Raw genomic sequence first — 142,176 nt, 5'->3', positions numbered from 1 at the left:
CCCCCAACTCTCTGCCTGCCTCTCTACCTACTTGTGATCTCTCTCTCTGTCAAATAAATAAATAAAATCTTAAAAATAATAAAATGTGGATCAGATCCTATTGTGTCCCTATTCCTAATTCTTCACTGGCTTCCTGTTTTACACTTACAATAAAATGCACACTCCCTACCGCAGCTTATATGTCTGGCCTTTGCTCCGCTTTCCAGCCCCTTTACATACCTCTTTCCCTTTGCTTAGTACTTTCCACCCTCTCTGATAGTTTTCTGTTCTTTGGACTCACCAGGGTGTGTTTTCAGTTTGAGCCCTTTGTGCACACTGTCCCTTCTTGCACAGCTCTTTCCTTCCTCTTCACAGGGCCCATTCCGTCTCATCCTCCTTTCCTTGGCGCAGATGCCACCGTGTCAGAGAGATTTTCTCCCGATTGCCATATAATTAGCCCCTCCCGTGACTATCCCATATCCTCCCCCTATTTACTTTCTTCATTGCACTTACGGAATTGGAAAGTGTATCGCTTATTTGCTTATTGTCCATTTTCTGATTTTTCACTATTAGAATGGGCAGGGACGTTGTCTGTCTTGTATCCTTCATGCTCAGAACAGTACCCGGCTTATAAGAAATACTCAGTAGGTGTGTCTGGTGGCTCACTCAGAAGAGCACATGACTCTTAATTTCGGGGTTGTGAGTTCAAGCCCCAGGTCGGGTGTAGAGATTACTCAAGAAAATAAATTAACTTTCAAAAAATTTTTAAAAAGTACTTAGTAAATATTTGTTGAACATGAACATGCTATCTAGGGGACTGGAACTGACTACAGTAGCAGGTTCATATTGGGGGATTAAGTGAAGTTAATTAGAATGGTTATTATACACTTTAAAATAGATATTTTAGGTCTTCTGCTTTCCTTATTATTGCAATATATCCTGCTTTTTCAGGCTGCCTTTGATACTGGTTGGGAACAAATCTGATCTGGTAGAATACAGTAGTATGGAGACCATCCTTCCCATTATGAACCAGTACACAGAAATCGAAACCTGTGTGGAGGTATGCCTTACCATTCGATTTAGAAATGTACTGCTGGTGAATTCTCACTAAACTGTGGTTTAAAATAGGATGTGAGAAGGTGTGGGATGGAATACATTTCCTGCTGTTTGTGAAGTCATGTAAACCAAATACAAAAGAGAATGCAGAATTGGCTTCTGAGTCGTTTGTAGACATTAATATTGTGATTTCAACAAAGAAAATTTTTCTCTTTCTTCGAGCAATCTTGTTATTACCTTATATCGATAGTTTAAAAATTGTTTTTAGCTCCTGTCATTGCTTTCAGAATATAACATTTTAAACTTTTTTTTTCAGTGTTCAGCAAAAAACCTGAAGAACATATCAGAGCTCTTTTATTATGCGCAGAAAGCTGTTCTTCATCCTACAGGGCCCCTGTACTGCCCAGAGGAGAAAGAGGTAAACCCCTGCCCCCCAAGCTGTGATAGTAGGGGCTGGAATATGTAGGTAGTAACTCTAGTAGTGATTTTTAGTAACTCTTGAGTATTCTTCTAAACTGATGAAATTTAAATGTATTGTCTGCTAAACAATTAGGGGACTCCTGGGGGGCTCAGTTGGTTGAGCATCTGCCTTCGGCTTTGGTCATGATCATGGGGTCCTGGGATTGAGCCCTATATCGGGTTCCTTGCTTGGCGAGAAACCTTCCTTTTCCCTCTGCCTGCTCTGCATACTGTTCGCCCTGCGTGTGCTCTCTCTATTTCTGACAAATGAATGAATACAATCTTTAAAAAAAAAGTCCTTATCTTTAAAAAAAAAAAATCCAAAAACAATTTTTCTAGGTATTTCAAAGACATTCATGTTAAATACCGTGAATAGTATTCCAGGTCAAACAGTATTTCAGAAAATGCAATTAAAACAAACAGCAGCAGGGGTGCAGCTGGGTGGCTCAGTGGGTTAAGCCTCTGCCTTCAGCTCAGGTCATGATCTCAGGGGATCAAGCCCTGAATCAGGCTCTCTGCTCAGCGGGGAGCCTGCTCCCCCCGCTCCCCCGCCTGCCTCTCTGCCTACTTGTATCTCTCTCTCTCTCTCTGTCAAATAAATAAATAAATAGATAAATCTTTAAAAACAAATAGCAAAGTCTGAAGATTTACCTAATAGCCTACTTATTTTGCTAGTGTAAAGTTCACAGACTTAAAAACACACAAATGAAAACCTTGTGTAGGGGCGCCTGGGTGACACAGTGGGTTAAAGCCTCTGCCTTCGGCTCAGATCATGATCCCAGGGTCCTGGGATTGAGCCCTGCGTCAGGCTCTCTGCTCAGCAGGGAGCCTGCCTCCCTTTCTCTCTTTCTGCCTGCCTATCTGCCTACTTGAATAAAATCTTTAAAAAAAAAGAGAGAGAGAGAGAAAACCTTGTGTAATCAATTTACACGGGTACAGCATGTAACACAATTTGAATAATATCTAAAATTTAGCAATATTTGCTATAGACTTTTGTCTTTTTTTTTTTAAATATTTATTTATTTATTTGACAGACAGAGATCACAAGCAGGCAGAGAGGCAGGCAGAGAGAGAGGAAGGGAAACAGGCTCCCGGCTGAGCGGAGGACCCTGGGATCATGACCTGAGCAGAAGGCAGAGGCTTCAACCCACTGAGCCACCCAGGCACCCCATAGACTTTTGTCTTTTTAAAAGAACTTATGTATTTGTTTTTTAATTCCAGTATAATTCATGTACAGTGATGTATTAGTTTCAAGTATACAATACAGTGATTCAGAAGTTCTTTATGTTACTCCGTGCTCATCATAGTAAATGTACACTTGGGGTGCCTGGGTGGCTCAGTCAGTTAAGTGTCTGCCTTTGGCTTGGGTGATGATCCCTGGGTCCTGGGATTGAGCCCTGCATCTGGCTCCCTGCTCAACGGGGATTCTGCATCTCCCTGCCCCTCTGCCACTCCCCCTGCTTGTGTTCTCACATGCTCTCTCTATCTCTGTCATATAAATAAATAAAGTATTTTAAAATGAATGGTTAGGGCGCCTGGGTGGCTCAGTGGGTTGAGCCGCTGCCTTCGGCTCAGATCATGATCTCAGGGTCCTGGGATCGAGTCCCACATCGGGCTCTCTGCTCAGCGGGAAGCCTGCTTCCTCCTCTCTCTCTCTGCCTGCCTCTCTGCCTACTTGTGATCTCTCTCTGTCAAATAAATAAACAAAAATCTTTAAAAACTTTTAAAAAATAAATAAATAAAATAAAATGAGTGGTTGAATGAATGAACCCTTAATCTCCTTCACCTATTTGCCATAGACTTTTTTTTAAGATTTATTTATTGATTTGTGAGAGAGAGAGAGAGAGAGACCGTGCATGGGTGTGCACGCACTCCTGAGCTGGGGAGAGGGGTAGAGGGAGAGGAGAGAGAGAGAATCCTCAAGCGGACTCCACACTAAGCAGAGAGCCTGATGGGGGGCTCCATTCCAGGACCCTGACATCATGACCTAAGCTGAAACTAAGAGTTGGCCACTCAACTGACTGAACCACCCAGGTGCCCCTGCAATAGACTTGTATAGATATACCACATTTTGTTTATCTGTTCATCTGTTGATTGACATGTGGGTTGCTTCCATTTTTTGATTATTGTGAATAGAGTTGCTATTAACATTCATACAGAAGTTAGAATACCTCTTTTGATTTCTTTTAGATGTATATTGAGGAGTGAATTGCTAGGTCACATGCTAGTTCTCTTTAACTTATTTGGATTCACCAAACTGAATGGCAGGTTCCAATTTCTCCATGTCTTTGCCATGTCAGTACCTGTTATTTTCCTGTGTGTGTGTGTGTGTGTGTGTGTGTGTGTGTCTGTTTGTCTGTCTGTGTGTCTGTGTACACACTTTATAACAGCCATCCTAGTGATGGTTGTTTTGATTTGCATTTTTCTGATAACTTAATGATGTTGAACATCATGTGCTTATTGACTATTGTATATAGAGAAATGTTTATTTCAGTTTCTGCCCATGTCTTAATTGAATTAACCTTAAAAAAAAAAAAGATTTATTTATTTATTTATTTGACAGAGAGAGAGAGAGAGAGATAGATCACAAGTAGGCAGAGAGGCAGGTGGGGGTGGGGGGAAGCAGGCTCCCTGCTGAGCAGAGAGCCCAATGTGGGACTTGATCCCAGGACCCTGAGATCATGACCTGAGCTGAAGGCAGAGGCTTAACCCACTGAGCCACGCAGGCACCCCTGAATTACCTTCTTATTGTTGAGTTTTTAAAAAATAAAAGTTGCACATTTTTTCCGGGGAAAGTTTATAGTATCGGTGAGTGGCTGCCAGGCTTTGGCTTATGGACCGAATTGGCCTGCCACCTGTTTTTGTACAGCCTGTGAGCTAAGAATTTATTTACTACACATTTTTCACTGTTTGGGAAAAAAAATCTGAAGAAATAATATTTTGTTATATGGGAAAATTCGATGACTTTCCAATTTCATCGTTTGTGAATAACATTTTCTTGTAACACGGCCATACTTGTCCTTTTCTGTTTGTCTGTGACTGCTTTCCTGCTGGAGAGGCACGAGTTGCTGCTGCAGAGCCCTCGTGTGGTGTGCTCCCTCCCCCTGCTGTGTGTGCACCACTGAGCATGCTGACACCATTATTGACTTGACGGCATGAATACCCTGGGCACCGGCACCTGAGCATCTTAGTGTTTTATCATCTGTGCATTACCTACATGCCAGAACAAAAGAAATGGATGGCAAAGCAGACAGATTTTCTGAGCCCAAACTTTAGTTCTCGCATCGTTTTTTGTTGTTGTTTTTTAAAGATTTTATTTATTGGACAGAGAGAGAGATCACAAGTAGGCCGAGAGGCAGACAGAGAGAGGGGGAAGCAGGCTTCCTGCAGAGCAGAGATCCCAATGCGGGGCTCGATCCCAGGACTCTGAGATCATGACCTGAGCCGAAGGCAGAGGCTTTAACCCACTGAGCCACCCAGGCGCCCCTCGAATTGTTGTTTTTGGGGAACCTTGATGCAAATGCAAAGGAGATTTCCATGTTTGTAACCCATTTGACTGTGCACTTGAGCTTCCACCCAACCTTCAATCGGAACTGATTAGTCTGTAGTGTAGTGACAGGAAAATATCAAGAAAAGAATCTAATTTTATAAGTGCCTTCAAAGCAGTTAATGTGCTCCATTAAAATGCTCTATAGTGTCAGTATTGGACATACGGATCTACAAAATGATTTTCAAAGGTGAAATATGTGAAATCTGATTGCAGGTCAGCATTAACAGATGAACATCTTCAGTCTTCATGATGGAGAACACTAACTGAACCTTAATTAAACAAAATGTTATTCCTCCAAAAAGAATTCTGTTTTTCTTAGTAGTAGACCTGTATAACAAATATAAACACCATTATTGTTACGTCTTTAATTCTGTCAATAAAAACTTGATGGAAATTTGATTCTCTTTTGCTATATAATATATAAATACCTACATGAGGGGCGCCTGGGTGGCTCAGTGGGTTGAGGCCTCTGCCTTTGGCTTGGGTCATGGTCCCAGGGTCCTGGGATCGAGCCCCATGTCCAGCTCTCTGCTCAGCAGGGAGCCGGCTTCCCTTCCTCTCTCTCTGCCTGCCTCTCTGCCTACTTGTGATCTCTGTCAAATAAATAAATAAAATCTTTAAAAAAAATAATAAATAAATACCTACATGATATTCTTGATTTTACCTATTGGCCCCCAAAGCCTAAAGTACTTGCTGTGCAGCTCTTCACAGAAAAAGTGCTGACCCGGTATAAGTAATTAATCTGAGTTATCCTTTAATCTGACCCTGATTTACTTTTCCTTAATCCTGGTTTACTGTTCCATAATTGGAGTGCTTCCTAGTTTACTCTTAGTCCAGTATTTCCCTAATTTGCCTCATAATACTTACTAGGCACACTTGTTAAAAACACCAATTCCATTCTGATTCAGCCAGGTACATTATCTTATGCTCAAGGTAATTTGGGAAAGTCTCATACTATGCAGATTTACCTGAGGCCTTGGCCTAGGTAAATTAAATCCCCTCTATTGGTTTGTTCTCAGTGCTTTATTTGCTACTTTTCTCCTAGGCCTATTATTAGTTCTCCTAATCTGCTTATCGTCCCTGCTCCTTCCCTAGACCCCAAGACTAAAACTTTTGCCACCATCTGTTACTGGTTTATTAGGGGGACCTGCCTGAGGTAAAACGTGTAACTTTTAGAGACTAAACCTTGTCTTAGACAAGTATAAACTTTGTGTCTAAGCTTACACCAGAACCATTTTTGTAGACAACACTAATGAACTCTTTTTTTTTTTTTTTTTTTTTGTCCTAAGTGAACTCTATACCCAGCATGGGGCTGGAAGTCATGACCCTGAGATCAAGAGCTGCACTCTGCTCCAGCTGAGCCAGCCAGGTGTCCCAGCAATAAACTTTCAGCACAGGGGCAGGTGGGTGGCTCAGCAGGGTGAGCTTCCTTCTCTTGATTTCAGCTCTGGGTTGTGAGATCTAGTCCTGGCCCAGCTCTGAGCTCAGCACAGAGCCTCCTTAAGATTCTCTCTCTCCCTCTGTCCCTCAACCCCAGGTCGTGGGCTCACACATGTGTACATGCTCTCTCTCTCTCAAAAATAAATAAATGTAAACAGAAAAACCTTTTAACACAGATTTGAGGTGGAATCATTAAAAAAATATTTAAGATTAAAGCCTGATGATTAATTAAAAATTAATTCCAGTGATGACGGACTCTATATGGACCGTGGAGTCCTCTGCTTACCTAATAATGAAAAAGATGTGACTTGTATGATAATGTTTATTGTGTGAGGGTCTCAGCTACTCATATGCAAAATGAATTTTTTATTACTGTTAAATTTTTTACAGCCTTGTTGAGATATAATTCTTTTTTTTTTTTTGAAGATTTTATTTATTTATTTGTCAGAGAGAGAGCACGCGCACAAGCAGGCAGAGTGACAGGAAGAGGCAGAGAGAGAAGCAGGCTTCCTGCTGAGCAAGGAGCCCGATGTGGGACTTGATCCTAGGATATTAGGATCATGATCCAAGCCAAAGGCAGCGGCTTAACCCACTGAGCCACCCAGGCACCCTGAGATAGAATTTTTAATACATTTTAAACATAGTCAGATTTTGGTGTTATATTTTAAAGTAGTTACTATTTAAATACCTTATTGAGCCAATAGCTTAGACCAGTTTAGCTTCTTTTTTTTTTTTTTTTTGTATTTTTTTTTTTTTTTTTTTAAGATTTTTATTTATTTGTTAGAGAGAGAGAGAGAGATACAGAGCGCAAGCACAGGCAGACAGAGTGGCAGGCTGGAGGCAGAGGGAGAAACAGGCTCCCTGCTGAGCAAGGAGCCCGATGTGGGACTCGATCCCAGGACGCTGGGATCATGACCTGAGCCGAAGGCAGCTGCTTAACCAACTGAGCCACCCAGGCATCCCTTTTTGTAAGATTTTATTTACTTGTCAGAGAAAGAGCACAAGCAGGGGGAGCAGCAGGCAGAAGGAGGAGCAGGCTCCCTGCTCAGCAAGGAGTGTAGTGAAGGACGGGATTCCAGGATGCTGGGATCATGACCTGAGCTGAAGGCAGGCACTTAATCGACTGAGCCACCCAGGCCTCCTAGACCACTTTAGCTTCTGATGCATTTCAAACTTTAATGAAAATTGCATCTTTTCATTTTTCTTCAAATTACCTTTTTTTTTTTTTAAAGATTTTATTTATTTATTTGACAGAGAGAGAGAGGTCACAAGTAGGCAGAGAGGCAGGCAGAGAGAGTGGGGGAAGCAGGCTCCCTGCTGAGCAGAGAGCCTGATGCAGGGCTTGATCCCAGGACCCTGAGATCATGACCTGAACTAAAGGCAGAGACCTAACCCTCTGAGCCACCCAGGTGCCCCAGGATGTCATTTTTATTAATTGTGAATATCTAATATTAGGATCACATTTATAGAAGTCATATCTTACCATTCTTTAAGTAAAAACTCACCCTTAATTGTAGACTTTCTAGCTTATGGCTCATTTAATACTCTTTTTTCTTTTTTTAAGGAAAAAAAAAAAGAGATTTTATTTATTTATTTGACAGAGAAAGAGACCAAGCAGGGGGACCGGGAGAGGGAGAAGCAGGCTCCCCATTGAGCAGAGAGCCCTCTTCGGGGCTCAATCCCAGGACCCTGGGATCATGACCTGAGCCCAAAGCAGATGCTTAACGACTGAGCCACCAGGCGCCCTTCAGAATTCTTCTTCTTCTTCTTTTTTTTAATATTTTATTTATTTGACAGAGAGAGAGAGATCACAAGTAGGCAGAGAGGCAGGCGGGGGGGGGGGGGGAAGCAGGCTCTCCGCTGAGCAGAGAGCCCGACATGGGGCTCAATCCCAGGACCCTGAGATCATGACCTGAGCCGAAGGCAGAGTCTTAACCCACTGAGCCACCCAGGTGCCCCTCAGAATTATTCTTAACATTACTTACGAAAGTCATATTTTGAATTCCCAACTACCTTGATTAACATAATTGTTTCTTTTCTCAATGATGTATAGATGAAACCAGCCTGTATAAAAGCCCTCACCCGCATATTTAAAATATCTGATCAAGATAATGATGGCACTCTCAATGATGCTGAACTCAACTTCTTCCAGGTAGCCCTCCCTCTTCTTCAGGCATTTCTATATCTTGGGGGGTTTCTTGTTGAGAAAAGCTCTAACAATATTATTAGCGTAAACAAAATTCTGTTGATAAGCATGTCTCTTTCATGTAAACTGTCTTTCCCATCAAGCTAGTTAAGTCTTCACCTGGGGTATAAAACTCTCTTACGCACAGGAATTGAGGAGACTCTTTTGACTGTGTGTCATTTCATGGGATACAGTGGATGCGTTAAAGATGACTTGAAGTTTGAACTCTGATTTATCTTTTCTTTCTTGGTTTTGTATAACATGGGTACACAAAGAACTCTGTGTTTTAGAAATGCTATGGAGACAGTAGGGAAAGTTTCTTTCCTTCTGCATATGACATGTTTTAAATAAATAATGCAAAGCAGAGATGATCCTATTCTAATTTAGAATTTGGTTTGTTGTTGTTATTACAACGGATTTAATGTTGGTTTGTAGAATAATGTTTTATATTATGTGTGGTTTTAATGCTGTTTTGTTTTTAAATTTATTTTTACGTTTTTTACTAGAGAATTTGTTTCAATACTCCATTAGCACCCCAAGCTCTGGAAGATGTCAAGAATGTAGTCCGAAAACATATAAGTGATGGTGTGGCTGACAGTGGATTGACATTGAAAGGTGAGTGGATGGTGTTTTCCCGCCTTTTAAACTTGATATTTTCAAACTTTGGCATAAGGTAAAGGTCTTAGCATTATGTATACTTTAAGAGGAAATATTAGTATTTACGGATAGGCTTAAGATCTAACTTCGTTATTAAGAGTTAGAAGAGATAAGCCATTGATGGAGATAATTATCCTTACTGTCAGCATAAATTAGAGGTGGGGAAATTGCTCAGATCTTAGGGAATGCAGAGGTCCATCTGAGGGGCTGAGATTTCTGGGACACATTTATCTTAAAATTCTTACTATGTAAAAGCATCCTTTAAGTATAAATTATTTTTAAGGCAGACATTTTGTCTACCAGTCACATTTACCAAGTACAGATGTTCCTTGTAGAACATACTGTAGAGCCATAGTGAAATAAAAGATGAAATTGAAAACCACTGTTTTCCATTATAGAAACGAGTTAAAAAATCTTTAAAACAACTTCATTTATTTTTACCATGTAACTTTGGGAATGTCAGTGTATTCCTTGGGATGCATTTTTGGCCCTTTTATCCATTGCTCTCTCTTGCTGACTTGGGTGTATATGGGAAAGGATTCTGAAGTCAGCTCTGTTTCATTGACAGATTTATGAACTCTGCTTTGATTTGACCTTTTGGTATGCAAAGCTGTATGCCTATGTTCATGATTCTAGCTCTTGCCATTACATGTTACACGCTTTTCTCCCTTGTGACTTTGTACCCTTATTCACATCTCCTGTACTTACTGATTTATTTTATTTCAGGTTTTCTTTTTTTACATACACTTTTTATCCAGAGAGGGAGACACGAAACTACTTGGACTGTGCTTCGACGATTTGGTTATGACGATGATCTGGATTTGACACCCGAGTATTTATTCCCCTTGTATGTACCTTTGGCTTTCTAATTGAGTTTGCCTGCCAAGTATTTTTAAATTTTATTTAGCGCACAGTTTAGGTAGGCTTGAGCTACTCAGAACTAATTTAGACTTATAGAGAGGTTTATAGCAGGATTTGTCAACCTTGGCACTATTGACGTTTTGGACCAGACAGTTCTTTGATGTAGAGTCTGCCCTGTGTCTTATAGGATGCTTAGCACGTCCTTAGTTGCCAGTAACACCTCCTCCCCCAGCTCTGACAACTGAACATGTCCAATGTCTCTAGAAATTGCCAAATGTTCCTTCAGGAATGAAATCATCCCCAGTTGAGAGCCCTTGATTTATAGCATGGCATAAATTTTTCCTCCTCTTCTCATGGGGAATAAGAGTATCTTTTTTTACTCATCTTACTGAGGAAGGAGATGACAGATGCTGGACAGACTTGCATTTGGAGTCAAGACGTCAAGAGTATATTGGTTCACTTCTTTCCCTTAGTCCTTTTCCTCTTTAATTCTTACAGCCTTTTCTTAGCTCTGGATGAAAGAAGTTAATATTTCCTAAATAGCCTGTTAAGGAGTTTTGTGGTTCTGTTTGTGGTTATTTTCCTCTGAGAATGCTGTGTGTCAGTTGTGTTTGTTTAAAACGGACCCGGTGTCATCTGAAACAGGAGACTGCTTTGTCGTGTATTGCTTGTCCCGTACCCTCGGGAGGGAGGCTTTTCAGGAAAGTGACATCCCCATATCTGGCCTTTTGGGTCTTCAGTCCTTCTTCTCTACTTTCCCTTGGCACATTGTCTTCATATTGTCCCTTTTTCTTTTAGCATAGCACCCCTAGCTGTCTATGTAAGGGTTCAGAAAGACTCTTGTTTTTTCATTTATCATCATCGTGGAGAAAGCAGAGTTCTTTCTGGTCCATGAATCAGGTCTAAGTTGAAACTTCTCTTGCTGGTTACTAAATCTTGGCTCAAGGAATTTCCCAAAGTTTGGAGTAAAAAATGTATTGAATGAATGAATTTGTCCCAGGACCTTTGTCAGGTTTTCTTTTCTGTGCCATTAATATGGATATGTAAATTCTACAGGAAGTTGCTTATTACTTTCTTAAGTAAGACAGTAAGAATACTCCAGTAAGAAAACTTGCTTAGGGTTTTGTGGCTCACACTAACAATTCTCGGTTTCTTCATCCTGTCTGCCTTTCGTTTTCTATAGAATAGCCTTGTAGAGCTACCACTTGAATCTCTCTAGCCTTCTTATTAAACTGTCTCCTTCTGTCCTTCATACTGCTACTAGATTAGTAGCTATGTAAATACAGATTTGCCCATGTCACTTCCCATAGAGCCAGGATAAAGCTCAGGCTTCTTAACATGTTACACAAGGTCATTCATGATCTGCTCTGCTCATGCTTCACTTCCTGCCTTCATTCTAGAAGTAAATACTACTACTAAACTGCTTACAGTCTACCAATCATCTGTTGTTTTGGACTCCAGGCCTTTGCCCAGGGATTCTCACTTTTCCCCTCTCTCTCTCCCAACCTAATTATTGGCTTTTATCCTTCAAGTCTGCAAGTCAGGTGATAGTGTCTCTGACACCTTCTCACCCACATGCCAGAGATGGCCCTTTCCGTGTGGGCCCCCGTAGCATCCTGTTACCCATATCCACCACTTGCCTCATTCTCTTGCAGTAGTAAGATTGTCTGTGGTCCGTCTCCTACTTAAATGTGGTTCCCTAGAAGTAGGGAGCCTGTCTTATTTTTGTGTACTAGGGACACTAGCTTTGTGCACTAGCTCAGTGCCTTTGATTGAACTGAACTTAGGATGGGTCAAAGGACAAATCAGGCAGAAATAACCTCTTTCCATCATTTTCAGCTCATTATCATGTTGACATAAGCCATAGTTATGACTTACAGTTTATTTACAAGAAGAGCAAACCCATTACAGGGTAATCGGTATTACTTGTAAAATTTTTATTTCAACCTGCCCTTCAGAAATTTAAGAAAACTTCATATGTCAGGTCAGAATGAGTGTTACTGCCACTCTTGTGAGGATGGTCATTCTGCCCCATTGACTTCCCCTGGGAAGGTCTAAATGGCTTCAGCAAAGGTCTTTTACAGATGCTATCATCCCACCAAAAAAGACTTGTTGCAGTTTTATATTTGTCTCTTAAATTAAATTTTAATACTTGGTTAATGATTTATTTTACTCTTAAACTTTCTTTTGTTAATAGGCTAAAAATACCTCCTGATTGCACTACTGAATTAAATCATCATGCATATTTGTTTCTGCAGAGCACCTTTGACAAGCACGATTTGGTAAGCTTTTAGCTACAGTTTGCCATGATTGTAATAATACTTTTTTGGTAAATGATTTAACTCTGTTCCCTTAGCTAGGGGATGCTCATGTCACATAGACAAAAATTGATCAAACTCTTAAGCTAGACTAGCAAAAGTTCTATTTATTTTATTATTTTCTCAAGATGAAAAAATCTAGTTTCTGATGGATTCTTATATAGGTTTTCTTAATATGTGAGAGGAATTTTCTTCAGAAAATGTAAAATTTCATTTGTTTTTAGAAGCGTAGCTTTACTAGGCTGGGGGCTCTGTGTGTGGGAATTATTCTCTTAGATATCTAAACATTTTGTATACTTCTTTGTGTATTCTCAGGATAGAGACTGTGCTTTGTCACCTGATGAGCTTAAAGATTTGTTTAAAGTTTTCCCTTACATACCGTGGGGGCCAGATGTGAATAACACAGTTTGTACAAATGAAAGAGGCTGGATAACTTACCAGGGATTTCTTTCCCAGTGGACGTGAGTACAGAGCTCACCTGTTTTCCTTTAGTTACAACCAGTTTAAAATTACGATGTGTCACATTCATCATTCTGTAAGTTGGTCAGGTCTTACCGAATGCTTCAGTCATAACTGCCTGTGGGCAGGATTTATAGTGCTGCTGCTGCTGTGTCTACGATGAACTTTAGATGTTCTGTCAATGTATCAGGAAGCTTGTGTTTGCTTTTGGATGATGTACAGGAAAACAGTAATAAGTCTCTCATCAAAACTGAACTAGATTTTAATGCTTTTTTGATTGAAGGAGTTGGGAACCTCATTGCTATTACACAGTTCTTACACTTCCTGAATATGGGGAGAGCATGTTTTACTTGATGCTGAACACTTGAGGGTTTTTTTTGGTTGTTGTTTGTTTTTACTGCACTTCTTAATGGAGGTTCCTCTACAGTCTACTCACATCGTAGTTGGCATTGTATCCAGGGCATGAAGGACATCCTCTGATCGCCCATGATGATATCACTACTTAAGCCTTGGTGAGACTAGCTTTCCCAACACCAGGGACTGTTCCTTTTTCACGTCACAAGAAGGCTTAACTAATTTCAGGTGCCTTTCAGTTATTTTTGCGCCTTTTGCAAACCTTTTCAGATTTAATTATCAGGCCTGCAACCCGCCAGTATTTGTGGTACGCTGTGTCTCATGGGAAGTGGCCAGTATAAAATATCCTTACTGTAGATTTTACCAGCATCTCACTGCTCATCTCTGCGTAGGTATAGGAATCCCACTCTACCCCTGCTGGTATTGTATCCCCGCCCTCTCTTCTCTTCCTGAAAAATGGCGGTGTAGGGAAACCCATGGTTGGGCACATGGGAAGTTAAAAGAAGTCTGACAGAAATTATCTGGGTCTGGTGGTAAGATTATTTGAGCTGTTGGGATTTTTTTTTTTTTTTCCTATAAATGGTCTTTAGGAACTTTACACATGTCCACCTCCTCCCTTTCTTAGGCTCACGACCTACTTAGACGTCCAGCGATGCCTGGAGTATTTGGGCTATCTAGGCTATTCTATATTGACGGAGCAAGAGTCTCAGGCTTCTGCCATTACAGGTAAGTATCGGGATAGTACGCAGTTCATGCTAAGAAACATTTTTAAAATATTCTGGGTTTCGTGTGTGAAAAGGGTGAAAATAAACTCCTCTTCATTAGTCTTCCATGATTGTCCTCTGTTCTCTCAGTCATTTGGTCATTTCTTTTGAGTTCAGAGGCTTGATTTTACTCTTAATCAAGAAAGAAAGAGTATGGGCACCTGGGTGGCTCAGTTGGTTAAGTGTCTGTCTTCAGCTCAGGATCGAACCCCAGGTCAGGCTCCCTGCTCAGCAGTGGTTCTGCTTCCTCTTCTGTCCCTCACCCATCTCTTACTCTTTCTCTCTCATATAAATAAATAAAATATTAAAAAAAAAAAACTTTTAAAAAAGAAAAGAAAGAGAAGAGATTTTACTTCTAGCTTACCCCTGAGGACACTCCACTGATGAACATCAGGGAGGGCTATGGGCATTAAATGTATTTTAATGTGCCAGTTTATCTTGTCTTTTCATTTTCTTTAGACATTAAAAACAATACCTATTAACACATAATCCCAATACTGAACTAATTGTGTATCTCTTGGTTTTGTAACCATTTTCTACATTAGGAAATCTTTCCCAGACTTTATAATTCTTGCTAGGCAGTGTGCTCCACTTAAAGAATATACATAGGTATGGAAATAACAAATTAGGGGATGGATTGTTTCAAGATTTTCTTATATCCCAGTTGGTGGGGTAAATGCCATAACTTACAGGAGGTCCTAGCATAAGAAGACAATCATTTTTTTTTTTTTTTTTAAGATTTTATTTATTTAAGAGAGAGCAAGAGAGCATGAGCAGGGTGGCAGGCAGAGAGAGAGGGAGAAGCAGACTCCCCACTGAGCAGGGAGCCCGATGCAGGGGTCGATCCCAGGACCCTGGGACCATGACCTAAGCTGAAGGCAGATGCTTAACCCACTGAGTCACCCAGGCACCCCAAAGACATTCACCAACAGAGCAAGTATCCTTTAAAGTAGTTAACCCATTAGATAGTATTTAATTCAGCACCAAAGAGCAAGAAATGAATTCCTAGCTAGCATGAGGTTCTTTCACTCTCCACAATATCGTGGCCATCTTGCTCTGTCAGTAAGTATAGTTTTATGTATCTTTAATGTTCAGTAGTGTGTCATCATAAGGATGTTATGTAACTTATTTAACTGTCCCATGATTGTTGTATGTTTTTTATCATTTTCAGTTTTTGGCTACTGTAAATAGTGCCTCTGGTGAGTTTTGTTATAGTTGAATTTTGGGGTACAGCTTAAGGAGGTCTCTTTACCTCTGGAAGAGAGGTGCCCTTGCTCTGCTATTGGAGCATTGTTTTCTGTTCTGCCTCTTTTACAGATTTACATTTGAAAGCCAGTGAACCCCAGAGTGCATATCCCTTATCCATTTATAAATTCAAGAGTGTGCAGATTAGAGATAGCATCTTTTAATTTATAATTTATTGTGACAGTTATTTATTACAGAAGAAAGTAGATGGGACATAACATTGGCTATGTTCACTGTAATTTTCATTAATTTTTAGGATATAATTTTCCTTATGAAAGTGTGCTACTTATTTCATGACGAATAAATGTCGTTTGGTTACCATAAGTTGTCTTTACAGCCAGCTTTCCGAAATACATCTTTTCTACCAAGTGAAGCCCTCCCATGTATATAGTGCTTGGTTTCACATACAGCATGGCTCTTGCACAGTGTGTCTGTTTATTCATCATACACTTCATAAAAATGAGAATTCCCGTATACTATTTCACAGAAAGTGAAATGGAGGTGCAGTGAGTCTCAATGGTACATGATTGTTTTTTCTTTCTTCTTAGTAACAAGAGATAAAAAGATAGACCTTCAGAAAAAACAGACTCAAAGAAATGTGTTCAGATGTAATGTAATTGGGATGAAAAACTGTGGGAAGAGTGGCGTTCTTCAGGCTCTTCTTGGAAGAAACTTAATGGTGAGAATTCTCAGATAATAGAGCTTTATCCAACAGATTTGTATTGTCGCAAGTTTACATGAGTTTTTCATAGCCACTAAGTCTTGTAGATGATGGCTAGAGCTCAGCGGCCTGCGTATATTAGTGAAGGGCAGTCTGAGGGTAACAACGATCCTGTTGAACTGCCTTTATCTTTGTTTCGTTGGCGTTAGCTGTCATTTGCCTTTTTTTCCTCGGCAGTATTTAGGCGGGGGTTGAATGAATACATATGTGGAAGCACCTGCCGTGGTGCTTGGCATGGAGCAGAGTACAGTAAATATTTCCGATTGAGTCCTGTATCTATTTCTGGATGTGTTTCCAGATGGGTTCTCATGTCAGACCAAATCATAGTGTAAGGAGAATTGCTAGCAGGTAGCTCTATACTACACATTAAGTAATGTAATATCCTTCCTTTTCAGCTGCTCCTTTACTTTATGCAGAACAAATGCATCTTTTGTCTTAGACCTCAAGAACTAAGAAACAAAATCAATGTCCCCTTTGTACTGACAAATAATACATAGTGTAGGGAAGAATGCCCTTTTCTTTATAACATACCCATACATACATGCAGAGTGGGTTTTGATGAAGACTCAGTACTGTAATTACTTACTGTAAATATTGAGACTTTTGGTTGTTTTCAGAGGCAGAAGAAGATTCGCGATGATCATAAATCCTACTATGCGATCAACACTGTTTATGTATATGGACAAGAGAAATATTTGTTGGTAAGAAATTCTCTGGCATATAAAGATTACTAATTGTTAGGTATATTTTTATATGACTCTTTGAAAACATAATTGCATTTAAGATAATGGCTGTTTGTAGAACTTGTGTGATTTTTTTTCTTTCACCTGGTTTATTCATTGGAGTTAATTTTAATTCCCCTGATGGGTGTGATGATCACATGGGTGTAGATAAAAGTGAAAGTTAATCTATTTGTTTGCTTAATTGTGTATTATACACAATAGAAAGTAAAAACAAACAAAAAAACCTTCTCTTTCCTTTTCTTCCACTTTAAAAAAAATTTTTTTTTTTCCCTCTACTGTTGACTGGAAATTAATATGAAAACCTCACTGCAGGTGCTTGGTAGTTTATCTATACTCTGAATCGAGTTTCATCTATTTAGCAGAGAGGAGTATAGTTACCATATGTGTTAGTCTAAAAAAATGGATAAAAGAAGTGTATGACTGAAAAGTCACTCTGAAATACAGTAGAAAGAGATTATGTGTTCTTCTTGGATGCAGTCACAGTTTGATTCGAACCCTGATCCATCACTGATTAGCTGTGTGACCTCAGGCAAGTGGCTTTGTCTCTCTGAGCCTGACTTTCTTATCAAGCTAGCTAAACTGAGGAGCTCCTAACAAATAATAGCTACCAGAAAAAGCTCATTTCCTTCCTTTTTCTTTTTGGAAATAGTTTGTTCTGCCAGACAGATGATCACATTGAATTTCATACAATTTTCCTTCTTTATGATAAACGTTTTTTTGTCAGTTTCTAATTTAACCTTGTTTATTTCCCATTCTTCCCCTGTTAAGTATAGTTCTACTTAACTGCGTACTCAGTAGATATACCTGACTGTGAATATTCCTGTTCTTATTCTTATACTGTCTCTGTAAATTGGTATCTGTCGTGCCTCTGACTATTCATTTTATTTGGAAAATACCAAGTCACTTCTGACCTTGTACTTCCTTCTTCTCGACATAGGTGCACTGCCTTAAATAACTCAGTAGTACTGAATTTTACTCTCGCTGGATCATTGTCATAGGGGTGACATATCTATAGACGTTTTATAATAAACATTAAAAAAGAGTAGGCAGGAAAAAAAAAAGAGTAGGCACTGGAGTGGAACAAAATGACCTTAGTGTAAAGAGTCTTTTTCTTTGTTGTTGTTTTTTTTAATTGGTGAGGAGAAAAGGTGGTCTGGTAGAAAGAAAATAGACTTGAAATCATATTTGAGTTCAAATTTTGGTCTGATGACTTGCTAGATGTGTTATCTTAGGCAGTTGACTTAATCTGTTTAGCCTATTATCTTACCTATGTAGAGAATGTGCGTAAATAGCCTGCCTAGAGCAGGTCGGTCACTAAAATGTTTGCTCCTGGAAAACCTTGATCACCGTCAGTCCACAAAATCAGAAGCTACTTGTTGATCTACACTTCCCATTTCTAAAAATAGCCTGAAAAGTTATGCTTAACATCTTTTAGAAGTACTTTATTTGGAAGTCAAGCAATAATAACACATCGTGACTTTAATGAAACATCATTACAATATTAATGTTTCTTATTATCTTTTTCTTTTTACAAGTTACATGATATCTCCGAATCAGAATTCCTAACTGAGGCTGAGATCATTTGTGATGTTGTGTGCCTGGTATATGACGTCAGTAACCCCAAATCCTTTGAATACTGTGCTAGGATTTTTAAGGTTTGTTGTTCTTTTGGTCTATAACTGTTGGTTTGGGCTATAACTTTATATGGAGTTAATGGAATTATATAATGTTATGTTTTCTAACTAGGGAGATGTAAGAAAATCACTTGCAGAGCTTTTGAAAAATACATTTGTCTCCCATCTTTAAAGGTTTTGATTTCATTCTGAGGTGGTAAAGTCTAAGACATCTGTATTTTAAAAACATTTTTTTCCAAAAATAAATAGATACATGCATACATACATACAAATAACAATTTTTTTCCACATGTGATTCTGATGTGCATCCATAGTTAAGAACCTCTGTATTACTGGAAAGTCTTCTTGGCCATTAGGAATCCACATGGAGAGGTGCCACACTGGCTCAGTCAGTGGAGCACATGACTTTTCATCTTGGGGTTGTGAGTTTGAGCCCCACGCTGGGTATAGAAATTACTTAAAAATAATATCTTTTTTAAAAAAAGTAGTGTACATGGATTATATGTTGCCAGTTAAACCAACAATAATAATAATAATAATAGAGCAAGGGGAAAAGCCAGAGGCTTGAAAAGTCCTCAGATTGAGATTTTCACCAAGATGCTATAGGGTTAAAAACCAAGATGTTATAGGAGTATGTACCAAGGAATTTATTCTAGCATTTTTTTTTCTAGCATTGTTTTTAATTAAAAGAAAAAACTAGAAATAATCCAGATGCCTAACAATAGGAGGATGCTTTACTAAATTAAGAGAGAATGATACAGTGGAATGTTAAGTGGCTATTAAAAATAATGATTTTTGAATTCTGAAAGCATGGAAGATTCAGTGTTATATTTTTATTTTATTTATTTATTTATTTGTAAGATTTTATTTATTTATTTGACAGAGAGAGAGACAAAGCAAGAGAAGCAACACAAATGGGGAGTGAGAGAGGGAGAAGCAGGCTACCCACTGAGCAGGGAGCCTGATGTGGGGCTCAATCCCGGGACCCTAGGTTCATGACCTGAGCTGAAGACAGACTCTTAATGACTGAGCCACCCAGGCGCCCCTCAGTATTATATTTTTAACGACTATGTCTATCATGACTGCAGCTGTAGAAATGTTTATAGAGGGACGCCTGGGTGACTCAGTGTGTTAAGCCTCTGCCTTCAGCTCAGGTCGTGATCTCAGGGTCCTGGGATCGAGCTCCACATTAAGGCTGTCTGCTCAGCAGGGAGCCTGCTTCCCCCTCTCTCTCTGCCTGCCTCTCTGCCTACTTGTGATCTCTGTCTGTCAAATAAATAAATAAAATCTTAAAAAAAAAAAGATGTATGTGCTTAAGGACTAATGATGTGAAAAATGAAGGTAGTGAAAAATAATAAAATCGTGAAGCAGAAATTTTTAAAATGAAAATAATGTGCTCTAGGATAGAGGAATTTAGTTGGATTTCTGTTTCAAAATATGGTATCTTTTTAATAAAAAAATATAATTTTTTTTCAGATTGTACTGAATCTGAAGAGTCGTTACAGATTTGTACAGTTACCAGCATTAGAAAATTGGCCCTGGTCTTATCAGACTGCCTGGTCCACTGCCAGTCGCTGCCTTTTAGTTTACTTTCTCCCTGAAGCTATGCTTTGCCTAGCCAGAGATAATTTTTAGTACACATTTAATTAAATGTAGTAATTTTTTAACTTGTCATCAGATTGTGATTTTAGTTTTTATCCCATAGCAACACTTCATGGACAGCAGAATACCTTGCTTAATCATAGCTGCAAAGTCGGACCTGCATGAAGTTAAACAAGACTATAGTATTTCACCTGCTGATTTCTGCAGGAAACATAAAATGCCTCCACCACAAGCCTTCACTTGCAATACTGCTGATGCACCCAGTAAAGATATCTTTGTTAAACTGACAACGATGGCCATGTACCCGTAAGTACTTGCTCTGCCATCATTTTCATGCTGCATGGTTCATAATAACATCGCATGCCATGATTAGTCATGAGGGCGGGACCTTTGTCACACAGAAGTTGTTCAGCAACAGAAAGAGACTTTGTAATGAGAAGGAACAAATTTTGGGTAGACGTGAGTCTGGTTTGGGTGCCATACTAAAATCACACAAACAGTGCTCCTGACAGGATTTGTATATTTTTAAGCAGTAATTATTTAAACAGTAACTATTTTAATAGGATAGTACAATGAAACACAACCCGCGACCCAGCATTTAAAAAATAGTCTTACTGCAGTCAAAGGCGGTTGACATCATGTTGCTTTATGTTTTTAAGACATTTCCCGTATGAACAGAAAGTTCATTTTAATATTTTTCTGTTGATTCATTGACCTTGAGTATGTGGAGGATTCTAAAATATTTTAGGAAATTATGTTTAAATTATAGTTATGTTTGAGAATATAGTGTCTTTTTTTAAGTGCTGTAAAAAGCAGTTGTAATTGGAATTCCTGCTATATAAATGTCTCACATTAAGTGTTATGAACCATGAATTTTATGTACATTTATTGTATATCTATACATATGCATAAGCACATAACTGTGGACATTTTCATAGCTTACTAACTGCCTTAGAATTGCATGGTTCTTAATGGCATTCTCCTCAAGTACTGTGTGTGTATAATTCTGTTTTGTAACAAGATAGTTTTTCAGGCAGTGCGTTTCTCAAGACTTTAGCTTAATCTATTTGTTATTAATTTAGTCTCTAAATTATTTTTCCTCATATGAAAATTGTGGTATAAAATAGAGTAATGATCAAACGTGGCTACGAACTGAAGTCTTTCAGAAAGGTGTTAATTTGTGAAGATTCTTCAAATCAGAGTTAACTTCACTGCTATTCTGTTAACTAATACTTTTTGAAAAAAAAAAGGCAGCAAGCCCTTGAAATTCTATTTGTATTGGAAGACAAGTCATTCCTGTTAATATAGATAAACAGAAGTTAATTTATGTTTTACCTTTGCTTTAAAACTCTCGTGTATGTTATCTACAGAGAGGATCATTACAGAAACAGACTCTCCCGAGACATGGGCAACACTGATAGAATAGAGAATTTGAGAAAAATCTGGGTCTTTCTAAAAACTGCTTTGTAAGTTACTTTTTCTTTATGGCTTCTATGGGATTTTTGTTGACATTTCTTGTAGATGACCAGATCCCCTTTCCTGCCGTAATTAACATTTAGTAATTATCCAGAAACGCACTGCTTGGTCAGGCTTACTGCCTAACTGTATATGACAGTAGTGTTTTTTTCTTTTTCTTTTTTTTTTTTTTTGTTTACTATGTAAATGCACTATTTTAATCTTGTAGATAACTGTAACTGTGTTTTCAGATCTGCATCTTTAAAACGTTTTGCTGCGATTCGTGTGTGTTTGTATGTATGTGTGTGTATATATGATAAATGTACATACAGGGACACTTGCTTATATGGTTAATCCCAAACTACTTCTCATGAAGCATCTCCCTGTTGCTAAGCATACTTTGCATCTCCTTTTTGGTGGGTGGAGCCTGTGTATGTTTAAGAGTCAGACCGAATTGATAAAATAACAGATGGATTCCAGTATGACAGCTGGCAGCAACTTAGTAGCGTTGATACGTTCCTCATCACAAGTCAGGTTTTAAAAAAGGAATGTCTTGAGTCTATGAGAGCTTAAAAATTAATTCTCGTTTTTCTTCATGTTGGGAATTAGGCATTATTGGGATGCTGCTAATCTCCACCACCATGCCACCATGCGATGTGGTCTCATCAGATCTCACAAGCTAAGCCAAGTCAGAGTGGGCCAGTCCTTTGACTGAGAAGCCTTTTAAAAAAAAAAATGGGCAGGTGTTACAGGAAGTGCTGGCATTGATTCATCAGGCGGCGCTCTTCTGAGTGGGTTCGGCGCCAGTGCCTCTTCAGGGTGCCGTGACGGCTTTGTATGTCTGAGTGGCTTTGACCACTGGGCAGTCCCTGGGGACCCCCTACTCTTGGTTGTTAGGATGGAGGTGAAATAAAGTGCCCCATGTGCCTGTACCGACTAGTACAACTCCACTCAACCAGAAAGGAGTCAGAAAGCCTCCCGAAATTTCATAACTGATGCCAATTGGACCCATTGTTGATTTTTACATCCTCACCTAAGAGTTTCACACTGTCATACTTAGCTGCTGTGTTTTCGTAGCAGATGAAATCAACCCTCTATTTTGTCCATGTGGAAATTTATGAAGCACTTTGATTTCCTTTGGGAGCCAGGGTGCTTGATGAATTGAAGACCATCTCCTCAGGGTTGAATATACTCGTCTTTTGACCCTTTTGTGTATTTGTCACTCTTCTCCTTCCTGGTTTTTCAGGCATGTGTGTATGCTGAGGGAGGAGGAGGGAATGGTTCCTTAAATGCTAGCACACTTTGTCCTTTTGGTGGGTGCTATGGCTTACTCAGTTTTTCTTATTTATTTACACGAGGGTGCCATCTATCGCTGTGCATACTATTCCACTAAAACTCTTGTGATGATAATTCCATCCCCCCTCCAAAAAACCAAGAGTATTAGCTAATTTTCCTTAGGTTTTCTCTAGGAGGAAGGAGGGAGCTATTGCTATGTACTGTATTTTTGGTAAATGTGGAATTCTGCACAACTTTAGCATGCCCCACACTGTCTTTTTCCTTAGTGTTGCTTATGCCTAAATCTTTTTTTTTTTTTTTTAAGTTGGCACACCCTAACTTGTGCCGTATTTGTAAGTAAGAACTCAACTCCTGTCCTTCTGTGTGTTTTCGCAGCCATGCCCGGTTACGCTGTATGTGCACCTGCAACAGGTGTACATTTTGCATCTGTCAGAACTTCCTCAACTCAGACTTGCTGCAATCTGTAAAGAACAAAATCTTCACTGCAGTTCTTAACAGGTTCTTAACTTTATTTACTGGGTACCAGGCATTCTGTTAAAATACAAAAGAAAAAAAAAAGTGGATAACTCTTCATTATACAGATACTCATACAAAGACCACAAGCCAACCGATGCCCAACTAACTTCCACTAAAATTCTCACCATGGTGATGATGTTTTCAGGGGACTATAAAATAAGATTTTGGATTTCTTTTTTCATGAAGTTTAAAGTATCGTTCATGTGACAGGATAATATGTATAGGGAGATTAAAATCTTTTAGCTGAGAGTTGTAGAAATAGGTGAGGACTTTCATAGTAACAAAAAGACACATTGATCCCAAATGTGAAACTGTACTCGCTTACGTTCAACTAATATAACTTCATTAAAACCACACTAATGCGAACGGTATCTTGGGTTTGAAAAATTTCTGTATTATAAGTACCTGGAATGTTTATGTGAAAGAGCATGGCTTCTGGAAATGAGGATAATAGCTAACTTTGAGGATTCAAAGGATTATGAGAAAGAACAAAAGATCTATAGTACTCGTTTTTGAGGTCTTTATAATTGAGCCTAGAAAGTGATACCCTTTTTAGAAAGGGAAGGGAAACAAACAAGATATTTACATTCCCTCAAAGCAAAGAACTTGGAAGGTTATATTCTTATTCTGGTCATGCTTCCATTGTTCACATTTACCTTTTGTGAGCAATTAAGAGACTATGAACTATAAATTTGGATCTGCTGTAAATTTTTGTGTCTAAAGATGAGTGTTTTGAAATCGACATTCAGCTGTCATTGGGAGCTGGACTTGATTAAGACAGATGATCAAGCTAAATAGACTTTGGTTAGAAATGGGTCCATTCTTGGTCTTACTGTTGGGCTCTCACTTAAGGCTAGTGGGCTCTGACTGTAGGATAGTTTGTGTCCACCAGCAAAAATAGTAGATATGGCTATGAAACAGTGAGACTATATTTAATGTGGGTCAGAAACTGATCTTGAAGGCATTCTAAAAAGAGTTCCAGTGACGTTTTGAGCACTAGTAGCTCTGGAATAAGAATGCAGCCATCACAGGTGACTGCTTTGAAGGGACTGCCACGCTAATTTGGTGGTAACGTTCTGCCTCTGTCCTTTGAATGGCATCTTACAATGTAGTAACACAGATTCTCTCATAAGGACTATCTGAGAAAATGCAAGGCTAGTTCAAACCAAACAACATTCAGAAGCTCCGGTGTTGGAAATGCTACTTAGAGTCAGAAGAGATTCCAGAACTCTCTGGCCTAACCTCCCATTAGAATGCCTTCCTGAAAGCCTTCCTGTGGAGAGTACTGTTTATCTGCTGATGGCTTTCCTCACTGGAGAGGGGTTTTGCTTTTGCCTTTGCTCATTATTTTTATTTTTTAACTAAAATGATTTCCCTGTAACTTTCTCTCCTTTAGTTTTAGTTCTGCCCTTTAGAACAACATACGACTATTCTACTCCCTCTTCAACCTAGCAATCCTTCAGACATTTGAAGACGGCCATCATGTCTCCCCTAATTTTCTCTTCTCCAGGTAGAACATCCCCATTTCTTTCAGCCTTTTCTTAAATTAGATGGTTTAGTGACCTCATCAGTCCTGGTTGTCCTCGTCTGAAAGCCCTTTAGGTTTTCAGAGTTCCTATTAAAAGAGGTGCTGCTGAGAATGGGGAGCAGTGCTCCAGGTGTGATGGGACCAGTCTCGAACAGTGGGGTCATGTCCCACAGTCAGGACAGCACCTATCTGCTGCATGAAGTGACATTGTTAGCAGCCCCATCCCACTGTGGATGCATATGAATCTCGGGGTTCACTGAAATCAGATATTTTTTTCATACGAGGTACTATTAAGGCAGCATCCCCTCCTCTCTAATTGTGTACTTGACATTTTTAGTTGAGTCTTTGAATCTAAACACAGATACATATGTATCTCTATTAAGTGTCATATTCTTTTTGATCCATTTGTTCTAGCTCAGTCATTTCAAACATTATTTCTGTCATTTGTCCCATTATCTATCTCTCTTGGCATTGTGTTATTTGCAAACTTGGTAGATATGTCTTCTTTATCGTTCAAGTTATTGATAAAAAATAATGTTGAATACCAAGAGATTGGAGAGAGAGAGGGAGCCAAAGCTAGCAAGCCCTGAAGTATTCCCTCAGAGAGCTCTTTTCCCAGTGACACAGGTTTAAAATACTTGGGAAAAGATTATTCTGTAAATTAAAAATATTTTATTATCCAGTCCATATTTTATCTTAGTATCTTATAAGAATTTCATGGAGGGCTTTTTTGAAATCAAGATGCAATTTCCTTTTTTTTTTTTCCCAGTATGTAATTTCTAACACATTCTTCTGATCTATCAATCTATCAATGTAATAATTTTACCTAAATAGGAACATCTATTTGGTGTCTTATTCTCAGTGAACCCACCTTGGCTCCTAATAATTGCTAATCAAAACCATCTGTTTCACTTATTCTGTGAGATCTTGAGTGTCCGTAACTTGCAGATTGATTGATTGTCTGCATCTTTAGTGACAATTTTATTCTTAGGTCGGTTTAGTCAGCTTCCAAATGGAAAAGGTTGGGTGTGTATTAATTGATGAGCTTGCTCATGGTAAAGTACTCTGTACAAAGATCTTTGAAGGGAAATCAGTACATCTTATCATATCTATTTATAAACTAGAACTAATTTAATGGTAGTGTCGGCATATCCCCGACATCTAGTAATCAAGAATGGAATGAATGAAAAAGATAAGGAGGGAAACCAATGTACCTTTCGAAGCAGTCCTTCCTGATTCCTTGCAGTGTTTCAGAATTTTGTAGAAGTACAGTGGGAATTTAAGACTTCTGTACTGAAGTTTCCCCAGTTTACAGAAGGATGTAGATAAGGTAGATGGGTTGGAACCCCAGAACTTGAGTACCTACAGGATCGGGATCGGCATTGTCAGTGCACAAACACAAAGGTGGTCAGGTATGAGAAGTAAGAGACGTAGGGACTGTGGCAGGCCCTGTCTAAAAGAGGCAGCCACAACTCAGCTCTGGCCTTTTGTTGTCCAGGCTGGCTGGTGCCAGGTCTTCTGATTCTGTGAGACACGAGACATCAGGATTTTTATGTGAAATTTCCTGCTATTCAAATAATGGCAAGTAAATTTAAGTCTTTAAAAGTACCGATCAGAACAAGACATGTTTACAGGCCAGAGCTTGCAACCTCAATCTTAAGATATGGCCTAGAGTTGTGCAATTGCAGGCCCCCCCCCCAAAAAAAAGTAAAACATACACCTAAGGAATGAAAGTATCTCCTTCCCCTTCCCACCAACCAAGTTCTACTCCCTTTCTCATGAAAGAATCTGAAAAAATTGTGGAGTGCTGGGTTTGCCTCCTTTCTTTCCTCTCTCTCTTGGGTTGTGGCAGCCTTTGGGTGTTGGTCACTATTGGTTCACCATGCTAGATGTATCTTAATGTTATAAAGCAGAAAAAGAATTGATTAATTTGCTGAAAGTCATTTTAGGAATTTTTCACTGTAATTCAGTAGGGAGGAGTCTCACTCAACAATAAGTCTTAGGTCTCCGCTTTTAGAAAGCTGCCACGTCTTGTGTTTGAGTTAGATGTGTAAAAGAGTAGTTTCAAAATTTTTATGGAAGCAAAGAGTTTCAGTAAATGTCTGCAAAGAAATTGACAGGTATTGGTGCATACATGCTGGTCTCAAACTTAGTACCTTGTTTCAGTATGCTGGTAAACATGTTGGTTGAAATAAATCACTTGCAGAGATAGTACATGTTTGAGACCACATTATCCCTTTATCCCCTTCTGCCCCTGTGATTTATTCACTCAGACTTAAGTACCTGCTTTAGATAGGACCCTGCTGTGAGCTGGGGCAGAATATGAAGATGAAGAAGATAGGGACCTGCCTTTAAGTGCCTCTCTGAATACTATGTTATTAAAATTTTTTTCCTTGAACTTTGGTTGTATTTTCAGGAACCTTAGTCCCTCGGGCTACAGAAGTAAGGCTATCACCTGATCATGACAGAATTTAAGCTAATAATTTACATTTAGGCAGTTCCCACAGATTCATTTCTGAAATTATCCATTTTTTCCCCTAGCTATCTATTTTTGACCAGTAAACATTGTCCCCCTTTTTTTGAGCTTATTTACTGACGCTACATATTTTAAGTAGAGTAGTAATAAAATTTGTTTTCTTTTTAATGTAATAGAATATATATTTATTTCAAGATGTCAAAAGTGTTAAACTATGTATCTGACATGTAACTTTGTTCTTTAATAATTATGATCTCACCCTAGTGATCTGGACAGGTTTATGTTTTTCTTTAGAACAGTTGATGAATAATGGGACTTATTTGAATTTAAATACATTTGGAAGATGATTAACGGGGTCAGATGATTTTAATCTTTGGCATTGCTTTCATTTCAAATAGTGTAAATCATGGCACTGGGAAAATACACCTTCTGGTTATATTTTTATTTTAATTACCTTTTTAATCTGAAAGTGTTATAATCCTACATGATTATGTAGGAGTGAGCTGGATTGTTGGTTTGAACTACCCAGGATTCTGGTTACCAAGTACTTATTATTCTGACTTCAGAGACTCCTACTTTGCATGACTTTGTTACTCTTCTGCAGTGTGCTGTTGATGTGAACTTGTCCTTTCCTTTAGGTGTTCATTTTAATTTGTATGTCTGTGTCACTTAGTCACTTTTTTAACTTCTCTCAGCCCCTATCCCAGCTAATTTCTGTGTATAACCCTCCCACTTCTCCTAACCTATAATTTAATCAAAATGTTTATTTTATAATTTATTTTGGTGTGATTTTCTTTGATATGTATTTTGGTTTTAGGATTTCTTTCATCCCATTTTATTATTTGCATCAGCCATATAAATTATTTGTTCATGTTACTTCTTAAGTTTAGTAGCAGCATTTTACTTTAGCAACCAAGTGCATAGATCACAGTGAGTGCTTACAGCAACCCAAAGGTAGGATGGACGGTCATTGTGGCCATTGAATTCTTTGCCTTATTTTTTTAATGCATTTTTAAAATCAGGTGTATGTGGTATTTATTTTAAGCCATTTATTAATGATATTTGCCCATATTGCTTTAATAATCACCTAAGTTGCTCCTTCATGTACTTTAAAACCATTTTACTTAATAGGAGCCTCTTTTTGGAAGAAAGGATTTTATTATTGTCACACTGAAAGGAACTGCCTTTTCATAGGATTGCATTATGAAGATGATAGATACCTAGAAATCTTAACGTCCTGGAGAGTCTTCTGGGAATGTAAGAATTCTTAGGATCTTATGTAATAGTGAACTATTATATCCAACAAAGTCTGTCCTGTGTTTTGGTTTCATATGAAACTTCTATGTTCCCTTGTATCAAGGTCCTTACAAGACATTTCTTTTAATTAGGATACAGAGTGTTATGTTTAAAATTATACAAGAGCTTATGTTACAGATTCTCATTAAGTAAGCTGCTGCTTGCTTATGCATTTTAAAATTTTTTGCCATTTGGTTAGAATATTAAAGGATGCCACAAGGTAGAGTTTGTTCTGATCTTTCAGTATCAGTAGATAACATAGAGGTATTATGTGTTTCCCATGTATCTATGGTCATCTGTAAATTTTGGTTCTTCTAATGCTTGTGAAGCATTTCTTGACATTGATGCACATTTACGTCCTTTTCCAAAGTATGTTGCTATTTAGGCATGCTCAGTTAACAGCTTCCTTATGATTTGTGTTGCAGTTCATCTGCTAGTTCCAGAACTAGCTCTAGTTCACTAAAAGAATTGTCGTTAAAATTATTATTAAGAGTACTGGCATTCTTATCAGAAACAAAGGTAAAAGACACTTCACGAGGCAAAAACAAAACACCAAGAAAACACTGAGAGGAATAAAAGCAGGGAGGCCCAGAAGACTTTAAAAAACAAGCGAAATATTCAAAAACAGAACATTGGTGACCTCGGTACCGTTTTTAACTTGAGCTACGGAAGTGCAACTAGGAAAAAGCTGTATGTGCTATCTGTGAGCCCTAGTGACTAGGTTCTGTGCATTACAGATACAGAGGTGGTTGCAAAGGATTAACTTAAAAATTCCTACTTGAAATCCATATGTGGGTAGAATTAGGAAATTAGAAGAACATTCATATTAGAATTAGGAAATTAGAAGAGCATTCATATTTCTGCATCAGTACATCTCTGCTTTGGGTTTGGAAAGGATCGGGTGGTGAAATGAGAAGAATGCAATCTAGGAAATTCGCATTTATTTCTGCAAAGTTGCACAGACGGCTAGTAAAAGCGCCTGGGTGGGACTGCTCTTCGCTGCCTTGAGTTCGCGCCGCTGAACTTTTCTTTCCTTCAACTGACATCTGGACCTTTCTGGATGTCCCCCCCCCTTAAATTCTAATCTTTGCAGACTTTTAGGTCTCTGCAATATAGTGCTTATACTCCAGATATATAAAGACATGGGACATGTTATAAAAAACAGTATTAAAAATACCCTATTTGGGAATAGCTAAAATGGGTTAATTCCATTGAGCCCTTTAGAATTTGATTATCTTGTTTCTAAATAGCGCAACTGATAACCATTCCTTTTATTATTGGTCAAATACACTGAACCAATAAAAATTTTAACTTACGTTCTTATATATGTCGTAAATTGCAGAGTGAATCAAAAGTATCTTGTCTGCCTGTTTTATGGCATTCTGTGCAGAGGTCCGTAGGCATTGTGATCACTCTCAATATGCCTTGTGTGACTGTTCACACAGACACTTCTTAACTTAAGCCTTTATTGCCTGAAGTTTGAAACCTTTCCTTCTCTCCGCCTTATTAAAAGTAGCAGTGTAGAGGTGCATGCCTGGCTTAGTCAGTAGAGCATGCAACTTCTGATCACCAGGTTGTGAGTTCAAGCCCTACATTTGGCCTACTTTAAAGAAAAAAAAAAGCGCTTGGCATCTGATTGGCTTATGGGCCCTCAGGACTTCTAAGCAGAAAGCCAGCATCCAATATGAAGAATTTGCCACCTAAGAATTTAGAGGCTCTGACAAGCTTCAGATGATTAAGGATTTTATTCCAGCATTTTGTCATTATTTCTTATGTTCTAATAAGAGATACCACTGAACTAGGGCGCCTGGGTGGCTCAGGTCATGATCCCAGAGTCCTGGGATCGAGCCCCGAATTGGGCTCTCTGCTCAGCAGGGAGCCTGCTTCCCTTCCTCTCTCTCTGCCTGCCTCTCTGCCTACTTGTGATCTCTCTCTGTCAAATAAATAAATAAAATCTTAAAAAAAAAAAAGAGATACCACTGAGCTAAATTATTGTTCATAGAGAAGGAAGATGTGATTCTAGTATATCAATAGGTTTTTTATGTTTTATTTTATTTTTATTTTTTTAAGGTTTTATTTATTTGTCAGAGAGAGAGAGAGAGAGAGAGAGAGAGGGCAAGGGCACAAGCAGGGGAGGAGGCCCGCAGAGGGAGAAGCAGTTTCCCTGCTCAGCAGGAGCCTGATTCAGGACTTGATCCCAAGACCCTTGGGTCATGATCTGTGCAAAAGGCGGTTGCTTAACCAACTGAGCCACCCAGGAGTCCGTCAGTAAGATTTTTTAAAAGAGAATCTTTATATATACACATGCACACACATTTTTGACCTTGTAATACCTATTTTTGGGAAGTCTCTTAAGGAAACTCTACTAAATACAGAGAAAAATCTTAGTAGAAGTATAGTCATCCTTTAGTTATAGTCACCAGTAAATAGAGACCGCCACCCATTGGGGAATCAGATACAGTAAAGCTGTTAAAATGAGGTTTCTGTAATTTATGATAAAGTCCTTACATCATAGTAAATTTTTAAAAAGATATAAAATTTTATAATTTATACACATTGTGTTTGCAGCTGTGTAAGAAACACATAGAAAAAGTAAAAGGAAATGCCCTACATTTTAATTAGTTGCCTTAGGTGATGGGACTCTAGGTGATTTTTTTTTTCTTCCTACTTTTATTTTCCTCGTATCTTATAATGAGCATCTATTACCTTTTTGACAATAAAAAAATAATAATAACTAAAAAGAAAAAAAGCATGCCATAAGATAATTTATTCTAAAATGGTATTTTATGTGAGTCATTTTGAAAGAATTATACTTTTGAATTGTGAAAGAATTACTTTTGCTTGTTTAGAAATGAACTAGGAGGCAGCTTCATGAAACTATTGCTCTGCTTTCAGCTTGAGACCTGAAGTGGCAAACATGGCTCAGGTCTCATACTTAGGGAGTACAGTTAAGATCGTCTCATGTTCTCTCTCCAGGTGCTGTCAGTCAACTAGGCAGTGACAAGTGTGCCATCCATTATCAATGCTTTGTCATATATAGAGAGCCTGGTTAGTGCACCTCTTAAATGCACATGCTAACTGCATAAAATAGGTCTCTAAGTAGCTTTCCAGTCTATAGGTATCTTAAGTAACCAGTATAAGGTTGATGGAGTCATTGAAATATATCTTAGGAGTTAACAGTTGCCTTAAGTTTTAAACTGGGTACATCTTGACCATGTATCTTTATTGTTTCTTATATATAAACAGGAACTGCTATTCTGCCTATCTGCCTATAGAAGGCTATACTATAGCTTGGGGAAAACAGTAATTATCTTGAAATGCAAAAATAAACGAAACAATAAAGTCAGAATATATTAGTTCACGAATGGTAATACTTGCTTAAAGTACAACAAAGGGAGTTATATGAAACCAATTCCATACTTGAAAACTATGAGAAATCATTTTGACTGATTTTACCATGATGACAGCTATCTCTAATCCTAGCCCTTTTCTTTCCCAAATTTAAAAAAAAAAAAAAAGTGTAAAAGAAATCTCAAAAATCCTTCATCAGTGAAGATGCATCAAAATCAGAGACAGACCAAAGCTGAAGCAAAAGCTCTCCTGCCCTTTTAGCATGTTTCTCACTTTAAATTCTACACGTCTCTGTTGATTGGGAGTTACAGACTTTGAAACTCTCATCATTGGTCTCCGGTAGTCCCTGAGTTTGGACTCCATTTTTTGCAGACTCATGTGTGCAGTTGTTGGTAGTCTGCAGTTAGAAGCATCGGTCAGTTTCCTGACTCACAGTTGTTAACCTCATTTTGATGAATACTTACGGTCACCACCTCCCATCAGGCCCTGCTGAGGAACTGGTTTCCAGGGCTTCTCTTGGTGTTTCAGATCTAGCAGAATGAGCCTCGAAGGGATATAGAGAATGTACAGAACAGCCTTAGGTTTTCTTTCCTGATATGTGAGTGTTTCTGAAAGTACCCATAGATACTTTTTTTTTGAAGTTTGGCAATTTGTTACAGAATACATTTATTTTAAATATAGAAAGCATGAGATGCATCATATTAGGGTGGCAACTCAATTTCTGTGTGGGATGTTTAATTGAGAGATGTTATTTTCAGTCCCCTTCTCTTGTGAGCTCTGCTGTGAACTGCAAACTGTGTGCATGTGTATAAAAGGTTAAGAGCCCGGGTAGCTGAGTGGGGTGCCATGCTGTTAGCAGACGACGAAGGCAGTATTACTCACCAGGTGCACGCCGTCAGCTCTGTAGAAGATTCCATCTTCATGGCATCATCTCATGATCCACTTTTTCTTGAAGCCAGGTAACATTTCCCACAACCAGTGGGTTGGCCTTGTTGGAGTTTTTCCAGCTGGAAAACTGAAACCTATGAATTTTCATCCCTAACTGGAAATAAATAAATAAATAAAACATTGCCTGTTGGAGGAACTAACTCACAAGGTGGAATGAACCCGTGTTATCACTTTGCTTTGTAAAATAATATGTCAGGAGTGATTTTTTTCTTTCTTTCCTTTTTTCTTTCTCCTTCTTCTTCTTCTTCTTCTTTTTTTTTTTTTAGGGAGCTGGGGAGAATAAGAAATTGGAGTGCTGTGTGTTGTTTTGCCATGGTGATAAGCATGGAGCACTCTGGCTTGTATTGTAGACTTGTTTCTAGAATGGGCAGATTGCATTTTGTGATAACTGATGCGATCGGCACTCTGACGATTACTGAGGCAAAGTCGTTTTGTACAATTGATATTCTTGGCTCTTAACTCTTTTGCATATGTCGATGTCCTGGTCTTCTAATGATGTCTGACTTTTGCTTCAAAGCTATTTGTTTCCTACTTGTGAAATAACCTGAATTAGATAGTCTCTCTAAGCTCTTAATTCTATAAGTTTTCTACATCTCCTCAGTTGTGCTCATTTAACTAAAACTCCAGTGACCCTTGAATAAAATATGCCACCTTTTGCTTTCAAGCGTTATCCTCTTTATGGTAAGCTGTCATACTTGAGAACCTTGAAGGTGCTTAGCAGTGTCATTAACTGAGCATGCTCACAAACCCAGTTTGTGGTACAGGCTGTCCCTGTTCTTGTCATGCATAATACGGCTTCTTTTATGTCATTTACCTTTCAGTCCATCACGTTACATGATGTCCTTTAGTTGGTACCATTGTCACTGCCTGTCTGACTAATATCAGGGTTGGTTTTTTTATTTTTTTTTTGTTGTTTTATTTTATTCTGAATTTTCTTTCTTTAACCAGCAGTAACCCAATTAATGCAAACTGGTAAATCTTCCCTATCCCCTTTGGGATTTTTTTGGATAAATTTTTTCTGGGGCTCAGTGTTTTTAAAGTTGACTTTAAGCATTGCTCTTAGAAAAGTATGGTCACTTGTCGCTTAACTGCTTACATGATAGCTTTTGATTCCTGGGCAGGAGATTGCATACTAAGTTCCATGAAATGGACTCTCCAAATTGTGAGATCTCGGCTTTACCTCTCATTTTGAAGGACCGTGGTGGGATTAAAAAGTAGTAGGTTGATTTGTCTACGTTCTCCATTTCCCATGTGAAGAAAATGTCTAAAATTTTGTTATGTTGATTACTCCCACGTAGTAGCTAATTGTAAAGACATTCGTCTTTATTAATGTCTACGTTATGTCTAAAGATAATGATTAAGCAATGTACGTGTGGCTCTATTGATAAATGTTTTTGATAAGCATTACTGTATGCAATTAGCCTGACAAGTGTGCTAATACTTCCCTAAAAGTAGACTGTTAATGTAATTGGTATTTTCATACTAATCATGTTTTGAACATTAATTATATTTTCTGACTACAGGCACGTGACACAAGCTGACCTCAAGAGCTCCACGTTTTGGCTTCGAGCAAGTTTTGGTGCTACTGTTTTTGCAGTTTTGGGTTTTGCTATGTACAAAGCATTGTTGAAACAGCGATGATTAAAAAAAAAATGCCCTACCAAAAACAAATACTTTTATGTATTTATGTATGCTTTAAATTCTGCTAGAAATATTGAGATATTTATACATGCAGAGTTACTTTATTAATATTTGTAATTCATGCATAAGAGTATTTTAATGATAGCTATAACTGCAGTATTGGCTAGCATATGAAAAGAAAGAGCTTAACAGCCAAACTCAAATGGCTAAATTTCAGAGGCCAAAAGGGAATATTTTGTAAATAATGTATATATTCAGGCAAGATATGGTCTCCCAACCTGAATTCTAGAAATGATGTTTCTAGATGTTTCTACGTGGTATTGTTAGTGTTCGGTTGGCTCACTCTCCTAGGTCTAAGTCAGCTCTGAGATTGTATTTACTCATGGATCAATTATTTATTTCACATTTTACTCAGAATGATCCTTTGGGTTCTTTAAAGAACACGAGGCACAATTTGCCATTTTCTCTCCATTTTTAAGAACGGAGGAGTTCTGATCAGCTCACACCTCTCTTTCAGTCACTTGTGGTAGGCCAGCCTCGAAGCCATTGTGCAGTCTAGAAAGTTGCCTAGCTGAGTGAAGTGCTTCTTGAAGGAAGGAGTAAGTTAAAGGCAGTTAGCGGGGGCGTGACCCATATGATTATGTTGCTTCCTTTGTCTGTATGTAGAATTTTATAGCCCTTTCAATCAAATGAGAAAAAATATTTGTATATTATCAATGTTTTTAGTTTAAATAAACAGTCGCCATTACTACTACTGAATTTCCTCCCCCAGTGTATGTCATTCTCTAACGGCCGTGTCTATGATAGTGTCCTACAGTGGCTGCATGTGTCGTAAAGTGTTCTCCAGCTGGCTAGGATAACCCGGAGGCAGCACTTTTTTAAATGATAAAATAAATCCAACGAACGTAAACTCTCATGATAAACCTATTTTTTTCCATCTTCAATCTTTTCGAGTATTTAAATAAATAACTGCTGTGTACCGTGACCTTGAGTTTTCTTGTCTTACGAAGTCAAAATTCCTGTACAGGTGTGAATGAAATCCTCTGGTTTCTGTCTTTCTTACCTTGAAAATTATTTTTTGTTCAAGCAGATAATACTCATTAGGTAAGAAGACCAGTATGATTTGTATGTAGAAGAGGAAGTCTCTTTGAAAGCTGTGGCAGATCTATTCTCCCGCATACACCTAGCTCACGTGGTTTTGGCTGTGACGTATGTGTTTATCCGTGCCTCTAACATGGATTTTTTTCTTCCTTTTTGCTGTTCTAATGGACATCCAAAGATCACACTCTCTGAGCAGCTGAAAACAGCGTAACTTATGAGCTCTACACTTGTAAAATGACCTGTGCCGTATTTAGCTGCGTACTTCCCTGTCCCCCCACTTCCCATTTCTATTCTAAAGTTGAGGAAAGGGAAAGTTAAGCAGAATCTGATGACTCCTCGTTTTTCGTCTTCTCGAAGCCTCCTGTTTACATGCGTCAGTTGCACAGCCTCCAATGAGTCAGTTCTTTTCTTCCAAGTTCTTCCCTGTTCAGACTCAGATGGATACACTTTATAGATTGATATGTTTGTGAGAAACTGAGGAAGGTAGTTTGCCAAGATGTGAAAAGTGATGTTTATATATGTAGACTTTTCTCTCATTCTTTTCATTCGAAGCTCAAGTGTCCAACTGCAAGAAGACCAGCAGCGCCCCTCCCCCGCCCCCGTCTCACCTGCTCTTGACCCGTCCCCCCTACTAAGCCCAGCAACCGTCTAGTCCCATCAGTGAGTGCAGGGGGCGGGCTTGCAGGGGGAATGCTCCCTGGTTTCTCCTCTATAACCTACAGGGTCATGCACATATTTTCTTCATTTCACATTCATTTTAGAGACCAGTTAATATGAGGAAATACGTGAGTAAATAAAGCGATAGGCTTCTTCTGGCTTTTATGGTTTACTCGCAGAAGATGCAAGCTGTAAGAGCACCAAGGGAAAATGAGAAAAAGTAGGAACTTGAGAATTGGAAAGAAAATTTTGCACTTTGCACCAATGGCATCCTGTCTTTAATGGATGGTTCTGAGGCTGCTTGCTACAATATTTGTTTTTCCCCAAGATTGATTGATTGATTGATTGATTGATTTACTGGGGGGTGGGTGGGAGCAGACTCCCTGCTGAGCACGGAGCCCAGTGCAAGGCTCAAACTCTCTCGGCCTGAGCCGAAGGCAGGAGTCAGATGCTTAACCAACTGAGCCACCCAGGCATCCCTGCTTGCTGCAGTATTTTCTTTTTTTAAAGATTTTATTTATTTATTTGACAGAGAGAGATCACAAGTAGACAGAGAGGCAGGCAGAGTGAGAAGGGGAAGCAGGCTTCCTCCTGAGCAGAGAGCCTGATGTGGGGCTTCATCCCAGGACCCTGAGATCATGACCTGAGCCGAAGGCAGAGGCTTAACCCACTGGGCCAGGGGCCCTTGAGCTGCCCAGGGGCCCTTGCTGCAGTATTTTACTGAATAGTGAGGCAGTCATGTGAAGAAACATCACTTCAAATGTTTGTGGTTCTATGGCATAATGTAGTAACTTAGCCTTACTTAGCACATCAGGGGGCTCTTGCTTCTTGCCATTCATATGTCTTTTTTACATTTGACCCCAAAATGAGTAATGTCCCACATTGCCGGAGCTTATAAACTACAGTAGAGAGGACAGTGGGTGTCAGGAGCTGAGGGGCACATAATCCTCCTGAAATGGCCTGTGAAAGAAGAGGCAGGAGGGCTGTGGGTATCTGTGCATACCTGTACATTACCCATCAGGGGTTAAGCGCCAAGGAGGGGACATACTGATGAGCCGGTCCTGAATGAAATGAGAATTTTTCTGACCGGAGGGAAGGCAACAGAATGACTAGGGAGAACAGAGGTAAGTGCTCAAACTGCATAGAGTATAAATCTTTCCTGAGTAGGCCCTGAGAATTCAACTGCTGTTAGCTTTGGTGCCCCTCTTGTCTGAGTTGTACTAGTAAAAAAATCAACATAAAAGTGTCTTTAAAATATATGTGTACAAATCTTAAAAATGAGTATGTGACCGAGTTGTCATGAACACATTTATTTGGCATCATCCTTTCAATTTTAATAGTCTTTATGCTTTTAGGAAGCTGATTTGAGACTAGGTCCTTTCTGGGAAGTAGGACGTCAAGATGCTAAATTTATTTAATGTTTAAGGGTTGACGGTGCTCCACTCAGGTAACCTGACTGTTCCAAAAACCTCAGTCTCCAGATTTCACAGCCCTACTTGTTAAAACCTCGAAACTTGTAATTCTTGTCTTTTTAACTCTTGTTTATCAAAAGTCCATCTGTGAGAATGAATGTCTGTTAACCCATTTGGGCCTCAGCTTTGTTTCCACTTCCATCTCTGACCTGTGAGGATCACAGTTACGAATCCGACATTTCTTTAGTGCATCCCAAATTTTAAAACTCCAGTGGCACACACAAACTATTCAGAACCTTTTTCCCTGTTATTTTTGGCTCAGAAAGTTTGGACAGTTTTACCAGAAAGCAAGATTTTGACATCATTAGGAAGCACTTCCTAACTTCCTAACGTCTTTCCAGTTTCTGGATGTATTTTCCAGTGACAGTGTTTTGCTCTGTAGATTTTATCTTCTCCTTCAGCGTAGACCATTGCAGAAGTCAGACAGGGAAATTGAGAGCTTGCCATTCGTTCTGGGTTTAAAAGCTGTGTATGTCGGGTGTATACTCACCAGGAGGCATTGCCAGTCTTATCTTCATACATACACACTGGAAAAATCAAATTCCACATGACCACTTTTTCCTCTTTCGGGATTTTCCTATTTGTGGTCTATATTTTAAGTCTTTTTTAATCAGATAACCCTTGAAAGTTTTTATTAGAATGATGTGGGTATGTGTGGGGTAGAATAACTTATGGATCACAAACTTTTTCTGTAAAGGGCCAGATAGTAAATGTTTGAAATTTTTGCTGCTCCTCCACTCTGTCATAACAGGAAAGCAACCACAGACAAAAAAATGGGCATGACTGATATTATTTATAATATGAATATAAATAATATTCATTTTATATTTATATATTTACTTTATATTTTATATTTCTATATTTCTGTAATAAATAATAAATATAAGTATTTGTTATTTATTTTCAAAGATTTTATTTATTTATTTTAGAGAGCATGAGCAGGGGTAGGGGCAGAGAGAAATGGAGCGGCAGACTACCCGCTGAGCAGGGAGCCCGATATGGGGCTCAGTCCCAGGACCCTGGGATCATGACCTGAGCCGAAGGCAGGCACCTGATCAATAGCCACTGAGGTGCCCTGCATGGCTGCATCCTTTAAAAAAAAAAAAAAAATTATTGTAGAGAGTAAGCGCACCTGTGAGCAGGGCAGGCGGGGGTGGGTGGTGCAGAGAGAGAGGGGAGAATCTCAAGCAGACTCCCCGACGAGCAAGGAGCCAGATGCAGGGCTTGATCTCATGACCCTGAGATCGTGACCTGAGTTGAAACCAAGAGTCAGATACTTAAGGGACTAGGCCACCCAGGCGCCCCACCGTGACTGCATTCTAATAAAACTTTGTTTATAGGCATGGAAATTTGAATTTCATGTATTTTCATTTGTCACAAAAAAAATTTTTTTATATTTTTACCACCTAAAAACAGAGAACCTACCTTAGTCCAAGGGCTGTATAAGAACAGGCCGTGGGCACGATCTGACCGATGCCTGGTGTAACTGATGAAAATATAGTAATAAATGCATAGCAGGTTTTACTAGTAATTAAAAAACAATTTACCTGATTGTTTTGGAATTTGAAAAGGTACAATACTTTATTGTATTCATGTTTTATTTGTAGGGAAACTAAGATTGGATCTGTAGGAGGTGTTTCCTTTGTTTCACTTTTGCCCATGGTGGTGTTCACCAGAACATAGTGCTGAGGCAGGGCCAGGGCTCATCTTGGAGGGCAGCGTGGCCTAACCAGGTAAAGAGGACATCAGTTTCACTTCCTCTGAGGACATCAGTTTCACTTCCTCTGAGCACTCACCCTGGAGCTGTTCTTTTGGTACTTAATCCGTGTTTGTTTTCCATTTGTGAAATTGTGTAATTAATTGCACACCTGGAAGGTAAAAGAATCCTACAAGAGGGGCGCCTGGGTGGCTCAGTGGCTTCAGTGTCTGCCTTCAGCTCCAGATGTGATCTCAGGGTCCTGGGATCACCTGTGTCAGGCTTACTGCTCAGCGGGGAGTTTGCTTCTCCCTCTCCCTCTGTCCCCCGACCCTGTTTGTTCACACCCTCTCTCTCTTTCTCTCAATAAATAAAATCTTTAGGAGGAAAAAAACAAGAATTCTGCAAGAGTGGTGAGTTTGACCTCTAGTTAGCGAGGCAGTCAGCCCCCTGTGTGCATGACAGTGTGATAATGCTTCTGATTTCTTTGGATATTAAAGTCAAAATATCAGAACTAAAATGGACCTAGGTATCACCTAACACCATGCTTTTATAGAATAAACAGCATGAAGAGTAGGAGTGACTTATCCAGAGCCACACCGTTAGTCTGTGCCTGAGCTAGGTTTGGAACCCAGGTCCTGACTCCCAGTTCGGTGTCCTCCCGCTGCAGGAGCCAGCCCTTGACAACTTGACTTGGTTTTTTTCCCTTTGGGAAGTTTGCAGTATGTTCAGTTTTTAAAGCCAGGCCTAAGAAGAAAAAATCAACAGCGTTTTGACATTTCCATTGCCAAGAAGGGTTAAAGTGGTCAAAGCAAATTTTCTGGAAGACTTCCAGCTCCTCTGAGGCATACTGCTTTCACTTCTGGGAGCTGTCACCAGGTGTCTCTTTAGAGCAGTGCAGGTTTGGCCATGAGCTTTCTTTCAGGAGTAGACAACTGAGGGAAGTAAGGCCATAACCACTCTTTTAAAGACACCGTTTATGGTTTTTGCTTACTTGTCCTTAACTTGTTAATTTTGAAAAAAAAAAAAAAATGCTTTCTCTTTTTATTTATAAGTAGCAAAGTACTTTGGAAACGAGGCTTTACCAGAGGAGAAAACTCCTAGAATAACATTTTATCACTGACTTAACTCTTTTGACCTCTGCTTCTCTCCTTGGCCCGTGGGATTTCTGAGTCCAGCCTCCTGCACCCCAGCCAGTTCGTGGTACCATCTAGACTAGAAGCGGCTGAGCGTAACACATCCAGTTACTCTTTTTACTGATTTCCCTCTTAACTTGTCTCCCAGATTCTGGAAGCATGGTCACCGTGCTGGGGAACTCGTAAGGGATGGTTTTCAGGCCCCACCTCCTACCGAATGACTCAGAAACTTGGAAATTGGGGTCCAGCAAAATGGGTGTTCACAAACACCAAGGCCCCCCCACCGGATCCTGACGCCTGCTGAAGTCAGGACTGCCCACTGGACATGGGGGCAGTCAGAGTCGTTCAACACATGCTCTTTGCCTTCAAAGAGGTTATGGTGTGCTGGGATAGCTAAGTAAACAGGAGTTAAAATTGTTTTCCAACAGAGTGATTATGCCTCTGTTAAATAGGTTAGCAAACTTAGGTCTTTCTTTTCTATTCATGATACCTTCGAATCGTAAGTGGTTGACACAACCCTGCAGACCCCAGCTAGACCTTGTTTGCCTCCCAAATCCGCACCCTCCCACCCGACTACGCCCCAGAGAGATCTTTCTGTTCTACTAATGCACCTCGCTCACACTTGTGGCTGCTTTGCAGATGCTCCTTCTAAAATCCTGCCCTCGAAGCTCCTTATCCTTTAGGTCTCGGGAGGGTTGAGGCCTGGCTGCTGGTGCCCAGGAGCTAAGTCTTGGTGTTTAGGATCCATCTGTCCACTTTACTCCCCTCTTCACAGCGTGGCTTCCTAGCCCTGACCTGTGTTTCGTTCAGAGACCATCTGGTCTACCCTCTCTAGAGGCTCCATTAAAGGCCTTAAGCAGGGAAGGGATGTGTTAGGCAGGTGTCTGCACATTGGCCTTTCCTCTGCCACCGAAGAACCGAGCCTGGAGTAGCTCACCGACTCTGTCCTGCCAGACTCTGCCTTGTTGGCTGTGCACTGAGTCGCAGACCTTTGCCTCACTTAATCGTGCACCTGCCTACTCTTAGAATACCACAGGGAATACGTGTCCATCTCCTGTGTCTGACTTAATTTTCTTGATTTATGCAACCCTTTCTATTTATTTATTTTATTTTTTAACATATACTGTATTATTTATCTCAGGGTACAGGCCTGTGAATCTTCAGTCTTACACAATTCACAGCACTCACCACAGCACATACCCTCCCCAAAGTCCATCCCCCAGCCACCCCATCCCTCCCACCACCTCCCCTCCAGCAACCCTCAGTTTGTTTCCTGAGATTAAGAGTCTCTTATGGCTTGTCTCCCTCTCTGGTTTTGTCTTGTTTCCCTCTCTGGTTTTGTCTTGTTTCATTCTTCCCTCCCTTCCCCTATGATCCTCTGCCTTGTTTCTCAATTCCACATATGCGTGAGATCATATGATAATTGTCTTTCTCTGATTGACTTATTTCACTTAGCATGATACCCTCTAGTTCCATCCACATCGTTGTAAGTGGCAAGATTTCATTTTTTATGGCTGCCTAATATTCATATATATATACATATGTATATGTGCATATATATACATATATATATATGTATATATATATATATACAGAGCAGAGATGTCCACAATAGCCAAAGTATGGAAAGAGCCTAGATGTCCACTGATAGATGAATGGATTAAGAAGATGCAGTATATATATATATATACATGTATATATACATGTATATATACATATGTATATATGTATATGTATATATATATACACACATATATATACATGTATATATACACGTATATATACATATATATATATTTTTTAAGATTTTATTTATTTATTTGACAGAGAGAGATCACAAGTAGGCAGAGAGGCAGGCAGAGAGAGAGAGGAGGAAGCAAACTCCCTGCTGAGCAGAGAGCCCGATGTGGGACTCGATCCCAGGACTCTGGGATCATGACCTGAGCCGAAGGCAGCGGCTGTCCTCAGTTTTCTTACCCTACCTATACTCTGTCTCTAGATGATCTCATCGAGCTCCTTGGCTATTTTTATTTAACTTTTTATTTCAAAATAGTTTGAATCATTTTAAAGTTACAAAAATAATAATAAGATTTGCCTCTTCTGGGCGTTTCAAATAAGCGGAATCCTACAACAAGTGGTCTTTTGTGACTGGCTCTTTCACATACCGTAATGTTTTCAAGGTCCGTCTATACTGCGACACATATCAGTATTTCATTCCCCTTTTTTGGCTGAATAATATTCCACTCTATGGACATACCACATTTTTATGTTATCAGTTGAAACTTTTTGTTTTTACTTTTTTCATAACAATTTTTATTTTTTTTATTTTTTTAAGTAAACTCTGCATCCAACTTGGGGCTTGAACTCGACCCGGAAATCAAGAGTTGCATGCTCTAAGCCAGGCACCCTTTATTTCTTGGCTACTGTGAGTAATGTTCCCTTGAACATTTGTGTACAGATATGTTTTCACATATCCTTGGGTATATACCTGGGCGTAGAATTGCTTGGCCATCTGTAATTCTGTGCTAATATTTTGAGGAACTGCCAAGTGGTCTTCCAAAGTGGCTTCGCCACTTTATTTCCTTAGCAGCAATTTATGAGGATTTGAGTTTCAACGCATCCTTGCCAATGCTCGTTATCTGTTTTTTATTGTAAACATTCTAGTGAGTGTGAAGTGATATCTCACTGTGATAGTGACTAATATTGATCTTGCCCAGAATAGTTCTTAACTGTGATACTTGCCACATTTTCTACTTCTATCATTTCTTCTTTTATTAATTTAGATTGTACTGTCATAATTTTTTAAATTTGTATTTATTTATGGAGCCCAAATTGTATTTATCATGGAGCCCAGAATGGGGCTTGAACTCACAACCTGAGGTGAGATCAAGAGATGAAGACTGAGCCATCCAGGGGCCCCAATTTCATTCTTTTTTTGGATGAATAGTATTCTGGTGTGTTTGTGTGTGTACATCTTCATCAGTTCATCCATTGGACACTTAGGTTATCTCTATATCTTGGCTGTTACAAATAATACCACAGTGAACATGGGCTGAGTGTATCTTTTTGAGTTAGTGTTTTCATTTGCTTTGGATAAATACCCAGAAGTAGAATCGCTAGATCATACAGTAGTTCCATTTTTAATTCTTTGAGGAAACTCCATACTGTTTTCCACAGTGGCTACACAAATTTTTTTTAAGATTTCATTTTATTTTTAAGTGGTCTCTACACCCAGGGTGGGGCTTGAGCTTGAAACCCTGAGATGAAGAGTCACACACTCTATGGGCTGAACCAGCCAGGAGCCCCTGTGGCTGCACCAATTTAAATTCCCACCAACAATGCTTCAGGATTCCCTTTTTCCCTCCTCCTCACCAGTTCTCGTTACTTCTTGGCTTGTTGATAATAGCAATTCTAAGGGGTATGAGGTGATACCTCATTGTGGTTTTGATGTGCATTTCTCTGATGATGAGTGATGTTGAACATCTTTTCATGTGCCTCTTGGCCAACTGGGTATCTTTGTTGGAAAATTGTCTATTCAGATCTTCTGCCTATTTTTTAACTGGATGGTTTGTGTTTTTGCCATTGAGTTATAGGAGTTCTTTATGTGTTTTGGATATTAACCCCTTATCCGATGTATAATTTGCAAATATTTTCTCCCATCCTGTAGGCTGCCGTTTCATTTCCCATTGATGGCTTCTTTTGCATTGCAGAAGCATTTTCGTTTGATGTAGTCCCATTTGATAATTTTTGCTTTTGTTGCCTTTGCTTTTGGAGTCAGACTCTAAAAATCATTGCCAAGACCAGTGTAAGGGTGTCTTAAATCATCACTGTGTACTCAGGACCTAGAACAAGTGTTGGCACATAGTCAGTGCTCAATGAATATGTTTTGCATGAACAAATGACCAGGCAATAAACAAGGCTATTCGCCTTAAAACTCAGTGGAAGTCAGTGCAACATACTGGACTGAACGAGGAAATAAAAACTAAAGGAAATCTAAATATTTTCTGCTGAGATGGGCTCTGCCAGCAGCTGTGGGGTGGGGCCCCAGCAAAATCAGCTGCAGAATGACAGGGACTCAGATGCAAGGATCCAGTGGCCACAAGCCTCAGAACTGGGGTTTGGGCTTTTCTTCAAGTTGTCTGATCAACAAGGCTCCTTAGCCTTAGCTCAGCACTTTCTCGCCTACTGCAGGAGACAAGAGATGTTGGTGATGATGGGGAGAAAGGGGAACCCTCTTGTACTGTTGATGGGAATGCAAACTGGTGCAGCCACTCTAGCAAAGAGTGTGGAGAGTCCTTGAGAAGTTAAAAATAGAGCTACCCTATGACCCAGCAATTACAGTACTAGGTATTCACCCAAAGGATACAAAAATGGTGATTCGAAGGGGTACATGCACCCTGATGTTTATAGCAGCATTATCAACAATAGCCAAATTATGGAAAGAACTCAAATGTCCATTGACCGATGAATGGATAGAGATGTGGGGGCACCTGGCTGGGCAGTCAGAACGTAGGACTCCTGATCTCTGGGTTCTAAGTTTGAGCCCCACGTTGGTATAGAGATTACTTAAAAATAAAATCTTTAAATGAAAAGAAATTAAGATGTGGTGTATATATGAAATAGTGAAATCTTGCCATTGCAATCCTACGGATGGAGCTAGAGTGTTTCATGCTAAGCAAAATGCATCAGAAAGACAAATACTATATGATTTCGCTCATGAAATTTAAGAAACAAAACAGATAAACATGGAGGGGGATAAAAGGGAGGCAAATCATAAGAAACTCTTTTTTTTTTTTTAGAGATTTTATTTATTTTTTGACAGGAAGAGACACAGTGAGAGAGGGAACACAAGCAGGGAGAATGGGAGAAGGAGAAGCAGGCTCGCCGCTGAGTGGGGAGACTGATGCAGGGCTCGATCCCAGGTTCCTGGGAATCATGACCTGACCCAAAGTCTTCCCGAGCATAAGAGACTTTTTGTTTTTTTAAGATTTTTTTATTTTTTTGACAGAGAGAGAGTGAGATCACAAGTAGGCCAAGAGGCAGGCAGAGAGAGAGAGAGAAGCAGGCTCCCTGCTGAGCAGATGTGGGGCTCAATCCCAGAACCCTGAGACCATGACCCGAGCTGAAAGCAGAGGCTTAAACCCCTGAGCCACCCAGGCACCCCAAGAGACTCTTAACTATACAGAACAAACAGGGATGATGGTGGGAGGTGGGCGGGGGATGGGCTAGCTGGGTGATGGGGATTAAGGAGGGCACTTGTGAGCACAGCTGTTAATATGTAAGTGATGAATCACTAAATTCTACTCCTGAAAATGATGTTACGCTATATGTCAGGTAACTGGAATTTAAATACAAACTTGAAACAAAAATAAATAAATAAAAATAGGACCTCCTGGGTAGCTCAGTTGGTTAAGCCTCTGCCTTCGGCTCAGGTCATGTTCCCAGGGTCCTGGGATTGAACCCTGCATCAGGCTCCTTGCTCAGCAGAGAGCCCACTTCTCCTTCTGCCTTCAGCTCCCTCTGCTCGTGCTCAAATAAATAAATAAATAAATGAAATCTTTACATAAATAAATAAAAATAAAGAGTGGGCTGATTGTGTGAGAAATAAAGCTGAAAGAGTTACGGCGGAGAGAGGTGCTGTACTGGAAGATTTTTGTCTTTAAGGAGATAATGTGTAAATAAGTGTCTATTGCAGGTAGAAAAATAATAACTATAGGATGTAAAATCAAGTGCAATGGGAATTGAAACAAAGGGGGAGTTTTCTCAAGTTGAGGAGCCCCCCTAAAGTTTTGTGGGTGAAATTGTGTTCAACTTGAACTTGAATAACTTATACATAAAAAGTGTAAGTGTGTATACATTATTTTTTTCGTAAGGAGTACTTAATTTCACGTGGGCTGAAGGAATTCAAGTGTTTGTGTATCTCATATTCCCAGGGCTAGAGAGCAGCAATCACTTTTTTTGAAGGGATTTTCTCTAGCATGTTATGTAAAAATGTAGACACACACTTCTATAAAAAAATGTCAAAAGTAGCAGCTGAATTTGAAAAATATGCTCTGTAATAACGTACTTGGAACAGAATATATGTTTATCTCAAGCAGCATGAAAGCTGTGTTAATCTGTTAGGAATAAGTGGCATCTGAGACTTGTACCAGATTATAAACCAGGTGCATCTTACATTGCAATCAGGATTCTGCCACCTTTTAGGAGTCACACTTTGGGAGTGAGTTACTACTTGCCAGAAATGTCCTTCAAAGCCTAGTGATGAAGCTCTGCCTGCCCAGTAGTCAGTAAGAAAGAATTAAGGGGGTTCCTGGCTGGCTCAGTTGGTAGAGCATGTGACTCTTGATGGTGACTCGTGACTCTTGGTCTCAGGGTGGTGGATTCAAGCCCCCCATTGGGTATAGAGCTTATTTTAAAAATAAATATATATTTTTGTGCTTTTTTTTTTTTTTTTTTTTTAAAGAATGAATTAAGAAAGGCATGTCATCTGCCAGTGAGAGCCTTACTCTTATGTAGCCAGGTCTGTGGAGATCTCAAAACCAGGCGACCAGGGAAGTTGGCCAAGTTGGGTGTCTGCTGGCGGGTTTCTCTGTGTCCATGGAGCCATGCATCTTTAGAGCTCCCTGCTGTACTCCGCTGAGTGTGTGTTTATGCCAGATCAAATTTTTAAACTGATTTTCTCTTTGTGAATCATGAATTTTTGAAATGAAAATATATGGTTCTGGAAGTTGTGAGAGACAGGGACAGCTGTGCGTTCCTTTACTGGGTGCTTGCTTGAAGAAGGAAAACTCTGTTCTCTGTTGTTCACCCCATGCAATATGGTTCTGGTCTTTAAGTTGCATTCCTATAAGGATTAGCCTCTACCTGCTACATCCAAGGAACAGTTCAAGTGCTGCTTACTTTGCTTTTTTAACTGAAGATCTCAAAAAAAAGGAAATCCTTAGCTTCTGACAGTCCAAGCAAACTGAGGTCTGGGAGAATTGGCAGACAAGGATGTAGGTGAAGAGGCAGTCCACCGTCATCCTGTCCCTCCTTAGGGACAGCTCACATGAGCAGGGCTGCTTGTTATGGTGATACCAACTTATTTCCTCTTTGGTTGATACTTTAAGAGGCATTTGTAATTAAGGGAGTTACCCATTCTGCGTATCTTTACCCACTAATTTGAAATGACTGCTTAAATCCCCAGCTAGCAGGTTGGATCCCCATATATTCTGTTGGCACGATGGCTCTATTTAGGGATGCCCCTTCCCAAAAAGTAGAAACAAAAAAGGCAACAAACCTTTCTGAGAGTATGTATGGGGTTATGGCAGACCAGGGTAAGATGCCTATCACAAAAGATAACCTATTTTGCTCATCAGTGAGCCATTTGTCCTTTGACTTCCCAAAGTCCTGCAGCAACAGGAGTCCAGCTGGCGCCAAGCTGGGGGGACTCCTAGTGCTCCAAGCAGTAGGTAATTTAGGGTGAGTGACGAGGTAGCATCCTGTCCCTTCTTGGTTAGGAAATGATTTCTGAACCTACTTGTAGGGAGCCATACAGGGTAGGAAATTCTGGGCTGCAAGATGAAAATGCCTGTGCCAGCATGCTTCTGGCTTCCCGAGGATGGAGGGATCCCTGAGCACATTGATCTCCTGCCAGGACAGAAATGGAGAAATATTAAGAAGCATTAGAATTTGCTAGGTCTCTAGTTTTTCTACCTTGCCCCTCACCCCCACCCCATGCACAGAAGGAAAGAGCAACTTAGCTCCCTTACCAGCGGTCCTCAAGGATTGTCCCCACCACCCTCATCTCACAATCACCTACCTCCAGCCTATATGGGAACTCTGAACCTTTGAGAAAAACTGCTCACCTAGGGACTCAGCCCAGCCGATCCTGTCCGGCTTTTCTAGGATGAAGCCAGGACAGAGCTTTGGCAGAACTAATGGATCCTTTCTTTGGGACATGTTCTCCCAGCTTCATTTTCCTTCCCTTGTTGCCTTTATTTCTAGAATTCTGGGAGCTGTTCTGATCATTGTTTCTACCCATCATTATTAAGGGAAAGATAGGGAAATATTCCCATGGTAACAGTTTCATCTCAAAATATCTGAATGCTATTAGCTGCTTTCCCCTCCAGGGAAAAGACTAGATTTTTTGTTGCTGTTGTTCATCTTCATCATCAGAGTACAGTTGACAGGTCCTGTCTACGCTGCTGGGAGGCCAGTCTAGGTCAGGAGCAGAGAGAGAAAAGTCCACAGAGCCAGATTTGTTTCCTAGCTGACCTCACGTTCTGAATAAAGTGAAAATATTCAGAAGAAACTTAAAATTTAGTGGCACCTGGGTGGCTCTGTCGGTTAAGGGTCTGCCTTTGGCTCAGGTCATGATCCCAGAGTCCTGGGATGGTGCCCCATGTCAGGCTCCCTGCTCAGTGGGGATCGGGCTTCTCCCTCTGCCTCTGTTACTCCCTCTGCTTGTGCTCACTCTCTCTGTCAAATAAATAAAATCTTAAAAAAAAAAAAAACAACAACTTAAAATATATATGGCTTTCACATTAACCCAGGAAATTGCTGATGGGAACACAGATGAAAATATCAGCTTCTCCCAGGGAAATCATCACCTGAGAACACACGAGATGCACCCTCACAAAGGCCTACATGCCATGCTTTCTGCAGAGCAATGTGGTTTGAGCAAATTCAGAAGTATGTGCTGATCATCATTGGAAAGGCAGGGAGATGATGGGACAAGAAAGCACTATCCTTTATACTCATGACATACTTTATGGGTGGCAAGGCCTTTTCATAGGACATTTCTCATTTATATATATATATATATATATATATATATATATATATGTTGTTCTTGTTGTTGGGGGGCGGGTAGAGACAGAGAACTCCCAGCAAACTCCACACCCAGTGTGTTGCCTGATATGAGCTCCATCCCACAACCCTGAGATCATGACCTGGGCTGAAATCAAGAGTCAGATGCTCAACCAACTGAGCCACCCAGACGCCCCACAATTATACACACTTAAAACAAATGTGTGCTATCTCCTTTATCATCCCATTTCAATGGGATGGCTCATTCGGTTAGTCTAACTCTAGATTTCAGCTCAGGTCATGATCTCAGGGTCACAGGATTGGGTCCTGTGTCAGGCTCTGCGCTCAGCACGGACTTGGCTCGACATTCCTTCTCCCTCTGCCTCTCCCCCAGCTCTCTCTCTCCAATAAATAAATAAAATTCTTTAAAAAATATGTTTCATTTTTAGCTCACAGTTTGGGTGGCTCAGACTTTGGGAGCAGCTTACTTAGGTGGTTCTGGTTCTGGGTCTCTGATTAGGTTACAAACTGCCGGGTGCAGTCATCTGAAGGCTTGAGTGAGACCTCAGGATCCCTTTCCCAAAGGGCTCACTTCCCTGGCTGTGGGCAGGAAGCCTTTGTGCCACACGACACGGTCCTCTCTCCAGGTGGCTGCTTGAACGTCATGGCAGCTCCCTTTACCCAGAGCAGGTGATCCAAAAGTTAGAAAAAGGGGGGAAGGAGGGAGGAAGCTGCATTGTCTTTTATGACCTAGTCTCAGAGGACACACATTGGTTCTGCCATATTTAGTTCATTAGATGTGAGTCACAAAGTCCAGCCCACACTTAGGAATCGAGCTCCACCTCTTGAAGGAAGGAATATCAAAGACTTCGCAAAAATATTTTAAAATTGTCATATCATAGTAGTTATGAAAAAGAATGAGTCAGTGCTATATGTACTGATATGAAACAATCTCCAAGATACATATTCAGTGAAAACAGCAAGATACGGAACAGTAAGTTTGGATACCATTTGCGGTTTTTAAAAGCAATGAGGGATATATATGCAAATATACATACATATGCTTTCATATACATAGATTATCTCTTGGAGGATGTACAGTAAACTGGCCTCGAGGAGGAGGACTGGGGACAGAGGTAGGAGAGTGATTTGCTTTCTGAACCTTGTAAATTTTATTTGTGCAAGAATTACTCTTTAATAATAATAAAGTAAAATTTAAAATGGATTAAAATAACAGAAATAAATAACATTGTGGAAAGGACTCAGAGCAAGAGAATGACCAGCTTGGGGTAGAATTAATTTTTTTTTAAGATTTTATTTATTTATTTGACAGAGATCACAAGTAGGCAGAGAGGCAGGCAGAGAGAGAGGAGGAAGCAGACTCCCTGCTGAACTCGATCCCCCAGACCCTGAGATCATGACCTGAGCTGAAGGCAGAGGCCTCAACCCACTGAGCCACCCAGGCGCCCCGGGGTAGAATTAATCTTTATTTTTATTTATTTATTTATTTTTAAATATTTTATTTATTTATTTGACAGACAGAGATCACAAGTAGGCAGAGAGGCAGGCAGAGAGAGAGGAGGAAGCAGGCTCCCCGCTGAGCAGAGAGCCCGATATGGAGCTCGATCCCAGGACCCTGGGATCACGACCCGAGCCGAAAGCAGAGGCCTCAACCCACTGAGCCACCCAGGCGCCCCTAGAATTAATTTTTAAAAGCTACTAGGTTTGGGGCGTCTGGGTGGCTCGGATGGTTAAGCACCCGCCTTCGGCTCTGGTCGTGATCCCAGGGTCCTGAAATCAAGTCCATGTCGGTCTCTCTGCTGGGTAGGGAGCCTGCTTCTCCCTCTCCCTCTGCTTCTGCCCCCTGCTTGTGCTCTCTCCATCTCTCTGTCTGTGTCAAATGAATGAATAAAATCTTTAAAAAAATAAAAATAAATAAAAGCTACTAGGGTAGATGATCTGGAGGCGATTAATGTGCTTGCTTGCTTGTTTATTTTCTTTGAAGCCAGCTTGCTTTCTTTGAAAGCACGTGTTGAGACAGGAGGCTCTAAGCAAGAGGTTCAAGGAAAACAGACTGAGCTCTCTGAAAGAGGGCACTTCCTCAAGCTCCCACACCATTGATACCCACCTACTTGCCTTTGTGTGTGTGTGTTGTGCTTTCTCTCTTCTTACTGCAGATAAACTATCTACAAGCAGCCCTTAACTTCAGTGCTGGACTCCAGCCCCTCTCACCTACTCCAGCAACTCTCTCTCCCTCTTCCTCTCTCTCCTCTCCCACCGCCTTCTTCACTACCAACCTTTTTTCCTCCTGGATCTCTCTATGCAAATATAGTGTTATTTCTGCCATCTGAAAACATTGCTGTCTTGTCCCCATCCCTCTGTTTCCCTTTATTGCTTGACAGTTTCTCCCATGTTGGCGATTCTCTTTTTTAACATTTTATTTATTTATTTGACAGAGATCACAAGTAGGCAGAGAGGCAGGCAGAGAGAGAGAGGGGGAAGCAGGCTCCCTACCGAGCAGAGAGCCTGATGTGGGGCTCGATCCCAGGACCCCCGGACCACAACCCAAGCCAAAGACAGAGGCTCTAACCCACTGAGCCACCCAGGTGCCCCTGCGATTCTCTTTTTAAAACTGGGGATGGGGCGCTTGGTTGTCTCAGTCGGTTGAGCATCCAACTCTTGATTTCAGCTTAGGTCAGGGTCTCAGGGCAGCGAGATCAAACCCTGTGATGGGCTCTGCACAGAGTGTAGAGTCTGCTTGTCCCTCTTCCTCTGCTCCTACCCCTGCTTGTGTTCTCCCTCTCTCTCAAAAAAAAAAAAAAAAATACAATTTTTAAAAAAACAACCTTGCAATAAAATTCACACACCATAAAATTCACCTGTTTAAAGTGTACAATTCTAATATATATCAGTGGTGTCTAAAGTATTCACAAAGGTGTAAAATTCATCATCCCAAAAAGAAACCCCATACACATTAGCAGTCACTGCCCACCCCCCCAGTCCCTGACAAATGCTAATCTACTTTCTGTCTCCACGAATTTGCCTATTCTGGATCTTTCATATAGATGGAATCATATAATATGTGACCTTTTGTGTCTAGCTTCTCTTCATTTAGCATGTTTTCTTTTTTTAAAGATCTTTTATTTATTTAACAGAGAGAGAGAGATCACAAGCAGGCAGAGAGGCAGGCAGAGAGAGAGAGGAGGAAGCAGGCTCCCTGCTGAGCAGAGAGCCCGATGCAGGGCTGGATCCCAGGACCCTGAGATCATGACCTGAGCCGAAGGCAGAGGCTTTAACCCACTGAGCCACCCAGGCACCCCTCATTTAGCATGTTTTCAAAGTATATCCGTGTATCAGTATTTCACTGCTTTTTGTGGTCAAATAATATTCTGTTGCATGGATATACCACACACATTGTGTTTATCCAATCATCAATTGATGGATTTGGGGGTTGTTTCCACCTTTTGGTTATTATAGGTAATACTACTGTGAACATTTGTATACAAGTGTTTGGGTAGACCTATGTTTTCAAAGTTCTTGAGTATACATCTAAGATTGGAATTGCTGGGTCATGCTTTAACTCATGTTTACCATTCTGAGTAACTGCGGGACTGTTTTCCTAAGTGACTGCAACATTTTACATCCTTACCGTTCTTTCCTGCTGTTAACATTTGTGATTGTCCATCTTTTTTTTTTTTTTTAATCTAGACATTTTTTAAATCTAGTCAGTATGAAGTGGTATATCATTGTGGTTTTGGTTTCTGTTTCCTTATTAACTAGGGACTTTAAGCATCTTTTTTTCCCTTAAGATTTTATTTATTTATTTATTTATAAGATTTATTTATTTTTTTGACAGAGAGATCACAAGTAGGCAGAGGCAGGCGGGGAGGGGGGGAGCAGGCTCCCCACTGAGCAGAGAGCCCAATGTGGGGCTCAATCCCAAGACCCTGAGATCATGACTTGAGCTGAAGACAGAGGCTTAACCCACTGAGCCACCCAGGCAGCCCTAAGCATCTTTTCTGGTGCTTATTGGTTATTTGTATATCCACTTTAGAGACTTGTCTATTTGAATACTTTGCCTATTTTTTTTTTTTAAGCAGGCTCCCCGCTGAGCAGAGAGCCCAACTTGGGGCTCAATCCCAGGACCCTGGGATCATGACCTGAGCTGAAGGCAGAGGCTTTAACCCACTGAGTCACCCAGGAGCCCCATCCTTTGCCTATTTAAAAATTATCTTTTTAGGGGCATCTGTGTGGCTCAGTCAGTTAAGGATTGGGGAACCAAGACAGTGCAGGAGAAGGAAAACTAGGGTTGAGGGGCTCAATAAAGTCTGTCCTTCTGCCACTAAAAAAAAAAAAAGAAAAAAAAAAAGCCTTTGGCTCAGGTCATGATCCCAGGGTCCTGGGATCGAGCCCCACCCTGGGCTCCCTCCTCAGCAGGCTAAGTCTGCTTCTACCCCTCCTTCCTGCATGTGTGCTCACTCTACCTCTGTCTCTTTCAAATAAATAAAGATTTTTAAAATTATCTTTTTATTAAGTTATATGTGTTTGTTTCATATTATGAATACTATTTCTTTATCACATATATGATTTTCAAGTGTTCTCTTCTATTCTATGAATTGTCTTTTCATTTTCTTGATAGTAACCTTCGAAGCATATGTTTTGTTTTGTTTTGTTTTAAGTAATCACTACATTCAATGTGGGGCTCAAACTCAAGACCTGGAGATCAAGAATCACATGCTCTACTGACTGAGCCAGTCAGGTGCCCCAGCATATAAGTTTCTAATTTTTTTTTCTGTTGTTGCTTGTGCTTTTGGTATCATATTCTAGCAAAATAACCATTGCCTAACTCAAAATCACCAAGATTTACATCTGTGTTTTTTTTTCCTATGAGTTTTAGCTCTTACATTTAGGTCTTTGATCAATTTTGAGTTAATTTTGTAAGTTATGTGAGCCAGGGGGCCAACTATATTCTTTTACAAGTGGATATTCAGTTGTCCCAGCACCATTTGTTGAAAGGACTATCCTTTCCCTACTGAATAGTCTTGGTACCCTTGTCAAAAATCAGTTAGCCATAAATGTAAAGGTTTCTTTTTCAATTCTATTTTATTGATCTATATGTTTATCCTCATATCAGTACTCCACAGTCTTCATTACTGTAGCACTACAGTAAGTTTGTGAGTCCTCCAACTTTGTTCTTTCTTTCTTTCTTTTTTTTTTTTCTTCCAAGATTGTTTTGGGTATTCTGGATCCTTTGCTTTTCCATATGAATTTTAGGATCAGCTTCTCAGATTCTGGCAGGGAAAGGCCAGCTAGGATTTTGGTATGGGTTGCATTGAATATGTTTATTAACCTGGGAGTATTGCCATCTCAATAATGCTAAGCCTTGCAATCAATGAACATGGGGTGCCTTTCCATTTATTTAGGTCCTCTTTAGTTTCTTTAAAATGCTTTGTACTGGGGCACCTGGGTAGCTCAAACAGTTAGGTGTCTGCCTTCAGCTCAGGTCATGATTTCAGGGTCCTGGGATCGAGCTCCAGTCAGGCTCTCTGCTTTGTGGGGAGTCTACTTCTCCCTCTCTCTCTGTGCTATCCCCCCCCCTCTTTCAAATAAATAAATAAAATCTTAAAAAACAAAACAGTGTTTTGTACTTTTTAGTGTATAGGCCTTTACCTCCTTGGTTAAATTTATTCCTAAGTATTTACTTCTTCTGATGCTATTGTAAATGGAATTGTTTTCTTTTTTATTTTACTTTATTTTCAAGTAAAGTCTACATTCAATCTGGGGCTTGAGCTCACAACCCTGAGATCAAGAGTTTCATGCTCCACCTACTGAGCCGGCCAGGTGCCCCAGGAATTGTTTTCTTAATTTCATTTTCAGACCATTCACTATTAATGTATAGACATGCAATTGATTTTTGTATATTAATCTTATATCCTGCAACTATTAGCTCTAATAGTGTTTGTGTGTGTGTGTGTGTGTGTGTGTTCCTTAAGATCTATATATAAAAGCATGGCATCTGTATATAGAGATAGTTTTACTTCTTCCTTTTCAACCTAGATTCCTTCCATTAATTTTTTTTTTTCTTAATTGCCCTGGCTAGAACCCCAGTACAATATTAAATAGAAGTGATGAGAACGGACATCTTTGCTGTATTCCTGGCCTTAGGGGGAAAATATCCCATCCTTTCAGCATTAACTTAGCTGTTAGCTGTGGGTTCTTTATGGATGTCCTTTATCAGATTAAGTAAATATCCTTCTATTCTTAGTTTGTTGAGTGTTTTCATTATGAAAAGGTGTTGAGTTTTGTCAAGTGCTTTTTTCCTTATCTATTAAATGACCTCTTTATCCTAAAAAGGGTTTTATCCTTTATTCTATTAATATGATGTATTACATTGTTTTTGTAGGTTGAACCAATCTTGCATTTCTGGGATAAATCCCACTTGCTTCTTGTGAGATTTGTATATAAAAAGGACTTTAGGATGAATTTAGTTTGCTAGTATTTTGTTGAGGATGTTTGTATCTATGGCATAAAGCATTATTGATCAGTAGTTGTCTTGTGATGTCTTTGTCTGGTTTTAGTACCAGAGTAATACTAGCCTCATAGAATAATTTAGGAAGTGTTACCTCCTGTATTATTTTTTGAAATAGCTTGTGAAGGATTGGTTTCCTGTTTTGTCTTGAACCCACTCTGATCAGGTTTTTTGCCTGCACTACTGTGCTGAAGTTGCCCTTACCAAGACTTCCAGTGACCTCCACGTTGCCAATTCAATGGCCCGTTCTCAGCCATCATCTGATATTCATCAGCAGCATTTGATACAACATTTTCTTCCTTCTTGAAATACTCTCTTTTCTTGGCTTCCACACTTTGCCTGGTTTTCTTTCTGCCTCATTTTTTTTTAAAGATTTTATTTATTTATTTGACAGACAGAGATCACATGAAAGCAGACAGGCAGGCAGAGAGAGAGAGGAGGAAGCAGGCTCCCCGCTGAGCAGAGAGCCCGATGCGGGGCTCGATCCCAGGACCCTGAAATCATGACCTGAGCGGAAGAAAGAGGCTTTAACCCACCGAGACACCCAGGCGCCCCTCTGCCTGCTTTTTAAAAAACATCTTATTTATTTGGCAGAGTGAGACACAGCAAGAGAGGGAACAAGAGCAGGAGGAGTGGGAGAGGGAAAAGTGGGCTTCCCACTGAGCAGAGAGCCTGATGCAGGGCTCCATCCCAGGACCCTGGGATCATGACCTGAGCTGAAGGCAGATACTTAACTACTGAGCCACCCAGGCGCCCCTTCTTTCTGTCTCACTGACCACTCTTCTCAAATCTCCTTTACTGGATTTTCCTCCTATATCAGATCTTTTAATAAAAGGGTCACAGGCTGGGGTGCCTGAGTGAGTTAGTGGGTTAAGCTTCTGCGTTCAGCTCAGATCATGATCCCAGGGTCCTGGGCTTTTTCCCTCCTTTTTTCCCCCCTCTCTCTCTGCCTCTCCCCCAGCTTGTGTCCTCTCTCCCTGTCTCTCTCAAATAAATAAATAAAATCTTTAAAAAATAAAGGACCACAGGGGGCACCTGTGTGGCTCAGCTTTGCCTTCAGCTCAGGTCATGATCTCAGGGTCCTGGGATCGAGCCTTGCATCGGGCTCTCTGCTCGGTGGGGAGCCTGCTTCCTTCTCTCTCTCTCTCTCTGCCTGCCTCTCTGCCTACTTGTGATCTCTGTCAAATAAATAAAATCTTTTTAAAAATAAATAAATAAATAAAGGACCACCGACCTTGACATCTTTTCTCCTATTTTGGCTGATTTCAACTGCTCTCCTGAATTTAAATACCAATTATATGTTGAAGTCTCCCAAATTTGGAGCCCATATGTGATATCTTTCTGTCTCTGGATTTATAGGTCTATTGCTTAGTAGACATCTTAATGTGGATTTTTTTTTAAAGATTTTATTTATTTATTTGACAGAGAGATCACAAGTAGACGGAGAGGCAGGCAGAGAGAGAGAGGGAAGCAGGCCCCCTGCTGAGCAGAGAGCCCGATTAATGTGGGTTTTGAACACACATCTCAAACTTCCCGCGTCTAAAATAAAACTTTTGCTTTGTCCCACCAAAACCACCAAATCCCACCACCTTCCCATCGCTACTCACTGCATCTTTATCCTTCCAGTTGTCCTAACAAAAATCTCAGAGTTCTCCTTCTTGGCTCCTTTGTTTCTCTTACTCCCTACCCATTCCGTTAGCAAATCGGTGTGGACTACCTTCAGACTAGCCAGAGTCTGACCACCTCTCGCCACCTCTGTGAGTAGGTTATCACCCTGGTCTTTCTCCGCTGGGACTGTTGTCATAAGGCTTCTAATTGTCTCCCTGAGTCTTCCTTTCCTCATCTTGTCTGTTCTCAACACAGAAACCACCCAAGAGTTAGTATCACAAATAAACGTTGAATTGTGTCAGATGATTTTCTGCCTTGAGATTATCATTGTGTTGTTGTTTCGGGTTTTGGTTCTGTTTTGTTTTATTTTGGGGGGGGTCTGTTAATGTGGTAAATTGCATTGATTTTCAAATGTTAGACCAACTTTGCATTCCTAGGATTAACTCCATTTGGTCCTATTGTATTGTCCCTTACGTATATGCTGCTGCGGTTGATTTGCCAAAATTGTAAGAAGGCTTGAATCTATGTTCATAATGGATATGGGTTTTTTTCCTTCTCTTGAAATGTCTTTTTTTTTTTTGGTTTTGGCATCTAGATCATGGCAGCCTCATAGAATTAGTTGAAAAGTGTTCCCTCCTCTTCAGTTATCTGGACAAAGTTGAGCAGAATCAGTATTTACTTTTCACCTATCTTTTATTTAAAGTAAGTTTCTTGTAGATAGCACATAGTTAGATTGTGATTTTTTTTTCTTTATCCAGTTTAGCAACTTGCTTTAGGGTTTAAGGTGTATACCTTTAGCTTATTTCCAACTACCTTCAAGTGATATTATACCACTTTACATACTCGATTAAAATCTTGTGGATGAGATAGATAAAGGGGATTAAGAAGGACAAACTTCGGGGCACCTGGGTGGCTCAGTGGGTTAAGCCTCTGCCTTCACTCGGGTCATGATCTCAGGGTCCTGGGATCAAGCCCCACATCGGCCTCTCTGCTCAGCAGGGAGCCTGCTTCCCCCTTCTCTCTATGCCTGTCTCTCTGCCTATCTATGATCTCTGTCTGTCAAATAAATAAATAAAATATTTAAAAAAGAAGGACAAACTTCCAGGTATAAAATAAATAAGTTGCAGTGATGATAAATACAGCATAGGGAATATGGTCAGTAAGATTGTAAAAACATCGTATGGTGACAGATGATACCATACTTACCATGGGGAGCACTGAGTAAGGTACAGAATTGTTGAATCATTATGTTGTACACCTGAAACTAATGGAACACTTATGTTAATTATACTTCAATACTTAAAAAAAAAAAAAAAAAACCAGAAACAACAAAAAACGAAACCTGTAACTGTATACTTACGTTTCTCCAGTCCCCGGCTTAGGGCTACTGTTGTCACATATTTTATTTTCACGTATGTTATAAACCCCATGATTCAGTGTTACTGTTTTTGCTTTAATAAATTGATTATTAGGGCACCTGGGAGCTCAATCCGTTAAGTGTCTGCCTTCAGCTCAGGTCATGATCCTAGGATCCTGGGATCAAGCCCCGCATGGGGCTCCCTGCTTAGCGGGGAACCTGCGTCTCCCTCTCCCTCTACCCCTCCACCTGCTCATACTCTCTCTCTCTCTCTCAAATAAGTAAATAAGATCTTGAAAAGAAAAGAAATCGATTATCCCTGGGGCACCTGGGTGTCTCAGTTGTTGGAGTGTTGGACTCTTGGTTTTGACTCAGGTGGTGATCTTAGGGTTGTGAGATCGAGTCCCGTGTTGGGCTGCATGTTCAGCGCAGAGTCTGCTGAGGCTTCTCTCTCCCTCACCCTCTCCCCCTCCCCACCTCGCTCTCTCTCTCAAATGACTAAATAAATCTTTCAAAAAACTGATTATCTCTTAAAGATATTTACTTTATTTTTTAAAAATACTTGATTTTTAAGTAATCTCTACACCCAATGTGGGGCCTGACCAACCCCTAGACCAAGAGTCACGTGCTCTACAGACTGAGCCAGCCAGGTGCCCGTTTTAAAGACATTTAATTTAAAAAATACACATACATAAGTACCCATCTATTTTTTTCTGGTATTCTTTGTAACTCTGTATAGATCCAGATTTCTATTTGATATCATTTTCCTTCTGCTTGAAGGTCTTCTTTTTAACATATCCTAAAGTGCAGGTCTGCTTATGGTGAATTCTTTCAGCTTTTGTATGTCTGAAAAGTCTTTATTTCCCCTTCATTTTTAAAAAGACATTTTCACTGGGTAAAGAATTCAGGGTCACAGTGTTTTTCTCTCAGCGTTTTAAAGATCGCGTTCCACTGCCTTCTGGCTTGCGTTGTGCGGGGCGATACATACGCTGTCATCTTATCTTTGTTTCCAAGTGCGCAACGTGTCTTTTCCCTCAGGCTGCTTTTACGATTTTTCTCTTTATCGCTGGTTTTAATCAACATGATTAGGAAGTTCTTTTGTGTATTTTCTTCATATTTCTTGCACTTGGGGTTCACTGAGGTTCTTGTGTTTGTGTATTTATAGATTTCATCAAATCTAGAAAATTTTTCACCGTTATTCCTTCAAATATTTTTTTCTACTCCCTGCTTTCCCTGGGACTTCCAACACACGTCAGCATAAGCATATTAGGGTGTTTGATGTTGTCCCCCCTGCTCACTTAGACTCCATCTAGTCTTTTTCTCTCTCTGTATCTTATTTCAGTAACTCCGATTATTGCGTCTTCAAGTTCACGAATCTTTTCTTTTCCTTCTGTTAATCTTACCCAGTGTATTACTCATCTAGACATGCCTGGGATTCTTTTTAATCTCTACACATTCAATTTTGGTCATTTTTATATCTTTAAAGCTTCCATGCTTCTACCTTTGCCTGTGTTCAGGCTTTTGTCAACATGTTAAAATGTAACATGCTACCCCTTGGCTCAAAACTTTCTAGTGGCTTCCCATCTTGATCAGATAAAAAGTCGTAGTTTTAAAAATGACTGACAAAGGGTGCCTAGGTGGCTCAGTCATTAAGCGTCTGCCTTCGGCTCAGGTCATGATCCCAGGATCCTGGGATGGAGCCCCGCATCAGTCTCCCTGCTCAGCGGGAAGCCTGCTTCTCCCTCTCCCACTCCCCCTGCTTGTGCTTCCTCTCTTGCTATGTCTCTCTCTGCTAAATAAATAAAATCTTTTTTAAAAAAAATATAGAAAATGACTGACAAGGTCCTATATGACTTAATCTGACTTCATCCATTACCTCTCTGACTTTATCTCCTTCCTTCACTCCTCTCCATCTGCTCTGAAATATATGAACCATGCTTCTACCCCAGGGTTTTTGCACTAGCTTTTCACTCTGCCGTAAAGGTTTATCTCCCATACGGCCACATACCTTTTCCCTCACTTCCCTCAGGGCCTTACTCAAATCTCACCTCAGTAAGATCTTCCCTTCCACCCCATTTTTAAGACTTCATTGTCTGCTCATATCGGCGTTTCCTGAATCTGCCGTTGCTTTACTCTTCTCTATAGCTCTTACATGATCTTACATACTGTACTCTTTCACCTAATTAATTTTGCTAGTTGTTATTCTCCCCACTGTTAGCTCTGAGGGGGCAGAATTGTTCTCTGTTTTGTTCACTGCTTTACTCTCAGCTCCTAGCACCGTAGTACCTGGCACATAGCGAACACTCTGATATCTGTAAAGTGAATGAGATGAATGAGATTTTTTAAGTGAATAAATGAGAGCCTGTTGACACCCAGGGTCGAGGGAGAGTTTAATAAAAAAAGGCAGGAGAATTAGCACATATTATGGGAGCTGTTTTATGTCCTTTTCCCATATCATTTAATTCTCATAACCAAGAGGCGTCGCCCCCATTATAAATATAACAGAACCACCGCTAAAGGAGTTTGAATGAATCATCAGTCTCAGACCAGCGAAAGTAGCAGGACTGGGCCTTGAACCCCTGTCCTCTGTCAGACGCCATTGATTGAGGTGAGCACCCAGCTAGCAACAGTCTGAAGGGACAGGTCTTAAGCTCCTTCCAACTTTGATAATGCTTGTGACTATTTCCCCCAAAGAAGGGGTAGAGTTTCTACCCCAGATTTGGTAGAAGCAATTCCCCATTTCTGAGTTACAACCACCTAGGAGAACTCCAGCCTGGCGGAGCGAGCACACCACCTGCGGATACCCCTGAGAGCCTGGGACTTATTTTTAGCCCGAATAGGAAAAGTGCCGAATATCTTCTAGGAGAGCTGGCAGCTGGCGGGCTGCTGATACAGCTGTGTTTATGTAAGCTGATGGCAGAGGAGAGGGTGAGGCTTAGTGAGGAGGCAGGAGGTGCTGGGTCCACCTGTACTCGCTGATGCTCTGATATCCGGAGCTGTTGCTGGAAAGCCCTGGGTCAGAAGTTACCGCGAAGGAGAGGGTCGCTTAGATCATTCGGAGATTGCAGAGAGCACGGGAGCACGTGGCTCCCCAGAGTCAGAGCATTGGTTGAAGCCTCCGCAGGTCCTTGGCCTCTGCCCACTCAATCACCCAGGAGTAAATAAAAGAATAGAAGTGCATCTAGAAAGCATCGCCCTTCATCTGATTTGGACTGTAGTGCTCAGACATGCCAGGTGAAAGCAATCTCTAACACACACAGAAGTTGTCAGACAAGGAGGTCTTTGTTTTCTCAGAGGCAGACGAATAAAGCTCTTCAAGGAGTCCTCTGTGGACTCAGGAGAATCAAGGTGGAAATGTTTTCTAGTGGGGATTTTTTTTTTTTTTACATTCAGTTATGAAAATTTTCAAATATAAACAAAAGTGAAGCAAACTGTAATGAACCCTCAGGTACTCCTCACCTAGCTTTTAGCACATAACATGGCTACAGCCTTGTTTCATCTGTTCTCCCCACCCACTCCAAGATTATTTTCAACAGATCCCAGACGGCACATCATTTCATCTGAAAACATTTCAGTGTGTACCTCTAAAATATAGGGAACCTATACAAAAAATAAATAAGCAACCGTGATACTATCTTCACACTTTAAAAACAATGAACAGGGATGCCTGGGTGACTCAGTCAGTTAAGCGTCTGCCTTCAGCTCAGGTCCTGATCCCAGGGTCCTGGGATCGAGCCCACATCAGGCTTCTTGCTCAGCAGGGAGCCTGCTTCTCCCTCTGCCTGCTGCTCCCGCTGTTTGTGCCCTCTCCTTCTCTCTCTCTGTCAAATAAATAAATAAAATCTTTAAATATGAACAATTTCATTTTTAGGATTTTGTTTATTTATTTGACAGAGAGAGAGCCAGCAAGAGAGGGAACTCAAGCTGGGGGAGTGGGAGAAGCAAGCTTCCCACGGACCAGGGAGCCCTACTCGGGGCTCGATCCCAGGATGAAGGCGGACACTTAACGACTGAGCCACCCAGGCACCTCAGCAATGAATAATTTCTTAAGAGCAACTATACAGTGTTCAGGTTTCCCTAATTGTCTGAATAAGCGTTTTTACCCCCTTCACTTTGTTTTAAATCAAGATCTCAAAAAAGGTTCATCTCTTTCCTCTCCTCTTTGTGATTTATTGCTGAAGAAAGCAGGTCATTTTTCCTGCAGAGTCTTCCACAGTGGGTTTTTCTGATCACATTCCCTATGGTGCCGTTCAACATATTCCTCTGTAGATTTATTAATCTGTTAACTGCCTATTTGTTTCCTGTAAATTAGTGGTTAGATCTAGAGACTTGATCAGGCTCAGGTTCAATTCTTTTTTTCTTTCGTTGTTCCTTTTTTTTTTTTTTTTTTAAGAGGGCACATGCCAGTTGGCAGGGGGGGGGGGGCAAGAGGAGAGCGAGAGAGACAACCTTAAGCAGAGTCCCCGCTGAGCATAGAGTCTGACCCTGGGCTCGATCTCACGATCTCACAACCCTGAGACCATAATGTGAGCAGAAATCAAGTCAGACGCTTTACTGACTGAACCACCCTGATGTCCTGGCTCAGGTTCAATTCTGTGGCAAAAATATATCATAGGTTGGTAGACCTGGCTGGCTCAGTTGGTGGAGCACGCAACCCTTGACCTTGGGGTTATGAGTTTGAACAACACCCTTTGTTTTGTTTGTGTGTAGAGATTACTTTTTTTTTTTTTTTAAGATTCTATTTATTTGAGGGGCACCTGGGTGGCTCAGTCAGTGAAGCATCTGCCTTTGGTTTGGGTCATGGTCCCAGGGTCCTGGGATCGAGCCCCACATTAGCAGGCTCCTAGGATCCAGCCCTGCATGGGGCTCCCTGAGTCTGCTTCTCCCTCTTCCTCTGCTACTCCCCCTTCTTGTGCTTTCTCTCTCTCTCTGTCAAATGAGTAAATAAAATCTTTTTTTTTTTTTAATCCCAAATCATACAGTTAAAAAAAAAGATTTTATTTATTGAGAGAGAGACCGTGCATGCATGGGCACAACTGGGGAGAGGGTGAGAAAGAGAGGGAGAGGCAGACTCCCTGCTGAGCAGGGAGCCTGATGTGGGGCTGGATCCCAAGACCCCAAGATCATGACCTGAGCCCAAAGGCAGACGCTTAACCAGCTGAGCCACCCCAGTTGCCCCTAGAGATTACTTTAAAAAATATGTTAAACCTGATGCTACCTACTTTCATCAGAGGCAGCAAATGTCTGGTTTCTTTTTGTGATGTTAGCAGCCTAGAATCATTGCCTAGACCCCATTAATTGACTGATGCCTAATGAATTTTAAGGAACAAAGGTGGCTGCAGTGGCTGTCTCTAAGTAATGCATTCATGAGAGCATTCCCTGGAGAATGTGTTGTTTGTTATTTCCGAGTCATGAAGCCAGCCTGGAAGCCTGTCCTGGTGGTTGCACTATGGGGCGGATCCCCTGCGCTTTAGGGAACCTGGGGCTTTGTGTGTCTGGGTCAGCTCTGTGGGGTGTTATGACGGTCTTCCCCACTAGAGGACACTGTGGCTCCAGGACTTCACGTTGTTTCAGTCAGTGTTGCAAGTCGGAGACCTCTCAGAAGACCAAACCTTTGGTGTGCATTTATTAGGCACCAACTGTGTGCCTCTTGTGTCAAAGGGAGAGATGAAAGAGGTCAAACACAAAGTCCTGTGGCCTTGTTTCCCAAGGTAGTTTCGTTGTATTTTCCTTTTAAAAAGAAACAGAGGTATATCTATGGCTGTTCGCCCCCTTACAAGGGTGGCTGCCTCCGGCTGTAAACTGCAAACCAAATTTGGTTACTTGGTGTTGGATTTTTTTTTTTTAAACAACTGCGATATATGGGCTTTTTGGAATGTGAATGTATCCAAGAAAGATGCCAAAGTGTATTCATCTCTGAAATAATTTATTCATCGATTCAACACCATGTATTGAGTACCCAGTGGGGAAAGGGAAGGAGAGATGACGCTTGCTTACTGAGAGCTCCTCTGTGCCAGGCACTGCCCCATCCTTTTTATTGACATCCTAGCAAGATGTGTCATTTTAGCCTCATTTAAATCCAAGACCATGAGCCCTGTTGAACTAACTTGGTAAAGATTATCCTGCCAGACACAGATGGAGGTCTGTGAATAAGTATGTCAGTTTTCCACCAACCCGCCTAGAAGCTAGGCTGACAGCACAATACTAGAGGACAGAGAAAGTGTGGCAATTACAAAGGCCTCCTGTCCTTATGGAAGTCATGATGTCACATAGACATTATGACAAACAGACACACCATCACAGGTCCCCTAACATGTGGACACCCTCACCACCTGCCCCCTGCTGATGGGGTGCTGCCCTTCTGCAGGGAGGAGCCCTCTGACCACCAGCGATAGAATCCCCCCCGGGCTCTACAGGACTGATGCCTTTGTGGTGACTGCCCACTCACCCTTACCCCATCTGTCCCTTGACCCAGGCTTTGGGGGGTGTCTGCCTGACTCAGACCATGACCACCAGCCCACCTGGAATGTTTAGCAAAACCAAGACAGGGCGCCTGGGTGGCTCAGTGGGTTGAGCCGCTGCCTTCAGCTCAGGTCATGATCTCAGAGTCCTGTGATCGAGTCCTGCATCGGGCTCTCTGCTCAGCGGAGAGCCTGCTTCCCTCTCTCTCTCTGCCTGCCTCTCCATCTACTTGTGATTTCTCTCTGTCAAATAAATAAATAAAATCTTTAAAAACAAAACAAAACAAAACAAAACCAAGACAGAGATGATCTCCAGAGGTTACAATCAGTAGTTACGTGGAGGAGGAAGGCACAGGCAGACACACGCATGATCAAGCAAAAGCAAGGAGTTCTTGAAAATTCTGTGCTAACGTAGCAAATAATTTAAGATGCCCTTCACCATTCTTCATATTTTCAAACCCACTTAACCATTCCCCCAGCCTTGTCTCTATGGCCTCAGAGTTCAGCTCTGGCAGCACCACTGAACCCACATCATAAGAGCCCAAGCCGTGTAATTGACTAAATGCAGTCAGATACATTAAGGAGAGAGAATGACAGCTGGCAGCTGGGAAAATGAACTAACGGGCTTCAGCTGGGAAAGAAGATACAGGTGGCAGGTGTCTAAAGAAACACAGTTAGGAGTGTTTGGAGAAGACCGATCCCGAAAGCCGCTTCAACCTCAGGCAATCACAGCTGCGAGGTTCTGGGGAGAGGACAAGCGTGGGTGTGCTTTAAGCCAGCACCCTCCTCCGAACGAGCCCCAGGATAATGAATGAGCCATCAGCCGGCGCCTTTGCTCTCTGAGGAAAGGACCTCCCTCTGCAGACCGTCCCTCTGCAAATACAATTGTGCCTCAGGAACCATCTGGCAAATGTGTCCCTTCCTTCAGCAGTTCTGGTATTTCCCTGACTTGCAGCCCCTTTTTCTTGGATATAAATTGTTGCAGCAAGCCAAGCCAGCAGAATGCTTATGATGCTTCACAGGCTATCCCTGAGCCTGGTTAACCCCACGGTTCGCAGGCTAGGAGGCTGCTCATAGCGAATGGAAGTCTGGGAGGCATGTATTTTCTTCTGTGCTGTGCTTACGTATTTCGGAGTCTACGGCGCAGGCATGTGAGCTGCAGACCACAAGCGGCAGCAACCAGATTGAGTGCACTTCCGTTGCAGGACGTCCTTCACGGAGAAGGGACAGGTTAACTCCATCTCTCCGCAGAGGACTTGGACAGCTCCCCAAGGAGCCACAACAGGCTGCCACAGCTGTAGGACAGATCACGTGCTCTGGCCACACACGGGAGGATGGCCAGCAACCCTGACTGCCAGCCGCCGGGCCCCATTTTGCATAGAGCCACGTTCCTCTTCTGACCCAGCCTGCTGGTGTGTGAGGCTGGAAAATTTGTGGGTCACCTTGGGGCCCCCTTGGGCCATCCCCCTATTTCCATCCTGCTTCACTGCTTCTAGTTCAGAGAACAGATGGACTGGGAGACCAGGCTGAGCCATCACTCATAAACCCCCTGACCCCACCCGGAGGGTACTGGATTGTCACAACAGGGTGGGAGAGAAAGCAGTCGGAGCAAAGCCTCCCAGAATGTCCCCATCACCTAACAACGAATAGGCAGTTTCTATGCAGCTTTACACCTTCCTGCCTTAGTACATGCAGTTCCCTCTGTCTTGAGCGCGTCAAGCCCTCCTCCACCTGGCAAACTCCTATTTGGTCTTCTAAGATCCAGCTCCAGCATCATCTCCTTGGACCCCCTTTCTGCCACCCCATGCTCAGCATACATGTCTACTCAGCACCAATAGCATTGTGCCGGAAGGATTTTCTAGCATGTCATCTCCACCTGTCCTAGAGCTCACGGTGGGCAGAAACTAGGTCTCATTCATCTCCGTATCCGGAGCCTCAGTCTGCAAAGATGTTTATAGGCGCTGTTTTGGAATGGAAAGTCAGAGATCGTGGGGTTTTGAGATGGATTCTTCTATGGCAATCTCTTAGTCCCCAGGGTTGCATGGCTAAAGAGTGACAGGGCTTGGACCAGAACCCAGGTCTGCTGGCTCGTGAGCCTGCTCGCAAGTACTAAGGAATCACATCCTGATCTGTATTCCCCCCATCCAGCCTGGGTGGAAGGGGTGATGGGAAGTGAACGGGCTTCTGGGCAAGCAGCAGGAGGGAGAAGGGTCCAGGGGACCCAGCTGTATTTCAGGGCTGGGGGAGAGGTCACAGTCCATCTAGTCTGACGTCCATGCTCATGGATGAGACAATGGAGGCCCATGGGGTTGAGGTGTTTGGTCAAGGTCACACAGCAAGCTGATGGCAGAGGAAGGAAGAGAGTGCATGCCTCCGAATCCCCGGAAGAGTTGAGATGGCCAAGCCCTCCTGACCAGCCACTCTCCGAGGGGCAGGTCCCTGGAGTCCTCGACTCTTCTGGGCTTTTCTTTCCCTCTTCTGGTGGCACAGCACTTAAGTAGGGTGCATTCTGCATAAATAATAAAGAACACTTTCCTTCCAGGGAGGAAGGCTGCGTCTGGGCAGGCACAGTGACAGATGGTATTTACAATGTGCACGGAGAAGTTCTCACACCGCCTCACTTGGGCCGCGGCTGAGAGATGGAAGAAACAGATCCGAGTGCCCACCGTCTCACTCCCCTGCCCGCCGTTCCCAGGCGGTGGCGGCTGTGGCTGCTGCCATGTCCCCATCATCAGAAAGCTTGCCTCATGAGCCCTAAGGCATTCTTCACTGCAGCCCCTCACCAGAGTAGGTGTGGGATTTACGACACTCCTTCCCAGAGGAGGCCCAGAAAGCCCTCTGAGGCCAGAGGCTGGGCAGACTTCCCAGGAATTCTGACCTCTGGGATGCCTGCCTTCGGCCTGGAGAAGTAGCAATGGGGCAGGCTTATTCCTTGAGCAACACTTTCGGAGAGCTTTCTAGGTGCCAGGAATTGTTCTAGGAGTCACAGCCACTGCTGTAAGTGAATAGAACCAAGTCCTTGCCCTCCTGGAGTGTACCCTCTGTGAGAAGGCTGACCCTGGGCCTTGGACCTGGGTTCTGTCCGCACAGCTGGCTGGACACCCTCATGGGAGGCCGGCACTGTGCTTAGGCGAATGAAGGCAAACCGTCCCCCTCCTTCTGGCAGGAGATTGCACAGGCAGCTTAAGAGAAACAAAGCAGAGAAACAGACCGATGGCTTTTTCCCTAAAGCCGAAGCCACCCCCTGATGCATACTGGCCTGTGACAACAACGTGACAAGCCGTGCTTGGGCACCCCGGTTGAGCCCTGCCTGGCTGCCCTCGGGGAGGATCAGTAGTTGGGGCCAAGGACACTCACCATGTCGGCTTCCCCTCACCTCCTTTCACTCTTGAAATAAGAAATTTGGTGAGAGGAATGGAGACCCAGACCTCCTCTGGCCCAGGGGTTTTTATGTCCCTGTTTGTAAAATGGAGGCAGTTGTACCTATTCTGCTTACCTCAAAAAAGCCAGCTTTGGGGGGACGAAATGAAATGACAGACCTAGGGGCACCCGGGTGGCTCAGTCAGTTAAGCATCTGCCTTCGGCTCAGGTCACGATCCCGGAGTCCTGGGATTGAGCCCCGCATCAGGCTCCCTGCTCAGTGGGAAGCCTGCTTCTCCCTCTCCCACTCCCCCTGCTTGTGTTCCTTCTCTCGCTGTGTCTCTATCAAATAAATAAATAAAATCTTAAAAAAAAATAAAAGAATGACAGACCTAGAAGTGCTTTGACATAAAGGCAGCAGGCATACGATTGTATCTTTATTATGCAGAAGGATCTTTTCTCCGTAACATCAGACTCCTTGCTTGTTGGGAGCTGAGAGTAATAACTCTGTAATTAGACTTCATGTCCTATCAACAGACATGCTCTGTTTTTCATTAAACAGACATTTGTTCGGCTCCTACGGTGCGCAATGTTGCATATTGTGATGGATGCAAAGCCGAATGGGCCATAAGAGCCTCTCCTTCAAGGAACAGACACTCTTGGAGAACGAAGATAAAACTTGGCTGGAGGAAGGAGTGGTCCCTTTGGGCCGGAGGGTAAAGGAAAGATTTTAGGAAGGAGGGACAGGACGTGCCTCAGAGAGGGGCATGTGAGCCAACGAGGAGATGGGACCTACCTCTCGCATAAACCAAAGGTCCCACAGAGCGTCAGAGGCCCAGAGAGAGTCCAGGGGTGGCACCCTGGGGACCAGCCACGCCTCAAGGAGGCAACAGAGAAGGAAGCCAAGAGCCAGCAAAGCGGCAGACAGTTGCCCTGAACGTGTGGCTGGCTACCTTTTGGAGCTGGGAGAGTCTCCTCTGTGCCCTTCCGAGCTTTGCTTTTGGGAGCCCACGCCTCTCTTTGAAAGAGCTTGGTGTCTGTGAACCTAGACATCCTTCCGCAATGATTTAAGTGTCTTGGCAAATTGGGGGCCCCGGAGGGAGTGAGAAAGGAAGAGACGAAAGCAAAGCCGCGTTGTGCCTTGTGCTGTTTGATCTCCAAGACAGCGGGCAATAATGGAAGAATGTGGGAGCTAGGACGGAGGGCGGCTGGGCTCCAAGCGGCGGTCTCCTCCCTGAGCGGCGTCTGCTGTTCGGACTTGCAGGCTTCAAACATGACTGGGGGATTCCTGGAAGACAAAAGAATTCAGGGCTGGGGCTTGGATCTCAGTCAAAAATAACTCATGTCTTCATCTCAGGCAGGCGCGGGGCGGCCGCTCGGGGCTGTTTGCAGGTTTCTCAGAAGATCGGAGGGCCAAGTCCTGAGAGGAGCCTGTAAGGGTCAGCTTGGGTTTGCTTTAGGGAGAGAAAGGGCCTTGAGGGCACCATGCCCCACTGAGGGAGACCTGAGAATGGGAAACTGCTGTGGGGGAGAAGAGACCCAGGCCAGAGAAGTTCTGGAGAAAATCAACCCCCCCCCCCCCCCCCCCCCCCCGCTCTGCATAAGCCATTTGCTTTGGGCGGTAATTACAGCCCTTAATGTTCCTTCCCCGGCTTCTCATTAGCTCCTGTGGTCCACAAACACCTTGGCTCCCCTCACCCTGTTTCCCCCTCCCAATGGCTCCCCCTGGCTTTCCGGGATCACCACTGGCAACCCATTGTTCTAGCCCCCAGGTTCAGAGCATCAGATCCTTAAAACCCACTCTGCCCTCTCTGGGTGGGTCCACTTCAGAGACTCAGCCCCCAAACAGCTCTTTCTCTTCTCTCCTTCCTTTTCTCCCCCAGCTGTCATTAGAAGATTATCTGATTTTTCTCCTGGGAGGCGGGGGCCTGGGTCTTCCTCCCTTTGTGTTCTCAGCACCTCGGCCAGGGTCTGGCAAATAACAGATTCTTGCAATGCCTTTGTGAATTGCACCCTTGAGCGGCTGCCAACTTAATCTTCCTAAAACGCTGCTTGCTGCTCCAGTCGGGAGCCATCCCTGCTTCTCCCATCGCCTGCTGAGCGAGGTCCCACCTCCTCAGCCTGGCACTCAAGGACTTTCAGGACTTGGTTCTCACCACCTGGCCACTTGGCGCTCACCCTTGGAGCTGTTCTCAACGCTGTCAGTGGCTTTCCTACCTCTGTGCCTTTGCTGCGGTGGTTTCCCTCCACCTAGAAATCCTTCCACACGGTCTCCCCTAAAGCTGCCCCATCTTTCGAGGCCCATCTCTGAACGGAGTTTGACTCTTCGGAGCTCAAACCACTCTTCCTCAGACTCTCATCCTGTGCTGCAGCCGCCTAACGAGACACAATTCGGACCCGTAAGAGAGGTCACATGTGTGGAGCACTGACAAAATGAAGGGTAGGGTATGAATCAAAGCCAGTCAGCCCTGGTTTGCTGTCACCGCCCAGCAGACCTAGGGTTCTCTGAGAGCCGGGCCTGGAGACAGTCATCTGCCTGCCCCACGGCAGCCGCTGCAGCCGCTCAGTGAAAGTGGGCAGGCACCAACGGCCATTCCCTCCTCTGTCCCCAGTGTGACACTGACTGCACTAGTCCTCAGATCATCCCCATCTGGGGTGGCCCAAAAGCTGTCAGACAGCCTGGCCACTCCCATCCCTCTAAGGAGTCCCATTGGCTGCTGGGGAGCAGGGTGTCCTGAGCAGATTGCCTGGGCCCCAGGGGTGAAACAGACTGGCTGGAGAGGTGGAGACTACACCGAAGGCTAACGGAGGTTCACGGAGGAGGCTGGGTGTTCCAGCTCATCTCGAAGATCATTCTCCTTCCAGCGAGGGCCAGGGAAAGGGGAACCATCTCCGGAAAGGAAGTTTCGGTTAGTGGTGCAGAATTCTTTCCCAGGATGCTTTCGTTGTGGGTGAAATGTTCCTAGGGCAGACAGAGAAACAAGACATCTTCCTGGAGACTTCTTGGATCCTCCCTCTCCTCTAATTGCGGCTGTGCTTGTGACCTCTTCCTTGGATGGCATCTCCCATCTTCCTATGCTCAAGCCAGCCTCTTCCTGTCTATCTTCATATTACAGCTGAAGATTTTTTTTTTTTGAAGATTTATTTATTTATTTGAGAGAGAGCGTGTGCGTGCGCAAGAGTGAGCATGCAGGGGGGAGGGGCAGAGGGAGAGACAGAATGTTAAGCTGTCTCCCAGCTGAGCCCGGAGGCCAACACGGGGCTGATCCCAGGCCCCTGAGATCATGACCTGAGCAGAAACCAAGAGCTGGTCGCTCAACTGACTGTGCCACCCATGTGCCTCTGAAAGGATTTTCCTTTCTTTCTTGGAGAGATAGGGAGAGAGACTGCATGTGCATATGAGCACAGTGGGAGCAGGAGAGAGGGTCCTTTTTTTTTTCTTTTTTAAAGATTTTATTTATTCATTAGAGAGAGAGCACACAAGCAGAGGAGAGAGAGAAGCAGACTCCCTGCTGAACAGGGAGCCGGATGCCAATGGTGAGCTTGATCCAAGGACCCCAGGATCACGACCTGAGTCCAAGGCAGATGCCTAACCATCTCAGCCACCCTAGTGCCCCAGGGGGAGAGGGTCTTAATCAGATGCTGTGTTGGGTGCTGAGCCCCACGCAAGGCTCAATCCCAAGACCCTGAGACCATGACCTGATCTGAAACCAAGAGTCAGAGGCTCAACCGACTGTGCCACCCAGGCACCCCTGGAAGGATCATCTTGTATTTATTTCTGAGAGAGACTGAGAGAGCACCTGTGCTCCTGTGGGGGATGGGCAGAAAGAGAGGAAGAGGTGGGGGGGGGCACCTCTTTTTTTTTTTTTAAGATTTTATTTATTTATTTGCCAGAGACAGAGGGAGAGAGAGCCAGCGAGCACAGGCAGACAAAGAGGCAGGGAGAGGCAGAGGGAGAAGCAGGCTCCCCGCCGAGCAAGGAGCCGGATGTGGGACTCGATCCCAGGACCCTGGGATCATGACCTGAGCTGAAGGCAGCTGCTTAACCAACTGAGCCACCCAGGCATCCCTAGGGGGGACACCTCTTAAGCAGGCTCCATGCCCAGCACGGAGCCCAATGTGGGGCGGGGCCTGATGACAGTGAGATCAGACCTGAGCCACATGCAAGAGCCAGATGACTAACTGACTGAGCTCCCCACATGCCCCCCACGGGCTTGTCACACGAAGGCACCTGCTGTCATGGACTGCCATGCCAGGTTGCTCCTACTAGCTCCCAGCCATACTATACTGCTTCCCAGGCCCCTAAAATGCCTTCTCTTCAGGTTTCTCACTTTCCTGGGTTCTGGGGACATATACTTTAGGAAGCCTTCTTGGAACCTCAAGAACCCCATCCCCCCGGACTTCCTTTTCTCCAGTTGAACAGTTTCTGAAATGCAGGGTTCAGATCCTCTTTATCTCTGTATTCCCGAAGCTCTCTCACAGGCACTCAGAGCAGCGCCGTCCGTGTTCAGAGAACTGAGCCTGCCAAGGTCTCTTCCACCTGGGGGATGACAGAGTTGGATCTGTTGATAAGAGATGCCTTCTTCCCCTCACCCCACCCCAGGCTTTCTGGACAGCTGGTCCAGTCCCAGAGATCTGAGTCTTCCACAGCCAGCACCCACACAGGTCATGTAAATGGTATTCCAGAGCGTGGGGAGGAGGCATTGACATTGACCTCAGGGCTCCATGCTTCCTTTTGTCCTTCCAGACCCGTGTCTTTCCACAAAGAAGTAGACCTCTCTTCTGTCCCCCTGAAGGCTGTTTTCAAAATCACACCCTATGCAGACAGTTTTATTTACAAGGAAATCTTGGCAGGATCTTGACTTGTTAGTAGAGTAGGAATGGGGGAGGGTGGTGAGAAACAAAAATAGTTGAAATGATCACACTTTCTGAAGCCGAGATGAAAATCAGTGTCTGTAGCAAACTCACCTAATTAGAACGGAGTTAATTTCCTCCTCTGTGTTTAAGGGGAATAGTCATTGTTGGGTGAGATGGTCACAGGTTGGATTCTGGGGCTGGGTTGGGTGTCTGCTCTATGGTGATGAGAATATTAATTGCAACTTTCACTGTTGGAAAAGAGTCTCCTTTTCTGACAGGGAAAGAGAGGAGCAAAGACCAGTGAGTGGGTGGGTGTTGGGTGGTGGGAGAAGGACTGGTAGGGGACTGACTGACTAGGACTGAGCCCCTGCCCTCTTGGGAGAGGTGGCATTTGTCCTAGCTGACCACTGGACCAATTTGCAAGCAGAGCTTCTGCTTCTGGTAGACAGTCTCCTGGGAGGGCTTTCCCACAGGGAATCAACACCCATTTTTTTTTTTTTTTTTTAATAAGATCCCCTCTTTCTCTGATCTAACTTCAGTACTACTTGCTTTAGTTTCTTTACCTCCCTTCTCCCAGTTGGGGCACCTCTCTGGGCTTGCCTCTGTCAACCTGGTCAAATGAAGCCAGGGCACGGTCAGGTCACATAACTCTCTTGTAGAGAGGGAAAGATTTAGGATTTGGGGTCCCGACTGTCCCTATCTCCTGAGTTCTCCCATCCCTGAATTACTGGGCATATCTGGACCTCCCAGAATCTGAGACTGCGGGCAGGCGGAGAGATAGAAGGGTGTCAGGATCCCGTCCTCCCAGCATCCCGCCCCCAATTCACTCCCAGTTAACCCCGACGTTGTCAACTTAGGAAAAGCTTCACCCCTGCCTCCTTCGCGTATCAGCAGCCTCCGAAGGGATCATTAACCCGGTGGGTTTGAGAAGTGGGCGTTGCACCCCACCCCGACCCCGAGGCCAACGCGGTCCCGGGGTGGAGGCTGGAGGCTGGCCGTAATAGGGCCACCGACAGCGCAGCACTCCCCTCCGCAACCCCCCGCCCGGGGCGGTGCGGCCACTTACCCACCAACCCAGCCGCAGCTCTGCCCCCTCCCCTCCCGGGGCCGCGCCGCTCTGACCGATTTGGCTCTGGTGGTGGCGCCCGGGGGCGGGGGACGGCGGTCCCCGGGAGCAGCCCCGCCCCCGCCCGCGCGCCGCCCCCGAGGAGTCCGCGGGGAGGAGGAGACTCCGGCGCAGAGCGGGGGCCGCGGGAAGCGGGAAGGGAGCGCGGGGAGCTGCGGGGCCGGGGCTGGCCCAAGGGCGCCCTCGCCTCGGAGCCGGGCGTGGGGGCTGGGGCGCAGGCGGAGGCCGGCGGGGCCGCAAGCGCGGAGAAGTTTGGCGGCAAGGGCCCGGGCGTCCCGGGGTAGCGAAGCGGCGGCGCGGGGGCCGGGGCCATGGGGGCGGGCGCGGGCGGCGGGGCCGGCGCGGAGGCGGCGCGGCGCGCACAGAGCCCCTGGAGCTGCGCGGCCGGCGCGGCGCAAAGTTAGCCCGGCGCCCCGGGACGAGCCCCGCAGCCGCCCGCTGGCCCTGGACCCCGCGTCGACATGGGCGAGCACCCCAGCCCGGGCCCCGCAGTGGCCGCCTGCGCCGAGGCGGAGCGCATCGAGGAGCTGGAACCCGAGGCCGAGGAGCGGCCGCCCGCGGCGCCGGAGGACGTGAGTGCCCCCTCCCCCGCCCGGGCAAACTTTCTGGGGGGCTTTAAGGGGGAGCTGCCCCCGTCTCGCCCCCGCGGGGCAACTTAGAGGTTTCAAGGTGACGCGGGAGCGCCCCGGATTGGCCGGGTCCCCGCGGGCGGGAGGGGGCGGAGGGACCCGTCTCCCCCAAACGCGCGCGCGCCACCCCCCGCTCGGGCTCCGCGGCTTCCCTGCGGGACGCAGCCCAGCCGCTGCGCTGGGGACTGGTCGGCCGCGGGAGCCCCCACTCCGCGGCTGGTGCAGTGCCCGGGACACGGCGTTTTCCCGCAGAGGCGGCCGCGTCACAGCAGTGACTCCCCATTCCCTCCCACTCGCGACCTGCGGGCTCTCTGAGCCCGGGGAAGGAGCGGGCGCCGCAGAGTCCCCGGAACCCGGCAGCGCTGACCGGTCTGGCGACCCACTCCTTCGCTTCCGGATTAGCTCCCTCCCTGCACCTGCCCTGTCGCGACACTGATTGAAATTCAAGCCGGCCCGGTCCCTGAACCGGGCCGGAGGAGGGAGGGGAAGAGCGCTGGGAGCGGTGTTGCTTCCAGAAGAGAGCCTAGGAGTCCCAGACCGTGTCGATGCCAGCGATGGTCCCCCGGGCGAGGATGGGGAGGGGCTGCCCCAGAGGGCTTCCCTGCCATCTGCTGCTGGAGTCTCCTTCCCTTTGGTCCGGGGAGCCATCGTCGGAGCGGGCACTGGGGAGTCCTGGGAACTGGGATTGCTTAAGCTACTCCCTCCTGAGGTTAACCTGCATATAGAGGTGAAAAACTGGAGAGACACTCTGCTCTGCCCTAGCCCTCTCTCAGGCTAGGGAAATGGAGAAGCCAGGACCCTTAACCTACCAGTGAATGTACCCCAGGGGCGCTTAACCTCTTGCCTCCCCGCTGGCCCCCTTGGTTAAACCTCTCACCTGCTTCTGGCTCCGAAGCTCTGTACTCACCAGGCTTGTGCACTCAGCACTTAGATTCAGCCTCGGAGAGACTGTTTAGATTTCAGTGCATTTCGGAGACCCCTCCTCCCAAACTGCAGGCAAAGGTTTAGTGTTCATTCAGGGCTGAGTTTTCCTGAGTAGAGGGTCTCTGGCCCCCAGCAGGTCTAGACTGTTGCAGCAGGGTGGGTTCCCAGGTGTGGGAGTAGACGTGGACACGAGCTTTAGGCAGAAGTTATTAGAGGCCCTTGGATAGATTTGGATGCCTTTATTTAGTAATTGCTGAGAATCACCCTTGTTCCGCTTAGCTTATCCCTCCTCCTGCCTGCTGGTCTCCAAGAGAGGGATATCTCCCCCTCCCCAACCTGAGTTCCTTCACTTTGCTTAGTGCAGACTGATTTGGGGAGCTCTTCCCAGGTTCCACTGGTGTCCTGCGGCGGGTTCCTGAGTCTGGGCAGCAGCTGGGAAGCTATGTCAGGAATATCAGGGGGCTAGAGAGTCCGTGGTGATAAGTGTGTGTTTCTTTCTCTCTCTCCTCTTCCTCTTCTGCATGGCCTCCCTCTCTACCAGCACTGGAAAGTCCTGTTTGATCAGGTATGTGAGCGGTTAAATCCCCCCACTTCCTTCCACCCCTCCCCTCAATCAGTCTCCCTGCTTGCGTGGGCTTCCCTAGCTCTGCACTCCTGAGACGGTGACGTGTGGTGGGGGCGTGGCTTAGTGCATCTCTAAGAGTGATCGACAGTGCTCTCCACTGCTCTCCAGGTTTCAGGAGTAGGCGGTGGGCTCCCCTGAGAGATCCTTCGATCCCTCCTCCTCCCAACTCTGCCTCACCAGAGCTGGGTTTATAACATGCAGAAATTGCACAATGCATATCGAAAGTCTGGGATATTCCCTATACGCAGGCAGGGGGGTGTGTTGCAGCCCGGACTGGGGATGTGGGGGAAGGGCTTAAGTTACTCTCCCTCTCCATTTTTACCTCCACGTTCAAAGATCCGTGGCCACTACTGAAGTCTACTCCGTGCTGTCCTTGGAGGGTGACTCACAGTATGGGCTCTTTTGCAGGCTGACTCTAACTTTGCGGCAGGGATGAGAGAGTTATGGGAGATGCATGTTATTGTTTGCAACTCCTAGCGTCTAGGTGTGGGGAGTGGAGGTGGGAATACCAACTTTGGAATCTGTTGATGGACATTTGACCTTCAGCAAGGAAACAGGTTCTTCGTCGCTTCCTGCCTGAGAGTTTTTGTGTATTCCCCCCTCTCTCTCCATTCCTCTAGCAGGGGAGAGGAGGCAAGGGATGGCCCAGCGTGGGGAGGGGAGTAGTGAATGCGGTGGTCCTGCAGTAGGCATGATCGCTCTGTGAACTTTGGGCAACTTTAAGTGCCCAGGCTGCTTGGGCCAGAGGGAACCTGTTGGGTTGGGCGGGGAGATGAAGCTGACAAAGTAGCTTGGGCCAGACCGTATCCTGCTGTAGGAAGGGAAAGCCTTTGAAAGTCTTTTCAACAGGGATCCAAGCAATGCTTTGGAAAGGTCCTGTGTGCCAGTGGGATGGAGGTAGGGTGGATTGCAGGAATGAGACCGGGACCTGCTGCAGTGAATGGACGTGGAGGACGACAAGAGTGGGAAGGAAGAGGGCTGTGGCGATGGGCAAACTGGAAGATCTCCCTGGACCCGTGTGGATGGGCGAAAGGCACAGACAACTTTGAGATGCTGAACCTGGACGGCAAAAGGGAAAATCAGGATGGGGTGAGCTGTTGGCAGAAATGACAGCTTTGGCGACAGACCAGTTCGATTCCAAGAACCCCCCCAAATGCAGGGACTCGAGTGGGACTGAGACCCAGAATTACAGCTGGAAAGTCATGGCAGGAGGGGGTGGGGAGGATTGGGGAGCTGCTTGCCGATGTCAACCACGTTAGCATGAGGCCTGGCTGTGGTTTGGGGAACATCCACAGGCTCCCGGCTCCCACCCCAGCGGGGCAGCGCAGCGCTCCCTCCGCTCCCACTCGCCACCCACTCTGCCTCCAGTTCCCGGGAGCGCAGCAGCTGCTGGCCTGCAGCCTTGAGGCAGGAGGGGCCGCCTGCTGCCACCGACACCAGGACCAGCAGGCTGCCAGCCCTTCACACCTCCCGCCAGATTTAGAAGCAGGACCTAGAACAAAGTGTATCTTTCTTTTTCCCTCTGTGTCTGTCTTTCTCATTTGATTAATTTTCTGTGTATGTTTACATTTTAAAAGGAGCTATTTGGGTGAATGGAGGAAAATTTTAGTAGGAAGAATTTGGAGCAGAGAGAGGAGAGAGTGTGTGGAGAGAACGTGTAGCAACTAATATTCGCAGGTGGTCTGTGAAGTCCACTTTCCTCCACCAAAGGGAGGTCCTTCGTGTCACAGGGAGCATCCCCCTGGTTCCGGGAAGGCCCGGCGGGAAACTGTGCTAGACACAAAATTAATTCTAGGAAAGAAACTCACAACATACTCTGGGCAAACCATTGTCTTTCACAGTAAGTTCTGCCTTATGTCTGTCTATTCCCCGCCCATCATGTGGTGTTAGAAGTCCATTTCTGGGGGCACCTAAGGGGCGCCGTTGCATATGTGCCTTATTCTAGGTTTGGGCTGAGGGCATGATCTCAGGGGGCATGGGATCAAGCCCCACGTCTGACTCGGCACTCAGCAAGGATTCCGCATGTCGCTCTCCATCTAAAATAATAAATCTTAAAAAAAAAAAAAAAAGAAGAAGAAGAAGGAGAAGCCTATTTCTGGCACTTTCCTTCCTATGGGTGATTTGTGTTTAAGGAGAGCTGCTCCTGAGCAGGGCTTGACCTCTGGCAGAGATCCAGTCCCTCTGTGTTCCTTGCCCCTACATTGTGAAGCTGTCCCCGGGACCATTCCCCAGAGGCACTAACTGGAGAGTAGCTATGAAGCTTCACAAAGGTGTATGCAAGTTCACAGGCAAGGGTGTTCAGAATTAGGAAGGGTTTTCCCCTTGCCTCTTCCCATGGGCCTACTTAACGGTAGGACTTGAGGATTGGGGACCTTGGGGCACTTAGGAAAGAACATTCGACTGGAGGTTGAGGCAGTCCCCTCAACCACCTTATCCAGAAATAGCCCTGACCAGTCCAACTGTGGTCAGTGGGATGGGGTTCATGACACCTGTTGGAGTCCCTGTGAGCTGATGTGTTCACCTTCCAGAGGTCGATGGGATGAGAAGCTGGCCCCAGTAGGTCCTCTTTTCCTTCCTCGGTCAAGGGAACCCCAGTGATTATCCAGTTTCCAACTGGGATCTGCTGGGACTTCTCCCCCAGGATTTAGAGAAGGTATTGCACCGTTTCCCTCTGTGCTGTCTGGTTCTTCAGCACATGGAGTAGCTTTGACATAGTAGGAAGCTAATTAAAGCCCAAGAACTAGAAGTCATGACCTTGGCCTGTTGGTCCTGTATGGTCACCCCTCAACTAAATGGTCAGGATGCCTTTTGTGGGAGTTGGAAGTGAAAACAGGTGACCCCAGTCCCTTGGAGGCTCCCCACCCAATATTCTGGGAATTAGGCTGGCCTGCTCAAGCAGGAGAGTAGCGTGGCAGCCCTCCTTACCCCGCCTCAGACTTCATCCCCGTGGTTCCCGGGACTTACTGTAGGCAGGAAACCTGGAGGTCATCACTTCAACCCCCAGATGGTCCATTATACATTTTGTTTCCTATTTCCACATCTGCTTGAAGGGATTATCTTTTCATGAGCTTGGGATCTGAATGGTTTTCCTAAATAATAGATTTTATTTGATCATTTTTAAAAAGATTATTTATTTATTTATTTGACAGGGAGAGAGAGAGAGAGTAAGTGAGCACAACAAGCAGGGGGAGCGGCAGAGGGAGAAGCAGGCTCCCCCTGAGCAGGGAGCCCGACACGAGGCTCTATCCCAGCACCCTGAGATCATGACCTGAGCCCAAGGCAAACGTTTAACCAACTGAACCACCCAGGCGCCCCGTATTAGATTTTAGAGTTACCCAAATACGAATCTGTTGTCAAAGTGTACTATCCTGGTACAAAATGTCTGATTTTTCCGTAGTTGAATCTGTTGAGCTTTTCCGTCGTGATTCCTCCTGTTGCTTTGGATCTGAGACAGTTTTCATCCCTCTTTATTTTGTTTAGAGTTTATTGATTCATGTAAGCAATTTCTACACCCCACATGGGGCTCAAACTCACAACCCTGAGACCAAGAGTCACATTCTCTTCCAACGGAGCCAGCCAGGCGCCCCAGTCTGCATCCCTCTTTAGATCTTATAAATATGCACTTCTATTTCTTTTTTTTTTGCACTTCTATTTCTTACTGCATTTTCTGTGGCTAAAGAAATCATCTAACCCTTTACTCCAACCAGACCTTGTTCCAATCCAGTTATGCCAGCACTTACTTTTTTTAAATATTTTTAAAAGATTTTATTTATTTATTTGACAGACAGAGATCACAAGTAGGCAGAGAGGCAGACAGAGAGAGATGGAGAAGCAGGCTCCCTGTTGAGCAGAGAGCCCGATGAGGGGCTCCATCCCAGGACCCTGGGATCAGGACCTGAGCCGAAGGCAGAGGCTTTAACCCACTGAGCCACCCTGGCGCCCTAGTGGTGCCAGCACTTATTAATTTAACACTTGGTAAAAAATTTTTTTGGGTGGGTCAGTTTATTCTTTATGTCTCATCTATCACACTGATGTTTGTAATTTCGCACAATGTGCCCTTCAGTCCTTGCTTTATGAAGTTCCATAGGATCCTCTTTTTCTGGCTATGTTTTGATAGTCTCAGTCCCTTCCCGAACTTCAGGGAGGGGCCAGCAGGGATCCAAGGTCAAGATCTAGGTTAAGCGCTTAACCCATCAAGGGCTTCCAGGGTGGGAAAGCCATTTCCAGGTTCACCCTTAAAATACCTTCAAGATCTGCCAATGTTTAATAAGCAAAAGTGTTTGGAGCAGAGTTCTCTTAACAAAGCCCAGTTGCTTTCGAGCTCAGGTGAGGGAGAAGGAAAAGAAAGGATTAGAACTAATTTGTTTTTTTTTTATCTCCCTCCCACTGGGAGTATGCATTTCTCAGGGCCCCCCATAACAGCCCCAACTTTGCTAATCTCCCAGCAGAGCAGACAAATTTTGACTGTCCCACCTCTGAAATTATAAACGTGCTACAGCCAGGACGTAGAGCAACTGAGAGGGCCTGCTGGGTACTGAACCCTGGATTTGGAGTCAGATGGACCTGGCTCCAAGCCTGACTGCCTTTGTGACTGGGGCCAAGTGGCATTAGCGCTCTGAGCCTTAATTTCCTTGTTGGTCAAACAAGGACAGTGCTCTAGAACTCTAGGAACAATGGTAGGAATTAAGTGGAAGTAGAGACTCTTTCCAGTGTCAGATACCAGTGGACATTCGACAGCCTCTTAACTGGGAATCAGAATTTGCTGGAAGACGCACAGGGCAGCTTTTGAGATCCAGGCCCCCCCGGGAAAGCAGCGGCCTCTCTAAACCAGCTCCTTCCCAGGGCAGGCTCCCGGAAAGAGAGCCACTTCCGAAACCAGAGGGTTTTCCTGCTGGCTTTCCCCCCAAGTGTCTCCCCTGCTCGGCCCCCTTCTCTCCAGCCGAGGTTTTCCCTCGACCTGACCCCGAAACCTACCTCATTTGCAGTTCTCCAGCAAGCTGGCTTAAGTTCTGGGAGCTGAAAAGAGGCTCACACGGGGCCATTGAATGGATTAGTGAGGGGCCACAGAGAAAACACCTGCCTGGGAGACAGGGCATTGACAGCGGGCCCCCTGGAACACATGATTAGCCAGCAGAAAGAGGTTCCCAGAGAAGGACAAAGCCACAGGTTTGACTGGAGCCCTTGCTCAGGCTCTGCCCTCTAGCTCTGCCCTCCAGGGCCTGTGGGCTGTGGATGTCCCTCCACCACAAAGCCAGCTTTCCTATCCTGCTCCTGCCCCAGTGACCTTGGCAGTCATGCTGAATTAACCCTTTTATCCCTGACCACTATGGATGGCAGTTGAGCACTGGGCCAGGGGAGCCGAGATCATATGCCGCTTGCCCCATAATGGGCACACACGTGTTCAAGCAGAAGGCACGTCAGACGACAGCCCCGTGTGTGTTGTCTGGGGTTCCAACGTCTTTTCTGCATGCAGGCCCTGACCGTGGGGCCACCTCCCTCATGCTCGCCCCTCTGGGGCTGCTCCCACCTCGAAGACCCTAGGTTAGGAGAAGGCTGGTGGAAGCCTCCAGTCCAATCTGCTCATCTTGCAAACGGGGAAGCAAAGGCCAGCGGCCTTCTGAGGTCACTCGGTGCAGTCATAGCAGAGCTGGGACTAGAGCCCAGTTCTGTTTCCCTCTGACCTGTGTTCCCGCCACCAGGCCTTGCAGCCTTCCATTTGCTTACTTGGCGTCCTGAGTGACTAGGGCAGTGGGGAGGGCACACCCCTGGCTCAGGTCCCAGTTCTGCTCCCAGCTGTGTGGCAGCAGGCAAGCCAGGTGACCTCCCCAGGCCCCTGTTGCCTCATTTATGAGCTGCCCAGAGTACCTCCTTCCCCTCGGGGTTGTTGTGAGGCCTGGGGGATGGCATGTGTGTAGCACCAGCCATGGTGTTTGGAGAGCACCCAGTAAACATGGCCGTCTTGTCCTGCTCCTGGAATTTAAGAGAATGGATGCTGTCTTCAAAAGAACCTCAGACTCGTAATAGTTCTAGGTGGCAAATCAGTGTCCAGATCTCCAGTCTAGGGTTCCTTGTACCCTGTCGAGCTGGCTTCTTCCACATGCTTCCCGAAATTTCTGTAGGGAGAGAAGGGAAGCGTTGGGACAAAGGCTACCTGGGATGCGAGTGGCGCCCAGGTGTCCCCTTGGCTCACTGGCTGGATGCCTGCATGGCTGAGGGTGAAGGGTCCGGCCATCAGGAGCCCAGAGCCAGGCTCCTCCTCCTGGTGCCCCATTTGGCAGTTCCTGGTGGCCTCCCGTGAGCATAGGGCACTCTTCTGTGTTACAGAAATGAGCCCATGTATATCTTGAGTTGTGAACAGTTAGGGGTAGCCACCAGCTCTGTCCCACCAGCTTTTCTGAGGCAAATCACAGGTTTGAGTTGGCAAATATTTCTTTCAGGGAGCAACTGTTGAGTACCTACTGCATGCACGTAGGTCCTCATCTCATTTTGATCTTTCAGCAGCCCTGTGAGATGAGTGGTGCTATTCCCTCTTTACAGAGGAGGAAGCTAAGGCCCCAGGGGGCAGGGCTTGCCCAGAGACACGAAGCAAATGAGGGCCTTCTGTGGAGGGACTGTATAATTTTGTCCACATGGCCTCGGGTGGCTTCTGGAACAGGGAGGAAGGTCCCAGGAGGCTAAAGTGTCTGATGACCGTTTATCCTACCTGGCCAGCTCCCACTCCCCTCCTCCCTGGATCTCTTAGCCCGATCATCTCTGGGGAACAAGGGACCCTTCTGTGGTTTCCAGAAGAAGCAGCAGGAGGAAATGGGTATAGGCTAAAGGGAGGGGGATGGAGCAGGTGTCAACCCCCTGCCCTCTGCTTGCACCCAGTCCCACCCCTCCCTACCTGTCTCCCCCCATCCCTCCAGGGCCTGGATGCCTGCCTTTGTGGCTATGACTCAGCTTTAGTCCCCAGGCACTGTGATGGTTGTGCCTGGATGAGTCAGCGGGCAGTTCGTCTCCTCTTGGGGACCCAAGGGACCTGCCTCTGAGTCATAGCCCCCAGCGGCCCTCTAGAGTCTCCAAGGTCTTCTTTGGGGGGCTCTGGGAAAGGAGCAGCAGGGTCTTCTAAGAGGCTCTCAGGGTGGAAAGAGACAAAGCCCGGAGGAAAGAGCTGGCCCCCACTCCTCACTGCCCACCTAACCCCAGCTTCCTGCATGGGGTTGGGGAGTCTGGGAGTTCTTCCTCTCCAGCCCAGGTGTTGAGAGAGTTGGGTGGTTTCTGGAAATATGCCCGTTATCCAGCCACTCAGCCTGGACTCAAGCCAGGATGCCCGCTTCTCTGCTGAGGGAAGGGTGTTCTGGCTCCCTAACCAGCCTGCCGACCTCAGAGCTGGCTTCAGCTATTTGACTTAATGGGGAGGAGGGATGCTCAGGTGGGAGAAGCCTCCTGAGAGGGACGAGCTGCCTCCCCCCAGACCAATTCCATGGGAGCCCAAAGAATAGAAATACTACAGCTGGGAATCCTACAACCCCGGAAGCTTCTCCAGCTGTCAGAGGCCTGGGCTGGCCCTATCACAGGGGAGCCCAAGGCTCCCTCGTGCCTCCATGTGGGGAGACCCAAGGACAGGAGGGTCAGAACCTGGTTTTTAGGAACTGCTCTCTCTTCTTCCCAGGGAGGCTTGAGGTCTGAAAATCCATTCCAGCCCCAGCTTGAGCAGGCCAGATGGTGCCCTGCTCCACTCACTTGGGAGAGCCTCTGGGCAAGTTGCTTAACTTTGTGTACCTCAGTTTCCATATCTGATACATGAGACCAATCACACTCACTCTAGGGTCGGTGTGTGAGAATTAACATAATAAGATATAATAACATAATACAATAACATAATAAACATACATACATAAACAACATACAATAAACAACATACAATAACATAATAAAATCTGTGTCTCAGAATCAAGGGGAGAAGTCAGGGGACTGGTGAGAGATTGTTTTCTCTATGGGAAGAATTAGCATCCTTATTTGCAAGGAAGGAGTGCTGGAAGAGAAAGCTGCTACTCCCATAACCTTACCTCCTGACCTCAGCAGCTGCAGGCCTGGACCTAATTTATGGGGCAGTAAATATCCATAATGGGCCAGAGCTCCCTGGTGGGCTCTGGCTTTTGGGTGGGGACAGCTTTGCTGAGCCATAAGCTGCTGGGTAGCCTCGTTAATTCATCTCTGTTCAGAAGCTGGGTAATGATGCAAGGACCCAGCAGATGAGGCGGGGTAACCATCCCCAGAGTGGGGAGGGGCAGCTGCCTGTGCTTGGCCCGCGCCCCCGCCCCCCATGCATGCCATGTGGTCAGTTCCCAGGGCTCCTTCTGTCTTGGGAGGACAGAAAGAGGACACTGGGGCCAGGGATGGGAGCCTTCCTTAGATCCCAGGTCCGATCTTCTGGACTGGGCAGTTCTCCACCACAGTGGCATTCCAGGTACTGCCTACGGGGGTCCTTGAAGGTCCCCACCTTCTTCACTGAGATCCTGGGCCTCTCTCCATCAAGGAGAGGGAGAGCACGGTCATGGGAGCTAGAAGAGAAATCGAGTGCTGGGAACAAGGATCAGACGGGCGATTGTCCTGGAAATGCAGTTTGTCCAATTCACACATACATAATTGATGTAAAATAAGTGTGTTCCTTTCTTCTTTTTCATATGCTTCACTGCTACTGGGTAAACTCTGAAGCTTGGCCTGGCTCCCTGGCTGGCGGCGGTGACCGGAGGTGGTGGGGAGGTGGGGGCTGGGGGATTGGGGAGAAGTGGTGGCGCTGTCCTGGGTGCTGAGCAGGCAGATTCCTGGCTCCTGCGGGGCTGTTCTCTGTGAGCTCAGCCCAACCTTCCCTGAGGCCAGTCCCTGATTTTTCAGTCTCTATGGAGAAGCATCCCCCTCAACTCTTGGGCTGCAGCTGGGGTCAGGCAGTTTTCTAACTGTGGGAGGCCTCCAGACAAAGTATCAGTTGGACTTGAGGGTCTTTGCCACTCAGACAATGGAGGGAAAAGGCTGGTTTAGAACCATGGACAGAGGGTCCGGGTTCCACAAAAGGCGGAAATGACTCTATGGGTTCATGCATCTTTCCCAAAGAGTGTTTGACAGTGTGTTGCTGTAGAAAGTATGCTGCTCAGAGGCCCATTAAGTTTGGGAAATGTTGGGCTGGACAAAATCAGACATGTCTCTTCACCGTGAGAATTCGTAGCACGCTTCCTATGGTTTTATGCATCAGACTCTTGCAAAAGGGTTTCCCAAACTTATGGGACCTTGGAAACCTTATTTTAGACACCATCTTGGGGCTTGTGTTCCACAAAACACACATGGGGAAACTCTGAGCCAGGGGCCGTATTTCATACACAGGCAGGACAAAGAAAGACAAGGAAGGGCAATACTGGGGCATGTTCCCATGGAGGAACCTAGAACCATTCCCATCTTGACCACTAACTTGCGTCCTAACCGTGGGCTAGTTTCTTTTGCTCTCTGCACCTGTTTCCCCGTCCAGAAAATAAGGTGCAATGCCTGGCCTGTGGCTGATCCTTAGTAAATATTTGTTAAGTAAACGAAGGACCAGATTGGATGGTCCTTCAAACCATGTTTAGCCAGTCTCTCAAATCATGTTTAGCCACATGATCCTAATGATAGGAGAGGGCAGGCCCTGGGCCTGTCTGCCTGGATGGGAATCCGTCTGCACCAATTGCTGGCTGTTCAGACGTGGCCAAGTCAGCTCTCCATGCCTTGTACCCCTCCCCCCGAAAATGGAGCTCATAATAGTGTCTACCTCAGAGTTTTGTTGTGAAGGCTAACCATTTTTGAGGGGGGAAGGGCTCTCATAATCATCATGCTCAGGCAATAGGTCTCCAGCAAACCAGGACATGAGCAGGGGTTTCAGTGAGGTAATGTCTGAGACCAAGAGGCCATTCTGCTTAGGTAGTTTTTGTCATGTCGTTCAACTGAGTGCTCTGCAGAAGGCCAGTTTGTGGAACAGCTCCCCAGTGGGGCCTCCTCAGCAATACCCTCCCATCCTCTCAGGGTGTCAGAGCCCCTAAAACTCTACAGAACAGTTTGAGAACCACAGAGATTCTTTTCAGCTCTCCTGGACCACAAATTCTGATTCCCTGGTCTGCTGCCCGTCTCCCCGCTGACACCGGAACCCTCTAAGGGCACAGACCTCACCCCTGATGTGCATCACTTTATCCTGATCCCAAATGTCCCATTAGCCCTTTGACCAAGGAGAGAAGATTGGCAGCCCCCCATAGGTTGTATGGGTTGTGGATTTCTTTTCTTTTTCTTTAAAAAAAACAAACACTTTATTTGTTTGAGATGGAGCATGCACACAAGCAGGGGGAGTGGCAAGCAGAGGGAGAAGGAGAAGCAGGCTCCCTACCGAGCAGGGAGCCCAACATGGGGCTTGATCCCAGGACACTGGAATTATGACCTGAGCCTAAGGCAGACGTTTAACTGACTGAGACACCCAAGCGCCCCTGGGTTGTGGATTTCTTTCCCCAGCCTCCCTTTGCCTATGTGTGCTTATGTGTGCAGGGACAGGGATGGACCCCTTTACATCATCCTGAGAAGGGAGAGGGCCTACCTTGTGATTAGAAGAGAAACTGAGGCAGTGTGGCTGATGATCTGCCCACGATGGCCCAGCAGCTGGGGTCCGGGTTCTTTTGGAAACCCTGCCCCTCGTCCTTGCCCCAAAGGAGGGAAGCATCCCTAGGTGGCAGCAGTATGGAAGGTGCCGGGTTCTTTCCGCAGTCTAAGCCATGAGTGCACCAGGAAAGGGGGTCCAGGTCTGGAGGTGGGTTATGTGACAGGGTGAGTGTGGGGCCCCAGGCTGGGGAAAACTGGCGACCTGGAGGATTAAGGGGCCAGAGGGCTGGACGGTGCTGGGATTAAAGGTCCCTGAGGAGCCTCTGGCAGCTCTTTTTATGGTGGAGGCAGGTGGGCGGGAGCCCAGGGAGGGTCAGCCCTCACTCTGTGCCTCTCTCCTCCCCCTGCTGCCAGCCTCCTCAGCTCCAGCTGAATGTGCACTTGGCCTGCCCCCTCCCTCCATGGTGCTGGGCCCTATTCAGGAGGCAGCTGGGAGGATGCTCCCGACTCCCGGCTCCCCACTGGGCCCCTGCCTGCGGCCCTTTCACAGCCCGCTCCCCCCCCCCCAGCCCCCATCAGGCTGCCTGGAACCCGCCCAGCCCAGACCTCATCCTGAGAGCGACCACTGCTGAAACTGGATGAATCCAGGGCATGGGGCACGTGGCAGGGGGGCCTTGGGGGCCTTCCACACATTATTAACGAGGAAAATTGCATTTGTAGGGTTTCTTTTCCCAAAAGCTCCAAACCACGGATCTTATTCTCCCCCACCCCCATAGCCGGCCTTGAAGGAGTCCCAAAGGCTGGATGTGTGTCCAGGAGGGCCAGCCAAGCCCCTGCGTCAGGGATGCTCCCTGCTTCGCTTTGCATGAGGCGAGAGGAGCCAGACACTGAGTCCCTGCCGCCCTTCGCCCTCAGCCCTGAGAGCTGTGGCCCCGCATTTGCTTGATCCCGCTGCAACCTGAGGGGACGCTGGGCATGCCTGATAGAGGAGGCGATTACGGCTTAAGACGGTTACTCTAAATTATACGAACTAGTTAGTGGCTGAAACAAGAGTGGGGTTTTGCCTTGCTCCATGCAACCTCCTTTAGAAGCCCTCAGTTTTCTTCTGGGGCAAGGGACCTACCTCTGTCCATCTTCTGCTCAAGTTCTCTCTCTCTGATTCTCTCTCCCTGGGTCTCCCTCCCTCTGCCACCCCCACCACCGTGCCCATGGTCTGCCTCTGCTCTGGCCCTCTTCTTCCCAGGTGGTGGGCTCTGAGAGGGGTGTAGAAGGCGTCCTATGCGAAGCCAGCCCCTTTCCTGCCTCTCCCTCCCCACTAGGCACCCTCTGTTATCCCCAAGGCCTCATTATTAGGGTAGTGATGACCCCCATTGTCTGGCCTGTCTGGCTCTGGCACGAAAGGTAGAGTTTTGGCAGAGAAGGGAGACTCGGCCTGTTTCCAGCTCATTCTGCATAGTCTGGAGCCTGTAATGTGCAGGTCTGGTGGGGGGGGAGGGGGCGGCTCCTGGAGCCACAGGGCAGCCCCTGTCACTTGGACAACAGCAGGGAGCCCTGGAGTGGGGGAGGGAGAGCAGGGGAGCAGGTGGTTCTTTGTCTGGAGCTGGAACAAGGGCGAGGGGCCCTTGCCTGATCCCAGTCCTCCACCCTGCTGCCCTCCCGAGCCTCTGAGGCAGCCCCAGGGAGGGGTTGGTGTCCCAGCTCTTGATGGAGAGGCCATGGGGCTTTCTCCCCCAGACCCGGTCAGGAGAGACTCCACACTGTGGGCCTATCACCGCCCCCCCTACCCCCCCCTCCCCGCAGTGCTCAGGGCGGGGTGGCATAGGGGAAGACTGGATTTTCCCAGGACTCGGACTGCTTCTCCACCCCCTATGCTCACCCCCAACCTCAGCCCACTCAGGACAGGGGGCCACGTGAGGCCAGGCCAGTAAGTCAGGGGGCCTGTGTCAGCCTGTGGGAGTACAAGGGGTCCCAGGTACCAGAAACGGACCCTCACTGGCTGTCATTGCCACTTTCCCATCCAGGCCTCACTTTCCTATCTGAGCAATGGGCGGAGGGGGAGGTTGGGCAGGGAGGGCATGTCAGAACTGTTGCCATGTGCAGCTCTTGTCTTGCTTTCAAAGTCTGTGGTGTGGACCATGAGACTCCTCGAGTCCCCCTCCTCCCCCTCCTCTCCTCTCTTTGATCCTTCACCTTTACTCCAGAGCCCCAGAGCAGCCCCTGGAGGCTGAAGGTCAGTGACCCCCCCCCAGGTCTAAGCCACCACGATGCAGAATGCGGCTTTCCAGGCACGTCCCCTAACCTCTCAGTGCTCCTTTCCCTGTGCCTCAATTTCCCCAACTGTAATATGGGGCTAGGAACAGGACTTGCCTCATGAAGTTGTTGTCGGGGGTCAAAGAAATTACAGACATAAAGTGCTTAGAAAGGTGTTTGGCCCCATGAAAATAGCAAATTTTTATTCCTTTTTTTTTTTTTTAAGATTTTATTTATTTATTGACAGAGAGAGACAGCAAGAAAGGGAACACAAGCACAGGGAGTGGGAGAGGGAGAAGCAGGCTCCCCGCTGTAAAGGGAGCCCGATGCGGGGGCTCGATCCTAGGATCCGGGGACCATGACCTGAGCTGAAGGCAGATGCTAATGACAGAGCCACCCAGGTGCCCCCAGCAAATTTTTATTCTTAAAGATCTTTATGGTGCAGGGAGTTGCTGAGTTTCCTGAAGTACTCAGTGGTATGAATCAAATGGGTGTTATCCCTGGAACCTGGTATTTGGAATGGAGGGTGGGGACACATGTTTTTAAATAAGCCTCTTTGGGGATGGCTTTCCTCCTTGAGTTCTGGGAAGAATTTAAACAGCCCAAGACTTGTGACTCTTGGCTATTTCTCTTGGGTTGTCTTAGAGGTATTGCACACTGAATCAGCCTTCCTAAAATAGTCTCCATTGACCTTCTCTAGCAAAGGGGGGAAATGCGGCCTTGGTCATCTGGGTCCCCCCTGTCCTGGCCACAAGGACATCCATGGCGTCTGTTGGCCTTTTCAAACCTCAGCCGCCCACCAAGGTGTCTGTGGGCTTGGCAACTTCGCGTGGGGCGGGGGGGGCGCACGTGGTGAACAGGACAGCTGCTGACATTGGCGAGAGATTGTTCTCGTCGCTTTCTAGCAGGGTGTGTGCTGGCGGCAGGGCAGATCCTGGGTTAGGGGGAGCTCTGTGTGGAAGAAGGGGCTGCAGAAGAGGTACAGGAAGTCTGGGAGCTTCTCTGGGAGAGAGGAATGAGATCCTTTTCTGCTTGAACCGATGGTACTTTCACTGGAAGATTGGTATCCTTCTGTTGGTCTCAGTACCCATCATCTATCTATCTGCCCAGGAAAGGTTTACAGAATGCCAGTCATGCCAGGCTCCTGCTAAATCCTGGGATCCGCCATGCCACTGGCACCTGAGACTCGGCAGCCCAGGGAGGAGCCCCAGGTAGGAGATCAGAGGGCTGGGCAGGCTGGTGCGTCTGCCTGACGCACAGCAGGGAGCAGCCAGGGCAGCGTCTGTCCTGGGGAGTCCCAAGACTGTACATAGTTGCTGGACAGGGTGAGTCAGAGTCTTACCGGGAGACGAGGTTGGCAAGGGGTCCCTGGGCAGAGGGACTCAGATATGCACAGTGTTTCTGGGGAGCCTCACTCAGGCCCGTGTGCATGGCTGTGGGTACATGAGAGTGTGGGTGTGAGAGGTGCCAGCAGCCATGCGTGGCCAAATTTGCAAGGCTGGGACCCTGATCCCTTGAGCCTTGGGGCCTCAGCAACACCCCTGGGCTCCTCTGGGCCACACCTTGGCAGTTTCTCATCTTCCTCCCCTCACTCTGCCTTTTCCTTCCTGCTCTTCCTCTTGTCCAGGGTTAGGACTGGGGTGGACAGGAGAGAGCTTAACCTCTCTGAGGCTCAGTTTCCCTATCTAGGCACAAGGTGGTTGGCTTGGGTGATCTCAAAGGGCTCCAGGGCCTTCTGGGTCTTTAAGTGGTTGTCCATGCCCTATGCGGGTTCATGGGGGCCTTGGACACATCGCAGACTCGGCCTAGGCCTGTGTTGGCAGAAGGGCTGGGGACAGGAGCCAATGTGTGGTGATGGAGATGGGACACCTGCAGGGCCCTACTGACCCTGCTGCTGTCTGTGCTTCTCCCTCAGTTTGACCCTGGGAACACAGGCTACATCAGCACAGGCAAGTTCCGGAGCCTCCTGGAGAGCCACAGCTCCAAGCTCGACCCGCACAAAAGGGAGGTGCTCCTGGCTCTCGCCGACAGCCATGCAGATGGGCAGATCTGCTACCAGGATTTTGTCAATCTGGTGAGCACCCTGGGGCCTTCACCGCTGGGAAGGGGCCTCTTCGGGGGTTATGGCTAAGAAGACCTTTTTACAGAATTAAAGGGATCTGTTGGTGCACAGCGTTGAAAATGTCCAGGCTTCAGAAGGTGAAAGGGCATCACTGAGGAGCTGGTTTCTCTGTGTCTCTTGGTTCTGCCTTCTGCAGTGTCAACATGTACCCAAAGCCCCTGACACCTCCAGACTCCCCCATGTGGCAGCAAAATGGCTGCAGCTGTTCCGGCCCTTACAACCTTGGGCCTCAGCATGCTGGGGAAGAGATTGGGTCTCCTATATGGTAGTCCCGCCCCTTGGGTTAATTTGGGTCTGGTGGGATGTGTTGATTTACTCAGGCCCATCAGTTCCCATCCGTGGAGCCGGGGGTGGGGTCAGTTTCCCAGAGAGGGAGGGCTGGGAGTAGGAGGTGGGAAGGAGGGGAGCTGGGGAGTGGATGCTGGGAGCACTGGGGACATGGGTGAAGAGCTCCTCAGACCTGCTGGCTGATGTCCTGGGTGGTCGGAGGGGCTGAAGACAGGAGGCCTGTGAATCCTGCCCAGGGGTCCAGGGTCTTGGAGCAGGGATTTCCTCCTCACTGGGGGTTACTGCTGTGCTGTCGTGGGGGCCACTGTGGAGGGGTTGGGGTGGGGTTCGGTAGGGTTAGCAGGAAGCATCCCACCAGGGATGCATGGGACATGAGTAGAAGCTAAATGATCCAGCAGGATGAATTCAAGGCCAGATGATTCCCCTCGGTTTCCCTGGTGGCGAAGCAGAGAGAGTCACTCCTTTTCTTGTCACCCGTGGAGGAGCAGGAGTAAAATGATCTGTGTGAGGTTGCCCAGGCTCCTGGAATTCAAAGAGACTGGTAATGGGGGTGGCCAAGTGCCAAGTGAGCTCTCTGATGTGGGTGTCCAGGCTTTGGAACGGTTCTCATTGCCTCTTGAGGGAAGCCTGCCTTTGCCCAGAGGTTAGTATGATTTCAGGGAGCAGCTGTAGCACTTTTAGGGGTGAAGAAATCTGCTGTTCAGAGTGGACCCAGAGAGCAGACCTCCTGGAAGGTAGGGGGACAGAGCTGAGCTAAGTGGGGGAGTGGGGACAGTCAGGGTTCATGGGAGGAGGGGCAGTGGAAGTGAGCCCTGTGACTTGGAGCCCAGCAGTGCCACCCAAGACCAGGTCACAGGTTTGAGCCTGCATCAGCTCATCCATAGCCCAGCATGCCCTGGGCCTGCCCGGCTCAGGCTCAGGGCAGAATGAGGGCTTTGCTGGGCCAGTGAGATACTTTTGTCTAACTGTGGGTCTATGGGGTCTCCTGTATGAACTCCACCAGTGAATGGCTTTTTCCTGTCAGAATGTCTGTATTCATGTTGTAAGCTGGAGCAGCAAGCCAGAGCCTGGATACGCGTGAGGTGGGCTATCCTGCAGACTAGGACTAAGGAGGGGCCCTCCAGGAGGGAAGCTCTCAGGAAGGCAGAGTGCCTAGGGGCTGGAGTCAGGTAGACCTCAGTCCCTCTACCTTTGCCTTTCACAGAGAAAGATCTCCTGAGGGTTTTCTCATTTGTAAAATGAAGCCAAAGGAATCCCTCTTCAGAGTTGTCCCGAGGATTAAATACGATGGAGTATTTGAAAGATTTTGTTATCTCTAATGCTCTTCCCCCAGGTGAACTCCCCTGCATCCTTTGTGAGCCCTTCCTCAACCCAACCCAGGCCCAATGAACCAGCCTTATCCGGAACCCCCACAGTGCTTTGCCCAGGCCTCTCTTAGAGCACAGACCACATTGTATTATAGCTGGGTGGCCAAGGTTGTCATGTACAGGTGTGTAGGTTGTGTACTGTGCCAGGAAGCATGCCAGTAAGATGAATGGGGTCTGAAATCTGGTCTGGGCTTTTTTCACCAAAGCCTATAATGGGTGCATCCACCTGCAAGAGAAGACTCCCTTATCTCATGGCACAAGAGTACCCTTCAGGCTGGCATGGGCTCTGCAATCAGATGTATCTGGAATTGAAGCCTGACTCTTTGGGTCCTTGAGAAAGTTGCTCACCTTCTCCAAACTTTAGTCCCTATCTTTGTTCTGTATTTTTTTTTTTAAAGTTTATTTACTTAAGTAATCTCTGTGCCCAGTGTGGGGCTCAAACTCACGACCCCAAGATCAAGAGTTGCGTGCTCTTCTGACAGAGCCAGCTAGGTCCCCCTAGTCCCCATCTGTATCATGTGAGGATAGTGTTATGCACCAAATAACTAGCATTTGCCTCTCCTTGTAAGCCCCAGGAGGCCCGAGACTCAGCTCAGTTCTAGGCACATCAGGCTGCAGGCGAGTGGTGGGTGTCCGTGTGCACATTGCTTCCCTGTCCTCATGGCAAGCCCGCCCCTGGCGTCAGTCTTCAGGGTGTGGCCAGAACTGTGTTGTGAGTAGGCTCTGCTTATTCCAGGACTGGGAGAGAGGGTGGTAAGAGTGGCTGCCAAACAGGTTGGCAGGGGTGCCTGAGCAGCTCAGTCAACTAAGTGTCTGACTCCTGATTTCAGCTCAGGTCATGATCTCAGGTCATGAGTTTGAGCCCCGTGTCGGGCTCCACCCTGAACGTGGAACCTGCTTAGGATTCTCTCTCTCTCTCCCCCTTTGTCCCTCCTCTCTGTGCACTCTCTCTCTCTAAAAATAAATTTAAAAATCTCTAAAAATAAATTTTAAAAAATTTATAAAAAAGGGAAAAGATAACTTTGACAACGTGATCCTGTCTTGAGCTTGCAGTGAGTGAACATGGAGGCCCAAGGCCTGCTGGTGTTTCCAGAACTCCTTCTGCACCACCAAGAACCAGATCTGAGCTTTGTAGGTATGGAGAGGATGAGAATAGGGATCAATGGAAGGGGTTCATCTGGGAAGGCCTACTGGAGGGGCCGAGCCTTTAGCCAGATTTTGAAGGTGAAAGACTACAGAACTGAGGAAAAAAGAAAGGGGACTGAAGACAGAGGCTGATTCCAGCCGGCCTGCTCTGAACACAGACCCTCTGCAGCGACTCCCTCCCGATACAGCTTCATCCCCTGTGCCTTGGTCTGGCCTAATTCATCCAGCCAGCCCTCTCTGGGCTTCTGTCATTAGGTTTAGCCAAATGCCCCTGCTAAGGCCACAGCCCCAGGATTATGTTGATAGTCTCCACCTTAGCTCCCCAGGCAGCCCTGTGGCCCTGGGGCTGGGAGAGCTCTGTCTCCCCATAAGAAGGGTCTAGAGCGTGGTCGTAGAGGACAGGTGTGAGGCTAGAGAGGCCCTGGGAGGCTGGAAGGCAGCTGGACCGGCCACTTGGTCTCTGGGAGTTAGGCTGGCCACAGAGTGAGGCATCCAGGACTCCAGTGCGGATTCATCATGGCAGCTTTAGGCTGTTGGGGGTAGGACTGGTCTACAGACAAGGTTCTAGAACCAGTTCCTGGGCTTGCCAGGCATTACAGGCCCCTTAAAAGGCCCTCGGGAGTGATGGCCTCCCACAAGCACAGCTTTGGGATTTAGTTCTAGAGACCTCTCTACAAACTCGCCCATCTAACCAAGGTCTGCTCACCTCTTCCCAAGGGAGGATGTCCTTCCGTTCTCACTCAGTTACCACCTCCTCCAAGAAGCCCTCCCTGATCACCACCACAGGACCTTGCTGGGCTTCTGCCTGCTTGCTCCCTCAGCAGCCTGCACTGGGAACCACGATTGCTGCTTGCGAGACCAGTGCTCTAACCCCTGAGCTACGGAGCTGATTGCTGCTTGCTTACTTGTCTTGAGAGTGCATCACTTGTGTCTGGCAACATGCTGACACTTAGTCTTTGTCCCATAAGTTGTGATGGATGCTGACGGATAGGTGCATGGACGGGAGGAACGGCGCACATGACTATAGGTTCTGGAGCCTTACTGGGTTTGAATGTGGTGGATTCTTAAAACTCTGATTTAGTAGAATGGGGTTATTCCTAGTCCTCGTCTAACAGGTAGGCTAGTTAAGACTATCCAGTGAGCCCAGCACACGGGAAGAGCTTAGAACCACCTCGGCTGTAGAAGAGCTCAGTGAATACTGTTTCTTGCTATTACAGAAGACAGGGGAAGGCAGGATGAGGCCTGGTAGGCCCCAAGGAATGTGCTGGCCAGAGAAGCGGCTCAGGGCTCAGCTGAGACCCCCATTCTGACCCTTCGCCCCACTGTGTGTCCCGCACAGATGAGCAACAAGCGGTCCAACAGCTTCCGCCAGGCCATCCTGCAGGGAAACCGCAGGCTCTGCAGCAAAGCCCTCCTGGAGGAGAAGGGGCTGAACCTCTCCCAGCGGCTGATCCGCCACGTGGCCTACGAGACCCTACCCCGGGAGATAGACCGGAAGTGGTACTACGACAGTTACACCTGCTGCCCCCCACCCTGGTTCATGATCACCGTCACATTGCTGGAGGCAAGGACTTGGATGGGGGAGGTGGGTGGGGGGAAGGGCGCTGCTCAGCCTTGGCCTGAAGAAGGGGGGCGGGAGGGGGAGCAGGAGGCTCTTGGAGACCCCTGGCAGGGGGAGGGCGGCATCTTCTCCCAGTGGCTGAGGATCCATTGTCATTTGCCAGCCAGGCCCCATGATAGTGCCTGCAAGTGTGGCTCCAACCCTTGGACCACAAGGACATCCCAAAGATTATTACCAAGCAAGCCTCCCCACAGCAAAAGCCCCATATTTCCACCTCTACCTTAAGCGAGGCAACACAGGCTGTGTAATAAGTTTGTTGATTTGTGGGTAGTTAGCCAGGCTAAGTCCTTAAAAACCAAGTTATTTTAGTTCCTCCTTGAGTGGGTAACTCGGCCAAGTTCTTTGCTCCCCCGGGACTCCATCTCCCACCTGTAAAGTAGGGGTAACCAGACGTGCCCTTCTCCCATAGGACTCCTCTGTCTCAAGCCAGAGTGGCTGGCAGTGCCTTCGGAACCCAAAAACATTACAAATGCACATGGGAGGGGTTGTTTATGAACAGGTAGATGTGGGCTTCACATATTTTGAAAGAACATTCTCCCCTTAGGGAATCATCTCTAGCTATTGTTATTCTAAACGTCTTCTGCTTATGCAGCAGAATCTGAACAGAGGACTTTCTGAATCAGTGCCCAAATGTGAGAAATTCTGAATTCTTCCGGCTGTTCAGCCTAGAACCCTGTGGGCCCCCAGCCCCAGGTCCTGAACGGCGTGCTGTAGTCTGCAAAGGTTTCTCTTCCAGAGCCATGGGCTTAATTACCACCCCCCCAACGCATATGTTCTTGTAAAGTTGATGCCGAATGCGGATCCTTAAACCCTGTGGCATCCTCCTTCTTTTTTCCTAAATCAGACTAGTTGGTCTGTATCCCCGCGCGCCTCCGTTTGTTGTTATGGCTTCACTGGAGTCCATGTTGAAGATGCGATTTTTCTGAGATATTCTTGGAATCGTTCTCCAAATGCTTTCTGTGTTGGTCTATTTATTAAGTTCTATTTGAGGACCAATAATAATGAGCTGCCTCGGGAGCTGTATTTGCTGCCAGGCCACCCGCATTGTGAAAGATGGACAGAGCGGTTCCCCCGGAGAACCCAGGGGAGTCCTGCTGGGGGGCCCGAACCCCACACTAATTATAGCTTCATTTGCTGCGTTTGTGACGGGCACCCGGCTGGCTCTCCGTGTGCTTTACCCCATTCAGACCTCACAACCACCCTGGAAGGGTAGGCGTTGGCATCCCCGTTTCCAGATGAGGAGACCAAGGACCAGAGAGTTCAAATAACGTATCCAAGGTCATCCAGAGAGGCCAGATTGAATGTCCAGATTGGTTTCAAATTTCCAGAAACTTCAGCCATGTAAATTCAAACCACCCATCTGGAAGATAATATGGAAATAACTATTTCCAAGTACTTGTACTAAAGCCCAACGCTTTTGTTTTACATGCAGTTCTAGGAACTTGGTTTTCTGGTTCCATAACAGAGGCTGGAAGGGACACAGTAGGAAGTTACTAGAAGGGACTCACGACTAGCCAGCAGCAGGAAGTAAGAACCCAGTTAATAACCTGCTGACAACCTGGCAATATGGGAGAGAACGAAAAATGTAGCAGCAGACCTGAGTCTTAAAGAAACAGGAATCTGGGGCTATTGACTGTAGGAGTGAAAAACCCCATGCGTTGCTGGAGAAGACTTCACTCCCACAGCCCATATTAATACCTGAGACGGCTTTAGAGGAGCACGCAGACCCTGTGAGGAGGAACACAGGGATATGGACGATGCATTTTATCTTATTTTATTACTTTTTTTTTTCCGATTTTATGCATTTATTTGACAGAGGGAACACAAGCCGGGGAGTGGGAGAGGGAGAAGCAGGCTTTCCACTGAGCAGGGAGCCCGATGCGGGGCTCCATCCCAGGACCCCAGATTCATGACCCGAGGCGAAGGTGGATGCTTAATGACTGAGCCACCCAGGTGCCCCTATTTTATTATTTTTTAAGAAGTTTATTTAAGTAATCTCTACACCTAACACGGGGCTCGAAATCACAGCCTTGACATCAAGAGTCATGTGTTCTTCCAACTGAGACAGGACCCCCTGAATGATGCATGTTATTTTTTTTAATTTTAATTTTATTTATTTATTTAAATTAAATTAAATTTTATTTTTTTCTCAGTGTTCCAAAATTCATTGTTTATGCATCACACCCAGTGCTCCATGCAATACGTGCCCTCGTTAATACCCACCACCAGGCTCAGCCACCCCCCTCACCCCTCCCCTCCAAAACCGTCAGTTTGTTTCTCAGATTTATTTTTATTTTTTAAGATTTTATTGATTTGGTTGGGAGAGAGAGAATAGGGGAAGAAGCAGAGGGGGAGAGAGAGAGAGCCCCAAGCTGACTACAGACTGAGCACAGAGCCCAATGCCGGCCTCGATCTCACGACCCTGAGACCATGACTGGAGCTGAAATCAAGAGTTGGCTGCTTAAGTGACTGAGCCACTGAGGTGCTCCTGAATGGTGCATTTTAGAAAAGAAATAAATACACTTTTAGGGGTAAACAAGAATGCCTCAGTCATCTGCCGAATTAGTTCATGTGGAGTGTTGGTGACGAGGCAGAGAGACGGGAACCCTGGGACACTGTGGTTGGGAATGCAAAATGGCGCAGCCATTACTGGAAACAGTGTGGAGGTTCCTCAGAATATTACACAGAACCACCATGTGAGCCAGCAACCTCACTTCTGGGTATATACCCCCAAAAATCAAAAGCAGGGACACAGAGAGATACTGTATGTCCATGGCAGCATTATTTGTAATAGCTAAAATGTGGAAGCAACCCAGATGTTGGATGAATGGATAAATGGGTGGCAGACTGTGGAATGGAATTCAGTGGGATACTATTCAGCCGTAAAAAGGAAGAATTTGGACACGTGCTGTAACATGAGTGGACCTTGAAGACGTGATGCTAAATGGAGTAAGCCAGCCCCGAAAAGACGGCTACTGGGTGAGTCCTCTTAGATGGGGCGCCCAGGGGAGTCAAGTTCATATAGATAGGAAGGAGAATGGTGGTTGCCAGGGCTGGGGGAAAGGGGAGTGGGGAGTTGGTGTGTAATGGAGACAGAATTTCAGTTTCACAAGATGAGGAGACTCCTGTGGCTGGTGGCAGCGACAGTTGCTCAATGGTGTAAATATATTGAATGCTACTGCGCTGTATGCTTAAAACTGATGAAGATGGCAAATTTTATCTTACGAGTATTTTTGCCACAGTTTAAAAAAATCTACTTATGTGGAATTTCCTCCTTCCACAAATGGGTACATAAGTTATTACTGCAATTAGGTTTTTTTGTTTTTTGTTTTAAGATTTTATTTATTTGGGGCTCCTGGGTGGCTCAGTCATTGAGCACCTGCCTTTGGCTCAGGAGTCCTGGGATCCTGGGGTCCTGGGATTGAGTCCCATGTCGGGTTCTCTGCTCAGAGGGAAGCCTGCTTCTCCCTCTCCCACTCCCCCTGCTTGTGTTCCCTCTCTGGCTATCTCTCTCTCTCTGTCAAATAAATAAATAAAATATTTTTAAGAAAGTATTTATTTATTTGAGAGCAAGGGAGAGCAAAGAGAATCTGAGGCAGACTCCCCGCTGAGCACAGAGCCTGATGTGGGGCCCAATCCCACGTCATGAGACCATGACCTGAGCTGAAACCAAGAGTCTGATGCTCAACCGACTGAGCCCCCCTGGCGCCCCCCAGCAGTTAGTTTAAATCCCTCTGAACCCTTCCTGGCTAGCACCAAGGAGGTGTGGGCAGAGCCCATGGGACCATGTTGTGACCATTTAATACAAAATAATCAAACAGAGGGTCGCCTGGGTGCTCAGTTAGTTAAGTGCCTGTGTTGGCTCAGGTCATGATCCTGGGGTCCTGGGACCAAGCCCCACATTGGGCTAAGCAGAAGTACTGCTTCTCCCTCTGCCTTTACCAGCTTGTGCTCTCTGTCAAATAAATAAAATCTTTAAAAAAAAAATAAAGAGAAGTGGAGGGAGAGGTGGTAGAAAGGGAGGCTGGGTCCTGGCCATGTGGGCGTCCCTCGTCCTCAGAGGAGGAAAGGGGCCAACTGCCGGCAGGGATTCTGAGTGTTAGCGCCAGAGGGGCTGGCAGGCTGCCTTTCGTGTAGTGACAGACCCTCGCCATCCTGTGTTTTCATCCAGGTTGCCTTTTTCCTTTACAACGGAGTGTCGCTGGATCAGTTTGTGCTGCAGGTGACCCATCCGCGATACCTGAAGAACTCACTGGTTTACCACCCGCAGCTCCGCGCACAGGCCTGGCGCTACCTGACCTACATCTTCATGCACGCGGGGTGAGTGCCCGCCTTGTTTTGCCCTCGTCAGCGTCCCTGTGGGAAAGTAGGAGGGGCAGAGAGCCTGGACTGAAACACGTGTTTTCGTTTATTTTTGTCTTCCTAGACTCAGCACTTGAGGTAGCTCCTTGAAACTAACCTAATACCAAAACAGAGGAGTTAATTATTGACAGTGTATGGGAAAGGGGAAACAGATAGATGATGCTCAGTTTAAGCCCCTGGTGAGAGCAGCATAAATGTAGGTTCTGCATTTGTTCTGAGCTTCCTAGCAGCCAAGGCAAAAAGGGAAGTGCAGTTAGTAACCAAGTCCGTTGTCCGCAGACTCTGTGTGGTATGTGTGTGTGTGTGTGTCTTTTTGCGTGTGTGTCTCCGTAAGTGAAATGAAGAACAGATTTCTTGAGAGTGCCTGTCTCCCAAGGTGGTCTCCGTAGTTGATGAGAGTCTTTTTGAGGAATTCTAGAAATACTGGTAGTTTCTGTTGACAGATCTGTGGCCTCTTTAGGGGCTGGCATACAGTCAGTTCTCATGGGTGCCTGTGAGAAGGATCTACTGTCTGGCCCCATGAGAAGGATCTACTGTCTAGCCAGGTGGCCACCTGGGTCCCAGGCCCCTGAAGAACACAGTCTTGGCTGGAGACTGTTTTTGCACTGTAAAAGCGCTGAGGTGGGAAAGCAGAGTCCCCTGACCTTTGTGGTGTCTTCTACAGCCTCTCCAGAGAGAAGCAAAAGGGCTCACAGTTCACCTGGGAAAAGCTCTGGGGGTACCTGTCCCTGGGGTTGGAAATGGGAAGAGGATCACACTGGTCTCTGTGCTCCATCATTCCCATTCCCTAGCAGAAAAACCCACAATGGCCAAGAGGGAGCCATGCTGTGAGCCTCCCCTCTCGCCGAGCTTCCAAAACAGCACAGGTGCCAAGCCCCAGTTGAGGGGTTTTGGGGTGAGGAGGGATGTCAGTGGTTATCGGGGGATATTTCCACTCCGAGCTGGGAGAGGGGATGATCCATGCAGGCTGACACTTTGCCTACCGTGTCCCGGCTTTGCTCTCACAGGACTGAGGAGCAGAATGAGGGGGGTTCATCCGGCATTGGCCTTCTTGTGAACCAAGGAATTGGCTTGGGGTGGGGGTGGGGAGGCTTCCCAGCCTCTACTGCCCATGGGAGGGAACTGCCTGTCTTGTTTCCAGAACTGCCCTCTGGCCTTCCCTGAGCCTTTGTGGTGAGGAAGAAGCAAGCACAAAACCTCCAAAGCCTCCTTGGCTATTTCCTGCCTCCGGGAGACGAAAGCCTAGAGGCCAAAGTGGACAGAGCACAGAGGCTCTTAGCTGAAGCCCAAAGAGGTGGCCTTTTTCAGGCTGGTGCTTCTGCTGGGGCAGTGCCTGCCTAGGGGAGCCCTGGGAGGAGTCTCCTGGTGTGTGATTTTGAGAGGGGTCCTCTTGGATGGTGCCGCAGCTGACCGGAGGTTGGGATGGTTGGCCAGCAGTGCGGCAAGCCCAGCAAGGTGACCTGTGATCGGGGAGGAGGACACACTCTGGACTGGTGAATCCAGAAATCAGTGTGGTAGAGGGGAAGGAGTTCAGCTTGGGAAGCAGGAGCTCTGGATTCCTCTCACCTGGCATCTCCTTGTCTCCGGCTCTTGTCTGTGAACCAAGGACTGGGTCTGATGCTACCACCTGGCTCCTTTCCAGTGCATTTGTCTGATGCTTCTAACCATTTGGCGGGCGCAGTCAGTATGACTAGAAGACTCCAGGCACAGTGGGAGTTTTGGACAGAGCCCCATCTGTCTGAGCTACCTTGCAGGCGCTCTCCTGGGCAGGCAGGGGCCCACGTGAACCTGAGTGGCACAGCATTTGGCCCCTGCAGACCAGGACCGGGGCTGTGACCCAGGCCAGGGTTGTCCCATGGTAAGCTTTGTTACCCTATAGCTTGACCATTGCCAGTGCTGTGGGTGCAGTTTAAATGAGATAATGGATGTTAAAGTGTTTGGTAAACCTAAAAGCACATATGTGATGTATAGATAGTAATGTTACAGTTTTTCCTAGTAACAGGTGCACTCAACTAGATACCATTTAGCAACAAGAGCTGGTCACAGGTGTATGATAGCATAAAAAGGGAAGTATTCCCAGAATAAGAAAAGCCAGCCCTGGGGCGCCTTCTTGGCCCAGTTGTTAAGCATCTGTCTTCCGCTCAGGTCACGATCCCAGTGTCCTGGGTTCAAGCCCCTGCATCGGGGTCCCTGCTCAGTAGGGAGCCTGCGTCTCCCTCTTCAGCTGCCCCCCCCCCCGCTTGTGTTCCCTTACTTGCTGTCTCTGTGAAATAAACAAATAAAATCTTAAAAAAAAAAAAAAGAAAGAAAGAAAGAAAGGAAGGAAGGAAGAAAGAAAAGCCAGCCCTGGGATTTGGGGAGTAGGGTGGGTCCCTTCTCACACCAAGAGGGAGAAGCTTCCCCTATGAGATCTTAAGGGATAATTTTGAATTATTAAGCTCTAGGGGCACCTGGGTGGCTCAGTCGGTTAAACGGCTGCCTTCAAATCAGGTCATGATCCCAGGGTCCTGGGATGGAGCCCTGCATTGGGCTTGCTTCTCCCTCCTGCTCCCCTGCTTGTGCTTGCTCCCTCTCTCTCTCTCTCTGTGTGTCAAATAAATAAATAAAATCTTTTAAAAAAAGAATTAAGTTCTAAGAGATATCACTAATGCTTACATTTGTTCTGAAAACGTCTTTTTTTTTTTTTTTTTTTTTTAAAGATTTTATTTGAGAGAGAGCACAGGCGGGGAAGGGGCAAAGGGAGAGAGATAAGCAGACTCCTTGCTGAGCAGGGAGCCGCTTGATCCCAGGACTCTGGGATCATGACCTGAGCTGAAGGCAGACCTTAATCCACTGAGCCATCCAGGGGCCCCGAAAACATCTTTCTCTTTAAATACCAGTATCTCTTACATATACACCAGTGAGCCAGGGCAGCCTTGTGGCCTGGGGAGTGGAGCAGACTCGGCAGATCAGGAACCTGAGCTGTGTGACTTGAAGCCAGGCAGTGCACCTCTCTGAGCCTTGACTTCTCATGTGTCAACCAAGGGATTTGCCAGATCTTCCCCATGGTTAGCACCCCCCCTACACTGTGGCAGGTGCACACACTGCCAAACATTGTCGAGGCCTTGCACTATTCCTGTCCCAGGCAGTTGGTAAGGTGTGATCTTTCTAAGGTGGACTGTCTGCTCTATAATTCCTGCCCCTGCCAGCCAACCCAGACCATGAGCTCCTCAAAGCAGGTATAACTCATTGCTGGATTCCCTACGTCTTGACATACAGTGTTTGTTGAATGAATGAATGAATGAATGATGGAGTGTGGTCTTTCTATATAGGATAGAACACCTGGGACTCAACGTGGTGCTGCAGCTCCTCGTGGGGGTACCCTTGGAGATGGTGCACGGAGCAACCCGTATTGGGCTTGTCTATGTGGCTGGTGTTGTAGCAGGTAAGCAGGTGGGCCACGAATCCACAGGGGTAAACTTCCCCAAGGCAGTGAGGAGACCCCATGGCCTTGGGCAAGTCCCAGGCTTCCAGGGACACCGGACTCAGTCCCTAAGGCTCCTAATCATGAGGGTTGTCCTCCAGACCAATCTCCCTACCATCTGGGGGGCTGGAAAGGGGACTGCCGTCCACAGGGAGAGGCATGTTATGGCAGGGGGAGGAGACTTTCCATCTTCATGCTGCCATGTTGAAGCTGTGTGAGCTCGGGGAAATTCCTTAACCTCTCTTGGCCCCCTTAGAGGTTTTAGGAAGGAACTAATCAGATTTGCCTGAAGGGCATTAGGAGGTCAAAGGGAGGGAACAAAGTGGAATAGGAGGGGCTGTGTCAACCCTGCGGGGCACAGTGAGATTCCTGCAGGGACTCCAAAGTGTGGGCGGGGAGCCAGGTCCCTCCTCAGCCAGGCCGGCCCCTGTGCTCTTTGCTTGACCCACTGCTGACAGCAAACAGTCTGGCCTGAGAGGTGGTGAACACCTATGCCAGCTGAAGTAGACTGGGGCCCCACTGATCCTGCTCACGGGGCGGAGGACCATGACCTTGAGGATAGCTGGGGAGGGGGGAACTGCAGCCAGCAGAACTCCCCCTCTCCCCTGCTGGTGGAGGTGAGGCGGGCTGGGGTGAGCTGGGGAGAGCAGACTGCATTTCTGCTGGGAAAGTCTGCACCAGCCGGGTTTCCGAACAGAGGGATCTCCCTCGTGATGTTTCCAACTTTATAGCTGGCCTTTTTTTTTTTTTAACAAGGTTTGCCGCCTCAGCTCTTCACCTTGACAGCTGTGCCCAAGGGAGCTTTGTGTGTATGTTTAAGTAAGATCTTAATCCTTTCTGAGTGGCATTGAAGTTGTCATTAGGAGAGCAGGGCGCCGCTGACCTTGTAAACAACGGGCAAACAGGGACCCTGGGAGTAACTGACGTAGCTTCAAGAACCCGGGAGGGAAGGGTCCCACCCCACCCCACCCTACCCCACTCCATCCACCCCTTTGAGGCCGGTCTGCTAGTTCAGAAACCCTCAGCATGGAAGATCGGCCGCACAGCTTCTTCATTTCTCTGTGTGCGGAGGGTTAAAAACTTGGCCACCTTGGACAGCACCCGCCACGGGAAGCCCTGCATCCTGTATCTTCCCCATCCTCGAACAAAAGGTTCTGTGAGGAGCTCTGTGTGCCAGACTTACTCGGCCACCCACCTGCCCCCCTTTCCCCCAAATCTTGACATCTGGAGATTTATAGCCACGTTTCCTCCACCTAGATACCCAGAGACCCAGATGGTTAATGGCGAGGAACAGGAAAGACACTCTTAACGCTTGCAGTTAGTAGTCAATTGGATGGGAGTGCGATAACCCAGAAGACAGAAACCAGATTCGAGATGACTGAGGCCTCACCCAAACCAGATGACACACAGCAGGCGGGCCATGCTGGTGACACTGGCCAGGGACACCGGTGCAGAAGGGGATGGTGCACTGACAGAAAGGGACTTGCCAGCTCACCAGCTGGATATGGGGCTGTATCATGCAGCATGTAACGTGTGCGATTCTGTCTGAGGCATTGATTCAGAGAGGGCACCCTGGTCACCATATAGCGTGTCATCGATCTCCAGGACCAAGCTGGCAGATCTGCCTGCACCCCTTCTTCCCTCTCTACCCCGTGTGCATCCCAAGTCCGCAAGTGGGGCCCACTCACAGACAGCTAGATCCTGACTGGGTACTGGGTGGTTAGGAAGGGCCTGCCTTCCTAAGGCACACACGAGCACTTTCCAGTTGTCACAGGTTACAGAACCTGTGTGTTAGGGTACCTCAGTGACTTGCCCAAGGAGACTCAGTTGTATGGGGTGGGGCTGGGCCCAGAGCCAGGCCACCTGCCCCCAAAGGCTGCGCTCCAAACCACTACCCTGTGCAATGAGAACCAAAAGGCAGGCCTTTCCCTTTTGTGTGGATAATTTATTGTCAGAAACTCAGGGAGATCTTTTTTTTTTTTTTTTAAGATTTTATTTATTTATTTGACGGACAGAGATCACAAATAGGCAGAGAGGCTCCCTGCTGAACAGAGAGCCTGATGAGGGGCTGGATCCCAGGACCCTGGGATCATGACCTGGACCAAAGGCAGAGGCTTTAACCCACTGAGCCACCCCGGCACCCCCAGGGAGGTCTTAATAGACACCCCCCCCCCCCCCCCCCCCCCCCCGATTTAGTTCCTGCCAGGTGGAAATGTTTCAAAGGCAAGGCCATCACAGTTTGCAGCAATGGCGGCTGACCTCTGCCAGGTGCGTCTGGTACTCTGCCTGCGATAGAGGGTTCTCATACCTTATGTTGAGTATTCACCAAGTCTTATGAGGTGGATCCTGTCACCCCCATTTCGTAGGTGGTCCAGAGAGGTGAAATGACTTGCTCAATTTTCTCAGAAGGACTAAGAAGTACTAGAAGCGAGTGGAGACCCTTTCTCTGCTCCATGCTTCTAACCAGTGCTTGAGGCCAGTGCATCTCTTGCTTCTAGCTGACAGTTTCATGGCCGTGAAAGCCAGTATTTTAAGTGCGTTTGCAAGCTTTTCTTATAGATTATCTAGATTATAAGCCATGGGCGCATCCCCAGAGCCTAACACAGGGTCTGGCATACGTTAAGCAACAAATATTTGTAGAACAAATGGAAGACTGCATACATAAATAGAGTCAAAGTGCTTAAAGGTAGATGTTCTGCTGATTTTTATTTGGATTTTTTTTTTTTTTTTGTAATGGCCAAGGGAGACATTGGAAAACACCTGCTTTAAATATTTCAGACTAAAATTAACACAGCTGTGCGTGATGATACAGTCTCCAATTTATCTGCGTGCTGGTGTGGACCCAGAATTTTTTTGAGAAAGTACATAGCCCCTAGAGGCACCTGGGTGGCTCAGTGGGTTGAGCCTCTGCCTTCGGCTCAGGTCATGATCCCAGAGTCCTCTGCTCAGCGGGGAACCTGCTTCCCCCTTCTCTCTCTCTGCCTTCCTCTCTGCCTACTTGGGATCTCTTTCAAATAAATAAATAAAATCTTTAAAAAAAAAAGGAAAGTACATAGCCCCGACTAGAACTAGTCCTTGGGCCTCGTGCTGTGCCAAGATGTGTGTCCCCCTCCAGCTTGCCATTCTGTCCCAGTCCTCTGTCCCCATGACCTCTGGGGAATTCATACTGGCCTTATGGAACTGTCCTATGGAACTATGAGGTTAGGTTCCAAACAGCTTGTCAAGAATCCTGCTTGGGGGGCGCCTGGGTGGCTCAGTGGGTTAAGCCGCTGCTTTCGGCTCAGGTCATGATCTCAGGGTCCTGGGATCGAGTCTTGCATTGGGCTCTCTGCTCAGCAGGGAGCCTGCTTCCCTTCCTCTCTCTCTGCCTGCCTCTCCGTCTACTTGTGATTTCTCTCTGTCAAATAAATAAATAAAATCTTTAAAAAAAAAAAAAAAAAGAATCCTGCTTGGCCCAGGCTTCCTGCCATCCCCCCACCCCCCAGGGTGGCCTTTATGTCTCTGTTGACTGGCACACATGCCCCCGCTTGTACTTGACCTTTCCCACTCCCGAGTCCTGGGCTAACCTGTAGCCGCTTGAGGAAAATCTTTCCTCTACCCATGGAAGACCCGTGACTCCAGAGTGTTACGTTCAAGATCCAAACCTCAGATCCAGGATCTCAGGCCAAGGTTCAGGTCATTTGAATCTGTGATTTGGAAGGTCCCCTCCTGTGGGTGGCAACTCTGACTTCCCAGGCCTCACCCCCTTTCAGCCATAGGCTCCCTGGGCTCCTCTCCACGGGGTAGCATTGCGGGTAAAGTTTCCTTTGAAAAGAGGGTTTCACATCTCAGAAGTTAGAAAACCTTAGACCTTTTTATTTCACAGATGTGAAAACTGAAGCCCAAAGAATTCAGGGGCTGTGCCCAGGGTCACAGGACTAGGCAGCCACGCCCCCATTCCCAACTGCCGCCAGAATCCCAAACTGACCCCTGACCCTGGGGTCGGGACTCCTATCCATGGGTAGGGTGAGAGAAGGGTCAGTGTGGGGAGGCTGGACCCTGGACCGTGCGGGGTTCCCTGCGGTCTCCCTGCCGCTGGTGGCTCCCACTGCATCTGGGAGCCCGAGGGAGCAGAAGGTGGACGGGTTTAGTGGGACTTGAGAGAGGAAAGAGGCCAGCCTCGGGAGGCTGGGGCTTCCTCTGTCCGCGAGGTAAGGTAATTAATGAGCTGCTTGGGCAGCCAGCCCTCTGCAACCCTGCAATGCAGCCTTCCTCGCTGTGCGGGCCTCCAGGAGAGCGTGGGAATCCTTTGTCATGCAGATCCCACTGCCTGCCTGTTTGCCATCCTGGGAAATTTTTTTTTTTTTTTTCCTGTTATATATGGCTGACCCTTTGGCTAGGCAGTAAAAAAAAAAAAAAAAAAAAAAAGAAGAAAGACAGAAAGAAAGTTATCTGACAATAGATCAATACCTAATTAAAGCCAGAGGGAAGGCATGAAAGGGGAGAAGAAAGATTTATAGTTACCCTGGGAAGGGAGAAGGACTTGGGACTTCTCAGTTCAGGACAGCGCTTTTTCCTGGGAGATCACATCCCTCTTAAGGCCCAGAATGTGCTGTGGGGATCTCTTACTTGAAGGATCTCAGGGAGCCCCGGAGCCTTGAGAGAAGTCCAAGGGGGCCTGTCGGGGAGAGAAGTTGGGTGATGGTATGGGGGTTCACCATGCTCAGGGTGTCAGGTGTCCTGGGCTGGGCCCAGCCTCCTCCTAACTAGCAGACCCCCCACATCTCTAGCAGCTACAGAGTTTGGCCGGTCTCTCCTGTCTCCACCCAGGCAGCGGCTAATTGGCTCTCCAGCCTGCGGGCATTTTCCAGTGGTGGTTTCTGCACACTCACCCAGGCCGGCCACCTCCCAGCCTCTGAGCCCTGGGCTCTACCTCCTGGTTATTTTTAGTCTCCCGTGTCCTTCCCTGGAAGCCAAAGCATTGATCACACTTAAATGAGACCAGAACAATACATTTCCCTTCTCCTCTCTGCCCGGCTTCCCTCCCAGCACAAAAGTTTGTCATCCCCCAGACCACCTTCCTCTCCCCCCAGAGGGTATGACATCATCTCTCTCTTCCCTGGGACTTTCCAAGGGCATTTTTCCACCAGAGAAACCCCCGCCCCCACCCCACCCCCCAGCTCTGGAGATTCTGTTGGTCTTTTGTGATTTCGATTGGAGGGAGTTTGGAGGCCACGTCAAGAAGCAGGTTTCTAGAAGCCAACGTGCAGCGGAGGGAGCAATAGTGGAGAAGGTTGGCCTCTGTACCAGTTTGGGGAGTGGCTGCTGTCGAGGCCAAGAGCACGGGCCTTGTGTCCACAAAGCTGGACAACCTGCTTCCAGCCCTTCTCACTGAGTGGCTCTGGGCTCAGTCTCCTCAACTCTGCCGGGTAGCCACTACCATCCTCCTCCAAGGGTTAAAGCGGTCGATGTGCGCAAAGCACGTGGCCAGTGTCTGATCCGTGGTGCTCCTCCGTGGCAGCTGCTTCTGCTACTTCTTCTTTATTTTTTAAAGATTTTATTTATTTATTTGAGAGAGAGAAAGCACGCGTAAAGGCAGGGGGAACAGCAGGCAGAGAGGGAAGCAAACTCCCTGCTGAGCAAGGAGCCTGATGCAGGGTTCGATCCCAGGACCCTAGGATCATGACCTGAGCCAAAAGCAGCCGCATAACTGTCTGAGCCACCCAGGCTCCCCTCTGCTACTATTTATTATTGCCCAGAACCCTGAGGTGATACCAGGTGAGGCAGAGGCTGCACTGACAGACAGGTGATAGCTCCTGTCCACTGAACTCTTCTAAAAGGAGAGGTCTGAATAAAATGGTTCTTTTCCCCATAAATGAGGCCTGTAGGGGGCTCCAGGACAACGTGGGATGAGGGAAGAGGACCTGGAGCCTTTTGCTCCGGAGCCTTACCCCCAAGACTGCCCGATGTGAGGGCCTGGGGCAGGGGCAGGGAACTCCCTCCAGCACCCTTAAATAACCGATCTCTCTGTACCAGGGTCCTTGGCGGTGTCTGTGGCTGACATGACGGCTCCAGTCGTGGGCTCCTCTGGAGGGGTGTATGCGCTTGTCTCTGCCCATCTGGCTAACATTGTGATGGTGAGCACCTCCTGTCCCAACATCCCAACATCTTGGGCATCCCTTCCGCGCCTCAGTTCCCATGTGCTCCCCAGCTCAGGCCCAGAAATGCCAGGCAGACCTGGCTGATAGCAGGGGCACAGACACTCCTCACTTTCTGCAGGCTTATTTCAAACAGAGCCCTTCCATATTTGGTTCATGGTTTTTCCTTCTTAGCTATGAAATTACCCATTTCTCTAATTCTATCCCTTTCCCACTTGACTTTAAAAAGTGTTACAGTAGGGGCTCCTGGCTGGCTTCGTTGGTAGAACACATGATTCTTGATCTTGGAGTCATGAGTTCAAGTCCCACTTTGGGCCTAGAGTTTACTTAAAAAAAAAAAAAGAGGGCACCTGGGTGGCTCAGTGGGTTAAGCCTCTGCCTTTGGCTCAGGTCATGATCTCAGAGTCCTGGGATCAAGTCCTGTGTTGGGCTCTCTGCTTGGCAGGGAGCCTGCTTCCTCCTCTCTCCCTGCCTGCTTCTCTGCCTACTTGTGATCTCTCTCTGTCAAATAAATAAATAAAATCTCTAAAAAAAAAAAAAAAAAAAGGAAAGAAAGAAAGAAAAGAAAAGAAAGGGAGGCAGGGAAGATATCAACTCTTTTTTTTTTTTTCTTAAAGATTTTATTTGGGGCACCTGGGTGGCTCAGTGGGTTAAAGCCTCTGCCTTCAGCTCAGATCATCATCTCAGAGTTCTGGGATGGAGCCCTGCATCAGGCTCTCTGCTCAGCAGGGAGCCTGCTTCCCTTCCTCTCTCTCTCTGCCTGCCTCTCTGCCTGCTTGTGATCTCTGTCTGTCAGATAAATAAATAAAATCTTAAAAAATAAAGATTTTATTTATTTATTTGAGATCGAGCACAGGCGGGGACAAGGGACAGGGAAAGGGAGAAGCAGGCTCCCCGCTGAGCTAGGATCCTGATGTGGGGCTCGATCCCAGGACCCTGAGATCATGGCCTGAGCTGAAGGCAGACACTCAACTGTCTGAGCCACCCAGGTGCCCCTTAATATACAACACCTGATCTCAGCTCAGATTGTGATCTTGGGGTCATGAATTCAAGTCCCGCATTGGGCCCCATGCTGTGCGTGGAACCTACCTTAAAAAGAAAAAAACAACTTTAAAAACTGTAACAATCCTTGACTCTAGTGGCAAAATCAGGACTTGAATCGGGCTCCTGACAATGATTCGAGTGTCATTCCCTTACACCAGCCTCTCACTGTGGTGGGACACTGCCCCTGCCTTCCCCATGCTCTTCTTTGCCTTTTCCTGAGAGGCATTCTAGGGTAACGGTTAAGAGCGCAGGCTCTGAAAACGGTCAGCCTAGATCTGAATCCTGCCTCCCTGCTTCCTGAAGAGGGATCTTGGGCACCTTACTTAACTGTGCTATTCCTCAGTTTCTACATGTGTGAAATGGGATGATAGGTGATAAATGAGATAAAGTAAAGCTATATTGGAATCAGTCTGATAGTCTCAGAGGAGGCCATAGTCCTCGTTTTAGAGGCAGTTGGAAGGAGGGAGCCTCTAGGCAGGGTCCAGATCTTACTCATCCCCAGTGCCTGGCACAGGGCTGGACAAACGGTAGCTGGTGCTGACTAAAATTTTTTCTTATTTGAAGCAATCTCTACACCCAGCATGGGGCTCGAACTCACTACCCAGGAGATCAAGAGTCAGGTGCTCAGCTGACTGAACCAGCCAGGCGCCCCCTCCCCCCACCACCCTCGGAGTAAACTTTGAATGAAAGAAGGAAAGAATGAATGAACAGTGTCTCGAGAAGGCGTAGCTTCCCGCCAGGGTCCTCCTGTTCTCACCTCCCTCCCCCGTCGCTGTGTTCACCCACATGGCGGATGTGTGAATGCTGAGTTACAACAGTCTGAAGTTCCTAAATGCTCCCGTTTCTTCTTTATTATTGCCACTGTCACTGCCCGGCTCAACACACCATCCCTTTCTTTTCATCGGAATCCCTTTTGTACCTTCAGAGAGAGAGAGCAGGAGAGGGACAGAGGGAAAGAAAAGGGGAGGAGGGAAGAGACGGACAGACAGACACGGACAGCCCTTGCTACTTGTCTGACTTTTGGCAACTTCACGTGAGCACTTGGAGAGAGCCAGCAGGTGTGGGAAAGCTCGCGTGGATGAGCCAATGTGTATTTGCGCACGTGCGATTGCACACACACACACACACACACACACACACACACACACACACACGGCCGGTCTGCTGAGGAACCTGACAGCACGGGGCTACCTCACATGGCCCTTTTTAAATGGGTCATTCTGTATCAGTGCCACAGCTTTCCCCAGACACAGCTTTTTCCCTGAATTCCGCCTCGGCCGCTCCCCCTCCCCCTGCCCCAGTTCCGTTCTGTAGGGGCCAGCACCGCTCACACACCCTCCTTCCCCCCAGGACCTGTATGTGTGTGAGGGGACGAGCAGCACAACTAAGAAACGCAGACACGAGTTTGTGAAGGCGCCCTGTCTCCCTGCCCTTCCCTGCCGCGTGGGAAACGGCCCTGAGGCCTCCCACACGTTCCCGCGGTGTGGGCAGAGCACCCCGAAAACCGTGGGGTGAGGCCTAGCGGTTGAGGAGGGAGGGGTGAAAGCCGTTTTGTTCCCGTTTATGCGTCTTTCTGGCAAGTAGTCCGTGGCCCGTGGTGGTGGAGATGAGCAGTCCTACCCGAGAGTCCACTGCCCTTCTAGAAGGACACAGCTTTCTTTCCCTGGCCCCCTGAGAGCTTGGCCATCCCCGGGGCGTGACGTGACGTCCGGGAGCCTTTCCCTAGAAAGTTGTGCGGTGCTTATTTGATGGTGACAAAAAAATACCTCATGTTCTCATTAGAAAGATTGGTTGCCTTTCCCAAGAGGCCGCTGCCTTTACCCACATTAGCCCAGAGCCCAGTGCTTCAAAGATGTGTTAGGACAAATGCTAAAAGATGGCCGTTTCTGTGGGCCAGAAGCAGTCAATTCCGTGTGGCTCCATCTAAAAGATATGCTAGTATCTTAAATTGCCAAATGAAGATTTGGTGTGCGTGCGTGTGTGTGTGTTTGTACATGCACGCACAATAAATTGCCATGTCAGAACAGACAGGAGAAAGAGCACAACAGTCAGAAATTCTGGATTTGAGTCCTGCTGTCACCATCTTAAGAGCCATGAGTTCCTTTGCTTCTCCCTCATCGGCAACCTCTTCTCCACAAGGTCGTTGTGAGAAAGACATGAAAAGGATAGATGCCCAGAGATGCCGTGTGTGCCCACATCTGCATGTGCGTATATGTGTGCATGTGTGCATAGATCCTTAAATACATGTAATTTTTTGTATTTATCAGTGTTGCCTGTTATCTGCAGAGAACAATGAGAAAATGTGTCCTTTTTACTTCAGATACAAAATAGAAATGTGTTGAATGTTTCTATTCTCAGGGCTGTTTGAGAGATTCTGCCTTAAATGAAAGCATGTCTTATTTTTGATAAAAATATTCTTTTTTTTAAAGGTTTTACTTATTTATTCATGAGAGACAGAGAGAGAGCGAGAGAGGCAGAGGGAGAAGCACGCTCTGCAAGGAGCAAGGAGCCTGATGGGGGACTTGATCCCAGGACCCTAGGGTCATGACCTGAGCTGAAGGCAGATACCTAACCATCTGGACCACCCAGGCACCCATTCATAAAAATATTCTAATGGGCGCCTTGGTGGCTCAGTTGGTTGGGCGTCTGTCTTCAGCTCAGGTCATGATCCAGGGTCCTGGGATGGAGCACCACATCAGGTTCCCTGTTCAGTGAGGAGCCTGCTTCTCTCTCTCCCTCTGTCCATGACCCCCAATCCCACTTGTGCTCACACACTCTCTCTTTCTCTCTCTGAAATAAATAAATAAATGAATAAAATCTTTTTTAAAATGCCAGAAGTATAAAGATACACAAATTGAATAATTTATTAATTGTTTTTTGCTAGGTCCCACAGGCCAGAGTTCCAGTATTAAATATACAAGATGTTTACTTACACTTCGCTCCATATGATAGATGTTTCCCTAAAAATGTTTGAGATCTTAGTTTTTGCAACAGGACCCTATCGTCAGAGCACCAAGAAAGATGGTTGTCTAAAAGACAGCTGAGATCTCTATGTTGTAAGGCTCATTTTGTTAACAAAAATCCTCTGGTAGGACAAGTAATCATTCCCTAATTTATCTGTGTCACGCTCTCCCTTTCCTTGTGCTGGGTTTTCTGGAAGTCGTTTCTACCAGGATATATAAAGCCATTAAGCTCCCTGCCTGGGTTTCAGCCTTTGCTCTCTTAACCGGCCTGGTGAATGAGATCCCAAGATGCCTAGGGGACTGGTCACCACCTTGTTGGCTGAGGGTGGGTTCTTGCTCATCCTGCCAGGCTCTGGGAGAGAAAAACAGGAAAAGGGTTTGCAAAAGATGTGTGTTCCCTGGGGCTTCCCCTTTTATAGCAACAGTGCTGGCTGTGGGGAGATTCTCTTTTCTCCTGTTGTTTCACTGCAGTGCATTTTATTGGAGGGAATAATGGGTCGGGGGGAAACGAAGCAGCTGGTGGGAAGGGGTGACTGTGGTGTAGCCCTTCAGCCTCTGGGAGACGAGTCATTGACCCACGTTCACTCAGCTTTGGGAGCAGCTGGAGCAGCCAGCAGGGACAGGCAGAGCGTGATCCTGTCTCCAAAGTGGGGGCAGACTGAGCCCTGGGCTCAGGGCCCTACCCATCTCAACATTAACTTACTGTGACCTTGAACCAGCCCTCCTGGACTCTTGTTTGACTGAAGTGCAGGGTTGGAGATGGGACTGAGTTCACCCTGGCCAATTCCAATGCCTGTATGGCCAAGCAGCGATTATAAAAGGAGCTGGCTGGCCTGGAGAGCCTGGTGAGGCCGGAGCTGCCCGGCTAGTCCAAGGTCATTCAGAAGTTTTCAGAAGTCCTTTGACCTTTGAAAGGCAGAGCAAACCCACTGCCTTTGCCTCAGGTCTCAATGAGAAGACCAGACATTTACCTGATGCTTTCCCCATGCCAGGCAATGTCCTTGGTGCTTTTATGCGTATGAATTCACTTTACTTTCACAACCCAGTGAGGTAGGTAGTTGAGGTAGGTACTAATGTGACCCCAGATTTGCAAATGAAGATACCAGCCAAAAAGGAGTTCTAAGCCTCCTCACCCGTGGCCCTACCAGACCAAAGATATGGAGGCTGTTTTTTTTTTTTTTTTTTAAGATTTTATTTATTTATTTGACAGAGAGAGATCACAAGTAGGCAGAGAGACAGGCAGAGAGAGGGAGGGGGAAGCAGGCTCCCCGCTGAGCAGAGAGCCTGATGTGGGACTGGATCCCAGGATCCTGAGATCATGACCTGAGCCGAAGGCAGCAGCTTAACCCACTGAGCCACCCAGGCGCCCTAGAGGCTGTTTTTGAAGACAGGCCCCAGATAGGGCCTGAAGGGGGCATGGACCCCAGCTGAAGGACAGAGCAGCCAACACATTCTAGACTGACTTTGCCTGATATTATCACTCAGAACACAGTGAAAGAGACATTGTCTTTAGGGAAGATAGATGTTCATTTAGAGGGTTTTTATGAGGAGGAAAAGGAACATTGGAAACTGTATCACGTTTGATTTTAATGGTGGTAAAATACACCATAGCATCAAATGGACTGTCTTCCCCATTTTTAAGGATACAGTTTGGTGGTGGTGAGTACATTCTCGCTGTTGGGCCGTCATCACTACCGTCTCTCTCTAGAACTCTTCCCCTTGCCAAACCGAAGCTCTGTATCTTTTAAACTCCCCATTCCTTTCTCCCCCAGCCCCTGGCAAGCTGTCTCTGTGATTCCCACCACTCTAGGTGTCTCATAGAAAGTGGATTCATACAGACATTATTTGTCCTTTTGGGACTGGCTTATGTCACTTAGCGTAATGTCTTCAAGGTTTGTTCGTTACAATATGTCATTATTTCCTTTCTCTTAAAGTGCATCCTATTCCCTTGAATCTCCATTCACCGATCTGTGGACACTGGTTTGCTTCTACATTCTTTTGGTTATTGTGATTCATGCTGCTATGAACATAGGTGTCACTTTGAGGAGAGACTTAAGATCCATGGGTGGACATCACAGGGAGGCAAAGCCTGGCCGGACCGTAGCAGGAAGGATTTTTCAATGGTTAGACCCCCCTTCCCAGGGCTGCTCCAGGGGTACCCCAGCAGTGGGAGGGCCATTTTGTCTGTGGCTTGGTGGCAGGTGTCACCTTTGGGAGGAGACGGTCCGGCAGGTGACTCCCAAGCACCTGCCCATCCTAGGGTTTCATCCTGGGGGATCTGAGGGGCCACCCGCCATCAGTAGGCTGAGCTGGGTTCAGCTGGTTTGCCAGATCCAGTGCAGGGAATCAGCCCCTGTTTGGTTCCCTGTCTTCTGGTGGGGCTTCTCTATGGACAGCCACCAGCAGGTGACAATGTTGCCCGCCATCTGCTTGTTAGCATAGAACATGTCAGCATGCCAAGATGAGACTTCCCCACTTGAAGAGGGGCCGCATGTCGCCCACCTCACCTTCTGTGATGAGGACTTGCTGGTCAGTGATAAGTCCTGGGGAAAAGGGAGGCGATGGGACACCGAGCATCTCCTGCAGGACCTCGTCCCCCTTTTGGCAGCTGCCCTGCATCTTACTTGCTCCACCAAATCTCCCATAAACATTACTGTATGTGCCAGGGTGCAGGGCCCCGGGAACGTTGAACACATGTGTTCCCCCGACATCAAAGGAGTGCGAGAGGTGCCCTCAGCTGGACCTGGGACAGGCGCCAAAGACTGAGTGGGTGGGTGGGAGGGAGCAGAAGCCCCTGGCTGCACACGCTTGCCTCCTTCCCTAGGGCCGAAGTGTTCCAGGAAGATTCCAGACTGGATCTGTGTGTGTGGGGGATCTGTATAAAGGGAATGGTGCTTTGAATTCGCTGCGGGAGAGCTCCTCAAAGGAACCCCGTGAAGAAGTCTTTTGTAAAGTGAAAAATCCTTTTGTAAGGTGAATAATTGTCCTGTTTATCTGCTTTGGAGGTTCAAAGTGTTCTGAGGTTCTCAGGGGAAAGAGGGGTTTGTCTGAAGGCCATCTGGCTCCCCCCTTTTCCAGTGCCTTGAAAGAAGTAGAGCATCTCCTCCAAGGGATGTCAAGCCCCTGTTTGAACTGCTCAGTGATGGGAAACTCGCAATTCCCCAAGATGGAATGTTCCATCCCCTAATTAGAAATGGAAACATCCTGAGCTTAAAAAAATCCCTGAAGTTTTCATCTATGGAGTTTTCCACTTACAGGTTACACTGAATGTGCCCTGTCCTTACTGTGACTCACTTGATACTCGGCGGCAGTGAGCTTGACCCCTGGTGTCTTCTCTCCATCCATGTCTATAGGCCAGATTTTGATTTCTTTTTTTTTTTTTAATTTATTTATATTCAGAAAAACAGTATTCATTATTTTTTCCCCACACCCAGTGCTCCATGCAATCCGTGCCCTCTATAATACCCACCACCTGGTACCCCAACCTCCCAGCCCCCCGCCACTTCAAACCCCTCAGATTGTTTTTCAGAGTCCATAGTCTTTCATGATTCACCTCCCCTTCCAATTTACCCCAACTCCCTTCTCCTCTCTAACACCCCTTGTCCTCCATGATATTTGTAATACCCAACTTTTGTAGCAACATGGACGGGACTAGAAGAGATTATTCTGAGTGAAATAAGTCAAGCAGAGAGAGTCAATTATCATATGGTTTCACTTATTTGTGGAGCATAACAAATAACAGATTTTGATTTCTTTATCATCCTGATGGTTCTGCTTTGACTTAGCTTGGTTTGCTGCGCTGCATCCCTTCTGCAAATGTGGGACCCAGTAATCACCGCCGCTCTCGGGGGTGGTCTGCCCACGTAGAGGGGACAGGGCCCTCTTCTCCTCAGATCTGGATTCTCTTACTCCTTTACTACAGCTCAAGCACTTTTTAAAAAAATTAATTAATTAACTTATTTGACTGACAGAGATCACACGTAGGCAGAGAGGCAGGCAGAGAGAGAGGAAGGCAAGCAGGCTCCCTGCCCAGCAGAGAGCCCGATGCGGGGCTCAATCCCAGTACCCTGGGATCATGACCGGAGCTAAAGGCAGATGCTTTAATCCACTGAGCCATCCAGGCTCCCCAACTCAAGCACTTAAAAAAAAAATACTTTGCGCGCGCCTGGGTGGCTCAGTGGGTTAAAGCCTCTGCCTTCGGCTCAGGTCATGATCCCGGGGTCCTGTAATTGAGCCCCACATCGGGCTCTCTGCTCAGCAGGGAGCTCTCTTCTTCCTCTCTCTCTCTCTGCCAGTCTCTCTGCCTACTTATAATTTCTGTCTGTCAAATAAATAAATAATCTTAAAAAAAATACTTTATTTGACAGAGAGTCAGCGAGAGAGGGAACACAAGCAGGGGGAGTGGGAGAGGGAGAAGCAGGTTCCCCTCAGAGCAGGAAGCCTGATGTGGGGCTCGATTCCAGGACCCTGGGATCATGACCTGAGCCAAAGGCAGACGCTTAACAACTGAGCCACCCAGGCTCCCCTCGAGCGCTTTTTGTCAGTAATAAATAAGTTCATGATTGTCTGAAATCTCATGCTGGTGTGATCTGCTCACAGCAGCCTCATTCAAGACTTAATGGAGACTTTTTTTTTTTTTTTTAAGATTTATTTATTTATTTGAGAGAGTGAAAGAATGTAAGCGTGAGTCAGGGGAGAGGGGCAAAGGGAGAGAATCTTTAATCAGACTCCCTGGTGAGCCAGGAGCTCTGAAAAGGGGCTTGATCTCAAGACCATTGAGATCATGATCTGAGCCCCAAAGCCACGAGTCAGCCCGCGGAACCGCCTGAGCCACCCAGTGTTCAGTTTTCGGAAGTCAGATCCATCCCTAGAGGTGTGGACCAATCTGGAACTAACGGCCTTTTCTCCTTTTTCCCTAGAACTGGTCAGGCATGAAGTGTCAATTCAAGCTGCTGCGGATGGCTGTGGCCTTGATCTGCAGTAAGTGCGGGCAGGGCGGGCCCCGGGGGGGACGGAGGAGCGCCAGGCCTGGAGGAAGTGCAGTCCCGCCCTTGAGGCCTTAGTGGTCAAGAAAAAAAGGCAAACGTGCCATCAGAGTGTGACAAAGTCGGGATGGTATGAGAGCAGTCTGGCCCACTCTGCCACCACTTCACCTTTCTTAAACTGCATGTTGACGTATACTAAAATATAGGATGGGTGTCCAGCCCGGTGACCAGCACCCCGCTCAAGAAAAATAGCTTCTTTTTAAAAATTTTTTATTTAAATGCAATTATTGAACATACAGTGTAGTATTCGTTTCGGGAGGAGGTCAGTGATTCATCAGTTGCATATGACACCCAGTGCCCTCCTTAACACCCATCACTGAGTGACCCCTCCCCCACCCCCTCTCCTCCAGCAACCCTGTTTGTTCCCTGGAGTTAAGAGTCGCTAAAGGTTTGTCTCAAGACAAATAGCTTCTTAATAACCTTTTGGGTCATGGAGTCTGTCCTTTGAGATCTCCTGTTAGAAGCTAAAAACTCCTTCCCCAGATAAACCACGGGTGTGTGTGTACTTGCACCGCGCACGCACGCATGCACACACACACACACACACACACACACACACACACACACGCTGTTCAGCAGGTAAACAGACTAACTAATCCACAAACCCCCGTGTACAGGGTATGATGGGCCCCTAGTTGGGAGAAGTCAGTTCTGCCTGCAGAGGTCATTTCGAGTGTCAAAGACAGCCAGGTGTTCACCACAGAGACAAGGTACAAGAGGAGATATTTCGGGCAGAGATGCAGCAAGAACAGAGACCACAGGTGGGGGAAGGGTCATGGCCGTGGCTTGCCAAGGCAGCTGGCAAGACTGATGTGAGGTTTAGTACTGTGTGTGTGAGTGATCAGAGATCATTGGAGTCAGGTCACGAAGGCATTAAAAGGCAGAGAAAGGTTGGCCTTCATCCTGGATGCATTGGGAGGGCGCTGGAGGGCTTTAAACAGGAGAGTCACTGGCAGATTTGAGTTCACGAGACTATTTGTGGAGTCGCTGGAGGTGGGGAGTGAGACCAGAGGCTTTACAAGAGGCTCATTCTGAGGTAGGAGGAGGTAAGATGCCATGCAGGCAGAAAGAGAGGAGGGGACCCACGATCTCTCATTTAGTCTTCAGGACATGGTTGTAGAGAGGGTGTTTTCTACAAGGCTAGTTTTGCAGGTAGACACTGGAGCTCATGTTCCTTGCCCACGGCCACCTAGCTGGAGGTGACAGAGGCAGAATTCAGAGCCTCCCGTGCTGTTTCTCATGCCCACACTTAAGCCAGGCTGGGCCGGAGCCCCTGGGCCGTCTGTCCCCATCCACCTGTGACCACCTGGAAGAGGAAGGTGAGCCAGAACAGCCACGGGCAGGGGGATGGGCATGTGCGGACCGCACTTCCATCCTCATGCACACCCCTTGCTCTGAAGCCCACAGACTCTCTAGGCCAGGGTGAGCATAGCTTCCCTGTTTGCTCAGACTCTGAATTTGTGTGCAAGGAAGGGAAGAGAAGCTTGAGTCTTGATGGTTTATTTATTTATTTTTTAAAGATTTCATTTATTTATTTGACAGGTCACAGGTAGGCAGAGAGGCTGGCAGGGCGGCGGGTGGGGGGTGGGGGATGCAGGCTCCCCGCTGAGCAGAGAGCCCGGACGGACGGACGAGGGTCTCTATCCCAGGACCCAGGGATCAGGACCCAAGGTGAAGGCAGAGGCCTCAACCCACTGAGCCACCCAGGCGCCCCATGTCTTGATATTTAAAAAGCATCCAATTCAAAGCATCATAAAACCTAGAATGCTGTTTTGGAGCAGGGGACCAGTGTCTTTCAGACCTCCTTTGTGGTCCCGAGGGCCTGCTGTGCAAAGGCAGAAGGATCGCCCAGGGCCTGGGGAAGGGTCAGGGAGGCCTCAGTGCTCCCTGACTGCTCCTCTCCTGCCATCTATCGGCCATCCTTGGACTTGCAGGGCCCAGGTCAGAAGATCCTTGGAGGTTCTTGGGTGTCCCCTAGGTGGCCACAGTGGAGAGAGACACGCTGGTTAATTAAATGGTAACTGACCAGGTACAGAATTCCCTGCAGAAGACTTTCTTTCCCTTGTCAAATTTGCCTTGGTTTGTGCATCTGCAGGATGGGGATAAGAATGCCTGCCCCTAGTGTTCTTTGGTGGTGGGGGATGAGATGGCCTTTTCCAAGCCCCTGTCCTTTGGAGGGAGTGCGTCCCATGGGACTGGCTGACCCAACAAGTTCAGGCGAGAAGAATGAACTGGAGGTTGGGATGGGGGCATTTTAGCATCTGTTAGGAGTTAAATTTCAGGATTTTTTTTTTTTTTAAGATTTTATTTATTTGTCAGAGAGAGCGAGCGAGAGTGAGCACAGGCAGACAGAGTGGAAGGCAGAGTCAGATGGAGAAGCAGGCTCCCTGCGGAGCAAGGAGCCCGATGTGGGACTCGATCCCCGGACGCCGGGATCATGACCTGAGCCGAAGGCAGCTGCTTAACCAACTGAGCCACCCAGGCGTCCCAAATTTCAGGATTTTGTTGGCGTCGTGTGTTCCCATTTCTTTTTTGCCCTTTCCCCCCTCCATCCCTTTGTTCCAATCACAAAAGCACTGGTTCTGAGGGCTTTTCTAAGGGTTTTGAGAGAATACATGAAAACATTGTCCAAATTGTAACATGCTAGCCCATATGGGAGTTATTAATGTTCCCGCAGTGTAGCCTGGCACTCTACAAGTGGGGAAACTGAGCCTCCCGAACTCAGGAACGCAGGGCCGTCAGGGTCTCTGGGTTTCTGCACAAGCTCTCCCGTCTGCCTGGACTTCTCTTCTTAGGGTCCTCTCTTGATAATCATGTCTCTGCTCACACTTCCTGTCTCTAGGGAGAGCTTGCCTGATTCCCCAAACTAAGGAATCCCCCCTCCTCACACCCAGCATTGATTTAAAATTACCTAATTTTTTTTTTTTTTTACCCCCTTTAGAATTTTTCTTACTGGAATTATCTGATGTGTGTAATTGATGCTGGTTGATTGCCAGACCTGTAAGCCCTGGGAGAACAGGGGTTCGTCTCTTTCACTTGTCTGTCTGCAGGGCAGAGAACAAACAGTGCTCGGCCTAGTGGGTAGTGAATGAATTCACGGGTGGACGGATGGCGTGCAAGCCCTCTCACCCCTGCCCAGCGGCCCTGCTGTGACTTCCCTGTGCTTCCTTCCCTTGCAGTGAGCATGGAGTTCGGGCGGGCCGTGTGGCTCCGGTTCCACCCATCGGCCTACCCTCCGTGTCCTCACCCGAGCTTTGTGGCGCACTTGGGCGGCGTGGCTGTGGGGATCACGCTGGGTGTGGTGGTCTTGAGGAACTACGAGCAGAGGCTACAGGACCAGTCCCTGTGGTGGATTTTTGTGACCATGTACACGGTCTTTGTTCTGTTCGCTGTCTTCTGGAACATCTTCGCCTACTCCCTGCTGGACTTAAAGCTGCCACCGCCTCCTTAAGGCACTGGGGGCCCGAGGTCTGGGAGGGGAGGGCCGAGCCGCAGCAGGAAGGAGCGCATATGGACATCCTCGTTCTCAGCTCCGTGGAGACCGGGGAGGACAGGACGCAAGGCTGGGCCACGGTGAGGCTGGTGTTCAGGTTGGGACAGTGGGGCTTCTTTTCTGAAAGGCCCCTGCTGGATGAGTTGGATGCAGCTACTGTTTTCCTAGACTGTTCTGAGGCCATCAGGCCAGGGTGAAGGCAGCCCTCCCCTGGGGCTCAGCTTGTTCCACGAGTTCAGGGGACGCCTCTCTTGTCACTGATTGATGGCAGCCCTCCTCCCTCTTCCTCGTCCTGAGATGTCAGGAGGATCCGAGCATTGGGTAGGGAGGCAGGCCCTTGTCCAGCTCAGAGGTGCAGTTATAGGCCGGGGAGTGTCCGCTCTACAGCTGTTGGGTTTGGAGCTCCGGAGCGGAGGAGGGCCGTGTTGGGTTTTGGTATAAGCGAGCCCAGGGTGTGCTCCTGGTGCTGGGCACTGAGGCACGGCCTCTAGTGCTTGGGGCAGGCAGAGAAGGGAGATGCTGTAACTCCAGGCCTCACTCTTGCCCTTGGGGGTGTCCAGTGAGAGAAACGCAAGCAGGAGGGAATAAACTTTGTCCCAAGTGCTACTCTAGGCAAGGCCCACGACCACCTTTGGATTTCTCCCTCCCTGTCCCCCAGAATGCTGACATCTCATCTCCGTGCCTCGGCATGCTAGGCCCTGCCTTGTTTTTAGCGCCTTTTCCTTCCCTTCCATTGCCCTGACCCTACATTGTGCCTCCCCTTTGGTCATGGGGACACTGTGTGTGTGTGTGTTGTGTGTGGTGTGTGTGTGTGTGTGTGTGTGTGTGTGTGTGTGTTGTGTGTGTGTGTGTGGTTCAGTGGGTAAGGACACCCATCGGATGGGAGGAGAGGCCATGGAAAGAACGTGAGGCAAGTCAGAGACTGCAGAGAGGCCCCACATGGCAGTGTGTGGAAGGGTCTTTGTGAGAGGGGAAAAAGGCGCAGAGAGGTGTGACGCCTGAGGACCTGGCTTTCAGCAAAGCTACCGCCTTCTTTCCCATTCCTCATCCTTTCCAGGCATCTCCCTGAGAGCTACTGACCAGTGGGAGACTTGTCTGTGGTAACGGGGGATGCTCAGGACGCCTCAGCCGGCCTTTGCCAAGTTCCCATCTTGTTTGCCTCTGGAATGACCTTCCTGTCTAAGATAGTTCTGTTTTCCTCAAGGAGGAAGGAGCTTTGGGGGTGTAAGAGAAGCTGGGGCAGGAACACTGAAGCCCTGCGTCCACCGAGTAGGGGGGACAGGAGGCCGCAGTCAAAGAAATTCCAATTTAGAGGAAGACGGCTTCTAGAGAATTGTTGGGTGTTTGGAGGAGGGTCAGAGGGGAGGGCAGCCCCTACATGCAGAGGCTCAGAGCTTGGCAGGAACTTGGCTATTGTCAGCTTCATTCCCCCGCCCCTGCAAGGCACAAGTGGGAAAACGAGGCTGAGGGAATGAGTTCTGAGCCGGAGCTGATACAGCCCCTGAGGAGAGGGGGAGGGGAGGGTGGCCTTTGACAAAATATGAGATTCCCTGTATACTGCTCTTGGAATTCCCAAGCACTGACAACCCAGAAAGACAACTCTAGTCCGGGAGGCAGAGGGAGTGTGTCCCTGCAGGGTGAGAGCAGGAGCCTAGTCTGGAGTCAGCCGGGCCAGACAGCTAGGGGGTCTTGGGCCACTGTGGCTTCCTGTCCTCAGTGATCACACGTGAACGGGCAGGGTCTCCTGCAGCCACAGGCCACACCAAGCCCGTCCCCATCTTTGCCTGGTGCTAGACAGATTGTCTGGGTGCCCCCCCCATGTCTCTCCTGAGGTCATGCTGCCCTTGGGCTGGCACGGCACTGAGGATGGCCAGGCCAATGGGGGCTGAGCTGTGTCACCCCGAGGCGTCTTGTCTGTATCCCACGAGCCTGCCTCTGCCCCTAGGGAGGGAAGGGGGTAGCTGGAAGAGTCCGCTTCCACGGAGAGGAGAGCAAGTTGGAATAGGGGTCTCAGAAGACTTGGGTCAGAATGGAGAGGGGGGCCCTGGCCATGGGCTGCAGCCGCCTAACCCTGAGTGGTGCTGTCCCTCCCTGGAGGAGCAGAGGCACCCTGTGCCCTATGGGGAGGCAGGGCATCGCTCTGTCCCCTACCCCCCTGCACCTGGTGTTCTGGGTTGTGAGTGGAGGGAATAGAGAGTCTCTCCCACCTTCATCTGGTGCAGCCTGGAGAGGGGTTTGCCTCTTGCAGGGGTGAGAAGACTGTGAACCAGAAGACTCTAGAAAGGCCCCAGAGAAGCACCCAGTTCCCTCAGGGCTGCAGATGGAAGTTTGCTACCAAGAAGGACTACCTAAGGCGGACATCCTACATGCCATCCTGTCTGAGACGCACCAAGCGACCCACCTGTCGGCAGGTCCCAAAGGAACCCAGAAGTTCTTTAGTCCGCTTCACGCCACACCTGCCCAACCATCAGCTCCAAACAGGGCCACCCACTGGGGCTCCACGGTCACTCCTCACAACCCAGGTCTCCAAACCAGGGCCAGAGATCATTGTCTGGTAAGAAAGGTTTCTGTTTTGGTGTCTGGCTTTCACCGCAGCCGGTCCATGCACCCTCATCCCGGCGCCCTGCCAGCACCCCCGTCCCCTTCACCCCTCCTTTCCCGGGCCCGTACAGCCAACGGCCTGGGGTGCCTCTTGGGGCTGTGGAGGGTGGCTGGCTTTCATCCACAGGATACAGAGACTGAAAGCTGGGGATTCCCCGAACAGCAGCCGTAGACTTGCTCGCTCGTTAAACGGAAGAGGAATCACAAAAACTAGGGAAGGGAGAACAGATCTTCAAAGGAGAAATTTGGCTTTAATGACACCATTAATCATTCATTTTTTTAATTAGGAAAAGCTCCCTAATGAGGTGTTTTTGCCAGCTAATAGGACTCTCCATTTCCATGAGGACCCTTCTTACCCAGAGGATTAGGGGAGTCATTGCTCACCAAGCCCAGATATTCCCCCAGGGTCCAATTTCGTTTGCAAATAATGCAGATTCCCGGGTGCAGCGGAAGCCCTTTCCTGGAGTCCTTCATGCTGCTCCCAGGGCTGGCCAGAAAGCACCACACTCCTCTGCCTTAAAAAAACAGTGCCCAACATTGAATATCCGCCCCACCCCCCACCCCCAGGACTTGAGTAAGTGGGAAACAAAAGGAAACACAAGCTGCAATGTTTGTTTCTAAATATTTTTGTATTGTGTACATTCTGTATATTTTTGTTGTAACATATTATTTGAACACAGATTCCATTAAAGATTTTTTTTTTTTTTAAAGCCAACGGTGACTCGGAAAGTGGCCTGAAGGGCTAGCACTGGAGCCTGTTTTGTCTCGGTCTGGGTCAGGGAGGTGGGAGGCGGTGGGCAGCAGTGGCGCTGGGCCTCTGATGGACATACAGCACAGCTCTGGGAGTCGGTGAGGGCGCTGGTGTTCCTAGCTCAGTGGTTCTTAACCATTCTTGAATTGCTGAACTCTTTGAGTGGTTGATGGAAGCTGTGTTTTCTCTTGCCCTAAAAATGTGCAGATAGACCATTTTGTGTACAATGTGGAGGGGGGAGGTGGTGTGTGAATAAGGAAACTGGTCCATGGCTTCAGGTCAGGAACGTCTCTGCCTGCTGTCCTGCTGGGCGCCCTGTCTTGCTCTTCTCCTCTAACCTATATTCTAACGGGAGATTAATATCCTACTATCATTGGAATGATCTTTGAAATATCTAGGAACTTCCTTCTTTACCCCAGTAGTCTATTATTTAGGTCTTTCGAGGGGCAGTCAACGTCTGAGGATCTTGAGGAAGGGACAGGAAGGTTCTCAGGGTAAAAGAACTGTTCGCAAACGGAAGAGGAGAACAAGAGGGGCGTCAATGCCTGGTGAGTTTAATAGTCAAATGGGCTTCAAATGGACACGGTCTGAGAAAGTGAAGGTTTTTCCCCAGCTTTTCTAAACCGACGGCTGCATACATGGGTTTGCTATTCATAACCGTTAAATTTCATTGGGGGATTAAACAACCCTGTTACACGGAGCACGGGAGCTGTTCCCCATAATGTTGTCACATCGGTTTCCTGTAGGTCATTGCAAAACAGTTCTAAAAGCTGTAGAAGGCATCCCAGAGCCAACTTAAGAGTATAGCTCAGGCTCAAGATCAAAGAATTTGTTCCTGCTTCACATCCCCGGAGGGAAAATCAGGGCCCTGTCTTATGTGCCAGCTCCCTGGACAGCCAGAAGCTGTTTAGTAGCTTTGCCTTTGGCTTCCTATCACTTCCCCCTTAACTTTTCTGCTTCCTCCTTCCTACCAGAGCCTCTTTCTCCGGTAACTTCGTGAGACAGTGAATAGGTAACCCTAAAGACAGTTTACGGATTACTTAGTATGTGCTGGGCATTGCATAAGTAAGGCATTTTCCGTGGAAGATCCCCATTTAGTGCATGGCTACTTGGTGTGAAATGGTATCAGTATGCCCATATTTACACGAGGGGCAGGCTTAGAGAAGTGTAGTGACTCACGGGTACCTTGTGGCATAGATTGATTCGCACTGTGGTTCCCAAGTTCATGTTCTCACCTCTTGGCTGTTTGTGTTGGACTTTCAGGGCACTAAACCTGTGGAAGGGCCAGGGCGTTCGTTTCAGGACCCAGTCTCACTGCATTAGTAAAGTAATGTTGGAACATTGATTTGGTGCTCACTTAACAGTATCTCTGCTTTATCAGCCCTTCTAGAATAGTTTACAAGCAAATCCATAGCTATTAATTCATGGCCGCTCCCTATCACCACTGACTTCCGAAATCTAGGATTTATGCCAGCTCAGAATGATCTGAAGTCTGGGTCACATTTAGGAAGTTTAGCACTTGTGGGACTAGAGCTGCCCTCTTACACCTCCAAGTAGAAGGACTTCACTGATGCCAAGGTGTGTGCGGGCAGGGGTAGATCTCCATCACTAAGAAGACACATGGTTAGGAAAACGTGGTCCTCGTCTTGTTTCCCGGATGCCTGCAGGCTTTCCTAGCATCTGGTTTAAGTGCATCTCTGGTGAAGGACAGGCGTTCTGTCATGGTTAATAATGAATGAGAGTGAAGGGAAGTGATTTGGGTTATTGAGTTCTAGGTGTGTAACTTCCCTGGACAGTGAATAAAACATCGTGATGGAAATTGCCCTCACACCCTGCCTGACGCCTCCTGTCAGGTGCCAAAAGGTGTATTCCAGGGGGGATGTGATTGTCTTCAACAGATTCCTTAGCGTGACAAGTATGATCTTGCCCCAAACTTGCCTCACCTTCATAAAAATGTCAACTTGAGAATGGAGCTTGTTAAACAAAAATGACTCTTGATGAGAAGCTAGAGTGGTTTATTATTATGATGATTATTGTTACAAATATAATTACAATTAAACTGAGGCCATTTTTGAGAACATGACGAACATATATTTCCTGTGTGTAGAGCACACAAATAATACATGAATGTATTCCACACCTGAACAAGTCCTTTTTAAAACTTTAAAAGTTAATACGTTAGCTTATTAAAATTTGAATACAGTCCATGTTTCTGGTCATGAGCTCTTTGGGTTTCTTCTCATGGCCAACAGGATACTTGATTCCACGTCACCATTTTCCTCACCTACAATAGTGATGGTATGTCACAGACTTGTAAAAAAAGACTAAATGGTAACACAGGGTACTGAGCCTGCATCACAAAATATATATTTAGAAGTTGATGTAAGGAATAGTTAATGAAACTTTGACTATATCCAGAAATGGCTTGAAGCAGGTAATACATTTACCTTAAAATGCCATTTACATCATGGACTGTTGAATGAAACGTGAATTTGAAAATGAAAAATATGTTTTTTTGACTCCAAATGTTGATGTCCTAATGTTGTCTATTAAAAAATTGATTTCTAAATGAGCAACCGAGTACATTAGAAAAAGTCAGATTCAAGTGTAGTGCCTTGGAATTGCTTATTTCCCATAGTCATTCTGAATTTAATGCTATAAAAAGTGCTATTTGGATTTTGTTTTCTACACTGCCTACAATCCAAGTTATTAAAATTTAAAACCATATGAGAGCCTTTATGAAGATCCTGAATTGTATTTCTCATTAAAGGAAAAGAAATGGCTTGGTGAGTCATGTCCCCAGACTTCTGTAGAAGAGAAAGCATAGGCCATTGTCAGTCATTTTCAAAGTTAAAACTCAGCACTTATGTGAGTTTAGGAGAGGATTTTTACGGGCTAGTGTTCCTCTGAGCATTCTGAGGGAAGTGAGAATAAGACTTCTGATCTTCTAAACAAAAATCATTATCAAATGGATTTATTAAAGAGCTTTGCAGAACAAACTGCCATCACGAGTGTAGCTACAACTGGCTTCCTTGGGAATTATAAATGGCTCTAGCTGAGGACCCGTTCAGTTGATTCAGAGTAAAACAATATGAGGCTTGTAACAAATACACAGAAAAACCTAAAATCAATGAGTAACTCTGATATGAAGAATCTGTTTGCATTCTTTGTTACAGTTTGCTTGTACAATTTAAGTACCTGGTTTCTTTTTTAACACTCTTGTTGGGAAACTCCAGCACTTTCGACAGAAAAAGAGAAAAAATACAGGCTCCTGGCAAGTAGCTGTGAACAAATGAATGAAGAAAGGGGCTGGGGGCCACTTTGGCAGTAGCTTTCTGTCAGAGATGATGTTTTGTCTTGAAGCTTATGCATCTAATTTAATGCCTTACACACTCATGATTTGTGTATTGTCTTCCAAGCTGACTCTGTCATCCATGCCATAATCAGACAAAAAAGAAAATCTATCCAAGCACCCACAGGATGCACAAATCTGTCTCTGAAATGGTGTCACAGCGCTAATCTGTCCTGAGACTAGGAGGACATTTTTTTTTTTTTTTTTTTAAAGAAGCTATAGTACACGGAGAAAGGAGTATGACAATTTTTCTGGGAGGAAAAATTGCTAAATACTGCAGCCAACTCTTTAGAGAAGCCACAAAATTACCTTTCAAGACTTCTGAGCCTCAACCCCCTGAAGCCTGGAATTTATGGGGCCAGCAGTGCGCTAAAACGCCACGACTCTAACACACACACACATCTAAGGCTCATTGAAAAATGGTCCTCGGATTTTTATGACTAAGTTAAATTTTAAAATTACAAAATGAAGACATCTAGAATGTGTTTGAAATAGTCTGAATTAGCAATCCTATGGACAATTATAATGACCGCAGTTTCAAACACCAAGGCTTGAAGGTGCATCTTCACAATACAGTTATCTTAAAACATGTGATCAAAAACTTTGAGCGAGAGCTTCTTTCATAAATTCTTCAAGGACAGCCACCACATTTTTGGCTTCAGGCATTTCTTCATGTTCCACTTTAACAATCTTCAAAAGGATATCTCCACTACCACAGTTCTTTAGGAACATGTAACATTTAAACAAAGCATAATGATTCATTTCTGCCTGTCGGATAAATCTCTTCAAATTATTTGTGTCTTGTATGGCCTAGAAAAAAATTACCCAGTTAAATATGTGTTTAGTGAGATAATAATGAGGCCTGAAAAATCTATCCTATCCAGCTGAGAGCTTGACATATGTTGCTGAGATGTTTGCCTTTTATTTTAAATATTTCCATCATTCTTAGGGCTAATATGCTTTGCCCTTGGGAGAACACAATTTCTTAAATACCCTTAAAATCACCTAAATAAAGTAACAACACTCCTCCCCATCAGAATTTTGAACCCTTAGGCATTGAACCATTTTTTTTTTTTGGTGCTTTCCAACTAAGATACATCACAAATTAGAAGATAATCCCAAGATACAAGCAAGCATTCAACCCAATTAATTGGAAATGCAATGATATATAAGCAGAAGCTCCTGGAAAATATAGTAAATAAAGTAAATGCCTTCTGGGGATTCTAGTTTTGAGAATGTCCTATTTAATAGACATCACAGATGTAAAGCAGATTTGTTACTCTGTCATTGGTACTAACAAAAATTGAGACAAAAATGTTATGTGGCATTTGGCACGTAGCCAATTAATTACCTTTAGTTTAAAGTTCTCCAGTACTTGTCGAAAAAGAAAAGGGTTACCTCCTTCAGTGCCATTCAAAAAAGCCTGCATCCACTCCTCACAAAACCGGTTGCTTCCTATGAAGTATTTTAGAAAAATTAAATAAATAAAACTGAAATTCTACCAATACAAAGGTTCCTCCTTAAAAGCATAAGACATTTATTTTCTATTTGTTACTTATTTATCTTTAATGGAGGTGTAACTGACATCCAACTTATTAGTTTCAGGTGTACACCACACATATCTATTGTGATTTTCTTTCTTTCTTGCTAAAAACATTTACACTGTATTTTTTTTTTAAAGATTATTTGAGAGCGAGACAGAGAGAACGAACAAGCACATACAAGTGGGGGGAGAGGCAGAGTGAGACTAAGAGAATCTCAAGCAGACTCCCCACTGAGCAAGAAGCTGGACACAGGGCTTGATCTCATGACCCTGAGATCATGACCTGAGCCAAAATCAAGAGTCAGACGCTCAACCGACTGAGCCACCGAAGCGCCCCACTTAAGGGTGAATTATTTAAGAGTTCTGTAATGGTCTAAAAAAATAGTCTATTTACCACCTGGCTAAGAAATACCAAATGGTTGAAGCCCTGAGTTGTGTCTTCCCCATCATATCCCCCTCTTTTCCCATCAGAAAGGATTATCATTCCCACATATTTCTTTCAACTTTTGTCAATTAAAAAAAAAAAAATCCCTAAGGCCTTTATAGTATTACTTTACATAGGTTAAACTTAATGTGTTTTTCTTTACTGGCTCTTTGACTAAATAGTATGCTTCTGAGCTAGTCCGTGCATTTTCGCTGCTATATGGGACTCCACTGTATGACTACAGCAGTTTTTCAGTTTTCTTTTTTTTTTTTTTAATTTTAAAGATTTTATTTATTTATTTGACAGACAGAGATCACAAGTAGGCAGAGAGGCAGGCAGGGAGCGGGGCGGGGGAAAGCAGGCTCCCCGCCGAGCAGAGAGCCTGATGTAGGACTCGATGCTAGGACCCTGAGATCATGACCTGAGCCGAAGGCAGCGGCTTAACCCACTGAGCCACCCAGGCGTCCCACTTTTTCAGTTTTCTTGATGATAGACATTTGCTTCCATTCTTTGCTATTTAAAACAATGCCTTTCTGAATATTTCTGTACTTGTCTCCTTACATACACATATAAGAGCTTCTCTGTATACATAGGAGTGGAACTGCTAGGCATGATGGGATTTCTGTGGTTCTAGAATTGATAACTGTTTTTGGTGAGTGTGAGATAAACAGGTACAAGTGTACAAGGCAAGGGGGATAAATCTGTATGATGTGTTCTCAGGGCAAAAATAGGCTCCTACCAGGAAGGCTGCCTTGGGCTGTGGCTCACCTGCATTGTAGAACTGAGGCTGGGAGCCGCTGCAATCGATGACCACAGGTTTATGTGGCTCCTCGGTCATGGCCATGCACAAGGACGTCATGGTGCCTTCATGAATAAGGCCTTGAAGACTGGCCACACTCAGAAACCTGCCGCATAAATAAGTTCTTTTCCACACATAGTATTGCAGGGTAGGAAGGAGAAAACAAATTCATTCTGCAGTGGGTGGGAGGTTTGAACATGTACTATCAGGCTTGCAGTGAAGAAGGTTCCCTCCTTACAAAGCCTTTTTTTTTTTTTTTTAAGATTTTATTTATTTGACAGACAGAGATCACAGTCAGGGAGAGAGGCAGTGAGGGAGAGAGGAGGAAATAGGCTCCCTGCCCAGCAGAGAGCCCGATGCAGGGCTCGATCCCAGGACCCTGGGATCATGACCTGAGCTGAAGGCAGAGGCTTTAGCCCACTGAGCCCCCCAGGCGCCCCATTACAAAACTCTTCTTTACCTGTTAATGTCTCTCTTTGTCTTTTCATCTGATTCTTTAACTTCAACAGGAGTATAACTCAGAGCCTATGGGAGAAAAATAAAGCCTAATCGATACAGGATTCTACTTTTCCTTATAGAGCAGCTACTCGACAGTAAAAGTCAGCTTCCCCAATCAGCACCACACTGGAACATTCATGACAGGCACTACGCAGTGTTCTCCAGAGCCTTGTTCAGTGGCTGCCCAACGACAGCCTAAAACCTGGCTTTAATCACCCTGGTCTCATGGGACCTTCCAGTTGCATCTGAATTTACCCACCACATATTTGAATAAAAACCTGTCCATGTACTCTAGCCTTCCCCCATTGTCTGGATATTTTGTGAATTTTTCATTTTTTATCCGCACCTTTTTAAAGTAATCTCTACCCACAATGTGTGGCTTGCACTTACGACCCCAAGATCAAGAGTTGCATGGTTTACTGACTAAACCAGCCAGACCCCCCTCTCTGTACTTTTTATATAGTTAAAATTCACTTTGGGTTTTTGTTTTCTTTCTCAAATTGTTTTGGAAATTACGCCTCTCCCAGATCACTTCAAAAGTATTATTTTAAAATGTTTTATCCTAGGGGCACCTGGCTGGCTCAGTTGGTTAAGGGTCAGACTCTTGATCTCAATTCAGGTCTTGCTCTCAGGATTATGAGTTCAAGCCCTGCTCAAGCTGGGCATGGAGCCTACTTTTAAAAAATAATAATAATGTTTTACCCTATTGGGAAGATTTAGTATTTGCAATTCTACCTGAGTAATGGAACTTTCTAGATCTCAGTAAACAGAACGTGGTCTATTCTGATTACAAGCATAGTTTGAATGAATATTCAGCAGCGAGGGGGAGTGTGTGTATGTTCAGGTGTTCAGAGTGTTGAGAAAAAGTGAGTATGTCTTTAATCCAAACTCTGCCAAAGTGACTCTCTATTAAAGAAATGCTTTTGTTTAGGCAATACTTACAGCATGTAGCAGAAAGGTAAGCTTCTCCTGAAAGAGAAGAACCACCCTTTGGATTGGGCATACAACGTCCTCAAACCAGCTGCTCAGGTAGGATTTTATGTGGTTCTCCAGGCCTCTTTCCTAGATCAAGAAAGAATGTCATCGCCTTTAATATAAGCATTCATTTTAGTAGACTTAACATTTTCTTCTTGATATTCTTGAGATTTTTTTTTTTTAAGATTTTATTTATTTATTTGACAGACAGAGATCATAAGAGAGGCAGGCAGAGAGAGAGGAGGATGTGGGACTAGATCCCAAGACCCTGGGATCATGACCTGAGCCGAAGGTAGAGGCTTAACCCAGTGAGCCACCCAGGCACCCTGGAGATATTTTTTTTTTTTTAAGATTTTCTTTTTAAGTGATCTCTACACTCAAAGGGGGCATCGAACTCATAACCCTGAGATCAATAATTGCATGCTCTACCAACTGAGCCAGCCAGGTGCCCAAGGAGATATTCTTTTAATAATCTCTATCACCCCAGCCCTTGGTAGTGCCTGAAACACCCATGCACGAGGACGAGCTTAGAGAGGACCTGCTAAATGGCTGAAGGAGACAGCTCACTCACATTCCAATAGGATCAGAGAAGGACACACCCTAATTCATCAAAGCACTCCAGCCCACTCCAGCTGTCAGACATGCTGCCATGATTGCTGCCATGAGCACACCTGGCTTTCTAGGCTATACGGCTCACTGGGGACTAGTAGGAGAGCTCTACTCTGGGAGAGCAGCTCCCCCTAGACTCATTTCCCTGGTACACTCCTATGCTAGCCTTTTTTCTTCCACAGAAGCTTGTAAACACATGACAAGTAAAAGGAATTGATACCACATGTAATGGGTAGTAAAGTTAGAAGAGTTACGACTTAACAACTACTACACGCTGAATGTGTAGTTTTAAAAAAAGGTATGGATAATTTAATCAATATGGATGTGACTAGTTTGCGAAAGATCGACTAATAAAAAAAAAAGGAATTTTTCTACAAATCTTTGATGTTGGTTCAAGGACAGTTATACCGTTGTATAGCATGTCTTTGGTGCCAGAGGCTTTGCGGACATTAATTCTGACCAGAGCCTAAGTCACGTGAGCCTAGAAATCAGGAAAAGAGCATCCTCTTTCTCATTTGGCATGTTACCACATACCCTGAATTGAATGGAATCCATTTTTCCTGGATACAAAACATTAGAAGCAGTCTTGTGAAACTTAGAGCAGTTACAGGACTATGTTCCCTGCTTCCCTTAACCAGCACCCTCCTATTAGCCCACAAAGCAGTACATTTTTAGAATTGGGGTGTCTTTGTGTCCACCTGTGTGATTTTTTTTTTTTTTAGATTTTATTGATTTACTTGATAGGCAAATCACAAGTAGGCAGAGAGGCAGACAGAGAAAGGTGGAAGCAGGCTCCCCTCTGAGTAGAGAGCCCGATGCAGGGCTTGATCCCAGGACCCTGGGACCATGACCTGAGCCGAAGGCAGAGGCTTTAACACATTAAGCCACCCAGGTGCCCTACACCTGTGTGATTTAATAAGTAGAGCAGTTATACTGTGTTTATCCTCTCAGTATTATCAATTAAATCTTCGATCCCCTTACCTCACGGTTCATGTCATTTTTCAGCCCTTGAATATACTTGTCCAGTTCAAGCCTGAAAGTACATTCTTAAGGAAGCAATAAAGGGTGCATCAGGACAATGTTTTATCTGTCAATAGGATACATAAAATCTTTCAAATGATGCAAACTGTAAATTAAAACATGCCAGGACAAACTGGTTGTATGAAGGTATGAAATGAAGTAAATAGAGAAGGGGTAGAAAAGCTCTTTGGAGGTTGGGAGTAGTACTCCTCCTCCTGGCTTCCCATGTTTTCCTTCCTGATGTCCTCGAAGACCAAAGAAAGGATATAGCTCAAGTCCTTTTTCAGACCCTCCTAGAAAACAGACCACATACTCTGAAGCGTTATGTTCACAGTCCACTGTTGCTGCTTCAGGAAGCAGTTTTTCTTGTTGGAAAAGACAATAATAACAACCAACCCGGGATTCTGGAATCCTAGAAAAGACAAGACAGTGAAATGTATTATTGTGCTAACTCGTGCATCTAGTTGTTTGTTTTTTTTTAAACACCATTTATAGATTTTATTTATTTATTTATTTATTTATTTGACAGACAGCACAAGTAGGCAGAGAGGCAGGCAGAGAGAAAGGAGGAAGCAGGCTCCCCGCTGAGCAGAGAGCCCGATGTGGGGCTCGATTCCAGGACTCTGGGATCATGACCTGAGCTGAAGGCAGAAGTTTTAACCCACTGACCCACCCAGGTGCGCTTCGTGCATCCAGTTTTATGGACTGCTCCAAACCCTGGTCATCTTCATTTGGCAGTACTGTTAGATTGCAAACTAGGTCAGAATCTCCTAGACTTCTCCTTGGTTTGCTTGAAACAGCAGAGGAAAATTAACACGTACCATTATGGGCTTTAGCGAAAGCAGCACCTGGAATTTCAAATGGGCTTTAGCGAAAGCAGCACCTGGAATTTCAAACGTGCCATTTCTTTGAGTTCTCCTCTCTTATATGAAAAACTCGTGCAAGTCTTATTCTCATTCATAGTATATCCACATTTACATAAATATAAGCATGTTCTCTTTCTCCCCCCAAGCTTCACAGATCACTGAAGCTCCAAGCAGATATGACATGTTAATCCTGGGGCTTTATCTTTTGGCTGTGGCTTCATACTCCTGAGGGGACTTGGTGGCAAAACCATACTTCTAAAGTGAACTACAATCACGGGGTATGATGGAAAGATGGCTGAAGTGAATGGAGGACTCCTATGACTAAGCCTGAACTCCATCAATGTGACCAGCTTTGTGACCTTAATGTCTTTTTTTTTTTTTTTAACCTTCATGTCTTCTAATTTATTTGCCCATCTAAAAATGGAAGTAAGAGTATCTGCTCTATGGCCCCTTTGTAGAGAAAATGACATCAAAGTTTGTGAAAGCAGTTTACCAACTGTAAAGTATGCACTTTTAGTTTTGGTAATGAACTTATTGTCCCAAGTACAAGACTAAATAAGTACACTTAGGTGGCAGAGTCTGCCGTTCACCAAATTCCATTCCACAAATGTGTGTGTGAGACCCAGCTCGGCTGGGCCTAGCTTTACAAGCCTAGTAGGACCTGATCTTTTGCAATTTCTCCTTCCTTCTCATATTCAGCTCAGATTAAAAATTCCAAGACACAGCACATTTTACACTTACCTCAGCTCCACAGATGCAACATTACCCAGCCCTTCAAAGACTGCTCCCTTAGAAAGACGCTTAGCAATGAAACTGCGCAGCTCTGGTTCCACTTCCGATGGCAGATTAGTATCCACCAAGGAGAGGCTTGACAAATGAGAGACACACATTCCTTATCAGTGGACTATACATTCACACCTCGTAAGTCAGAATATGACTAACAGCCAGAATCTCTTTAAGGGTTTGACAAAGCTTTTTATAGGACTCCTGTTGGGGAGGCTTCTAGATGTGTATGTCCCCAAGTATGATCTACCTCCTCAAACAGTTTAAAGTAGTCCTATCTTCCCAGCTCATTCTCTCTAGTATTATGACTCTACCGGGACCCCTAATCAGCCCTGACCTTACCTCCTTTTCACGTTACCATCACACTATTAAGACACCTAAAAAATTCCTTAAGTCATCCATCATCCAGTCAGTGGACATATTGTTGTATTATACCCTACTTAGCATCAAGTGCTAAGGTTCATTCATTCATTTACTAAATATGTACTAAACGTCTCCCCTAGTTATCTCTCAGGGTGCCAGGTAGGGAGACATCAATGAACCAAAGAGACAAAAATCTCCGCTGTCCTGGAGTTTACATTCCAGTGTGTAGCAACGCAGCTCTGAAAGAAAACTGAACGCAGGGAAAAGGAGCATTTTAGATTTCTTTATACTCATATGACGTTGAATATTTAATGCAGTTCCAATCAAGGAACTAAGATCTACTGCTTCTGGCTCATCACCAGGGGCACTACGGGTATTTGGAACTGCCCAGCCTTGAGTGAATGAAGGAAGGAGGAAGTCCAGATGCAGTTCCTAGGGGACAGGTGGGCTCGGTGGTTTGAGTCGGGGAAAGCTGAAGGGAAATTAGGTACCCACTAATATCTACAAGACAGAGACGCACAGAAGATCAAAGCACACACGTGGGTTAGGGGCGAGCTGTTTTTACCTGAAATCATCACCAGAGGGCGTTTCTGCATTTGTGCCGCTTGCGCTTCCCTCGTCACTGTCCCCTCGCTGTTGCGCCGATCTGCACATCACAAAAGCAATGCCGCTCTGAGTTATGGGCTCTAACTCAAGCGCGGTATGGCCCCCTCCCCGCCGGCAAGCAGGGTGAGAGGGTACAGTCCACTGAAAATGCTGCAAGTTAGAAGGGCGTCGATCCTCCACTGCCTACCCTAATGACAGGGAGAACCCATGCAACGGTGCGGACAAGAGCCCCTTCTCTCTCCAGGCCGTCTAAGGGGTGGAAGAAAGGCTAAATTAAACATCCACAAGAGTCGAGGGAATTTCCTCTAAAAAACCAGACTTTCCAGGGCCAAGAGAGCCCCAGGAATGTCTGCCCCGACCGAGGAAAAGGGGGCAGCGGGAACAGAGGGCAATCAGAGGGTGGGGTGGAAGTGCGGATGCGTGCGGTTAATGGGAGAAAGTGGGGCGCTACTGACAAGGAGGACGGGGTGGAAACTGACATTAATGAGTGGGCGAGGCAGGCGCTGCGCCCAACAAGGGCAGGGGCGACAGGAAGGGGATGAGAAGTCGAGAGGGACAGCTGGAGCGCAGAGGCTTAGGAGGGGCAAAGTCCAGGCCGGTGGCTCTTAAGAACGGCGTGAGGTCAGGGGGCCCTTAGGGCCAGAGACTATACAGCTGGGCGAGGGGAAGGTCTTTGCGAGCTACCGGGGTTGGGATGCGGGGCCGGGGCGCAGGGTTGGGATGCGGGGCCCGGTGGCAGGGCCAGGACGGGACCCCAGGGACGCTGGGTGCTGCACCTGCTTCCGCGGTAGCTGTAGAGACAATAGTGGCTGCTGGGTGGCGGCTCGAGTCTCCGCTCCTCCGCGGAGCCTCCCTCCTCGCTGCTCTCTAGCTCCTTTTCATCCCCATCCAGAGATTCCTGCAAGGAGGGGAGCATCGCGGCGGCGGCTGCGGCGGCGGCCTCCGAGCGGCCCTGTGTTCCCGCCAAACCGCTCCCCCGCTGCCGTACAGTCCTTCCAGGCCGGGCTCGTGCAGCTCCAAGGCTTCGTGCACCTGCGTTCCGCCGGTTTCCCGGAGTCGCAGGCCGGGAAGCTGGCGGCCCCGGGCGGGGGCGCTTTACTCCCCGCAGGGGCTAGTCGGCGCGCCGAATTACCTCCCGCGACTCTTTCACCGTTTCTCTTTTGACTCTCTTTTCTCCTCTGGCTATCGTCTACGACGTCCAGGAGACGTAATAAACATAGTACAATTAGCTAGCCACCTGGGAAGAGATGAATGGGCCCTCCGACTACCCTTCAAGTGCGTGGACACGTACTCATGTGCACCAGATTGATAAAAGATAGAAAAATTTATTTTTAGGGGCGCCTGGGTGGCTTAGACGGTTGGGCGCCTGTCTGCCTTCGGCTCAGGTCACGATCCCAGGATGCTGGGATTTTGAGCCCCTCATCTGCTTCCCTGCCTTGCGGAGAGCTTGCTTCTCCCTCTCTCTCTGCTTGCCCTTCCTCCTGCTTGTGCTTTCCTTCTGTGAGAGCACGCACAGGCAGAGAGAGGGACAGAGGGAGAGGGAGACAAGCCGGGACTCCCTGCCCAGTGGGGAGCCTCACCCCTGGGTTGACCCTAGGACCCCAAGATAATGACTTGAGCCAAAATCAAGAGTCAGAGGCCAAACTGACTGAGCTACCTGGGTGCCCCAAATGATATGACTTTAAAATGCCCACTTCCAGGTAAGAACATGGGAGAACTTTGAAGAGTCTTGACAAAGGCCTCTCTAAATATTTAAAACACTTAGAAACCACATGGAAAAAGAAAAATCTTTTAGGTAAAAACTAAACTTCTGTGCCACCCAAAGTCAAAACACAAATGACCACCCAGGAAAAATATTTGCAACATATATAATAGATGAAGGCCTGTCATTTGTCAATAAAAAGAAAGACAATAGGCAGTTCATAGAAGAAATAAAAATGAGTATATAAGCAAATAAGCTGTTCAATTTCTTTTTATTTTTTTTAAAAAGATTTTATTTATTTATTTGACAGATCACAAGTAGGCAGAGAGGCAGGCAGAGAGAGAGGAGGAAGCAGGCTTCCCGCTGAGCAGAGAGACTGATTCGGGGCTCGATCCCAGGACCTTGGGACAATGACCTGAGCCGAAGGCAGAGGCTTAACCCAGGCGCCCCTAAACTGTTCAATTTCAAATGAAATTGGTGACATATTGTACTACTTTTCACCTGGCAGATTAGCAGGGATTTGGAATACCTTGTGCTGAGGTATGTAAAGAAGCATTCTCCTAAGCTGTTGATAGGAATAAAATTAATACACATGGTTAATTTTATTTCGTTTATTTTTTTCAGACTTTATTTTTTAAAGTAATCTCTACATCCAACATGGGGATTGAACTCATAACCCTGAGATTTAAGAGTTGAATGCTTGGGACACCTGGGTGGCTCAGTGGGTTAAAGGCCTCTCTGCCTTTGGCTGCTGTTGGTCCTGATCTCAGGGTCCTGGGATTGAGCCCCCGCATCCAGCTCTCTGCCCAGCAGGGAGCCTGCTTCCCCCCACCCTCTCTGCCTGCCTCTCTGCCTACTTGTGATCTCTGTCAAAAAAAGAAAAAAAAAGAAAAAGAGTTGCATGCTTTACCAACTGAGCCAGCCGGATGTCCCAATATACATGATTTAGAAAGGAATTTGAAAATGTCTATCAATATTTCATTTTTTTCCTGTCAATATTAAAATTTTTTTTTTAGGATTTTATTTATTTGACAGAGATTACAAGTAGGCAGAGAGGCAGGTGGGGGGGGGAGCAGGCCCCCCACTGAGCAGAGAGCCCAATGAGGAGCTTGATCCCAGAACTCGGGGACCATGACTCAAGCCAAAAGCAGAGGCTTCAACCCACTGAGCCACTCAGGCGCCCCTCTATCAGTATTTTAAATTCACATACCCTTTGGCTATCGGTGCAACACCAGGATATCATCAAATGGATACATTTATGTAAGTGTGAAAATACAAGTCCAAAAATATTCCTTGCAACGTGGTTTAAAATGAAAAACTAGATAATCTGAATGTTGGTCAGTAGAGTACTGATATAAATTTTGGTACATGCACTGGTTGGAAGAATAATCACACACACACACACACACACCCACGCACACACACACCCTGCCAGCATGTCCACATCCTAATCTCTGGAATCTGAGAATATGTTACCTCGCATCGCAAAACGAGTCTACAGGTGTGATTATATTAAGGAACTTGAAATGGGACGATTATCTTGGATTATCCAAGTAGGCCCAGTGTAACCATAAGAGTCTCTGTAAGGAGGAGGGAAATCAGAGAGGAGGAGGCAGTTGTGATGTACAGAGACTGAAGTGATTTGAGACCACAAGCCAGGAATTTGTGTATCCTTGAGAGGCTAGAAAAGGCAGTAAGTGATGCTTCCCTAGAGGCTGCAGAAGGAATGCAGGCCTGCCATTTCAGACTTCTGATCTCCAGGGCTGTCATATAATAAACTTATGTTGATTTAAGCCACTAAATTTGTGATTTTTGTATGGCAGCAATAGGAAACTAATACACATACCAGAAGACTATGCACCCATTAAAAAGAATGAATCAGAATGAGAATATGTGCACATATAGAAACACAATCCAGTATTTAAGTTTTTATTCTGGCAACACAATTAAGACAAGGCAGGCACGTGGGAAGGGCAGAATGTAATTACTGACAAGAAACTAATGCAGACAGATGATCTTAATGGAATCTCATTACTGACTTCTTTTTCTTTCTTCCATATCTTTTGTTTTTAAAGATTTTATTTATTTACTTGCCGAAGAGAGAGAGAGAGCATGTGGAGGAGTGCACAACCAGAGGAGTGGCAGAGGGAGAGGGAGAAGCAGATTCACTGCTGAGCGTAAAGGCAGACTCCCACTCCATCCAGGACCCTAGGATCATGACCTGAAGGGAGGGCAGATGCGTAACCTACTGAGCCACTCAGGCGCCCTGATCAATCTATAATCTTAACTGTTATTTTATATTGTTTTCTCCGGCTTCAGTCTTAGAAACCACTGTAAGAAAAAGGCACTGGGCGCCTGGGTTTCTCAGGTGGTTAAGCAACAGCCTTCAGCTCAGGTCATAATCCCAGGGTCCTGGGATCGAGTCCCCTATCAGGCTCCTTACGCAGCAAGGAGCCTGCTTCTCCCTCTCCCTCGGCCTGCTACTCCGCCTGCTTGTGCTCCCTCACTGTCAAATAAGTAAATAAAAC

At 46.2% G+C, this 142,176-nt stretch overlaps 3 protein-coding genes across 10 annotated transcripts in view; 2 read left to right on the top strand and 1 right to left on the bottom strand.

The window, feature by feature from the left end:
• RHOT1 (ras homolog family member T1) overlaps positions 1 to 35,293 on the top strand; it is a 63,048-nt gene extending 27,755 nt beyond the window's left edge. For 2 of the 6 annotated variants that reach the window (XM_059380765.1, XM_059380766.1), the window contains exons 7-21: positions 931 to 1,039; positions 1,352 to 1,453; positions 8,538 to 8,636; positions 9,176 to 9,284; positions 10,053 to 10,173; positions 12,385 to 12,469; positions 12,821 to 12,966; positions 13,944 to 14,044; positions 15,876 to 16,006; positions 16,666 to 16,749; positions 18,327 to 18,446; positions 20,131 to 20,333; positions 21,398 to 21,493; positions 23,154 to 23,276; positions 34,417 to 35,293. In XM_059380765.1, coding sequence (XP_059236748.1) covers positions 931 to 1,039; positions 1,352 to 1,453; positions 8,538 to 8,636; positions 9,176 to 9,284; positions 10,053 to 10,173; positions 12,385 to 12,469; positions 12,821 to 12,966; positions 13,944 to 14,044; positions 15,876 to 16,006; positions 16,666 to 16,749; positions 18,327 to 18,446; positions 20,131 to 20,333; positions 21,398 to 21,493; positions 23,154 to 23,276; positions 34,417 to 34,534 — 1,747 coding nt within the window. In that variant the 3' untranslated portion in view covers positions 34,535 to 35,293. Of the gene's footprint in view, positions 1 to 930; positions 1,040 to 1,351; positions 1,454 to 8,537; positions 8,637 to 9,175; positions 9,285 to 10,052; positions 10,174 to 12,384; positions 12,470 to 12,820; positions 12,967 to 13,943; positions 14,045 to 15,875; positions 16,007 to 16,665; positions 16,750 to 18,326; positions 18,447 to 20,130; positions 20,334 to 21,397; positions 21,494 to 23,153; positions 23,277 to 24,690; positions 24,786 to 34,416 lie in introns of those variants that run through there. The other 4 variants (XM_059380762.1, XM_059380767.1, XM_059380764.1 and 1 more) reach the window with 4 other exon arrangements.
• A 39,725-nt stretch (positions 35,294 to 75,018) lies between these two features.
• RHBDL3 (rhomboid like 3) lies at positions 75,019 to 125,098 on the top strand. Of its 3 annotated transcripts, XM_059380457.1 has the most exons (9): positions 75,019 to 75,256; positions 76,779 to 76,802; positions 91,621 to 91,779; positions 95,968 to 96,192; positions 100,421 to 100,569; positions 103,923 to 104,035; positions 110,090 to 110,190; positions 119,138 to 119,198; positions 122,443 to 125,098. In XM_059380457.1, exons 1-9 carry the CDS (start codon positions 75,146 to 75,148, stop codon positions 122,712 to 122,714), a joined length of 1,215 nt encoding a protein of 404 aa, XP_059236440.1. In that variant the 5' UTR covers positions 75,019 to 75,145; the 3' UTR covers positions 122,715 to 125,098. The 3 variants fall into 3 exon arrangements, with proteins under 3 accessions (XP_059236440.1, XP_059236441.1, XP_059236442.1); XM_059380458.1 differs by lacking the exon at positions 76,779 to 76,802; XM_059380459.1 differs by lacking the exon at positions 91,621 to 91,779.
• A 3,008-nt stretch (positions 125,099 to 128,106) lies between these two features.
• Positions 128,107 to 138,936, bottom strand: C16H17orf75 (chromosome 16 C17orf75 homolog). Its single transcript, XM_059380461.1, has 10 exons — positions 138,723 to 138,936; positions 137,906 to 137,986; positions 136,936 to 137,061; positions 135,597 to 135,740; positions 135,290 to 135,347; positions 133,667 to 133,786; positions 132,687 to 132,751; positions 132,196 to 132,332; positions 130,812 to 130,915; positions 128,107 to 130,270 (listed from the first exon to the last, which is right to left on the bottom strand). The coding sequence occupies exons 1-10, from the start codon at positions 138,860 to 138,862 to the stop codon at positions 130,055 to 130,057; spliced, it is 1,191 nt and encodes a 396-aa protein (XP_059236444.1). The 5' UTR covers positions 138,863 to 138,936; the 3' UTR covers positions 128,107 to 130,054.
• Positions 138,937 to 142,176: the final 3,240 nt, after the last annotated feature.

The sequence above is a fragment of the Mustela nigripes genome, chromosome 16 (assembly GCF_022355385.1).
Source record: "Mustela nigripes isolate SB6536 chromosome 16, MUSNIG.SB6536, whole genome shotgun sequence".
In the NCBI taxonomy this organism is placed as follows: Eukaryota; Metazoa; Chordata; class Mammalia; order Carnivora; family Mustelidae; genus Mustela; species Mustela nigripes.
This window is presented reverse-complemented; position numbering and strand designations above follow the sequence as displayed.

Coding starts and splice junctions, on each gene's coding strand:
- RHBDL3 (XM_059380457.1), top strand. CDS start 75,146: ATGGGCGAGCACCCCAGCCCGGGCCCCGCAGTGGCCGCCTGCGCCGAG. Junction 76,803..91,620: donor GGAAAGTCCTGTTTGATCAG/GTATGTGAGCGG, acceptor CTTCTCCCTCAG/TTTGACCCTGGGAACACAGG. Junction 119,199..122,442: donor GGCTGTGGCCTTGATCTGCA/GTAAGTGCGGGC, acceptor CTTCCCTTGCAG/TGAGCATGGAGTTCGGGCGG.
- C16H17orf75 (XM_059380461.1), bottom strand. CDS start 138,862: ATGCTCCCCTCCTTGCAGGAATCTCTGGATGGGGATGAAAAGGAGCTA. Junction 137,987..138,722: donor TACAGCTACCGCGGAAGCAG/GTGCAGCACCCA, acceptor TGTGATGTGCAG/ATCGGCGCAACAGCGAGGGG. Junction 130,916..132,195: donor GCCTCAGTTCTACAATGCAG/GTGAGCCACAGC, acceptor AATACTTCATAG/GAAGCAACCGGTTTTGTGAG.